We start from the raw sequence: 129726 nt of genomic DNA, 5'->3' as shown, positions 1-129726 counted from the left end.
CGAGAGGATGACAAGTAGACAATGGTTCCATCAATACATTCAAAATTAAAAGTACTGATTTGTTAATGAAATGTGTTAGGTAATTGTCTGAAGCTATTCTTTTTGGAAAACAGAAGACTCAGAGGTATGGTAACCAATTTTCAATCCCAGTTTCACATACAATTAAGAACTTGTACTGCAAGGTGTTAGCTGGGATTGAGAAGCTAAGATCAATTTGACCCTCTTTTTTACTCCTAAATATATTGATGAATGAATGGCAAGACTTCCTACTCTGATTTGTTTGAGTAAGGGCTATCTTTGTAGGTTCAGAGATAGGGGTCAACAACTTCTGGAAGGTCCCCCCAATTGTATGAATGTGGAAGAATATATGGACATTACTTGTCAGGGACACTTGGACTTAGGCTGGCTCCTTAGAGGCTGGAGACAGAAATTTATCTGTGATCTGTGGGATGAATATTCCCAGTTTAGAAATGAGGAGCTCTTGCTGACGCATCCTGTGTCCTCATTCATAGAAGTCTTAAATTTCTGTACCAAAGAATGCTTGGTTTTAAGCCCTTGCTCTGCCATTTGCTATTATTGTGGGTGTTGGTGGGTCCCTTTCCTTTTCTTGGCTTCAAGTCCTAATGGAGAACTAAAGGATTTATGCAAAAGAGTGTCAGTCCCTTGCAGCTTTTATTTCTTTAACTGTGGCAGAATGGTTCTATCTTCTGATCCTTGCAGATGGTAACACAGCAGCTGAAATATGAGGTCAGAAATTCATGCCTACTGTATTGGGAAAGAGCCAGAAAGTGAGCAAAGTTCTATGACTGACTATGCAGAGGCTCTTCAAACCTAAGTTGGAAGAATCTCCCCCTGTTACACTTCCCTGGATAGAAGTTAAGAATGCTAAACCAATTTGACCTCCTCTATGATTTGTTATTCTTAGAATTGGTCTAGACATCACCACCCTATTAAGACCTCTTCCTAGTCTCAAATACTGAGGATTATTTATTCTTGAAAAACTTCTTTTCGGGGGGTCTAAGTCCAATTTATACACCTGGATCACTCAGATACCTTCATAGCACTTCCCTGTCCTTTTTGAAACACCTTGACAACCCTTTCTCGAATTTCTCTGGTCTTAACTCCGTAAACCATAGGGTTAAGAGCAGGTGGAAAGAGCAGGTAAACATTGGCCAAGAGAATGTGAATATGGGGAGGAATGTGTCGTCCAAAACGATGGGTGAAAAAGGAGAAAAGGGCTGGTGTATAAGAGATTAGGATGACACAGACGTGGGAACCACAGGTCCCTAGGGCCTTGGACCGAGCTTCACGGGACGAGAGGCGAAGGACGGCTCGTGCAATGAGGACATAGGAGAGACCGATGCAGAACAAGTCAACGCCGATGACCAACAATGCCGCTGTCAGCCCGTACACCCGGTTAGGCCTGGTGTCTCCACAGGCTAGCTTCACTACCGCCATGTGCTCAGAGTACGTGTGTGGAATCACGTGGCTTCGGCAGAAGTTTAAACGCCCAATGAGGAAGGGACATGGGAGCATGAGCACGGAGCCCCGCACCATAGCTGCCACTCCAATGCGGGCAATGATGGTGTCTGTGAGGATAGTGGCATAGCGGAGCGGGTGGCAAATGGCCACGTAGCGATCGAAGGCCATGGCCAGCAGCACGGTGGACTCCATCATGCAGAAGGCATGAATGAAGAACATCTGTGCCAGGCAAGCAAAGGCAGAGATGCGTCCAGCTCCACACCACAGGATGGCCAGTAGCTTGGGAACTGTGGAGAAGGAGGCAGCCAAGTCAATGGTGGACAGCATGCACAGGAACAGGTACACAGGCTTGTGCAGGGCGGGTTCCATGACAACGGCAACCAGGATGCTTAGGTTGCCCACAATTGTGGCTGTGCCCAGGCAACACACAGGGAGAGAGAGCCACAGGTGGAAGTGTTCCAGACCTGGGATGCCCAGGAGGAAGAACACAGAAGGGTCCAGGTTAGTGTGATTAGGGGACTCCATGACCTGCCAAAGAGTTCTGGACATCTCCTCTGATCAGAAATCCCTGGAGTATCACATTACCTAAAGAGACAAACAAAACAGAGATTTGAATGGGACTGGAGTATTGTTGCTAGCTACATAATGTTAGACAAATTTTAGCATCTATAAAGCAGCATAATAATAGTACTATCCCCTAAGAGAATTGTGCAGGCTAATATTTGTAAAGAGCTTTGAATAGTGCCTGCTGCATAATACTTGTTAAATGAAATGAATGTGAGAAAGGGTTCAGAAAGCATATAAATAAATTGTAATTGCTGTTTAGCTAAGTCCCATTGTTCTCAAAGAAAGGGATAGACCCCATTCATTCTTCTTAGGAATAGAATACACACACACACACACACACACACACACACACACAGCACACACACTGGAGATAAAGTGGGACTATCAATTTAGATATCAATCCAGACAAACTGCCCACATGGTTCACTGGGTGAAATTGGACATCATTTTTGGTTTGAGATGTAGTCGTTGGTAATTATTTCTGACCTCAATATCACCATAGCTACTTGTACACCTGTCACTGACCAAGAGGTATTTTCACATCCCTGATCAGCCTTCACTGCAAAGTCTGTAAGATGCTTCATCTATACCCTCACACGCTCAGTTTCCATTTCCCAAGATGTTGAAGTTAACCCTTTTGGACTTCATTCTATTTCTGAAACAGAAACTTCCAAACCTTTATAGTCCACCACTTGGTAAATCCTTCATTCACATTCTTTCTGTGGTTCTTGGTGATTTCAAAGAAAGAATGTAGTCAAATTCTCAATTTTACCCTTCCACAATGTCAGCAAGTGATTTTATAAGATGTCCTTGACTCATGCCTGAACTGTGATGACTCATTTCTCCTTTTGGAAAAACCTTCCACTACTCTCTCCTTTATCACGCCTATCCCACACCTTCGGTCCCAGTGAGGTCACAATCCACAGCAGGGGGTACTTAAGCTGAAAGGAATTATGCAGAACACGTGAAATCATGCTGGCAATGAGAGAGGAACAAGGGTCTAGTCATTAAGATAAAAGCTGAGAAGTCACTTTAACTGGAAGTTTTCATGATGGGAATGAGAGCTTTACTGCCCAGATATTCACATTCACTTATTCAACCACAAATATTTAGTATGAACCTCCTGTATAACTAGCCCTATGCCAGAAGCTGGGTAGCCGGTACTGCAGTAATCAGTACAAAAAAGCCACTGGTTCTAGGAGACTTGAGGAGTTAGAAAATAGCTATCAATGGGGAATCAACTCTGCCACAACTTTTTTGCCCTGGCATGTATAAATCAGATGAGAAGAAGAAATAGGCTCTCCGGCTCCTACATGGACCAGATGCATGTGCATAGTCACTGGGAAAAAATTTAGAGGAGCTTCTCCATCTTTGGACTGCACAAAAGATCCTTCCTTACCATGTAGGTGGATATAAAAGCCAAAACAGCACCAGGTAGCCTAAACGTGTTAGTATGCAAGATCAAATATTGCATTTGTTCTCACAGACATAGGGACTAACAGGAGAGGAGGCTGGTGAGAGTGTTATTCTAATTAGAGTTCAGGGTGAATAAACAGATGAACTCCACAGAAGAAGAATAAATGTAGTTTGTACCATATGAAGAGTCTTGTTGGACATTCTGTAAGGGCAGAAATAGCAAAGATCTACATTTCTGATCAATTTGACCAGAGGTCTTTTCTTCTCTAAGGAGAAACACATTAAGGTGAAAGTATGGACTTATCCAAACATGTGACTGCTATTGATGTGATTGGAGCTGTCTGAACTTCCACCTAAAATTCAGGCAAGAGTGTACTCAGATCTCATGCTTGTGTTCACATATTCTCTTATGAAGTAGGATATTTTGGAGGCTTAGAATCTGGGAGTTTTTAAAGCAAGAAGGTATGGTAGTAAAAAAGAGTGTAGGCATTGGAATTCATGAAAGTGGGAGCAAATCTGCATTTACTTCTTACTGGTAGTGTTGCCTTGGACAAGTCAATTTTCCTTGAAGATCATACAGTTTCTGATCTGTAATATGACAATAATAATACTTCATAAGGTTGGCTGAAATTTAAATACCTAGTACAGCTTGTGGCACATAGGAGATGCTCAATTAATATCATTTACTATTACTATCAATTGAATTTTCATAGGGAAATGGTTTCATATCCAATACAGAAGCCTCATGCAGTTTCTTAACCAACTAGAATCTAGTCTGAGTCTGAACATTTATATAGTAAGAAACATTCCACTGTAGGGCAAACTTGCTGATATAATAAATGTTCTTTACAATTTTTTTCCATATACCCTCTAGGGTTACATGACACTTAATTAGGGATTGGGAAATAGCTTCCCTGGCTGCTGTCAGCTAAATTAGATGTAGTCAGCTTTGGTTTTTATGATGGATTTTCTCACTGAACTAATGTGGATCTCTCCTCAACTGAGTGACTAAACTTAAATAAGGCAGCTGGAGACAGAGGCAGAAGCAGAGAAGCCTTGCTGACTACAGCACTCCAACCACCTAGTTAAGGCCAGATATTCTTATAGTCTTCAGTCACTTCACAGATGTATTCATCCATAGCCCACCTTTCTCACGCCTCTGCCTTAACTTGATTCTCCACGGAGGTTCCTTCCTGCTCTATGGGACTCTGACTCCATGGTTCCCCACTTACCTCTAATAAAAGCTGGACTTAGTGCAGATTTATCATGTATCACTTGACTAGACTGTCTCCTAATTGATTAACATAAGTGAACCTTACTTGCAGTTCCTATAATTTCTTTCTAAGGAATCTCAGTCTTTACACACACCAACCCTTTTGTAGGGCTATGGAGTCTTATTTCCCTCACTGCCATCAGCATCCCATCCAATGCACTGTAATGGGTCCATAGTTTCACACTGTCTCTTGTACAAAATAGTTTATGATATTAATAAATATATAAGACCATTCTTCCACCCCAGTTTGAACCTGTCCCTCTGACTCCAATCCAGTTCTTTTTAGGACATGAAGCCAATGCCCTCTGTAAGAGAGAAATGGTATCACAATTTGGGGGGGAAATTGGGAGGAAGGAGATATGCCGTGCCTGAAACTTCAGCCCAGACCTAAAGTCACCAGTGCGTCTGCACAGAGCACAGCTAAATGTGAGCTTCTCTGCCCCTTGTGAGAACACTGCACCAAGAAAAAGCTCAGGGTGGTCAGTGAGGTTCTGCTCATTCCCCCTGCTCAGTTTCTAGCTGTAGATCTCTACAGTGTCTGTTTATCTCACTAGTCACATACATTCTCTCGAATGCTTGGTAATTATTTTTTGTTAGCGACTTCAGGAATACCACAGTCAGTGTCTTCACAACACCTCCTGTTTTCCTGGTCTGGCTAGCATACCACTGGCTTCCTCTTTTGCTGGCAGCTCCCCACTCAGCTCCACTTGGCCTGGTGCCAAACTAAACCTTCTATTATAGGAGCCTGCTTACTAAAACTCTAAATCAGACTACACAAAGGTGTTCTTCAGCAAAATCCCCTTTCCTGCCCTCTATCATTCTCCCTGCTTTGAAGTAAATTGCCCATCAAAAGTTGCACAGACTTACCTTGTGGGCTAAGAAATGTCTTTTTCAGACTCCTTCCCTAGCCCAAACTCACAGGACTCCAGGACAGCAGAATGAGAAGGCACAGCAGTTGGTAAGCATCCTCAGAAGACCACCACCCTCAACTGTCTGAATACTGGGCCAAGACATTGTTATACTGATGAAACCTTGCCCAGCGCACCCCCTGGGACTTCAGTGGGCTGTGCTGGGTTTATGGAGGAAGCCATCTAGGGAGCTCCGGTGTTCCCCAGGACACTGAGCAGCCAAGTTCTTCTCTGTTGGCTGACCAGATGAGAATGTACAGGTGAAGGTAGAGGCTTCTGTTAAAAAGGCAAGGAAGGAGTGTTTGTACTCTGCTCCCTTGGAACTCTTCCTCTGTTTTTGTTTTGTTTTGGCTTTAATTCTCCACAGCTCACTGTTGGCACTATTTATCAAAAGTCACCTAAAATTCTGAGGTGCTGAGACTACTGGTGCTGTGGGTATCTTATCTAGATTCCACTCTGTTTCTAATGTAGCTCCATTTTCCAAGGATCCCAAGGGATGCTTTCCTTTCCATTCTCCTCTGATTATCCCTGGCATGTTCTGCTTTATTTACTCCTTCCTGGGACTACTACTGTGATAGAGAGTTTACTGCACATGTCCCCAGACTCGCTATAGCATAACTGGCTTTCTGAGATGACTTATTAATTTTGTTTCAAATTTCTTGTACAAGATGTATCAAGCTGGTCATAGAACTCAGCAGGAAATTACACCTGTATCTAGGAGATGTGAGTTGCTAAAGGCAGTTTTTCGCCATAACAGGTAATGTATTGAAAAGACTTATACATCAAACACTACCAAACTGGTATTTCCTGATGTCCTTTGCTGAGAACCTATCCACTGTGCTTATCTCAGTAAGCTGTATTGTCAGAGAGCTCCTTTGCATTAAATCCACAACCCAGTTTTCTCTGAGACTAATTCACTCCTGGTATCAAAATTCCCATACATAGTTTATTTGGTGTAACATCACCACTCATATAGTCTACTCAGTAATCTATACATGCACACTGAGTGTCTTTCAGATCAGATGCTAGTCCTATTCCCAGAGAATCAGCCCCAGCCATCATCTAGGACCCCACATTATACAGAAAGACTGTCAAAAATTGCCCATTTAGGGGAGCAGCAGAGGGGAGGCTTAGAACCTCCCCCCTCATGTTCTGAGAGAAATCTTCTGCATACGTGGATGTTTATTGCCCTCGTCTAGCTCGGATTAACACATAGTCTACAGGCACACACCTGATCATCTACATTTGCTCTCTTACAACACTAAACTCTGTTTTCTACCTTTATCTCGTATCTACCTACCACTTCAGCATTTTATTAAAAATAATAATAATAGAGAAATGTGGTATCCACATATAAATCAAGTTTAAAAATCAAATGAATATTCATATTTGAACTGACAGTGTATAGTTCATAATGCATGAACAAAACCGAAAGCTTCTGTGATGACTGCCCTTGTACTGTTCACTATGTAACTTATTCACTATGTAAGAATTTGTACTCCATGTAAGAATTTGTTCGTTATGCATCAGAAGATTGGAGACTGACGAAAATTAGGCTTGGGGTGGATTAATGATTGTGCATTGAGTATTGACCCCCCTATACAGAATTTTATTGTGGTTAACAACTATTTGATCAATAAATATGACAGATGCCCTCACAAAATATATATATATATATATATATATAAACACACTTCCAATTGTAAAATAAATAAGTAACCGGGATGTAATGTATAGCATAAGGAATATAGTCAAAATATTGTAACAACTTGGTATGGTGATAGCTGGTACCTAGAATTATCATGTATATAAATGTTGAATCACTGTGTTGTACACCTGAAACTAATGTAATGTAATACTGTTGTCAACTACCCTTCAATAATTTAAAAAAAAAAAAATTGCCCATTTAGAATTATGGTCTCTTTCTAAATTGTCCTCTGGTTGTTTTCTCCTCTAATCACACCATATTTAAAGAGCTCTATCCTCACTGTGGCGATTCCCCACAACTAGACCAGATCTAAACTGTGGTCAGCTGTATGCTCTTGATCCTAGCTCCTGATACTCTCTAAGCCAGCAGTTTTTTCAAACTTTAGTCTACTTCAAAATTATATGTAGCTCTTTTTAAAACACAAGGTGCTAATCTACACCCCCAGAATTTCTAATTCAATGAATATGGAGCAGGGTCCCCAGATTCACCTTCCTAATGGCTTCCAAATTAATGCTGACACTGCTGGTTAGGGAGTCATACTTTAAGAACCACTGCTGTAAAAAAATAAGTATTTTTTTTAAATCTCAATTAGGTTTTCATCCCCAAGTTGCTGTCTGGTCTGAAACCCCTGGTGAGTTCTATTGGACAATGTAGCTCCCACAACATCTGTAAAAACCAAGGGCAGAGCTGGCTTGCAGCCACATTCTTTTCCTAGAAACCTGTCCTGAAACATCTTATCTGTCTACAGGTAAAGGTGCCTCCAAGAAGCCTTCAGTCTATCTCACTCCTACTATAAAAGGAGAAATAAAAATAAAATAAGGAAGAAATAAACATTTTTAATGTCTTTGTTCACCCCCCCAAAACAAGTCTACCTCTCAGCAAGTTCTGGGAAAAGTTCTGGATGACACATTCTATGGAGGCTCTAATAGCTCTCTGGTGTGCCTACTTGGGTAGGCTAACTAAGCCCCCCGAGTTCCCTTTTTAGTATGTTTCCAGATAGAGGAGGTTGCTAGAGATGGTCTCTAGGCGAGGGTCAGCAGAGGGAAGGGAAGCAGCAGTCGTGGAGCGGCATACCTGCTCCTCCCACTAGTACGGGTGCTGCTGAAAAGGGATTCCACAGGCACACCACATTCTCTAGTCAGCTGACTTTAAATCAGGAAGACTATCCTAAATGAGCCTCACTTAACCCCTTAGAAGGCCTTCAAAGGGGCTTAGGCCCTCCTTGCAGAAAGAGACTTGCACTGTGGAAAATAGCTTCAGTGCACATCTAGAGAGGTCTAGCCTGCTTGTGGCCTTTCTTTGCCTGACTGCCTGACTGCCTGGTATGTGAACTTTGGACTTGCCAAGCCAGCCCAACCATGGTATAAGCCAATCTCCTGAGTCTATTATCTATCTATCATCTAGCATCATCATCCATTCATCTATATATCTTACTGGCTATGTATCTCTGATTGAAGCTTGGCTGATATGGAAACCAACGTTTTTTATTTCATTGTATCGCTGACATACGTCTACCAGGAATTAGGGTGTTTGGGAGAAGAAAAAGAAAAAGGACCCATGAGTATTAGAAATGGAAAACAAGACACAAATCAGACATCATGAAAATGAAAGTATTATATACTGTTATTACAAAAACCTAATGAAGTTAAGTATGAAATCTTAGACCAACTATATACTTTTCAAGAAAATATAATAGAAAGCAAATGGCAAGTCAAAATATTAGAAATGTATAAAAAATCATGAAAATTGGGAAGTATTCATAGTGCTTCCACAGTAAAACACAAGAGAATCTACTATCATCCCCACCCTTTCCATACTGAACACCACACTTAGGGTTGATAGAGCCCAGACAAGAATACCGCCATTTATAAGCCCACCTGCCATCTCAGAGAGACCTAGGTTTCATTTTACTTATGCCACAAACATTTTTCAGGGGATACATCAGCAAGCCACAAGCCCACCCTTTCCCCAACCCATCATCCCTCAAAAGCCCACCAAAAAAACCCAGCATAAAAAGCCTCAGCCTATAAGAGAGGTCTCCTTGTTCTGCTTGCCAGAACAGAGGGGTCCCTCTCAGGTTTAGCAATAAACCTGCTTGGACTGTTGAGTTCACATCCCTTCTTTTCCTTTTAAAGGTCATAGCCATGCAATAAAATGAATAAATAAAGTAAATAGTAAAAGGAATAAGAAATGTGAATGATATTATTAGGGTTTATGTAGAGAGTATAAGAAAATTTATAGAGAACTTGTTAGACTTTTAAAAGAGTTTGATAAGACTGAGAAAATCAACATAAGTAGATGGGCAAAATATATGAAAAATTATGGAGCAATGTAAGATTTTTATAAATATAAAATATGTGATTAAAGAAAACAGCACACAATGATCTTGAATGAAACATCAATACCCCAAAGATAACTAACCTCCTCAAATGAATCTATGAATTAGATGTAAACCCAATTAAACTTCCAAGAGGAATTCTGTAGAACTTATCAATGACATTTATATGAAATATTTGTAATAGTAAGGTGGGGAAACTTGTTCTACTAGACCTTAAGAATTATTAAATAATAATTATTAAATAATTAAAAGCCAGAAACAGACCCACACATTTGACATATGTGCTATTAATAATCAGAAATAATAGAATGTTCTAATCAATGGTTGGAGTTGGTTATTAAAATATTGTAAAACATAATGAATGTGATCATTTCATTACACACTGACAATAAAAATTGTAGGTGAATTAAAGATAAAGCCTTAAAATATTACAGGTCTGTATCCTGATGACACTGAAAACATAAAAATAACTCAAAAATGTATAATCTTAAAAAAACCATTTACACATTTCTCTTTTTCATAATTTATGTTAGTGTGACATGGAATAATAACATTCAAAGTAAATAGGTTAGAGAAAATTACTGAAATACATATATGTGACAATGTATTTATAACAAAATAGAAACAACTCCAAATCAATTAAAAAAAAAAAAAAAAGACTAGGCTCCAACTAAGAAAATAGGCAAAAATATATGGAAAAGAAGTTCACTTGGCTAATTAATAAATTTAGCAGAAAAATACAATTGTAAGTAACAATTAGATGCCATTTCATGTGCATCAGATTAGCAAAAATAAACCACATCAAGAGCTAGTAAGAGTATGGCAAAACAGAGACTCTCATATAACTGTGCATGGGTGTGTAAGTGAGACAAATATTTTGGAAAGAAATTTAACAATATGTAGTAAAGGTGATACTACGTTGAGTAAAACTCTCTCTCTCAATATATATATATATACATTAAGTAACTCTGGAGGAGGGTGGGGGAATCTTTTTCCTAGACAGGGGCAAAGGTAAATTACTGAGACAGGGACCGTGGGTGTAGTCAGAGTAGGGTGAGGGCCTCTGGAGAAGAAGCAGAGCAAGATAATTACAGTCAGAACAATGTAGCAATGTGCAAAAAAGTCCCTATTGAAACTCTGTGATAAGCATTACGCAAAGTCAGAGTCACACTAATTCTCTAGGGTAAAGATACCACACTAGGAATATAGACATCTTCAGTGAGATAAGTTAAAACTCAAAAGGCCAGCAGCAACTTGGCCTGGAATGTTTGAGTGTTCTACAGATAAAGAAAAGTGTCTCAGCATAACCCGTGACTTCACTGTATCAATTTAAATTATGACACTGTAAAATTTACCTTAGCCTGCTAAAAGGCCCAGGCCTATGTGCTGTCTTTCCTCCTTCAGATCTGACGAGGTAATTCTGCAAACTGAGCAACTAACTTAGCATGCAGACCCAGCTGTAGACGGCATGGTAAAAGGCAGGAAGAATTCCATCTCAAAGATAAGATTGCATTTTAACACCCAGGAAGTTCAAGAGGCAAGATTCTTTAGCAAGTAGACAATACCTCGGCCCACCTTGGGGGCTGGGCAGGCAGCCTTTTGATATGCTCCCAGACCAAGGTGCTGGTGTCCCAGAGAGAAATCAAGGCAGGAAATTCCTTACAGTTAAGTTAATTTTTAATATTCAGGGACCACTTACAAGTCCCCACCCCTAAGTTTTTTCACGTTCTCGAAAAATCCTCAACTGCCTATAAAACCCCCTAGACAACGCACCAACGACGGACTCTCTTGTCCCCTCCTGGCGTGAGCCTGGAGCTCTGTCCTTTCACTTTATCTCTAAATAAAAGCCTGTACCTCGCTCTCCTACCTTGAGTGTTTGTGAAGCTCATTTCTTCGGCTTCATGAACAAGAACCCCGGCATCATTACCTTTGAAACCAAAATCAGTCAGTGGGAGAAATGAAGTGGGAGAAACCTGTTTATGACTCACAAGCAGTAGTCCACTTCTGCTCGCCCATGTCTCTCACTACCTGGCTGCAAAAAAGGGACCCCACCAAACCTCCCTGGTTTAGATATACCCTCGCTCCCTCCACCCTTGTTCACCTATTGATATGGAGATGCACTAAGGCCAGGCAGGACATTCCGAAAATACTGCAATTTTACCCACAATATAGGAAATACACATGTTATTAAACTTCTGGTGTTTTTTGCCCCCTGTTAATCCTTGTATTATAAGGAGTGTCTCAACTAAGAATCTAGAAGAATAAAAGGAAAATTATTTTTCCTCCCCCACACACAGTCCTATTTACAATCTAACTTCTAACCTCACCTATTTCTCATGTAGAGGCCAAGGGCAGGCTGCTCCAAGATGTGCCATTGTAACATGTAACAATCAAGGCCCAAAAGACTGACAGAAACTTTGACCTCCCACCCCACCAACTGCATAAAAAGAATTTAGATAGAGGGCCTGCTCCAGGAAGAGAGCTATCACCTTAGATAGCTACTTATAACATAAACTAGGGTGGATTGGGAAGGATGTGGCTATCTTTGAATTCTCAGGCCCCTCACCTCTTCTCCTTGGTGCAGGATGATATTTATACCTCATTCTCCCTGACAAGTCTTTGGAACCCATGTCCATAGCTTCCCTGTACATGCGTAATTACTTCATTTTTTTTCTCCTGTTAATCTTATATCAATTTGATTTGAAAACCATTTAGAATAACCTTGAAGGGCAGAGGCAATTTCTTTCTCCTCAAACACTTGTCATACCTGAATATTGCACACTGAAAGCATATTATTTGTCTTTATTACATATTTGTATTATACATGTGTATACTGTGCATATAATCAACATATATGTATATAACACACATATATTATATATACAATTATTTGTCAGCTGAGAAAAGGGGGTGAAACTGAAAAAGAACAAAGACCTATTATTTGGGGTCTCAGAATTGCAATTTGGGGAGCACAAATTCCAGAGTAATCAGAAAAGTATCCCACTTATGTGGGGTGTAAATCCAGGGAGAGGAAATCCTGGGACAAAATATCTCTAAAACTGGAATCAGTCAAAGGGAGAAATAAAGTTTAAAACCTGTTTACTGCTTACAGACTGCAGTCCCAGCCCTCTCTCTTTCCTTCTCTGACAGATGCAAACCAGCAGCCCCCACTCCCAACCTCTCAGGTTCAGATAAGCCCTGGTCACCAAGGTAATTACCTATTGATATGGAGATTGACTACTACTATCCACCCCTGAGGAACACCTGTTGATATGCAGATGCACTAAAGCCAGGTGAGATATTCTGGAAATATTACAATTTTACCAACATGGGGAAAAATACATAATGGGAAAAGCAGCACATTAAGGGAAAAGCAAGAGCTTTTTATGAGAAAGAAGGGAGGTAATTATATGATTTAGAAAAGACTATTCTATTTGGTAATATTCAAGGAAACTGTTGGTATGCATTAGTTAACTATTCTGTCATCATAAAGTTCATATCAACAATTTTATGGTCTGAATACCAGTTTTCTGTAGGATTTTATGAGACACTCCTTGCAAAACAAATACTGATTCTGGCCCGGTTTGAGTTAATTAGTTAGAAAAGAAAATGGAGCTTCAAAACACAGTCTTATTAGTACAGGTTGAATTCATTCTGCTCAGTCCTTTTCCCACTGCAACAGAGAACTGAAAGGCAGAGATACAATAGCAAAGCAGAGGGAAAGTGTTATTTGAATTCACTCCAACGGAAGAGCAGGCCAGAGTCTAGGTAGACAAATGCCTCAGTCTGTTAGGTGGGAGGCTTATCTATTGCATTCTGGTTAGGAGGTACCTCTGACTGACAGAGTGGTCATTGATTTACAGGTCTTTCGGTATAGTCACCCCTGTCAGTGAGCATGTGATTTCCTCAGGCTGAGGTGTGATTCTGGCAGTTCTTGGTTCTGTCCTTTGTGAGGGCTGGGAAGAAGTTTTCTCCCACAAAGCCTTTGTCTTCTTCACATGGGACCCTCTACCTGGACAGTTTGGGCAGCTTTTCTTTGAACCTTATCTTCCCTTTTTCCAGCTGCTTATGTCTATCTTTCTACCTACCATTGTGTCTAGAAATATTATACAATTCCATGTACTACATCTGTTAGGCAGAAAGACAGAAATGAGCAGGATGAAAAGGAAGAGGCGCCCCCCAAAAACAACTGAGGGGTGTTGATCAGATAGAGCCAGAGAGGCAGAAATGACTTAGAGAGTTAATCGGATGAAGCCACAGCGTCCACATGTGACTCAGGATATGTCCAGGGTCTTCCCCCTCTAGGAAACATCAGCAGGCACAGCCCATGTGCTCATTTCACCAATCAGAACCAGCCTAGAGGGCTAAGAGCTGTCAATCAAGGACTTCCCTGCCCTGCCAGAATGGCGTAAGAGAAGCCTCAGAATGAGCAGCTGGGCTGGTCTAACATTAAGCAGGCCCACTCTGTCACTCTCTGCAGAGTGCACTAAAACTGACTTTGCTTTCCTGTCTCACTATATCTGACTTCCCTGCAACACCCAGCTGAGTTCCTTCTTCCTTCCTTCCTAACACATCTACTGCAAAATATTTTTATTCTCTGTATTGTAATTAGGGTATTACAGAGATTTTATGTCTATTAAGTAGATTATGCATCTAATTTCATAATTAAGAATTACTTAAGGTAGGTAATTCTGGGCTTGAGAGGGCTAGAACCACTGCCCTAAAGCACACATTAACACAAAAGAGCAGCCTTTCCTCAATACTATCCAGATTCCCACTAAGAATGAGACCATGTCCCTACCCTCTCAAAATCAAGAACAAAATTAGACTCTTTATGAAAAAGAAAGAGAATTTAGTTGCAAAACCTAGAATTCTCTAAGGTATCTCTTCCTTTGCAAGGCAAAAACATCACCAAAAAGCTCTTCCCATTTTTTTAATTGAGTAGGAAGAAACTCAATTACACAAATGTGAAAAGTCTTACATCTTTTAAATGTGGAATCTTGAGAGCTTGCATCAGCATCTCTGATCAGCTGCAACTAACTAGGATGCGTTATCAAATAAAACTTGTAAATAATCCCTACTTGCAGTGCTTGGAACACAACTGGCCATGCATTAACCCTGTGTTTCTCAAGGTGGAGTTCTAGAACAGTGCTATCAACATCACCAGGACTTGTTAAACATGAAAATTATTGTATCCCACCCCAATCCACTGAATCAGAAACCCTGGGGATGGAGCTCAGCAATCAGTGTTTTAAAAAGCCCTCCCAATTCACCCAAAGAAGACAAAAGCCCTGATTCAAAATGATATATGAACCCCTATGTTTATTACCACACTATTTGCAATAGCGAAGATATGGAACTAACCTAAGTATAAATCGGTAGATGAATGGATACAGAAGAAGTGGTACATATACACAATGCAATACTATTCAGCAATAAAAATGAAAGAAATCCTGCCATTTGCAACAACATGGATGGATCTAGAGGGTATGCTACTCAGTGAAATAAGCCAGGTGGAGAAAGGCAAATACCAAATGATTTCACTTATTTGTGTAATATAAAAATAAACCAAAACAGAAGGAACAAAACAGCAGGAGACTCATAGACACTGAGGAGTGACTAGTGGTTGCCAAGGGGAAGGTGCTGGGACAGGTGCAGGGGGGCAGTGGGAGGGGAATAAAGGGGCACAATAATTCACAATCACAATATAAGTTGATCACAGGGACTGTTAAGCCACTGTGATGTACATTTGAAACCAACATAAGATTGTATATTAACAATATATACATATATATTTTAAAGCCCTACTAAAGTTTGAGAAGAGCTGCTTTATTCTTTTCAGTGCTGGATATACAGAGAAATTCATTATGGAGGCATTTGCATGCAAAATTATTGTCTTTGTGTCTTCCAAAATTAGTGTCGATTTAGAGAATTGGGGGGTTTTTTGTAGGAAATTAACACTTGCTGAATCTGCCCTGGCACAGATACCTGAGTTTTCTCACAAGCAACATCACTTGTTTTTCTTTTTCTTTTTTTTATTAGTGGATCATTGATATGCAATCTTATGTTGGTTTCAAATATACAACACAGTCGTTCAACAGTTACCCATATTATTAAATCCTCACCCCCTCTAGCATGGTTACTATCTATCAACATCGTAAGATGTTACAGAATCATTAACTGTATTCTCCAAACATTATTGTTTTTGATGAACACTATAGCCCATCACCTATGGAAGCATGACCCTATCCAAACGTCCCTATGAACGTGTTAAAACTACATCTCTAGACAGCAACCAAATAGAGGCAAGCCACAGAACACCATCATTACATGAAAACTGGGAATCATTAAAATGATCCTTTACCTCTGAGAACTGCTTTTCAGGTAATGTTGCTCTTTGAATAAGAGGCCCAGTGGGACCCTCTAATGAACTACTTCTTTCATCCTCCCTCTTTCCCTGTCCTCTGGAGGGTCAAGGAGGAGCCCAGAGCTCTTGGGTAATGAAATCATAGAGCTCAAAATTTCCCTTATGTAATGTGAAAGCCTTGGTCAACTGTAAGAGAGAAAACTTATATGTTGTACCCTTGAAAATACACACAGTCACGCCAAGGTGGTCAGGAAGCCCCTTCCTTGGGACTAAGATCAGCTCGACAGAAAAGGAAAACAGTGCTCCACAGCACATGAGACAGGCAGATTCAGGTTGTAGCTTCTGAAGGACAAGGATCTGACGATCAGAAGAAATGATGAGGCCCATAAGGAAGAAGGTAGAACATTTCCAGGTAAGTTCTGATTTAAATCCTTAGAACTACCCCTACCCCCTCTTCTTTCAGTCTAATTGTTTTCCCTAAGTGATTTCTACCTGTAGCCCCCATAATTCTATTTAACTGGCATTTACTTGTTAGTCACCCAGCAACATCTACCCCATACCTGAAGGTACTGCCTCACTTCTGAAAGCTGAGCAAGTTTACAGAGGGTGTAGCGTGTGAGGAAGTAAAAGATTCAAGAACCCGATGGCTTTGACATAACACAAGAAGCATTGTCAGATATGACAAAGTGGAGCGCATTTACAAATCCTAGCTCATAGTGAGCACCTAATAAATACTAGTTAGAGAGGACTTGCCTAAAGAAAGGAAACTGAGATTAACTGCTCTGCACTAGAACACAGACACGGGCAGGGCCATGATGTGGGCAAAAGCAGAGAAGTGAGGATACGAGTGAGTTTTCCAAGGAATGTGGAAAGCCTTTTAAACAAAAGGAACTAGTGGTCACCAGTCCTCTTTTGACCTTGTCTCCAGAGCATCATGTGACTGACAGCAAGGTCACACTGAATTGCTCACTGTTCTTTAAATACACTCATTTTCTAAGTATCAGAGATTTTTTAACTCCTCAGATGTGTCTACTATGCAGCCAGGACTGTGAGCCACTCTTTTGGTCCTATGAAGTATAAAGACATCATACTTCTTTATGAAGGATGGGGTGGAGAGAAATGCCTGTTTCAGAAGATACATAATTTAATAAAGTGATAAAGATAGAGGTTTAGGAAGCAATTATATTTTCACAGAGCTGAATTAAGGTAGGGAGTGGGTTATGTGGATGTGTGTGGGGAGATGAAGAAGCAAGTTAAGGACCCTGAGGTAGGAAAAAACTTACCACAATCAAAGAAGAGCAAAATGGCCAAGAGTGGAATGAGCAAGGGGGAGATTGACGGGAAGATGAAGTGGAGCAGGTGAGTTGAAGCTGATTGTGCATGAGTGTCATGAGTATTCATGCTTATAGTGCCTGCACATAGTGATAAAGACTTTTGATTTTGATTCCTTACATAATAGGAAGCTATTGAGGATTGTAATATCATGTTGTTTGTAAGTATAAGAGGACCACCCTCTGGGCAGTAAGCAGTATGTAGGTAAAAGAGAAGCAGGAAGAGCAATGAGGAGGTCATTCCTGTAATCCCAGTGGAAAATAAAACATGTTGGCTGGAATGGTGATGGCATAAATGAGAACAGTGGGAAGTCTCATTGGAAGACAGAGTCACTTAGCCAGGAAACAGTGGCATAATTGCAGGAACAAATGTGTGTATGACAGAAAGGAAATGTGGTTCAGTTCCTAAACAGATGAGTTAATTTTAAATATGGCCATCCATTCTAATAGGAAGGTACAGTACATGGGTACCAATGCAATGGGTTCTGTTTTGGTGATGGGGAAATGAAAAATGCATCATTTGGGTTTTTTTCTGGTTTCTTATGAAAAAGAAAGATCATCTGATTTTGAGTGGGGAGGTAGCCTTGTTGGGAGATTAAGAAAGATCATCAAATGTCGAACAAGACAATGTGTAAATAGACATGTGTTATGATTGCTTGGCTATATACTAAAGCATGTGTGCAAAGCCCCTCAGTGCACCCTCTATCACTCTTTTCCAAGGAGAATTATTCCCTCTCCTGTGATCTACAGAATGCTAGTGACAGTGTTAGCCTTATTTATTCAGGGAAAGATTCTTCTCTCTGTGTCATTAGTCCTGGTTGTGCACCCCCAATGCACACATACACACCCAAACTCTAGTACAAAGGTTAGCTTCCTATTAGAAGTCTAAGTTTAATACAGATGCTGACATATGCATACCTACTTCCTATAGGAGTCATTCATCATCCCTATGACTGCAATAGTTCAGAGGACTTTCCAAATATCATTTTATATCATAATGTTAAGTTCCTAACATATGAGTAGAGTTATAGGCATATAGGGACCAGGAGTAGAGAGTATAGGCATATATGGAATGTACATGATCTAAAAAATAGATGAAATAGACAACATGTGGGAGAGAGAAGAAAATAGGTACAATACATGCAGGTATTAGTGGAAAGGGTGCTGATTTAACTACTGCTGAGAGTGTCTACAGGTCTTTGGAAGGAAAGAGAAATTCTGGGATAGGAACTGAAGATTTAAAGAGTGGTCCAGTGCACTAGTTTGAAGTAAATGCCTCATGATAAAGGCAGTTCAAACTACACATGGGGACCAGTTGTAATGAAAGAAACATGCACAAGTCATGTAAAAAAAAATGTCAAGGTCAAAGGACTGTCCATCAGGGGCATAAATGCTTAGTTTGAGAGATAGTGGGAGGCAACTACCTGATGATGTTGGACACTGTATCTTTCCTATGTTGTCCAAGAAGAAAAGGCCCTGAGGGAACAACAGTGTCATGACCAAAGAGTGGACCCCTGAAAGATGGACAACATATAAAAGCAGAGAAACTCAAAGGAGATACCTGCCTTCAGCTCCACACTTCTGCAACAAGGGTGAGTGAACATTTTTCTTCTTGTGGGAAGCTTCCCACAGAGAAGATTATGGCTCTTCTATCAAGTTCGTCCTTCTTTTAATCAAGTATAAAAAAATTTTCTCCCATTCTTACTCAGAACTCCAGAAAAAATGTTTGAAGTATAGACTTGCTGAACTGGGAGGGATGATAAAGATCCACTATAACATCCTTTATACAGAAAAGAAGCCCAAGGATCATAAAGAAATGAGTGTGAAAACAATACAGGTGCTGAGAGCCAGACTGCAGACTCCATGAATCCAAAAGTGTATTCTTCCAACTTTCTCTGAGCCCCCTCTCAGCAAGTCATTAAAAGCCAAACTGGTAAAAACAGCACGCTCCTACCCGTGTCTCTTCGGGAGGTGTCAACTTTCTTTAACAACCCACAGTTTCTACTATGCTGATCTTCAACCATTCCAGCTTCCTGACCTTCACTTTGATGGGCATACCAGGCTTACAGTCACAACACTTGTGGCTATCTCTTCCTTTTTCCTCCATGTTTTTGGCTATCCTCATTGGCAATGGTGCTGTCCTCTTCCTGGTCACCACAGAGCCCACACTTCATACCCCAATGTACCTGCTCCTGGCACTGCTGATGGTGACTGACCTCATATCTGCTCTGGCTCTGTTGCCCAAGGTCCTCTGCCTCTTCTGGTTCAATGATGGGAACATCACTGCCAATGCCTGTTTCACCCAGTTGTTTTTCATCCATGGAGCATCCGTGGTACGGTCAGCCCTACTTGTTGCAATGGCCTTTGACCGCTTTGTGGCTGTGTGTGAGCCATTACGCTACAACACAATTCTGAGCCATTCCTTAGTCGGCCGCCTGGGACTGGTGGCCCTGGCCAAGGGTGTGATTCTTATCCTTCCCATGCCTATTCTGCTTCACAGGTTGACGTTCTGTCGTGTGGTCATTCCTCACACCTACTGTGACCACATGGCTGTGGTGAAAATGGCCTGTGACCACACCAGACCTAACCGAATCTACGGGCTCTTTGTGATTCTGTTTGTGGTGGGACTTGATTTGCTGTTCATTAGCTTCTCTTACGGCCTCATACTGCAGACTGTGGTACATCTCAACTCTAGAGATGCTACCTACAAAGCCCTCAACACCTGCTCAGCTCACTTCTTTGTCATCCTTGTCACTTATGTGCCTCTACTCTTCTCCTCTCTTACCTACCGCTTTGGTCACAATATCCCACCTCATGCCCACATTCTTCTTGCCAATCTCTACCTTCTTCTACCCTCAGTGCTCAACCCCATCATCTATGGCATAAAGATGAAGGAAATACGGGACAAGATGGCCAAATGCCTGTGCAGATGACCTCCACAGGTTGGGGTCCACACAATACACCTGTGGGTAAATGAACAGTGAGGACAACTGGCAGTGCCTGTGCCCAGCCTTCCCAGACTGCTGTATGTCCAGATGAGCTGTGGAAAGAAGAGACTAGGAAAGAGGGCCAGGGTGTGTGGTTTTTGTTTGTTTGGTTTGCTTACATGAAGAACCAACACATTTAGATGTTGATTGAGGTATGAACTACAAAACGGGGAGACTAAGGAAACTCCTTTAGTCTGTTTAACAGAAGCACTCTTGTGGCGTGGATCTCCTGGTAACTTTCACATCTATGTTCACGTTTGTCAGCTACACACAGAATTTCTCCATAAAGGATCCAAGACCATCTTTCCTTGTCTTGGTGGAACGTTTGTGTTGGTTTTGGTTTTCTATCTTCTGTTTCTCTACTTTTCTGTCTTATTGTTTCAAGGTTACCTGACATACACGTTATCTTCAGATACCACATTAAAATGTAAAAATTCTTCAGGATATTGGTAATTTCACCAAGAACATTTTTAATCAATGGCATGTTCACAATACCAAGTGGGTGATTGTGGTCCTGTGGATGCTCATGACAAAAATGAAGGAACTTGAATATTTTCATATGTAGACTCAGCACTCAGATCACAGAAGGTCTCATTGCAAGGGAAAACATGTGTCCAGATGACTAATTCAAAAGACTTGTGTGACCAGGAACTTCACCTTAAAAAAGCACATGTTAGCAGGAAGCTACCTGTTCCTGAAGGGATATTCCAGGATGACCCAAATTGTGCACAAAGACCAACTTACATGATGAGGCTTTGCCATGTTGAAATACTTTAAATCACTGTAGTAAAGGAAACTTTTATCTAATCATTTAAATGTATAGTTAGAGGATCATTTGCACCATATAAAAAAACAAATACAAGATTGGGTGGTTAGTCAGAAATGACCCCATTTCTAATAAAAATTGAAATGAGTCCATGGAGTATAAAAGCTATTGAAAAATAGGATAGTCAACTTTAGCACAGTTCTAAAATTAAACAAGGGGGATTATTGACTTGAAAGTCAGGAAAAAGAATCTTACATTTCTAAATCCTTCTTGAATCTCTATAACTGTTCTTGAGATTCTTAAAAGGATAATGACACTGAAGATCAGAGTAGGTATGTACTTTTTATCCCCAGCCAGGACTTGTGACCAATCCTGATCACTCCAGTGAGTGATCCTTCACTCTAGTGAGCTGAGCAACCTATAAATCATAGGAACATTTTTAATTCATGTGATCTAGGGCAGAGTGAGCCTTCTGTACTAAACATTCCTTTCCCTGGGTTTCATCTGTTCTTGCCTAGCCTTCAGAGTAGGAAGATGCCTACAATGCAGAAAAAAAAAGAATTCCTATTATTCTTACAGAGAGGAAAGAAATCATTCTCTGAAGTTTGTTCTGTTGTTCTCTCACTTAGTAAAGAAATGTCCTAATTCATTCTTAAATATGAAAATGTTTTAATGGAGGGTGTGTTGGGGGAAGGTTGGCCCAGGAGAAGGACAAGAGGTAGAGTCAGATAATTTATGGTGACTTTTCAGTGCCTTTTTGTACTTCATAAGCCAGATTTCCCACTGGAGATTAGAGAATGGAATGAAGATTTATGCCTAACATTGTTTTTTGGCTACCTTCATGATCAGCACGTCAGGGTTTAGAAAGAAACTAAGAAAATAGAGTCACCAATGTATAATCTCCCTGATGGACAAGAATTATAGCCTTCACACCTTGGATAAACAGGTGAGGATACTGGGTAATAGAAACCATAAGAGAAACTCAGGGCAAGAGCTAAGTGTGAGGTAGTTCTGTCTTAGAATATGAGTGAATGGCAAAGTCCTGTCTTATGTTCCTCACATTCTGTTAATCCCAGCAGGAATACTATCTGTGGGAGTGACTCTGTGCTTGTTGTCCTGGGTATTTTTACTTATAATAAATCATGGAATCATTTCAACTTTAACTCAAGTTACATAATAATATCCATCTAGATAATGTTACAGAAGCTCAGTTGCTTTGTAACTTTCCCATAGTCACACAGGTAGTAAGTGGTTAAGTATGAAGTCAAATCATAATCTTTCTTATCATAAAATATCTTCCCACTCTATTAATGCCTATGTTGTCTGTTTAAAGACAACCAAGAATGAAGAAGTTGTCCAGCAAGAACAAGTGGAACACTTAGCAAAATTGGCTTTAATCATCAAAACATGGCAACTATTGTGTGCCTACCTCATTCCAAATACCAATCATTAAAGGTGTATGTAAGTTCTGATATAAACAGTAATCACTATTTAGAGAACTGAAAAATCCTATTCTAGTAAATTCTCTATTTTTAATGCCCCCCCCACCAGTCTCACTCTTCTCAGATAAATGTGCCCCCAGAAGTTGGTTTTGATGCGGTGAACCACTCAGTCTCCATTGACATCTACCTCTTACTGGGTTTGCCCAACAGAGCTGTGTTACTCTGGCTTCTCAAAGGTGACTCCAAGACAAGATTAAACATTTAAGAATTTTATTTGTGGAAATAGCTGTGTGAAAGAAACTGGGGAAACAAGGTAGGCTGGGAGAACCATCAGACTACAATCCAATTTGACTCTGAGTAAAGGAAGGAGAGAAGGTTGGGTGCAGGTAATCTAGATTTCTGTGCAGCAAAACCACTGGGGATTCTTGGATCTAAAGTCAGCAGATCTCTTTTACACCTCCTAGGCATGGGTCTGCCCTTAATATCTCTAAGGCACCTCTCAGTCATTGTGTACAAAACAACCTCTGGTAGGTGTGACCCTGACAACTTGCAACTGGTCCCCAATCAGTTATGCTCCCTGTCATTTCAAGTGTGTAAGCCACCTTCCCCTGGCTGCCAAAATTTGCCCTTCGTACAGCACAGATCTTCTTCTGGGCTCAGGAAGTTGCTTCTAAATGGCTCCTGAAGACATGGAAAAAAACATCCGTCCATCAGTAGGTGACTGCTGAAATAAATATTTACAAACATACAAAGGAATGCTGAGGAGTCATAAAAAATAAAATAGATCTATTTGTGCTGATATTAGAGAGTTGCTAAGAGATACCATACAATAAATTAACAAATTGAACAATGTATAAAGTGTCCTCATTTGTATAAACTGTAAATTATGAATCAATTTTGCTCAATTTATTTCTTCTTTAATTTTCTCTACATATCTTTTTCTACAGATGACAAATAAAGATAGCTGTCTTATATGAAAGATGCATTTTTCTTAGGTTCACTTAGAACTTAACAAAAAATTAGAATATCCCAACACCAAATTTATAGGACTCCCCAAGTACCCCCTGTAGATGGCATACCACAGTTCTAGTTTTCAGGATTCCAGGCTATCTAAACATCGAGGTCTGGTTACATTAGAATAGGCAAGAGTGTCATGATTTTATGTTAATTAAAAAATGCACTTTTAGAACATTTGTATAAAGAATTAATTTGTTTTGCCATTAATATCATATTTAAGCATATGACAGAACATTTCAATAAAATGGGATTGGAGGATACTTGATACAAATTGAAATTGTTTTTGTTTTTCACCTGTTTCGATCATTGTTTAAATTCTCTCATCAAATTTTAGATACCTAGCTCAGTAATCCAATGAGGAACTTCCCTAAAGTCAGACGACCTCTGAGATAGCTGTCTATAATGACTCATCTCAACAGCCCACAGTTCATATCAAAATCTACTAACTTTGGTAGAGTTTTCTTCCATTTCAATCAATAGTGTTTTGCATGACCTGTTGACTATACTTCCATTCTGTATTATTAACTATTTGAATTCATATTTAAAGTTAATAGTCACTTAACAATATTAATACATTCATTTAATAATGTTAACTCAATTTTTGTCCTCTGTCCTGCTCCTATTTGACGAAGAATCAGATTTGTAATTTCTTCCATTGAACTGTAATATATAAAATCTAAGAACTGCCTGATAATCCCCAGAAGAATAACAGGACATCTTTTTGCACTGAACTTTATCATTTTAAACAAAGAAAGAAAAGTAAAGCAAGGTGTGTCAATAGCTGAAGTACTGACCACCTGAACAACAGGCCCTTAGTTGACTGCACATAGTCAAAGTATCAGCCTCTGAGACTTGATGTAAACATATAGGTCTGTCTGCAGACGTCATTGCAGTATTGACACATTTTAATATACTTGGTGGCAGCATGTAAGACTCCAAGACCCAAGAACATGATATTTTTAAAATATAAAGGTAAAATGTAGCATTTTAAATGCATTAAAATACAACAGATTAGGTAGATAAATAGTTTTTGTTTTTTTCTAATGTCAGCTAAGAACTTGTGAGTATGCTAGCGTAGTCTCAGGCATATATGTCTATGAAAACAGCCACAGTGTCTACAGTTTAAGGAAGAGACTTCCAAGTATTTCAGGAGAGGCAGAAAAACTCGCCTAAAAACCCATTTTAAACTGATGGTAGGTAGGTTTGGGATAGGCATATTCAATCGCATAATATTAATTTTACATCACATACGCAAAAATAAACTATTACTTAAAAATACACTAAAGTAAACCCAGAAAGCTACATCTGACACTCCAGGACATGAAGAAGAGAAGATCAGCATGGTTCTCATGAAGATGTCAGCTCTCTGCACACATGGAAGACTCAGCAGAGGGTGTAGAGTGGGGCTCTTATATCTATCAAAATGGAACATGAGCTCACAGTGGGGCAGAGTTCACAATGGAAGAGAAATGCACAAAGCACTTTAGGAAAAGGAGCCGTACTGTGGGAGTGAAGACAGTGTCTTTCTTTCTCAGGGCCAGAAGGACATCATGATCAAAGGAGGGACATAGTGGCTTCATTTGTCTTTAGGTCTCACTTCACACGGGTCTGCTTTGCCTCCCGTGTAGTGGAGCAGAACACATTATGGATAGGCAAGTGTCACTCACCAAAGAATCAAAGTAGCGAAGTCCAGGACTGGATGAGCTAAGAAAAAAAAAGAAAAATGTCCTCCAGCAATGTTAAGTGGCAGGAAAAGGACCAAGAGCAAAAGAAAATTACAACTCTGGTGCATGTAAAAGATCAAAGTTAATTAAATGTCTGAGAATATGGGTGGTATAGCCATATACATGAGAAAAGGGGAAGTGTGGTTGTATATATGCATTTATATTTTAACTGTATTAGGTAATTATCATGGTACACATAAAACTGTCTAAAGGGTTTATGTCTCAGGATGCTGACCATGTAGAAGAGGGACGACTTTTACATTCCATTGTGTAACCTCCCACATTTGATTGCTTTACCAAGTACATGCATTATTTTAACAAGAACAAAAAATAGCAAAAACAAAAAGCATTCTCATTTAGAGCTGTGTAAAAAATAGGAGTCAGAGGGAAGTAATAACTATGCACATCTATAGAAGCTCTTTTCTTTCTAGGAGCCCTTTTAAATGTGTGTAAAAGGAATCTTCTAAGGTTACCTGAGTTAGTTGTAATTGTGGAAATCGAATTATCTTAATAAAGATAGGTGATTTTGTTACTAAAAGTTGGAAAATTAAAATAATAAATCTGTTGGATGGGCTTAAGGTGTGAGCTCCCTACTCATCATAAAGAAAGTTCACAAACTACAGTGGGGCTTCAGTTCACTAAACCATCCTTGCATGTCACTTCAAAATCCCTGTGGTCACCCCTCTTACTTAGCCACTGCTGCTGGGATCAATTCCCTGCAGGTGTGCTCAGACAGTCCACCTCAGGTCACACCTGGTCCCTGGAACTTCATGCTATGGGGCTTCCCTACCTCCACGGCAGGGGGCCCGCAACAAACAGCTATGTCTTCACGCAGTCACCACCTGGAAGTATGGGGGTGTTAATGCCTGCAAGGGCAGTCCATGAGCCCCACATGAGCCATTGGCCAAAATCCTTTCCTGCCCTGGGGAAGTTAATTTGGAATGTCTAAATCAACTGCCAAAATGCAAGCATTTGTCTGAGGCCTCGTTTCCTGGGAAACCCTGGTTTAGACTCTTCTATGCTGAAAAATCTTCTGCCCCAATAAGAGACTCTAGTCAGAAGTGTTAACTCCCTGGTAATGTATAAGAAGTTATATATTTCTACAACTACTGTTATATAATTATTTGTGTAATTAATAATAATTTATTTAAGTGGTTTATAACCTTTTCAAGGCAGAAGTTCTCCAAATGTAGCAGAGATAGTGAATGTGAAGTTGACCCTGGATGAATTCAACCTCCAAATACCTAACAGATGTGCAGAAAGTGATTTAACTTGACCAAAATATCAAACATAGGAACATTTTCTAATTTTTACATGGTAAGGAACAATACTGTGTCCATGAGAAGAAATAGTCAGTTAATATTAGGGTCATCTATTTCATTTTCAGCAAGCCTACAAGAGAGAAATGGAGCTCATTCTGAAGTAAGAACAACCGTAGATTAATAACATTTTTATTAAAAAGCCCAAGGGTGAAAAGAAAGACAGTCAAGCTTCCTTCTTGTGGTTATCTGATTTTCTCAGGTTCCTCAGTTTCCCCAAAATCAGCTGCTGTACCAGTTACCCTGAAACAATTTCCCCAGTGCACACTACGGTCTGGTGTTAACGAACCTTCTGCCCATAATTTCAGTAAAAATAGACTTCCCATGTTAACAGAATAAATCACCAAAAACAGGAGGAAAATATATAAAATAAATTGAGAGTTGGATAATGCTTTATAGCATGTGGACTCTGCCCCTGTACCTGAATCCCATGCAAATCAGATGAGAAAACACAACAAAACACACTCACTCTCCAATCTCAGCCAAAATTAAGTCCTGCTATCACAGGTTCTCAGGCGAATGAGTGCTTCAAGCCCTTTCACAATCCGCTACTTGTTTGTCAATTAAATTATTCATCACAAAATATTTTGCTAAAGGTTTTTCTGTATTTGGTCTAAATGTTTGTGGAGGGCTATTTGTTCGCGTTAATGGCAGATGGGCAGCGCTCGGTTCCTCCGCTGTTACTGCTCCTGCAAGTGTCCTCCGTTTATCGGAAAGGCACTTCCTCTGTAATCCTCAATTTTGTTTTTTCCTCAAATTTGAGCCATTTATTTCAATCTCTGACACCCCGCCTTTCTCAGCCTTTTTCATTGAATTGTTTAGTTCACTGGGAGCCTTTATTATCATTTGTGACAGCTGGTCCACACTCTGAAAAATGCTCATTTATTTCCCTGTAATTTAAGTATTGCAAGAATCTCCTTTAAACAGTGGCCATGAAGCTTTCAGGGTGGGTATCTTTCTCTCTGAGCTATGCCTTCATATAATAGTTCTACAGTATAAGGAAAAAACAGGGAATCTTTCTGTATTCAAACTTCATGCATCTTAAGATATTTGCCATTATATCCCAAGTCACTGTCTAAAAGTGATTAACAATATTCCTCTGAACATAATGAATTCCCCTATCTGAGCACAGGTCTGAACTCCAAAGTTGCCCCACCACCTTTCAAGACTTCCTGGGCTCCCAGAGAAAGTGACTTACAGAGATTTATCAATAAAGGTTTCCAGTAAAACTGACTTTTATAACTAAAATCATTAACAGATCATTCTCACAATTGTTTCTTTGCAGGAGATTCTGTCAGACATGGGAATTGGTAGACACAAGAAGGAAAATTGTGAGTTGTCGCAAGTCCATATTCCCTCCTGGTACAAGGAAGCAGCAAGTCCTGTGGCCCAACTGTAAGGCTTCCGCAGCAGGGATATTAACTACTGACTAACACAATTTTGTATTTTCCCTGCCCTTTCTCACTTCTCCCAAATGATCTCCTCTTCCCACTTCCCTTTAAACATGCAGCTGCAAATACATGCCCACATTCACACACCTCGGCCTTGCTTTGGCAGTCTGTTGGGCAAGTTACTGTTTGCTCTATGTTCCTTCCATGTAAAAAAATTCTACTTCATTTTACATGTGTTCCATGTATGTTGTTCAAAGTGTTGTTACATACGTGATCACATTTAATTTTCCAGACTACCATTTGGATGATCAGACAGGTTTGTGACCATGGGCAATGGTTATGGCCTCCTTTTTCCAGCACCCATATTTGTTCAATTTTTCCCGAAACTCCTTGGTTTTCACTGCATAAATAATAGGATTGAGCATTGGAGGTACAAGGAAATATAGATTACCAAGAATGGTGTGGACATGGGGTGGAATCCCCTGGCCAAAGCGATGGGTGAGAAAAGAGAACAGCGAGGGGGTGTAGGAGATGAGCATGACACAGATGTGTGCGGTGCAGGTGTTGACGGCTTTGTGGTGAGCTTCCTTAGAACTGAGCCGCATTACAGCCCGGATGATCAACACATACGATGAGGCAATAGCTGAGATGTCTAGCCCAACAACCAACAAGGCCACCACCAAACCATACATCCTGTTAACTGTGGTGTCCACACACACCATTTTTACCACTGCCATGTGCTCACAGTAGGTGGTGGGGATAACAGGTTTGGCACGAAAGGGCATCTTCTGGAGGAGAATGGGCATGGGAAGGATGAACAGGATGGCTCTCACTAAGCTCACTAGACCAATGAGCCCAATGCGACTATTGGAAAGGATGATGGCATAATGCAGGGGTTCGCAGATGGCCACATAGCGGTCAAAGGCCATGGACATTAGAACGGCAGACTGCAAGGCAGAGATGGAGTGGATGAAGAAGAGCTGCACCAGGCAGCCCTCATAGCTGATCTCACTCTGGCCAAACCAGAAGAGGCACAGCACCTTGGGGATGGTGGTTGTGGACATGCCCAGGTCCGTGAGGGCCAACATGCAGAGGAGCAGGAACATGGGCTTATGCAGGGACCGCTCCATGCAGATGGTGAGCAGGATGGTGCAGTTCCCCAGGATGGTGAGGAAGTACATGGAGGAGAAGGGAATGGAGATCCATCTGTGCTTGTCCTCCATCCCAGGAATGCCTTGGAGAATGAAGAAGGAAGGATGGCCCTGGGAGACATTGCAGGCAGTCATGGGGGTGCCCTGGTGGAGAGCATGAGAAAAGCAAGGAAGGAAGAGCATGAGCCTTACTTTATAACCAATCAAGACATTCACAATAGAAATGAAATGTGCGATATTAAGATACACAAAAACGATTCTAAAATCAGGATAATATATCTTGTTGCCTGGTAGTATGGTGTAGCATTACAGAAGTCATAATATGTCAAAGATCATTAATCTGAGAGAATATATTTTATGATAAATGGTTTCTTAAGGACACACTTATTCATTAACAAAACATGTCATATAATTTACAAGAATATATTATGCGTATTTTGAATGTGCATCCATTTAAAAAATACACCTTGAAGTATGTGAAATAAAAATGGATAGAAATCCAAAGAAAGACTGACAAAATATTGCCTACACCTCTCAACAACCAAAAGGTAAATAGGTCAACAAATGATTTTTTTAAAAATAAGATAACTTAAGAGCTTATAATAGAATTACTCCTCAAATAATTAAAGAATATAGATTTCCTGCAGCTTCGGGGCTTGTAGGACATTTTGATGAGAACTGTGCAGAGATGAACAGGAGTGCAGCGGGGATCCTGGGCACCTGGGAATAGGCCAGCAGGGTGTGGCAACAAGCCCACCTTCACTCAGAACCTCTTACCTGAATGTGAGGCAATGTGACAAGGGAAGCTGCTCCCAGACACCTTCTTCAAATGGGAGTGTGTGTGTGCACACGTGTGTGCAGCTATATCTTAGCATAGGTTCATATGGCTCTTGGCAAGCATGCTCACGGCCCGGCATCTCCACTGCTTATGGTCGGGCACTCCAAAGCCCTGTGTGGCCCTTTAAGTCACCTAAGTGGAGGCCCCCAGGGTGCCCAGAGTAGCTCTCTGCTACTTGCTCCTTCCCCAAACAGGCACACAAGGCACCACTACTATTATGTGGAAAATTGGCCCTGGAGGTTTCCCTGAGCTCTCAGGAGAGGGGGCTGGCTGACTTCAGGAATTCTGGGACTGTTCCAGTCCTGGAGGTGCCTGAGGAGAAGAGGGTGAAGTTAAGGCTGAATCTGGACCTAGAACAGGGCCTGACAGTTTCGGTAGCCCAAAGGCCCACACTTCCAAGCCTAAGTAGGTGTGAGAGCTGGGGAGAGCCTTACCCCACCACTGGAGCAGACATGCTCGTGAAGGCATCCCAGGTACAGCCTCGCTGATGGATAGCCTACACAAGACAGGTAGCAGCCTCAAGTTCTCTCTCTCCCTAGACTTTCAGATTTTAACTCTCCAACCTTTTCCCCAGGCCAATGGCTTTGCCTCAGACATTCCCCAGAGCATGTTCTGCATCCCCCTCCCCCAGGCCCACAGCCTCTTGTGTCCCAGCATCACCTCAATCTGGGTCCAGATCTGACCAGTTTTCTTTTCTCTTTATTTCAGAGGAAGCAAGTTATTAAAGTTTGTCAAAAAGCCGAGCTTTTCTAAGTCAGCTGCAAAGTGCAGAAGACAGAATGACCAAAAAAAAAAGTCACAAAATCTTACAAATACAAAACAGAAGTGGGGCCCAGAGAGCCAGATTCTAAATCCTGATGCGGTGCAAGTTTTGCCTACAGACAGGAGACTTTGTTGAGTCAGGGGTCAATAAGAGGGAAGCAGTGACAGAGGGAAGTGAGTGGCAGAATAAAAGGCCTTGTGCAATCAATACATCAGCAGAAAGTGCATCAACCTGAATCGGCCAGCACAGGACACCTGCTGTGTAGACACATACTTCCCCTGCAGAGAGCTGTGGTCTAATAACATGCAAAAAGCTTGGCCTCAGTCATATCTTCCCTCTCTGTCCCAAGGAGGCCCTGATAGATGATAATGACAAGTAATTACTAAAAAGAATCCTTTCTTCCCAGCCCTATCCCCCCATTCCTACATTCCTGATCCTGTCAAATACCTGAATGCTTCTAAAGACATTTTTCCTGAAGAATATCCCCCAAAGTTCTATTAAATGTCTTATATTACTCAGAGAACTGTCCCCTCTCAGTGACATCTTTTAATCTTGCCTTTTAAATAATCACACTACCCCTGGATAATTCCTCAAATCCTGTATTCCCACCACTCACCTCATGTTTGGAACATTGCATATAGAAGTGCCAAATGAATGAACAAGTAGATAAGTAAGTTCATTTAAATATAAACTAAATATGTAGCCTAGTTCATAAGACTTTACATTGTTTTGTTTTCTTGTATGTGTAAAAATCAGCAATGAAAGCCATACCTTCTCCTTCAATGAATATATAAATTCAGAACAAACCAAACAAACTTCATTGATTTATTTGCTTGGAATTTGACAGTAGAATTCTGAAACTCAAGTAGAAGTATGAACATCTAAAGGTAATAATGATATAATAGAGGCGTGCTTATCCTACTAGAAATAAAATTGTACTATAGACTAATGTACTTGAGATGAGGTTGTGGTGCAGGAATAGACAGATTATTTGAGCAGAAAACGGCATCCATAAAAATATCCCATGCTTATATGCAATACATAATATAGACAGTATCTCAAAGCAACAGAGAAAAGATAGATTATACATAATACAATTATATGGAAACAATTAAATTCTCTGAAGGAATGCTTGGTATCATTATAATCCCATAACACTTTATACATTTTTGTACTTTTACTAGATAAATAGGAAATCTAAATTAATGCATACTATTGTAATGCATATTTTTATGCTTTGTTTAAGTGCTATTACGCCATGCCATTTTTCTGCATCTTGACATTTGCTGAGCACTTTGTGTGATACATTCATGTTGATGCATGTTGGTCTGGTGAAGCATTTATTACTTCTATAAAGTGTTTTTGTTACAAATTATAAAAGTACTATACGGAATTACTATATTATATTGAGTGAATATACCACATTAATTTCATTCATATATTTCATTGAAGATATGATATTTAATTCACTTATTCTTCTTTGATGAACATTTAGGCAGTATACAATCATCTATAATATTATTAATATTCTTACATAAGGCCATCTTGTTAACTTGGGCAGTGCACCTCAGGGTTTATATTTAGGCACGAAATTTTGGGGTTGTAGGATATGCAAATCTCTAAGTTTGCTAAATATTAATAAATTAATCTTGAGAGAATTTGATTATATTTAGTATCCCACTAGTAGTTGATAAGTGTTCCCAGTTCTATACTGTTTTACTAATCATTAGCATTATCTTATTTTTGGTCTAATTTTGCCAGTCTGAGGGGTGCAAAAAGTTTTTATCGCATTTTCCTTGTTACTCAAATGGTTGAGGATTGTTTCATAAATTCATTGGTTATCTGTATTTTTTCTGAGAAGTGCCTTTGTCCTTATCTTTCACTATTTCCATTTTTCCTTTTTTTCTATCCATTTGCATATCCATGAGTTTTGTAATACATATCTTCATTTATTTTGATATTTTAAAAATATCTATACTTACTTAATTGTCCTAACATAGAGGCCTTGCATATTTGTTATATTTATTATAAGTACGTTAGATTTTGTGGTTATATTATCAATTTTAACTTCTTAGTTATATTTCTAATGGACTCTTTATATAACATGTAAGTAGTCTTGGGTTTTGTTTATTCAAAATTCATAAATATCTTGAAATATTAATTTTTTAAATCTATCTTTAGAGTCTTATGGGTTTTCTCTGTACAAAAATCATGTCATTTGTTAATAATGGTATTTTTCTTTCTTCATCAGTGATCTTAAATCTCTGTTTCTTTTTATCACCCTATTACAGAAATTTGGACTTTCAGTACGTTATTGAATAGAAGTAGTTACAGGAGGTATACTTATATCGTCCTCCATTTTAAATAAATTTCTTTCTTTCATTCTTTACAACAGAAATAAGTGGAAAATGTAAACAACAAACCAAACAAAAAATTCCAGAAGTGCTATGGGGTAACAAGAACTTAACTATACATCAAGAAAGGTCTGCCCTTTGCCCTCAGCTCCTGGGAGGTGATCTCTGGGCCTCTAGAATGTCCTGCCTGACAGGAGTGTCTTTATTTAGCCTGGGGGTTTTTGGCCACTGGACGGTCTATCATTGTGATTTATGATGGGGGGTTTTTGGTCACATCATATCAACTATAACCACGAAAAGAGCTGGAGAGTACAGGTATAATCTGACCTCTTTGAGCGGCAGGAGAATAAAGCTTGCCTTATGAGCAGTATGTGATGGGGCCCCAACAACAACGCTGGATACCAAAGGTCCAAGTGAGCATCCTGGTTGGCAGTACCCTCTGTAGTCACAACTGGCGATCAAGAGGACGATGCACCATTCATCATCATTGCACAGGGAGTGTCAATTTGAAGAGGTGTAATAATTGTGTGTCAATATGTATGTGATGTGTACATATACATGATAAATATAATACACACATGTATAACACATATATATGGAAAAGGTAAGATGTCTTTACATTTAAGATTCCTTTGAGTTCTCTAAATGACCATTACTAGTCATAAAGATTTGCTCATGTACTTTTTAAAAAACGATAATAGAAATAATTGCGTTTGTTTGTATTTTCCAAATTTCAATTAATTCTATCCTGAGAGATTTTCATTATCCATGTAAACATATTTTAATATTGTTTATTTTTCAGATTAAATACATTTAGTTTTACCTTCAAAGACAAAAACTGTATTAATAATACCCTGTAAGTTAATTGTGTGCTATATATAACTTGAGAATTCCGTTCTCCTTCATTCTGAAAATGCTGGTTAATGTGAAAAACTGGCTGGAGCTGTTCAAGGTTAACATCAGTTGGTAAGGACCACCTTCCCTTACCAGCCACCTATTTATCATTTACCACATAATCTTAAAAGGGGAAATAGGATGTTTTAGAAACATCATCAGAAAAAGATTACCCTGGTCCTCACTAGAGAAGATGTCTCAGGTACAGTTAATAAGCAGCACAGCCATAAAGCCCCAAGGAATGGATCTTGAATCCAGCTAATAACATTGCACCTTTTCCAGTGAAAATTATTTGGGAATCCACATATTGGAACCTTAAACTGAGGATTCTTAGGAATCCTCCAGAAACAGATAATCCTTAGAGGGCAATTGCTGACTCCAAATTTTCTCATTAGCAGATGATGACACAAAATGTAGAGTTTCTGGCCAAGAAAAGAAATTAAGATTAATTTTTGATATCACTGTTCTCTCTTTTTCCTTGTTTTATTACTAATCTTCCATATTAATCATAATTTGGTACATTTTAGTGGAGACTTAGGGCTTTTCAATGCATATAAACATATTTTCATTATAATTGCAATCTAATTTCATATAGTATTTCTCCACTATCTAATGTCAGACAAAACTCCTGTGTGTGTGTGTGTGTGTGTGTGTGTGTGTGTGTGTGTTTGTGTGCATATGCAGGCTCACGCATGTGCATTTCAGATCATAGCTATTCCTCTTAATCTAACCACTTGCTGGATATATCATTCCCCATGCAATCCCACCTAATACATTTATCAACTTATCAACTGTTACTTCAAACATTTAAGAAGGCAGATTTTCTTCCACAAGTGCCTCCTGGCATGTGCATTTTCCTTACATCATAACCTCATCCTTCTGAATTTTAAAGATTAGTTCCCAACCGAGAATCAACACAATAATTAGCTGAATTCATTACTGTTCGATGTCTGTGATTCCAAGCTTAGTAAAAGTGGCACAGATATTGGGGCAATTTTTATTACAGCAGTGAGTGGCTTCATATGGTCTCTAGCTTTGTTTAAAGGTAATACTTCATTCCACAGCTAGCTAATTTGCTCCCTCTGAAAAATAAAATTTGACTCACTCCTGTTGAGATACATGATACTTAAAATTACAATGCAGTTGTGTTTCCCAGGGAGCCTTTTACCTGCCTGAAACACACAAATCTATTTTATATATCAGGGGTAATTCCAAAAGACTTACAGGTATTTAAAACCTATAACCTTCCAGTGGGCATATTTTCCTGAGAAGAATACCTAGGGATTTCCAAAATGAGTATGGATCACTCAGGAAGCTCCCAGGAGAGGCAACTGACTACCTCTTGCTATGCAGTGTGTCAGGCTGCCCTTTCAATAGGAAAACTGCCCTAAACCATTTTCCTGTTAGCTTGGGGGATGTTTTTGCCATATCTAAGACTGCCGGTTGCACCAATGTGAACACAGCTTTTAGGTGAAACAGATTGTCACTAGGCTCAAGAAACAGATCCCCCCATCTCTAGAACACACTAGAATGGCTTCTGTGGCCTGCTAGTGTTGCAGGTTCCCGGATCTACTGTCCATTATATGAACTGATAATCATTTAGCTCCTGGTAATAGTGTTGCATTTGTCAGATTTTACTTATCCTCTTATTTCTTAGATCAAAAAAATATTAAGGTATGATAACCAAATTACATACGTTTCTTGCCCACAGTACATCTAGAATCCCCATTCCCCAAACCTCCAAGATCTGGTTTAAAATCATCAAATCAAGCTCACATTCTACAAAAATCCCCTCCTAACTCCCTGTTGTGAGTCTCACATTCTTCTGTGGTGCTCCCTCACTTTCTGCAGCAGGATGAGTAAACATAACTGTTTGAACAGAGACATGTGTCTCATGGTCTCAGGTTGGTGAGTTTTACATTATCCAAAAGAGGGGATAGTCATCACACTTTTTAAATTGTCCTTTCCTTAGTATATAGGAAGTACCTTATTATAATTAATTTTTCTTCGGAAATGGCTTACTTATCTGACATGCAAATCTGAAAAGACTAAAAATATATTCTCAAGTTATGAAGAGATTGTCCCTTTTGCCTCAGCCAATGAAAAGAGGTCCTGGAATCAGGATAGATCATAAATTCACAATTACTTTACTGTAAGAAAAAAGTAGAATTAATGATTGTATCACTGTTAAGATTAAAAATAGAATTATTTTAGCATGCACATATTTCCTCTTTGCTCTTGTTGTAGTATTTTTATACCTTGTCACTGCCAATGCCATATCTCTGCTGTAATCTCCCTGGAGTGTGAGTTTCCTGAAGTTGGGCACTGTTCCTTATTCACTTGTGAAATTTAATGCTATTATACCAGTACATACTTTTGAATGGATCTCCAACTACAAGAATAAATAAATGAATAGTATTTCTAAGTTCTTGCAAAAAGCTTGCCCTTTTCAGAAAGCAGATCAGAGATCTTCAAGGACTGGGCTGAGGTAGGAATGGGGAGTTACTGTTTATGGTTATAGAGTTTCTATTTGTGATGATGAAAGTTTTAGAAACAGTGGTAAAGGTTGCACAGTGTGATGGGTTGAAGTGGCAAAAATTATGTAATGTATTTTACAATAGCACAATAAGTAATTTTCTTGATCAGTTTATATGTGCCTTATTCTTCAAATACCACATGACAAACTAAGTCAAATCTGCGTAGGCTGGATCTCAGACCTTAGAAAAAGAAATAAATATGGCTACTGAAGTTGCAAAGTGGCATGAATGCCTTCGACAATGGAGAGTTTCTTGTCAAAGACAATGTATGATGAAAATTAGACTCTGGAGAAGATTGACATATTGTGTGGGAGAGCACACTGGTTACTTGCTTTTATTTCTTCCATTGTATCCAAACAAATGTTCAAGCAGTCACCCTACCTCTTATGGAAGGTAAGACTGGGCTAAAACAGGAAGTACTTGAACAACCTGACTATCCTGGGTTACCCTGGTGAGCATCTGCATCCTGGGAATTCTTATATACCCGAAGTTGTGTTGGCTGAATGAGGTGAACAAATGGTCCACAAGATAATTTATATGTAAATGATTTTAAAGAGCTCATCAATCTGAAGATACCAGGAAAAATGCAAAGGTAATCAGTCACAGAGGGAATGCATTCATTACAAATTGTCATCTTTCAAAGTAATTCCATGAGAAAGTTGTCCTACGGCTTTCCCATTGACATATATCTTTCCAGACTTCTCACAGTAAGTCACCAAGTGATCAGCTCCATTTATTTCAAATCTCACCCCATATCCGGAGGAACCTGGGCTCTTGCAGTCATCTCTGACCAAGGCCTGAGGTTTTTACTGCAGACCCTCCTGGTCTAAGAAAGTGCAGGCAATCAGTCAGTCAGTGTATGGAGGGGGGAGGTGGGAGGGTGGCCGGGGGGGTCAGGGTTGGATGCTGGCAATCAGTCGGTCAATATGTGTGTGTATGTGTGTGTGGGGGGGTGCTGTTCTCAATGTCTTGAAACTCTAAGTAAATAGCTATTTTTTTACTACTTTCCCTCTACTTCCAGCGCATGGGTTTTCTGTACATAGAGTAACTCCTCTTTGCTCTTACTGTCAAAAGTACTCCAATGTCTCCTGACCTTCCCTCGGAAGATTCAAGACCTCCATTAACAGGCCACATAATAACTTCATAGGAAAATTGTATTTTGTAGATTTAGCTGGCATAGATAAGTTGTCCTAAATAATTCAATTCTCAGTTAATACATGATACTGGCTGGCTAGGATTAGCAGAAACCAGCAACCTCTAGTCCGAGGATAAGAGGTACTATAGAGGTGGGAGATTAATTATAACATTTCTCATTGGATATATAGAGAGTATAGCTACCTCCTCCCCATTAAAAAGCCAAATATTCTCAGGCGGATCTGTCTGGCATTAATTCCATACACCAGGGGGTTGAGAACTGGAGGTACAAGGAGATAGAGATTTGCTAGTACAATGTGGACATGAGGAGGCACCTGGTGGCCAAAACGGTGGGTGAAAAAGGAAAAAAAGGCAGGTACATAGAAGACAAGAATCACACAAATGTGGGCTCCACAAGTGCTAAATGCTCGGAGTTGGGTGTCTTTGGAGGGCAGGTGCAGCACGGCCCGCAGGATCAGGCAGTAGGAGGTGGCGATAAGGATCACATCTGTGCCAGTGACTGAAAGCGCCACGGTGAGGCCATAGATGGTGTTGGGCTTGATGTTGGCACAGGCCAGCTTGGCGATGACCATGTGCTCACAGTAGGTGTGGGGGATGATGTGGTGTCCACAGAAGGGTAAGCGCTCAATGAGGATGACAAAAGGGAAAACAAAGAGAAGGCCACGGACCACACATGCCAGACCGATCCTCCCAATCACCATGGCATTGAGGATGGATGTATAGTGAAGCGGATGGCAGATAGCCACGTAGCGGTCGAAAGCCATGGCCAGAAGGACAGCTGACTCTGTGGCAAAGACTGTATGAACAAAAAACATCTGCGTGAGGCAGCCATGATAGGAAATTACGTGGGACTGAAGCCAGAAGATGGTTAGCATTTTGGGCAATGTGGTCGAACAGAGCACCAGGTCAGTGGCAGACAGCAGGCCCAGGAAGAGGTACATGGGCTCACGCAGAGTCCTATCTGTCATGATGATGTAGAGGATGGTGCCGTTGTCAACCAGAGCAAGGATGTACAAGAAGCAGAAGGGGATGGCTGCCCAAACGTGCTGCTCTTGCATCCCAGGGATTCCAAGTAGAATAAATGCAGAAGGATGGAAGGCAGTATCGTTGGGGATGGGTGCAGACAGCATAATGATGAAGAGAACAGAAGGTTTTACCTTTCTAAAAGTGGTTAGAAAATGAAATGAAATCATCCTAGATGTCATTTATTCCTCCTACATATCCATTCAATTTCCTTCCTTTCTTTCATTCCCACCAATTCTACTCCATTTCATGTCATTTCTTGCCTGGGTTATTAAAATACCTTTGTAACTAATATGCCCACTTCCAGAATTTTCATCTTCCAGTGAAGACGCTACACTGCTGTTTAATATTCTAACATGAGAAAATCAGCAACTATAAAACAAATATAACCTTTCTTAGTGTATACTGGGTAGGATGTCTTGCATTATCTTCCTCTGGCCTACCCTCCACCACTTTCCATCATGTTCTGGGCAATGGGACACTGGGCTGCATCAAGAGACTCTCCTGCCTTCTCACTTCTGGATGAATTTGGCAATAGGAAACACCAAGGGGAGACTGGAGGCAGGTCAAGATTCCTTCAGCTCTTGCCCAGCAGAGGGGCTGCCAGCAGGCTTCCTCCCTCTGCAAACTGGCTTCTCTGGCTCTGGTTTCCTCTTGTAAACATATCCTCCTCTTGTCCCTTCACTCCAAGGGTTAGAACAGTGCTGGCCTGCCTTTTCATATGGTGCTTTTTTTTTTTTTGCACAGACTATTTCTGTTTGGTCACCTGGCAAGCTGCTAATAGTCATTCAAAACCCATAGGAATATGTCCCCGTCTATGAAGACCTTCTATGATCCCTTCTGGTATGGTGAGAGAATAACACATCTTCAGCATAACCTCCTTTAAGAAATATAAACTTGCTTTATATTTACATGTATATCTCCTGTCCCCTTTATGAAATTTCTGAGTTGCTTCCCTGTATCTAGTATCAATGCCTTACTTATACTAGGCCAATAAATAACATTTGACTAGTGAATGGAAAAGGATCAAAGGCAGCCACTGAATTTTTTAACACTTGGGTAAGTGACTGTGCTTGGAAATGGTATTTCTTCTTCAAAATCTTCCTTCAGACAAAATCTTCCCTCCTTCCATATGTTCAAACCCCCTCTTACTATTTTCACTCTGTATATTCCAAAAGGTGTCCCTAATTAGCCCTTCAATATATTGTCAACATAATCTAATCTATCTATATATAGATTTCTGTCTGCTTTCTTGATTGGCACCATGCATTGCTTTGAATATAAAACATATCTGCTTCAGTCTTTTTTCATCCACTTTAAAGTATGAGCCCAGGTATGACCAGTCAGGCCACGCAGGTGTGTGTTTCAGGAAATCTCCAAGTGAAGCAGCCATGGGAGAGCAAGAGAGGAGGAAGGGCAGAGTCCAGGAGTTTGCAGGTGAGTTAAATCAGGGAGGTTTCCTGGAGTGACTGGGCCAAGGACTGAGACAATGCCCAAAGGAGAGGAGAGAAGAGAGAAAAGGGGGTCTGTCTTTGGTGCCATCTTACCCAGACACATCCCTGTAGGTGAAGTCAGAATCATCATTCTTACCTTATCAGAGTTCACTCTTTGGAACTCAAGACCCTTGTGTTTAGAAGGGATGTTAACATTAAGGTTATCCAATTATTCTCACCTAAAAAGAATTTTAGAATGTGGAAAAATCAAAAAGTTCCATAATAATTTAAAAGAAACATATCCGATAAGGGTAGACATCCAAAATATATAAAGAGCTCACGCACCTCAACAAACAAAAAGCAAATAAGCCAAATAAAAAATGGACAGAGAGGCTGAACAGACACTTCTCCAAAGAAGAAATTCAGATGGCCAATAGGCACATGAAAAGATGCTCCACATTGCTAATCATCAGAGAAATGCAAATTAAAACCACAATGACATATCACCTCACACCAGTTAGGATAACCACCACCCAAAAGACAGACAACAACAAATGTTGGTAAGGATATGGAGAAAGGGGAACCCTCCTACACTGCTGATGGGAATGTAAATTAGTTCAACCGTTGTGGAAAGCAGTATGAAGGTTCCTCAAAAACTAAAAATAGAAGTACCATTTGACCCAGGAATTCCACTCCTAGGAATTTACCCTAAGAATGCAGCAGCCCAGTTTGAAAAAGACATATGCACCCCTATGTTTATCACTGCACTATTTACAATAGCCAAGAATTGGAAGCAACCTAAGTGTCCATCAGTAGATGAATGGATAAAGAAGATGTGGTACATATATACAATGGAATACTATTCGGCCATAAGAAGAAAACAAATCCTACCATTTGCAACAACATGGATGGAGCTAGAGGGTATTATGCTCAGTGAAATAAGCCAGGTGGAGAAAGACAAGTATCAAATGATTTCACTCATATGTGGAGTATAAGAACAAAGAAAAAAACTGAAGGAACAAAACAGCAGCAGAATGGACTAACAGTTACCAAAGGGAAAGGGACTGGGGAAGATGGGTGGGAAGGAAGAGATAAGAGAGAAAAAGGGGCGTTACGATTAGCACACATAATGTAGAGGGGGGCATGGGAAAGGCAGTACAACACAGAGAAGACAAGTAGTGATTCTGTAGCATCTTACTTCACTGATGGACAATGACTATAATGGGGTATGCAGTGGGGACTTGATAATGGGGGGAGTCTAGTAACCATAATGTTGCTCATATAATTGTACATTAATGATACCAAAATAAAAAATAATAATAATAATTTAAAGGGACACCCTTTCTTCTATCCCTTATTCACATCTAACTGCATTATTAAGAGACCAATTGTTTGTTTTAGTAACTGCAGTATGCAAGTCTCATATACTACTGCAAATCTATCACTCTATGCTGTCAGTCACTGTAGCTATACATTAGATAGGTAATAATGTTATTACAAGTTTCAAATTACTAGGAATTATTATTTTGTTTGAATTTTAAAGTAAAAAAAATAGAATTTGCTGCCAATTCTACTGTTCATTTTTATATCCTTAAAAATCCAAAATTCAAGTTATAACATCAAGTAACTGTAAACATTTCAATGCCCATCTTGGAAACTCTAAATAATTTTTACTTCTGTCATGTAAATACCTGTGATTTTTAAACAATAAATTAGTGGAATATTATCTTGCTATCTGATTAGGAAATAAGTTGCAAGGTATATATAGTTCATTAATCACATGATGTTTGACTCCCAAATGTGATATTTTTTGGTATCCTGAAAAGTGGTGCTGGCAGTTGCTTGTAAAATTCTAGCAACAGAAAACATGTGCTTTCTTGAGGTAGCCATTTCAATGTTAGACCCTCTGAGTTAAAGAATATTTCTCTTTTCTTCAAGGTAATGTCTGTAAACACAGTCTACATCAAACAAGCATTTTTCCACTTTGATGTCTTAGGTTTCAATTTTATGAACCTTAATATCCTTTTTAAGGTTATATTTTATTTCATTTACTTTGCAAAGAAATTTTTTGACAGTCTATTATACTGTACCAGGAATTATTCTACATGGCGTATATATACTAAAGAGTAAGAATATGCATGTTACATGATATGTTAAGCTTGTCTAATGAGAAAACATTAATCAAATCATCTCTAATATATGTGTGAAATGCTACATTGATGTATGCTATGAAGAAAAGATATGAAGTTAATTCCTATTCAGAGAAGGCTTCCCTGGGAAATGAAACCGAGTCTCCAAGTCTAAGACTTCCTCTTCCTGTGGTCCAGTCTGGAAAATAAGGGGTCACAGACAAGACTCAGACTGCCTGCGTTCAAAATCTGTCCTGACTGCAGTTCCTTGCTAACCATATTATCTTTAACAATTGTCTTATTCCCCTCAGTCCTCAGTCTCCTAATATAAAATTCAGGTAATAATACTTTATAGGGATTTTTGGAGAATTAATTTAGAAAAAATATATAAAGCATATAGTGCAGTCTCTATAATTTAATAAGCATTCACTGTAAGACTCACTGACATTTCTCACTCTTGAAAATCTCTGAGCCCGTTGATCTAAATATGTACTTACCTGTCAAAAAATGAAACTTCTCTTAATTCTTCAAATTGAAAGACATGTTGGCCCTTCTCTAATCTGAATACAATGGTTAAGGTACTGTGGTTTCACCTTCTTTTAAATCAAAAACTGTCTTCAGCAATATCTAAGACTGGTCTTCAGTTAGATGGGCTAGGTGAACTTTCGTAAGATACAAGATGGGCAGGCTCCTCCAATGATTCCAGTCCCATCAATATGCCAGTGTCATTGAGGGCCCCTTATTGATCTCCCTTTTAGGACCAAGAAACAGGTATGGTATTTGGGGTCCTTCAAAGTGAGCATGTTCTGTGCCTCCACTAAGAGAAAGTGAAGGTACAGGAACATGTATGTTCTTTCTGTTGAAGGAACACCTTTTAGGCTGTTCAATGTGACAGTCATCTGATTTCACCCTGGAAAAGACAAACGGAACCTGGGGATACTGCAGCAGGGATTCTTAACCTGATGGGCTTCTAAGTTTTCTGCATGTGAAATTACAAGCAGAATTAGATTAGATTTGGGAAGGAGTACCAGCTGTACTCAGACACTAGGGAGGTTGGAAATTAGTTAACTTTGCTGATCCCATAGGCTTTCTGAGGCACTGTGAAGGTGCTAGGTACTCAAGAAGATTACTCCCTAGCAAATATTCCCTCAGCTTCACTCTTGCCTGGCTGGCCTGACCAATATGAGTGAGAATAAGAAACAGCCATTATCAAGAAATTCTGACTTTATCATTGCTTTAAGAACAGCTGCTCCTAGAGATCTATCTGTCTGGCTTGTCTTGAGCCCATAAGGAATATGGGCCAAAATCTCTAACTGCAATAGAAAGGATTGAGGTGCAAAGATAGTAATGACTTACGAGCGATACATTTTGGTATGCAATACCACTATGCAGATACCTGAGGGGCTTAAGGAACTGTGCTTCCTATAACAGCGTCAGGGAATAATCTGGGATAACCTCTGGAGTAGCCAAGGGTATCAATATCTTTGTATGTCATGTTTCTGTATCTTCCCCTACCTCTGCTCCTGGCTTTACAGAATTGTCCTCAACCGTATTTTTGGTTCATCTCATCCATTCAGCACCCATGCCAGTGTCAGTGGTCAGCTGCACTGGAGATATCTCCATCCAAAGAAGTAACATAGTTCTTGGATCTGAGATCTGGTCCCATTTATCTCCAACTTCTGAAAGCTTTTTTGACCCAGCAAGGCTGTGGTGTGGCTCAGAGCACCAGTGGTCCCAGATGCTAAACTTAGAAGTGAATTTGCAAATAAGATCTCAGGGGAGACACACCAGTCATGTCAGGGTCTTTTCTTGGAGGCTGGATATTTTTTAAGTCAGGAGAAGGGTCAGCACTGTCCTGCAGAGGTTAAACCTGCCTGGCTCTTGGACAATGTAGCCACATTGTGTCAAGCTGTTAGGGAGGGAAATTCAGGGAGAAAGGAGGTGACAATGAGGGAGGATAGAGTGAGAAGAAATACACCTCAAATTGGAATTTGAAGTTGCATTTGGTCGCCTAATCCAGTGCCACACATCATCTGTTTTCAAGAAAATAATCCCTGTATCTAATCTGAATTACTCCAGGTTGACCCCTTGAGTTTGAGTCTTTATTCCCTTTAACAGTTTGTGTCTTCATTAGGGTAAGTCTTTGTCTTTTCTCCTTCATCTAATTATACCAGATGATAAGCTAGTGACTCCAAGATACTGCTAGTTATACTCCCATGTAAGGTACATACTTCTCCTATAATGCACTAAAGAAATGACATGTAGTCTTTTGAAATATTCTTCAGTATTCTCCATCAGACTCACTCAGGACAAGTATCTAAGTATCCCACAATGAAGATGCAAACTTATATGTTGAATGGATTGGATCAGGAGAGACTCCTATAAATTAAGGCAACATGGAAAATGTATACATGGGAAAGATGTGCAAGGGAATGCTGGCATTTCCTTCCAGAACTGGCTCATCATCTGGAACTATCCAAGATGAGGATGTATCTGAGATCTGAGTCTTAGGAAGATAGCTTTCAAGGCAGACATGTGGACAAGGTGGACTCATTCATTTAAAGTGTCCTCACCAGGAAGTTCTCACATAATTTATCTTGTTACTTCTCTTCTCTGTCTCTCACTCCAGACCAAAACATCTGACTCATTGGTACTGAACTATAAATACATATTTAGGGCAAAATAATATTTACAATTTGTCTGTGACTTTCATGCAAGTTGGGGAAAGGTGATTTCCTTTACTCTAGTGCTACCACACAGAGGAATCTATTTTATACAGGAAAAGGAGCAAATGTGAGTGAGACAGATACAGATTTGCATCCCAGCTCTGACATTTACCAGATGAGGACTTTCAAATAAATTATTTAAATTTTTTCAGGCCCTCAGTTTCCTCGTCCATAAAATAGAGCTATTAATTATACTTTAAGTCTGTAGTTCCAAAACCTTACTGTACAGTGTACATACACAATTTAATGGGAGGATTCTGGGTACTGTGATGGGAATAAATTGTGCATGAGGGGCAAGGACAGACGTATGAAGATCACTGATGATCACTGGGGAGGGAGGGAGAAGGGGATTAAGGGGTATTATGTTTAGTACACATGGTGTGGGGGGGTCACAGGGAAGACAGTGTAGCACAGAGAAGGCAAATACTGAATCTGTGGCATCTTACTACACTGATGGACAGTGACTGCATTGGGGTATGGGTGGGGACTTGATAATATGGGTAAATGTAGTAACCACATTGTTTTTTCACATGAAACATTCATAAGAGTATATATCAATAATACCTTAATAAAGAAAACAAATAAATAAATAAATAAATAATTTAGGACTGTACACCAGAAAGAGTGAATGTGCTGTATGTAAATTCATAAATAAATAAAAATTTGAACATCAAAAAAAATTGTTTTTGTATGAATTGTGTAGGGCTTACTCTATTAGATAAAAGTCACACCCACAAATATCTTCCAGGCTACCCCTTTTCTGATTTTGCCACAAAGTTATGGTTCTCTGGGAAAATACCCTTAAGATTCTTAGAAGCTTCTTTGTCTAATTGAAAAGATTTATTATGCATACCCTTAAATATTTCTCTGGGTTCTTGCAGTTTCATCCTAGAAATGATATTATACCTTGAGTCATTTTTCTTTCAGAATCTTTTGTCATTTGGAGAAACTGGTGGGGCAGGGGCACCATCTTTTCATTTGAATCCAGCCAGCCATGACTCCTTTGCATTTACTTTACCTTATACTTAAACACTGAGTAATTTCATTTTCACTTATATCTTTATCTGTACCTTACCATGTGTGGCATCTGAGTAAGGTGTCCAGGAAAGGTGATTTCCTTAGGACCTGGCCAGAAGATGCTGAATGTTTTGAGTACACATGTATTAGATAGGATGAGATCTATAGCAGCCAGCATGGAAAAGAAAAAAAAAACATGTGATCATGAAGTCCCCCTGTGGAAATTAGGTAAAGAAGGTCACTGTTGCCTTCAAGGCCCCCAGGTAGATAATAAAGAAGGCAATCCCAATCAGGATGTGGAGCTGCTCTACCCCTGGGATCACAGTAGGATGAATGGGCCAGGATAGAAGCTGCTCAAGAAGAATGTGGCCATCGTGGTCTTGGATTGGATGTGTCTCATTGACTGAAAATAAAACTTTCAGGGATGATTGTTACAATGAGCTACAGAGCCCACCTCTGAGCCTTCTCCAATATTATCTCCTCACTTTTAGCTCTGGAAAGTGATAAGTTATCCCTCTTCTCTTCACTAAGTGTCTGCTACACTTTAGTCACAATTAAATCATAATACAAGTGGTATCAAAATAATTTTTTCCCAGAGACACAAGTCCTATAACTCCAGTCATGTAATTCTAATCCTGTCTAGCTACCAGCAACCCAGGAAGTTTTCTAAGAAAATATGTGCACAAAATAATATTAGGCAGACAGGAAATCACTAGTCTGGGAAAGCACTTGCTCCCCATATTTAAATATTTCCAAACTAGATGAAGACTCCCACCCTCCCACCAAGCAGACCTGGGGGAATCCACAGATGATTCACACTACAGGTAGGGAGCCTGGAAGGAAGGACACAGCTAACTGTGGGAAATCAGTAGCACCTTCCTCACCCACCTTCAAAGCTCTAGATACAGTGAATCTCCATTCTTTGTTGAAACTTCCCAGTTGTCATTAGCCACACATAATCTTTAATCTACTAGTACTATCTCTGATCAGTCCCTTTGATCACAGAATCCTGACTAGGATCTTTAGGAAGCATTATATTCCCACCTTATTTACTGGTCTCTGATTGACTGCTGAGCATTTTTTCCTGTTTCCAAAGGCTAAGAATATTCAGTGGCAGGTCCTATATCTCTAATGCTCCATCTCCTCCAGCACTAAACTAACACAGGACAAGCCTTTCAGTAATATCTGTATCATGAGTTATTGTAATCCATACTTTGTCCTTGTTTCCTTTTAGACCAGTGTGTCTGTGTGAAGATCTCCCCCTTCCCCTTTTAGGGAAAGGAATTGCTATGGCTGGTCCACAGGTCACAGACGGACTGTTGTGAGACCCACTCCAGAAATCAGCTGTCCTACTGCATTACGTATCTGTGCTCCTCCAAGGGGTTTAGGTGAATGTCTTAGGCTTCCCCCATCATCCCAAAGAAACAGCAGAACAGTCACTCACAAATACAAACCCATGCTTACACATAAAAATAACCTAAAAGTCTGAGGTGGCACACCAAATTTCAGTCTCCAGATGTCTGGCCCCAGTCTGGTATGACCAGCCCTGTATCTATCACAACCACTTAATTCTCTTTATTTTTTTATACATCCTTATAAACTTTTACCTTCAGAAAAACCTTGGCACATCTTTGGCAAGAGCAATGGGAGGGGCTCAGAATACAGCTAAGAGAAATGACATTTCTCTCTCACGGCATTCTCGTAGCGTGAGTGCCGGCTCTGCAGCTGTGTCCCAAGTTCTGATCTTAGCCTCTCCTCTTTCCTGAAGCCCACGTCTTTTTAACCTCCTTCTCTCCTTTCTACTAACTCCGTTTCTCATCAGGTCTGCTCCTTACCAACTCTATTCCCTAATAGTCCTACATTGCTCAACACCAGCTTATACCTTGGAGGTCCTGGTCCTGGAATTATTTTGTAAAGTCAGGGTAAGAACAAGGGAGTGCAGATACACAGCTGGCAAAAACAGACCAAAGTTCAAAAGAAGCAGTCCCAGGGTCAGTAAAGACAGCCACAGGAAAAAGGGGATAAACAGAGGATCATGCCCACAGTAGGGGTGAGCAAACACTGAGCCTGGAGAAGTGGAGTATGAATGCACTTCTCTTGTCTTCTCCAAGGATTAGAGACAATTTAGAAGAGAGGGCCTCTGAACCAGTGGACCTACGGGCCTCAGGTCCAAGGCTCTAAGCCTGTCTAGGACATGAGTAAGGATTCAAACAAACTAACCCCTCCCCAGTTTAGGAATTTACACCTCTGGCTTGGGAAGTTTGGAATCCAGGGTGGTAACACACCTGTCTTAGCAAGGTCTTGATCTAGCTTGATCAGTAATTTGGTACTCTGGTAAGAGTCAGATCTACCATGTCTCTAGGCCCCGTCTAGAACTCCTAAAACATCCTGTGCAGGGACTGTTTCATTTTCTTCTGAGTCCCTGACACAGCTTATTGTATAAAAGGCAATCAATACATATCTGTTGAATGGAAATGAATCTGCTTCTAGACTTAGATAAAAAAACTGGAGCCATTTCTCACTGTGGCTGCCATCTCCCCAGGTATGAAGAGGACACTCTTTTTTAGATATTGACTTCAACATTCAGTCTTGCTTGGCTCAGTGGAGAATCATCACTAACTTTCGGTTCAGTCCATTATGTAGAGTACAAGCTAGTAATCTATTTGCATGGGGCAAATGTCTAACACAAAGTACATGTGTGTCTGAAAAACATAGATAGCCAGACTGGGTACAGTTTCATCCCTCCAACGGGAAAATCTTCCATATGACCTCCCATCAGTCCAACAAGGAAGTCTACTTTCAATGTCTAGTGGTCAAAAATCTGGAATTTATCCCTTACTCTCCTCATCTCTTCTCTTCTGCTCTAACAAAACACTTCAGCTGTCTGGAAATGAGTTTCCATGTCTATGAAAAGAGAATAACTTGGAAATGCTTAATTTAAAGAAGAACTCTGAGGAGCCAGTAGGGAAAACAATGATTACTTTACTATTGAGGTAATGTATTGCCTTATCTGGAAAAAATAAGTCTTTCTCTGTGACTCTCTGTAATTTTCTCTCTGGTTAGGTTGAGTGACAGAAAAGCAGAGAATTCACTCATTACTTAAAACTCATTTGTTTTCATTTTTTTATTCAGCAAGTATTTATTGCATGCCTGTTATGAACTAGGAGTTTTGCAAGTGATAGGACTGTAATGGTAAACAAGGTGGCAACTACCCTGGTCCTGGGTGACATGTGGAGGGATGGGCTGAAACAGCAAAGTGTACAAATAGTCACTGCATTAAAGTTGTCGTAAGTCCTGACATAAAACCTATGTTGTGCAATGAGTATGTAAACAAGAGATAATAATCTGCTAAGCAGAATTAAAGAAGGAATGACTGAGGAAGGATTTTTAATTAAAGCCTAAATAGGAACTGCCAAGCAAAGAATAAAGAGAAGGCACAGGGAGAAGAGACAAGGAGAAATGTAATACATTTGAGAAGTTGAAAGTAGGCAAGTATGGTAATGTCCTGTCTTAAGTCATTACCTGTAGTATCAGTTTGCCTCGTGTGTGGAGGGGAGTATGGGGCAGGTTTTGCTTGTGTTTGGAGTGTGTCTTTGTGTGTTGTATGTTTGGCGCCTTTTGTGTAGCATGTTGTGTTCATGGTTGGGAATGTTATGTGGTCTGTGAATGGTTTTCTGTTTCATGTTTAGTTTGTGGTGTGACCGCACATGTGTTGCGTGATGTGCAACATATTGTGTTCTCAGTTGCATGTGTGGTGTGTGTATTCTTATCTGTTTTGGGTATTGTGCATTTGTTGTGTCATCTGTGTGTTTTACATGTTGTGTGGGATATTAATTGTGTGCTGTGTCTTATATGCTTTGTATATATGTTGTGTGCTTTGCATTGTGTGTTCTGTGAGGCCCTGTGTGCTGTATGTTTTATGTGTGTTTTGTGTGATGTGTGTAGTGTGTGAAATGTGAGTTGTAGTTTGTGTATTTTTTGCATGTCATTTTGCATGTGTTGTGTGTGGTGTGTGTTTTGCGTGTGTGATTATGATTTGTGTGTGTTTGTGTTGTACAGGTTGTGTGGGTGGTTGGCTGTTTGAGTAATGAGTGTAATTTGTGATGTGTGTACTGTGTGTGGTCATGCTTCATTAGTGTGCCTCACTGTGTGTGTTGTGTTTACTCTGAGAACTGTTGTTCATGTGTACTGTGTGCAGTTATGTGTGCTCGGTGTGTGTGGGGTTGGTTGTTTAGTGTGATGTGCTGTTTGTGTGTTGAGAGGTTGTATGTAAACTCTGGTTTTGCATGTTGTGGGTGTTTTGCATGTGTGTTGTATGTGTTGCATTGGCACTTTCCGTGTGTGTTGTGTGTGGCTGTGTGTGTTGTATGTTCTTTGTGTTGTTTTATGTGTGCTGTATTGTTTGTGTTGTATGTAGGGTATGTTGTTTGTGCTAACAGTTGTGATATACATTTTTGTGTGCATTCTGTTGTGTGTGCTGTGTGTCGGTTTGTTTCCTTGTTTTTTGTCTTACTGTGTGGGTTGTGTGTTATGTGTTTTTTACTGTGTATTGTGTCTGTTTGATCTGTGTTGTGCTTCTTGGGCTTGTTGTGTGTGTGTAGTGTGCTGTTTGTGTTGTTGGTATATGGTACTGAATGATTTGTGGTGTTTGTTTTGTGATTCTGTGTGTATTCTGTTTTGCTATGCTGTGTGTGCTGTGTGTTCTTGTGTGTTTTGGGTCATGTTGTCTGTGATCTGCGGGTCTTATTCATTTTCTGTGTGTTGTGTGTTGTCCATGTTGTGTGTGTGTTGTGTATGTACTATGTGTGGTATGGGTTCTTTACTGCTTGTTGAGTACACTGTTCTGTGTACTTTTCTCTGTGTGGCATGCAATGTGTCATGTGTGTGGTTGTGAGTTGTGTGTTGTGTGCATTGAGTGGTTCTTTGTGTGTTGTACGTTTTGTCATTTTTGATGAGTTATCCATGGTGTTCGTATATGTTGTGTGTTTGTTGTGTGGCTTCCGGTGTCTTGTTCTGTGTGTAATGTGTCTGGTCTTTCTGCTGTCTGTTTTGCTATGTACTGTGTTCTGGGTTGTGTGAGTGCTGTCTATATGCTTTCTGTGTGTTACATACAGGGTTGATGTTGGGTGGTCTGTGTGTTTTGAGCATTCTGTGTGATGTTAGTTTTGCGTTGTGTCTGATGTGTTCTGTGAGTGTGTATTTTGTGTGTGTGTTTGTGTGTTTTGTTTCGTGCTGTCTGCGTGTGGGTCTGTGTGTGCTCCATATTGCATGCTTGTAGCTGTGTGTGTAGTGCATTATAGGTGTGTTGTGTGTGTTTTTGTTGTTTGTGTGTGGATTTGTATGTGTTGTGTCTGTTTTGTGTGTGTGATTGTGACTTGTGTGCGGTTGTGTTAGAGAGGTTGTGTGTGTGCTTGGCAGTTTGAGTTATGCACGTGATGTGAGATGTGTTGACTGTGTGTGGTTGTGCTTGTTTAGTATGTCTCATGGTGTGTGCAGTACGTAGTCTGTGCAATGTTTTCCGTGTGTTTTGTGAGCAGTTATGTGCCTTGAGGTGTGTGGTGTGTGTCTTGTGAGTCTTGTTTTGCGTGTTTCTGTGTTGTGTGTGTGTGTTCTGCATTGTGCTCCTGTGTAAGGATGTATGTGTGGTGTGTCTGTGTGTGGTTGTGTGTGTAGCGTGTAATGTGTGAAATGTGTGCTATTTGTCTTCTTTGTTGGTTATGTGTGTTTTGCCTATGGATTTGTGAGTGTTGTGTGTGCTTTGCGTGTGTGATTGTGATTTGTGTGTGGTTGTGTTCGAGTGGTTGAGTGTGTGTAAAGACAAACCATAGGTTTCTGGCTTTGGAATTCATGTTTGTGGAGATGCCACTTACCATAAAGGAAGACAGAAAAGATGGGCACTCTTTATGGAGGAAGGTAGTGGTATTAAGTTTGAGGAGTTTGTGAGCCATTCAAGTAAATAAATGCCAGGAAGCAATTGGATAAAGAATTCAAAATCAGACAGACCTGTGCTTGGGTCCTAAATATACTGCCTGTCTTTCTGTAATCTGTAAAGTCTCTGTTTCCTCATCTGTGAAATGAATTAAGTAATATTACCCTCTCATAATTATCTTTAATTAAAACTATAAAATATGGACCAAGGACAGTGAACACTTGCTTGGAGCATGCAATTGAACAAAATAAATACAAATGAAAATCAACTCTATGTAATCTGAGATGGGTAGGGAAAAAATTAAAGCAATAGAGAGCACAGAAGGAGGGATTAATAATATATAGAATCAGGACTGGAGTGTAAAGCAGGAGTGACGTCTGAAGAATTAAAGGAAGGGGGTTTTGCCTTTAGTTCATGAACTGAGAAATACAGGAGTGAGCTGCATGTTAGGAAATATCTAGCCTTCAAATATCACAGAATTAGCTAGAGGTAAGAGAGAAACCGCAGTATTAGCACTCTTCTGTACCCATCATCACCTTCTTTAAGTAAAACACAAAACCATGAAAACCCTTGATTTTCTGGAAATCCAGATTTTCTTTCTCCCCTTTCCTTCCTGCACTTTGAGCATGTGCAGAACTCTAAAATTGCAAGTGAATTGGAGTTATAGCTTTATTGTATGTCTTCTTCTGTTATATAAAACTTAGCCTAATCAATGTTGCCTGAATTTCTCCTTCGGTGGCCCTCCCCACTCACGGTGTCTTCTTCAAAGAGCAGAGGAGCATAAATTTGTCCTGGATCTGCTTGGTCTTCACTCCATAAACAACAGGATTTAGAGCTGGAGGGATGGCCACATACAGGTTGGCAAATAGGATGAGCACATTACGAGGGACACTGTGCCCAAAGCGGTGAGCAAGGATAGAGAAGAAAGCTGGTGTGTAAAACATGAGGATGACACAGACATGGGAGCCACAGGTGCTGAGGGCCTTGTGGCGGGCACCCTGGCATGAGAGTTGAAAGACGGCATGGAGGATGAAGGTGTAAGAAACAGCAATAAAGATCACATCTGAGATGACAGTCATGAGAGGCACAGCAAGTCCATACCAGATGTTGATGGAGATATCAGCAGAGGAAAGCCGAGCAACGCCTATATGCTCACAGTATGTGTGTGGGATGACACGTGTCCCACAGAAGGGTAACCGTTTCAGCAGAAAAACATCTGGCAAGATGACACAGAAGCTCCTCACAACGATGCTCACCACGAGCCTGATGATCATCTGTGGAGTCAGGATGCTGGTGTATCTCAAGGGGAAGCAAATAGCCACATAGCGATCAAATGCCATGGCCAACAGGATGGCGGAGTCCACTACAAAGCTGAAGTGGAGGAAGAACATCTGGGTGACACAGCCAGAGAAGGTTATTTCCTGGGAGCCACACCAGAGGTTACTGAGCAATTTGGGCACTGTGGCAGTGGACAAGATGAGGTCTGTGGTAGCTAACATAGAAAGGAAGAAAAACATGGGCTCGTGCAGGCTGGGCTCAACTGCAATAAGGTGGAGGAGGATGCAGTTGCCCACAACAGCCACAATGTAGATGACACAAAAGGGAATCCCAATCCAGACGCAGAACTTCTCCAGGCCAGGTATTCCAGCAAGGATAAAAGAACTGGGGTTGTAACAGCTTAGGTTATACATGGTCTCTTCAGTCTGGGGTCCACCAGTTTTTTAAGCCCTGAGGACAAATCAGCTGTCAGAATGGGCTGGGAGAGAGGACAGTTGCACTCGGGCTGGACAGGCATGGGAACTGCAAGTGGCACATTCAGGCGAGATATACCTCCTGTCCGCTGTGTGTGCTGGCACCGATAGATTTGTCTTCTTTTCACCCCTTTCCTTTGCCATTATCCCCACCTCATTTTTTTTTGTTTATTAGTAAACCATAGGAAATGGCCATTTTTGTAGGACAGCAATTTTACATGATTAAACTTAAGTAACTATGTCCCTTTCTCAATCGGGATTATTTAGAATAGACCCAGGTTTGAATGGAAAAAGAAAATATGTATAAGGAGAAGGAAGTGTGTGTGTATGAGAGAAAGGGAGAGGAGAGAGGGAGGGAGAGGGAGAGAGAGATATTAAAACAATTAAAAGAATGAGCTGTGAGGAAAGGGGAGTAATTGAGTAAAATAGCATGCTTCAGACAACAGGTTTGATAAAATAAACTGAAGGGTTAGAAAGGATAGATTCCAGTGCCATGGGTGGCATGGAGATTTTGTTACACAGATTAGGATGTGGTTCAGATTAGGATGTCTTCTTACTGGGATGTGAATGTAAGAGAATGCATCTATCAGAAAATGCACAGGGACAAGTGAGTAGCATTCTGCTGACTAGGGCAGACAGCAATGAGCTCAGAAGATGAATTATGGCTTCAGGGGCAATGCCCTAAACCTTGGAGGATCTCTATTCCCTAACATTAATAGGAGAGACAGCCCTACCCATCAGTGAGTCTGACAATGCCTCTGTAACATATCAGCCAGAGTCATTTGGCCTAGGCAAAGTCAAACAGAGTAGATGCTCATCTCCTAGAGATGAAATAAAGTATAATAAAGAGGTTTTGTCCTAGTGTTTTCATTTCTCATCTTCCAGAACTTGGACCCCACTTGGGGATATTCTAGCTCTGCACTAAAGAGAGCCTGACTTTGGAGATGCCTTTGCATTGAAAACATCCTTTGAGTTTTAACTCTGTTAGGCAGAAGAATAGATATGAGACAGGAACCATGGGTATAGGCAGAGTAGGGTGAGGGCCTCTGGAAAAAGACCCCTACCAAAACTCCATAATAAACAATTAAGCAAAGACAGAGTCACATTAATTCTCTAAAATAAAATATCAAACTAGGAATATAAGCACTCTTCAGTGAAGATTAGTTAAAACTAAAAAGCCAGGAGTAACTTAGCCTGGAATGTTTGAACATCTCCCAGATAAGAAAATACCTCAACATAGCCCATGTCTTCTTTGTGTCAATTAAATAAGACTATTGTAAATTTTACTTTAGCCTGCTTAAAGTCCCAGTTTACCTTTAACTTTACCCAGATGCTGCTTTTCCTCCTCCAGCCCCTGATCAAGTAATATATAACCTGGGCAATTAATATAACAGGCAAGCCCAGCCGTAGACAACAGAGTGAAGGGCAGGAAGGATTCCATCTTAAGGATAAGACTGCAATTTTACACCCAAGAAGTTAAGTAAGATTCTTAACTTACTGTATAACAAACAGACTATTTGAAAGCACGACAAGCAGCCTTGATTAATATGCTCCCAAACCAAGAAAATGCTATTCTGAGAAAGAATCAAAGCAGTAAATTTCTTATGTTAACTTTGTAAAATAGTCCAGAAAACTGATAAGAAACTTGGTATCTCTTTAGAAATAAACATTTAGAGACCATTTGGTGGATCTGCATCCCTAGCTCTTTGTCTCTAACCGCCTATAAAGCCCCTAGACAACAAACCACTACGGACTCCCTTGTCCCCTCCTGGTGAGCCAGGAGCTCTGTTCTCTCACTGTATCTCTAAAGAAAAGCCTCACCCTGGCTCTCCTACATTGCCTGTTTGCTACGTCCATTCTTCGACTCTGCAAACAAGAACCTCGGCATCAGTTACGAGCAGGATGGAGAGAGAATAAGGCCAGTAAAGCCCACTAAAAGGGACTCAAAGAGTTAACCAGATAAAACTAGAGAGAAAGGAAAGACTCACAGAGTTAATGAGTTAATCAGTTGCAGCTCCAAAGGTGGGGAGTAACTTGGAATGTCCAGATATTCCCCAGATAAAGAGGAGTATCTGAGCACAGCCCATGTCTTCATTTTGTCAGTTAGATCATGCCATTGTAAGATTTACTTTAGCATGGTAAAAGGCCCACCTTATTCTTTAACTTAACCTATATGCTGTATTTTTCCCCCTCCTCTAGCCCCTAATCAAGTAATTTGCAACCTGGGCAGGAGACAAGCATCATGATTAATTTAGGAAACAAGCACAGCTATAAGCAGCATAGTAAAAACAGGAAAGATTCCATCTTAAAGCTACAACTGCATTTTAAAACCCAGGAAGTTAAGAAGTAAGATTCTTAACATAATCTTTAGCAAACAGATAATTACTCAGCCCACCTTGGGGGCAGGGCAGGTGGTCTTGACTGACATGTTCCCAGAGGGAAGCCGCTATTCTGGAGGGGAACTGGATGAGTAAATTTCCTGTGTTAATTTTGCTGAATTACCTAGAGGACTGATAATAGAAGAGACCAGATGTAATGTCTCTCATCAAAGATAAACATCTTGAGACCACTTAACAAGTCTACAACCTCTAGCCCTTTGTCACATTCCTGAAAAATCCTTAAAAGGGAGAACGCCCAATCTTTCAGTGCACCTCCCCTCTACAGTTGCCCCCACTGTCTCTGTCTTTAAGTGCAAAACTTCAAATAAAACTTTTACTCCGCTTCACTACTGTGTCTCTGCCCATCAATTCTTTGTTGCAGCAGGGACAAGAACCGAGGACAAACAACTGCCCCCTAACAACTCCATTGTGTGATTGATTTCATAAAGTACTTTTGGAAAGGGAATCAGTAACAGTGATGCCAGGGAGTGCAGCTGTGGAGGGCCAAGCACAACTTGAGCATCCTTAGACCAGTTTTGAAGAGGCTCGGTTCTTACCCGCCAAACCCCCAGGCAACTTACAGTCATTCAAAAAACCTTTAAGGAAAGGAAGGGGATGTTCTAAGAAACATTTAAGGAACATTAATGTTCTAAGGAATGCATATCTAAGTTACATCTCCAGGTCTGATGCAGACTAAACTCCTACAGGTGCTGAGCTTAGTAGAATAAATTCACAACAGAGTGTTCATGAAACCCTCCTTAAAACAATGGCCCCATCATGCCCTGTGGCATGAAGAGTGTGACTGAGAAAGCCCCCAAATGTCTCCATAATTCCAGCTACCAGTCTCTTGGAGCTGACTCACTGCCTCCTGAAGCATATTTCCTCAGGGTCACAGGGAACAAATCTGAAGAAGGGGAGAAAAATAAACCACTAGTCACTAAAACTACAAAGGGGTTGTCAAAAGGAAACATCCCATCCAAGCGCTGCTGCTTCAGGCAAAAATCTATGCTGACCTCAGTTCTTGTACCCACAGAGCTCCTCTTTCCTCTGGAATTCCCTCCCGTATCACTGGTCACAGTAGTCAGTCTGCACTTGGAATCAGTCGTTTTCTGCCAGGATCTGTCTCCTTATTATGGAATCACGGGTGTCAGGTGGACTCCTTCCTCCCAGAGTTGTGTCCTCCCAGGCACAGACCCTACTGAAACACTGAGTAAATGTGAGGCTCTGTCATCTGACAGAATCACAGAGCCAGGGAGGGTTTTCTCTTGCCTAAGGGACTGCAGTTTTCAACTCACCAAACTGTCTTCTGTCTCTCTATTTACAGGAATAGTGGGAAGTATTTATGTAGAAGAAAACAAGTAAAACTTTGAGGCTGAGAGTAGTTCCACAGAGGTGAAGGAAATGAAGACATTTATGCATTTCCTTACACTCCCAAGAGAGAAAACTCAAGGTATATGGGCCCCTCCATTTTCCCAATCCGAGACAAGGGATGAAATCAACCATATTAACTCCTTTCCCTGGAGATGGAACACAGCTTGGTGGATTTAGTAGGCTGTGAATAGAGGATCCTTAGGAGATTGTTTAGACAGTTCAGATGTGGTCACTTGATAGAATTCTCAGAAGTCTAAGAATATTCCTGTACTTGGAGTATTCTTTGATTAGTTGATTTGTATAAACTTGCATGAATATTGTGAAAGACAATTAAAATTTCCTAGTTTTGATACTGGTATATAATATCTTCAACTTTTTCTTCAAAAATGTTTTAGCCATTCTTGGAATTTTGCATTGCCATGGAAGTTTTATAAGCAAATTCTCAGTTTACAAATACACACAGACACACTCTGAGGTTTTATTTTGATTGCACTGAATCCATATTTTAACATGGTAATATTGATATGTTTATAATAGTGTAGGTTCATATTATAAATATTGTAAAGCTGATATATCCCCCATTAATGTAACCTTAATTTCCTCAAAAATGTGTTAAAACATTAACTTGAAAGGATATATGCATCCCTATATTAACTGCAGCATTATTTATAATTTCCAAGATATGGAAACAACCTGAGACTATCAATAGATGAGTAGATAAAAAAATGTAGTATATATATATATATATGTGTGTGTGTATATATATATATATATGTATACATTTATGAATATTATTCAGCCATAAAAAATGAGGAAATCCTACCATTTGCAGAAACATGGGTGGAACTTGAAGGCATTATGCTAAGTGAAATAAGTCAGACAGAGAAGAATGAATGCCATGTGATCGCACTTACAGGTGGAATCAAAATAATTACAACAAAAAATAAGCTTATAGATACAGAGAACAGTTTGGTGGAAGCCCGAGGCAGGGTGGGCAAAATGGGTAAAGGGGGTCAAAAGGTACTCCCAGTTATGAATAAATAAGTCATGGGATGTCATGTACAACATGGTGACTCTAGTTAATAATAGTGTATTGCATATTTCAAAATTGCTAAGGTAATAGATCTTAAAAGTTCTTATCACAAGAATTTAAAATTGTGTGCAACTCTCTTCTGAGAGTAAAATAATACACTGGCTGTGTATCAAGTCTAGCGTAGCAGGGGAGCTTTGACCTGTGAAGGTAAAGCTTTTGGAATTGCCAAATGGTAGGGCCTAAATTATTACACATAGTGAGACAGGGACCTTGGGTGTAGTCAGAGTAGGGTGAGGGCCTCCAGAAAAACCAAGGCAGGATATTTTCAGTCAGAGCAATGTAACTACATGCAAGGAAACCCCCTACCAAAACTCTATGTTAAACATTAAACTCTAGAGTGATTGTTTAGTGAGATCAGTTAATATTCCCCAGATAAAGAAGAGTAGCACATGTTTATATTATGCTAATCATTTATAATCATGTGTAAGATTCACTTTAACATGCAAAAAGGCCCAGGCCTATGTGCTGTCTTTCCTCCTTCAGATCTGATGAAGTTTAGATTTTGCAAACTGGGCAAACTAATTTAGCATGCAGGCCCCACCATAAACAACACAGTAAAAGGCAAGAAGGATTCCACCTTAAAGATAAGATTGCATTTTAATACCCAAGAAGTAAAGACTTTAGAAATTCTTAACTTAATCTTTAGCAAACAATACCTCGGCCCACCTTGGGGGCTGAGCAAGTGACCTTGTTTCATATGCACCCAGACCAAGATGCTGGTATCTCAGGGAGAAATCCTCAGAGCAGGGATTTGCTTGTGTTAAGTTAATTCTAAATATTCTGGGACCACTTAATAAGTCCACACCCCTGACATTTTTTTCATGTTCTCAAAAATCCTCAACCACCTATAAAACGCACCACTACGGACTCTCTTGTCCCCTCCTGGTGTGAGCCAGGAGCTCTGTCCATTCACTTTATCTCTAAATAAAAGCCTGTACCTTGCTCTCCTACCTTTAGTGTTTGTGGAGCTCATTCTTCAGCTTCATGAACAAGAGCCCCAGCATCAATAGGATTTCAACCTGGAGCTGAACTCCTCAATCCCAGAGCTGGAAACGTAGGCTACACCATCATGAGCCCTGATGGGCAAGACTTTAAGGGGTCATGTCAGGGACTGGGAATTAGTCTAAGAGAACAGAGGACCAAGGCCATGACAGAGATCACTCCAAGTAGGATGAGACCTGTCTGAAAAGCTGAACATAACCATGAATCTCAACAGGTATCAAGTCAGGAAAAGATGCCCCATAGCTGTTAAGGTCTACTTTAGAAAGCCAGAAAGTTTTCTCCCTGAGTATCTATACAAATCCTTTTTGTCTGGTCCAAGGCATTAACTCAGGCAGAGCACAGCTTGGGCCATGACACAGCTGAAGCTCACCTGAAGCTTTCAAAGGGGCTGGGGCAATGTCAGCATAGTCAGGGTACAAATACAAGGTTCATGTGATCCCCCTGGAAATAGGGTTTACAGTGTGAGGGCAGTCCAAGCAAGACATGCTAATCAGGCAGCAGGGCAGCAGGGAAACTGAGAGCCCCAGTGTGGCCTCCCACTGCGGGGCCTCCTTGCTGGAGTTCCTAGTTCAGACTGAAAAATACAGTTTAGTCCCTGGTTTCAGAACCACTGTAGACAGGCAGTTTCAGTTGTGTTTGTCTGTGACAGTTTATCATCCTTATGGTGTGGACGACACTAGCAAGTATTCTGTTGATGGCCCACCCAGCAGTCAGTCTGAATCCAAAGTGCTCACAGAAGCTTGGAAAGGCAGCACTGGAAGTTTTAATTCAAGAGGAAAGTATTTATTTCAAGTCAAAAAAGAAGCCAAAAAGAAAACCATTAACAGGCACCACTCTGAGTCAGAGCTTATGTGCTAGAAAGTAGCAGGAATTATTACAAATATTCTAGTATTTAATTCCCTTAACAGTATTCCAATCAGGTTAAGTTTTGTTATTTTTATTTATTTTACAAATGAAAAATTAAATCCCATAGAAATCAGTTAATTTGATGAAGGCCTCTAAGTGGTTAATCATCTTTATACAATATTTTATCTGTTTTTAGGGTCCAGCCTTTTAACCATCCAATTACAATGTTTCCCCTCTACAATTAGGGAGTTACATCATATGCACTAGTGTGCCAGTCATGAAGCAGCTCAGCCTATTGTCCATGATCATGGTCTATCCTGTCTCCTTAATGGCTACATGGATTGAGCACATCAAATTACATTTCATGGCACCTAAGTTTTTCCTGAAGATGCATCAGGCTTCTCCTGCAGGTCAGCATCTCCTGGCTCTCCCTTCTTCCCATATACTTGGGAGTCAGGTTGCTGCGCTCTCTGTGGTGAGGTGCAGAAAGCACACAGGTGCTGGAGTAACACACACCTGGTACTGCTAGGCAGGAAAATAGATATGAGTGGGGTGGAGAGAGAATAAGGCCAGTAAAGTCCACTAAAAGGGACTCAAAGAATTAACCAGATAAAACCAGAGAGCCAGAAAAGACTCACAGAGTTAATGAGTTAATCAGTTGAAGGTCCAAAGGCCAGGAGTAAGTTGGAATATCCAGATATTCCCCAGATAAAGACAAGTATCTGAGCACAGCTCATTGCTTCAATGTGTCAGTTAAATCATGACATTCTAGGATTTACTTTAGCATGGTCAAAGGCCCAGTTTATTCTTTAACTTAACCTATATGCTGTTTTTAACTCTTCCAGCCCCTAATCAACTAATTTGCAACCTGGGCAGGAGACAAGCACCATGATTAATTTAACAAACAAGCCCAGCTATAAGCAGCATAGTAAAAACAGGAAAGATTCCATCTTTAAGGTAAGATTGCATTTTAAAACCCAGGAAATTAAGAAGTAAGATTCTTAACATATTCTTTAGCAAACAGACAATAACTCTGCCCACCTTAGGGGCAGGGAAGGTGGTCTTGACTAATATGTTCCCAGAGGGAAGCTGCTATCCTGGAGAGGAACCGGATCAGTAAACTTCTTGTTTTAAGTGAATTTTGCACAATTACCTGGAGGACTGATAAGAGAAGAGACAATGTGTGTCATCAAAGATAAACATCTTGGGACCACTTGACAAGTCCACACCCCTAGCCCTTTGCCACATTCCTGAAAAAAATCCTTAAAAGGGGGAACCCCCAACCTTACAGGGTGCATCTCTCTCTGAGGTTGCCCTCACTTTCTAAGTGCACAGCCTTACATAAAACTTTTCCTTAACCTTTCAGCACTCTTCTTCTCTGAGGTAGTCCACACTCCCCTTTCTCTGAGTGTGCACCTTTTTGCCTTAAATAAAACTTTTTTCTCAGTCTTTCAGGGCACACCTCTCTCTGAGATCACTCACATGTCCTCTCTCTTTAAATAAAACTTAAACCTTTCAGAGTGCCTCTCCTCCTTAAGGTAGCCCGCACTTTTTCTCTCTTTAAGTGCATAACTTTAAATAAAACTTACTCTGCTTCACTACTGTGTCCCCACCCTTCAATTCTTTGTTGCTCTGGGAACAAGAACTGAGGAAAATAAACAATGCCCCCCTAACAGGACTAATCCTGCCTCTCCAACTCAGTAGCCTTGGGACCATAGGAAAAAATTCTAACAGTTAATAAACTCTTTTAACCTCCCAATATAAATTTCTCCCTCTTATGATATTGGTATATGATATTGGTAAAGACTAACCAGGATAGTGTTAATGTACATACATATATGCATTCAGATGATTACAGGTACACATACCTATATGTGTACATGTAAGTGTGTGTGTGCAGACATATACACTGATCCTAAACCAGATAACATTCATTTTCATCCATCATGGCCACAATACTCATCCTTCTGGGAAGTCCTGCAAATATTGGTTCAAATTTTGTAAGTGGCATAGCCTGCCCTAATTTATAAAGCAACTTCTCTAAGAGCAATTCATGCCTTTGCAGTCCTAGTTAGTTCCAGTGTTCATTCTAAGTGTGAAAATTATTTTTAGAAAAGAAAAGAGCATAGGTTAGTAAATACAGTGACATACAAAAGTGTTTCACCACAAAGAAAAGGACTGAACACCAAAAAAGCTGTGTCTCAGGAGGACAGTTAACCTAGACATGATTCTTTACAGGACACATCATGAAAGCTCAGACTGTCACCAGTGGGGTTTGGGATCTGAAAAAAATGAGATCTCAGTAGAGCCAATTATCATTTCATTGAAGCAAAACTAAACCAAACAAAAACTGCTCCTCAGGACGTTGACACAGCTTACATTTTTTTCAGCAATAATAACAAACATTTATTCTTACATGTAAGAGTCTTAGGTAAGTGCTCTACTTTTAATAAAACTCAGTTTCTCAAAGGGATCCTAGGAATGATGTACAATCCTTAACATCAATTTTTATTTTAGGAAAAGGAGATGGTGAGTTAATTATTCAATGTTACCTAGCTTCTAAGTGAAGGGATAAGATTTGGCCTCAGAAACTCTGAGCACCAAAAATCTACTCTTGGTAAATTTTTTTATTCATGCATTTTCCACTTTAACTCTATGATAAATGTGGGGTGCCATTGGTAAAGCCACACACTCAGAAGGCTTCACTACTTAGTGACAGATTCCTTTGCACTGTCCTAGATAACATGGATGGGGGTGGCAAGCTTTCCTTCGTTACTCCTGTCCAGCAGCAAAGGAATGAGGCAGAAACGAGATGGCAGAGGAGTTAGAGCAATACTGTTCTTTCTATAAGAAGGAGTAGACATGTTTTCCAGGCTAATACAAAAAAATAAGCATTCACCCCTAATGAAAACAAGATATTTGGAAGAAAAAGGTGCAAGCTCTCACTGTATTGTAGGGAAGTGTAAAAGACCATCATGGTTGAATTGTGTTCTTGCAAAACTCATATACTGCAGCCATGATCCCCGTACCTGGGAACATGGCCTTACATGGTGATAGGTCTTTACAGAGGTAATGAAGGTAAAATGATGTCATGAGGGTGGGCCCTGTTCCAGTATGAATGGTGTCCTAATAAAAAGGGGAGATTTAATTACAGAGACATGCATAGTGGGCAGATGATGGGAAGAGACACGAGAAGACAGCCATCCTCCAGCCAAGGAGAGAGGCCAGGAACAGACACTTCCCTCACAGCCTCAGACGGAACCAGCCCTGCCTGCACTTTGGTTTTGGACTTCTGACCTTCAGAAACGTAAGGGTATATGTTTCTGTTGTTGAGTTCCCCGGTCTGTGGTACTTTGTTAGGGCAGCTCCAGCAGACAAATGCAAAGCATTCTAAATAAAAGAAAGGAAGCTGTGGTGAGAAGGTGAAGATGAGCTCAGGGGCAGGAGGTGAGTCCAGGATGAGGGGCATCACACAGAAGTGGGTGGGGGATTGGGGACACTCAGAAGCTTCGCGGGCACAGGGTAATCGGATCTGGACAGTTCCAAGGTCTGAAATAGGGATCAGCAGTCTGAGAAAAGTGACACTTAGAAAACCTGTAGACAAGTGACACCTGGTTTGTGGTATTGAAAAATTAGACAGTGCCTTCCTCAGTCTGTGAAACCAACAAGACAAGGAGAAACAGCCATGGACAGAGTCAAGACCTTGGGATCCCAGGTGGGAGAGTCCTTGGAGACACTGTCCTGATTCACTCTGCGGCCCTTAACCCGGGAGCCATACTGAGGTCTGTATCCAGAGTAGACATTTGAATGGTTTACATTTGGGTCAAAAACAAGCCCAGAACTCTTTTCTCTTTGAGGTTACTTGTACTGCACACCCCCAGGATCCAATCTTTCCAGGTACATCTGCTTCTCAGTAATATTTCCCTGAAGAGAAATATTGGCAGTCTGAGATATCGAAAGCAGAAAAATCACATGGATATGCATGCTTGAATGTAAAAGGGTACACAATGTCACTTTTCTCTGATCCAGAGAAATGACAATATTCAAACTACCATTGACGGAATTTAGTATCATGTCCACTGTCGGAAAAATTACAGGGTCAGGTGAGGGATATAGAGTGGGTGTGTCCTGTAAGGAGGAATATTGGGAATTGACTGGGAGGACCTGGTGTTGATGCACTGGACATGAGTAGAACACTTAAGAACTGTAATATGAAAGCATGTTTTGGGGGGGCGCACACATGAAGCTAAGATCATGGGACCTAATAGTAACCACAACTTCTGAAAAAGGATCAGCACCTAGTGACTTAAGACCATATAGCTTCTTAGCCCAGCAGCGCTGGACCTCTGTCAGCTCTGAAATGACAACTCTGATGTTAGCAGCAAAGGAGTGAACCCTGCTACCTATGTCCCCTCTAGGGCGACACAGGGATGGAGAGCCCAGCGAGGCTGATAACTGGTGAGTGAGGACACACCAGCCACCCGGCCATTTCCCCATAGATATAGTCCCACCGTCAGCACAGGACCTCCACCTCTCCTTGTCAGCCCCATATCCTCTCTTTAACCGTCATCTAGAAACAGCATCTACTCCTCCACTTTGCCCTGACACCACAAGAGTAACACTGGCACACACATCTACTGTGGCTCTCCTCACGTGTAAGTACTTGCAGTGTCTTGCTCAGCCCTGGAACTTGGGATGTACCCTTCTGTTTCAGGGAAATGATTTTGGCTTCTTCCAGCTCCATCTCACCCCCAGAGAAGACAAAAATTGACGTCCCCACATTTCTGACCTCAAGTCTCTCCAAGACCACTGTTTTCCCCACCTTTCACTCCAGCGATGCACTTTAACCTTCTTCACTGAAGAACTGGAGGGGGCGGGAGGAGAGTGACCTGCTCCTGCCCCCAGAATGTGCTCACACCACCTTCCCATTCACACTGCGTGACCGTGGAAGCTCTTCAGCTTACAGGAGCTCATGTTCTCCCTTCTCAGAGGCAACAATTAATGCCATTCTCCCTACTTCTGAAAAATAATATACAAGTAGATTAAATAATGGTGCCTTTAAGAGGTATTTGATGTTTCTAGAAAAAGTATTTGATATATGGAGAAGTCACTGCTGTCTCAGTGGTTTCAGCAGGGAGAGGCCAGAGATGTGGATTCTGAGGCTGGTGGTCGGTAGGAAGCTGCAGAAGGTGGCTTTAGGGTTTAGGGTTACCAAGTGTGAGTCCCTTACACTGAAAGTCTGAGGGTCTCCAAAGCCTGTTATCCCAGTGCGGATGCCTAGACAATAGCATATCAGTTGCATTCTCTGGGGAAACATTATGACATTTGAAAAAGGAGAAGTCACAATGATCAAATTAACGGTGGTCTGAATTTCATGTGTTTAGGAAGACTTTGGTGCTCTAGGTAGGCAGGCAACTTCAGACATAAGAAAAACATTTTTCATACCAGAAGCTAAAATGTGTAAACAAGAAGAAATTAATTAATTATTGGCACCAGGACCAAAACCTCTATCTCCTGAGACTTCAGACTGTTTTTTGTGTGAATCCAAAGAAAACAACCTAGAAAGACCTTGTTTCTTTTATCCTCAGGAAGAAAAGTACACAGTAAGGAGCTGTCCTCATGGAATATTTGGGGGCCTGGCCAATAAAGAGGACAGGACCCTTCTCTGCCAAAAGACAGACACCTATGAAGCCCAGGAACAAGAACTGAGGCAGAGTCCCAAGTTTGACTAAAATGAGTGAAGTCATGGAGTTTTGATACTGCAACCCCTTATTGTAATGCTTCAGTTGGCCCTAAACCCCATGATCCAAATTCCCTACCATTGACTACTTTTATCTGTGATCAGCAATGTGAAGCTATGTAATACCCAAATTTCCTAGCTCTGTGATTCTTTAAAAATTCAGATTGATCCCAAGATAAGTCTCACAGCAGCAGTCTCACAGCAGCAATTCTGTCTGCATGTCCAAAAGAGCATACCTGGGTTCCTGCACATACCTTTTTATGACATTAATCAAATCCTAGGGGATAAAGAGAAAACATGAGTCAAGTATAGAATTTCCAGAAATAGAAAATAAGAATGGTTAGTTAAATTCTAACTTTGGATAAAAAAACAAATATGTTTGAGCATAAGCATGACCCCTGTAATATTTCCAATACCCTTGTACTAAAAGATGGTATGGCATTTATTTGAAATTTGAATTTAAGTAAGCATCCCGTATTTTGTGTGGCAACCCTCAAAGGACTGGTAAGCTGTCCTACCTTACAAAATTTTCCCCACCTTCCTCCTCACACCCCGGACACCCCTAGATATAGTGTGATTAAATAGAGGGCCAGAGCCTGAATGACAAAATATAGATATAAGACCCAGACCAGCCATTCCAAAGGACTCAGGTGAGGATATGAGAAAGAGACGCTTCAAGTACCTGGAGATGGGATATATTTAAAAGGAAGAAAAGAGGCCTACTACTTAAAAAAAAATCCATTATGAGAAGACCTATTAATTCATTATGCATTTATTTATTCTAGAGGCAAAGGTGAAATCTACTGTATACCAGACATCATTCCAGGCTCTGGGGAACCAAAGATGAATAATTAACAGTCCTCAAGAAGTGTACTTTCTTTAATGCAGGTATAAGCGACCAATCGCATCAAGTAAATGTCTCTCTGGCCTTCCTCCACTCTTTCTATCCACCTCCTATATACTACCCACAGGTGATCTCATTGATTTTTAAATATGAAATAAGCCCCAGGAAGCAGTATCTGAAAAAGTCCAAAACATAATTTACTATTTCCCAACCGTTTACATTCCAATATTGTATTACGCCAGCCCATCCACAACCTCAACTTCTTTTAGCCGTATTCTTTTCCCTGTCAGTATCATTACTTGCTTTAGTTTTGTAAACAGAAATGCACCAATATCTTTTGGGGTCCCCACTTCAGACCACCTCTTTTACATCTACAAGGACTTGGCCACCAGATGGCTCCACAATCTCAGGAAATCTCCGTATTAGGTTGTTTTGTTACTGTACAGAACAAGAACCCAGTGAAACCACTCTGACTTTGCTGGCGCTAACTTTAGTTTGACACAGTTTAAAGAAGACCTAGTAAAATGGAGATACTTATACTGTGAGCATGGCAATACTCCTCACATTGTTCCTTAAATTCCATTCAATGCCTATCAAAATCCCAACAAGTGTTTTAATAAAAATCAACAAAATAATTCCAAATTTTCATGAAATATTTAAAGGACCCGACATAGAGGTTCTCAGTGTTGGCACTCCTAACATACTGGCCCAGATAATTCTTTGTAATGGGTCTGCCCTGTGCCTTATAGGGGGATTAGCAGCTTCTCTGGCCTTTACCCACAAGATGCCAGTAGCATTCTCCAAATGTTCCCTGGGGTGAGGTGCTTAAAATTGTAGGACATCTGACTTAGAATAGAACTGTTTTGAAACAATGTAATAGAACCGTTTCAAATTTTTTCAAACAATTTTGAAAAGAAGAACAAAGTTGGAGGACTTACCCAAACCAATTTCAAAATTCTCTATGAAGCCATGGGAATCAAAAGGTTAGAGATTTAGTGCAAGAATAGACGTATAGATCCATGTAACAGATTGATAATCCATAACTAAATCCTTACATTTAGAGCAAACTGATTTTTGATAAAGGCGCAAAAAAAACTCAATGGTCTTTTCAACAAGTTTCAACTTAACTTCAAGAAATATGTTTTCTTTTAAAGGTAAAGAACCAGCAAATGGAAACTGATTACCGCAGTATTGGAACCAAAGTATAGAAATTCTTGTTCTGTTAGCAAAGAGAATGGCAAGCACTCCAGAAGAGAAAATCTCAAATTTCCTGAATGTCCCAATATTCTTCATAGTTTCAGACCACAGTCATACAGTTAACCCCATGAAAACATTTTTTAACATTCATACTAGGTACCATTCCTTAGGCAAGTCTCTATAGGTTTTCCTCTACATCCTACCCCAGCCAACACAAACACACAAATACACACACACAGAAGCACACACATATTCATAGATGCATATCCCTCACCCAGATATTACAGTCTCGCACTACATTTGCCATACTCAACAACAAAAATGAAACATTAAACAAAGACTCACATTTGACTAAGCTTAGTCAAACACTAGATCACAGATAATAGGAGCCTATAAAGAATCTTCTTTCCAAATTTTTGCACTGTCATTCTTTATAAATTGTTAATATAATAGGAATTTCCCTTACCATTCACACACTGAATCATTCCTATGACCCTTGCAGTGAATCACAGAGAGGGGGCACTGAGGGGCAACAGGAACCTTTTAATGTCACCATGAGGAAGAGAGGGCAGGAGCCCAGAAGGGAAGGAAACTTAATCTCTCTGTTTTCCCCTGAAACTCCTGTGTTGGAGCTACATCCCAAGCTTACCTGCAGTGTGTCTATCAATGATCCCTGTATCTGCTGCTCGAGATCTGAGATGGGCTCTCTCATGTTCTGTCTCTGCTGCACCAGCTGGTCTTTAGATGCTACCCAGCACATCCAGTTCACCTTCCTCCAGCTTTTGCAGCTCCCTCTGCTCCCCACTGCCAGGACGCCTCTCATTTCATAGAATGCTTTCAGAACCCTCTGTCTCTCAGTCTGTATATGACTCTTTGGAGGTGAGAAGAGAGAGAGACAGTTAGTCTGGCTGGCTGATGGCCTACTTGGCATGGGCCTGGGAATCATGGCATCAATGCTTTTGCTCAGGGAGTCCTCTAAAGGATAGGAGGTGAAAGGCAGTGAGCAATTCCTGGGAAAGCCATTTTCCTACTATTTTCCCTTGGTCTCCTCTCAAAGCAATATATTCAAGTCTATTTCATCACGGCCCACGCTGAGATATCTGGATGGGGCTTGGATTGCCAACAGCTGTCCTGGATAATCCTGCCACAGTGGGTTTCGAACCCTTATACCCATATCTCCTACCCAGGGAACCCTGGGCCGTTCTTTATGTGTTTTCTGGTAGTATCAGAGCCTCCAACTGGATGACAGATATGAGACTCGGAGGTCATGGGTCACCACTGTCCTCTATGCCCTGCCTCCACATGTTTCACTCTGATATGTCTGCTCTCAGCTCCCAACCCCCATCAGAGAAGAAATGGAATGAGAACAAATCAGATGTCTTCTGGGCTCATTGATTCAGACGTGACCAAGAGAAAGGGGCCTCCTTATGACTGGGCCAAGGTGCAGCCCCGTTCCCTGTTTCAGAATTCCCTCAGGAAAAATCTCTTCCTACCTTCCAACTAACACTCTTGCTATCAACTTCCAACTCCTCAGCTTCCTGCTGCTCCTTCAGAGCTGCCTGGAGCTTCTCCTCTGAGAGAGGAATCACCAGAGTCTAGGTATGAGCTTTCGCACAACCTGGATAGAGGATAAACAGGAAAGAAATCAGGCTCATCTCAGAAGAGACTAGAGTTCACAGAATGGAGAGATCAAGGCCAGATGGATGGTTCTGGGGAGTCTTGCATCTGTAGATGTGGGTATTTTACCTTGGCCTGGACATAAGGCATGGGTGTTGATAGGCACCTAATGGTGTGTGTTTCAAGGGCAGAAAAGAATGGGTTCACATACTCACATCCTCACACATGTGACAGAGACCCAAGGAACTTCAGGTGCAGTGAGGCACCTGTTGGTCATGGAAGAGAATCTCCATATATAATGGAGGACATATAGGGTAAAAATAAAGTCTGTCCTGTTTCAAGTACATTGATTGTTGTTACAGGTTGAATTCTATTCTCCAAAAAAGGCATTGAAGTTGTAATCCACAGTATGTTTAAATGTAACTGTATTTGGAAATTGTGTCTTTCCCAATGATTGAGTAAAAATGAGTCATTAAGATGAGCTGTAATACAAATGACTGTGTCCTTATAAAAAGGGGAAATTTGGAGACAGACAGACATGCACACATGGAGAACACCACGTGAAGACAAAAGCAGAGATCATGGTGGTGTGTCTACAAATGAAGGAACACCAGAGATTTCCAGCAAATAGAAGCTAGCAGAGAGACATGGACAGCATCCCTCTCAGCCCTCAGGAGAAACCAACCCTGCCAACACCTTGATCCTGTATTTCTATCCTCCAGAATTGTGAGAGAATACATTCCATTTAAGCCACCTGTTTGTAAGTACACTTTTTATAGCAGCCCTAGAAAATTAATACAAGTGCTCCTTTGTCTTTATTCATTCATTCTTTTATTCTATCACTGAAGAAGCATTATGCCATTGCAACTCTCCCCACTAAGACAGACAGACACAGAGACAAAATGTATGCTCCCCTTGCAGACAGTGCACGTTTTTACAGTAGGGTAATGGCCAATGAGGTCCTGTGCTTCCTCACCTAGATATCCTGTTGTCACACACAGGCTTTCTGTATCTGCACTGTTTGGACACAAACAATGAAAGTGTCTCCACAGTGGGGAGAAAAAGCTCTGTTATGGTTTAGGCTACATCCTGCTCCCTGGGTGAGAACAGCCAGTGGGAAAGTAGGGCCTGCTCTTGGCATCCAGAGGCCTGGGGCCCTCAGAAGCACTGCAGCACCTCCCCGTTCCTCTGTTGGAGCTCCCTCTTCTACCACGCCTCGCCTCTGAGTCAAGGGGTTGGTCTGCCCCCACATTAGGGACCCTCCCCTCAAGGGCTCTAGCTCTCAGGTCCTTGTCTTGAAAAGCACTCCTCCTGTCAGAGGAGGCCACCTGCACAAAGCTGCCCCTTGTCTCTTCCTTCCTTTCTCTCTCAGGTCACCAGGTCCTACAGGCACTCTCTTCAAATTAGGTCCCTTCCAGCTTCACTTTTTACCTGGAATCCAGGAATAGTTCCCCACTAGTCCCCCTGGTATTGTCACTGTCTCCTGCAGTCTGCTGTCACCGCTGCGCATACCATCAACCAGGGGGACATTTTGTCAATCCTCAGTCTTGCCATTCCTCTGCTCAAATACACATCATTCAGCTTGAGTCGGTCCTTATCACCATCTAGTGAGGTCCACATTACACATCTCCTCCCATCACCTCCTCCCTCTGAGCCGCCTTCAACTCCTCCCCAGCCCACGAGCTGCCTTTATGTTCCCTATTCTCTCTGGACAGAAATCTGTTTTAAATCCATCACTTCCTTGAAGACTGTTCAAAATCACTTTCCCACACTGAGACCTGGCCTGACATCTATTTAAAATCACAAAGCACTTTATTAGGGACTATATGCACCCAGGTCTACTGCAGCTTTTTTCACTTCTTTGTATTGATGTTTCTGTGTTTGACATTTATACCGTAGTAATTTCCATCTTTTTGCATACTACATTACCCTCTTATTGTGTATTTACTTTATCTCCTCTGCCCAGAATATGACCTCGTACAGATACCTAATATTTATTGTGTTCAATAGATGTTAATATAATTTTATACCACAGCTGCCTGCCTTTGTTCTTGTGAATTACCTAAAAAATATTTTAAAATAAAAAAATCCATTTCCTCCTGCTTATTGCACCCTGTACTAGGCCCCTGAATAGACAATTAATACACACCAGATATGGACCTCATCCAGATGGAAGGCACAGATGCACGGCTCTGGAAAGTGGTGGGAAAGGAAAGATCACATCGAGACACATGTAACAGAGGTCAAGGTACAAGGTGCTGAGAAGTGGGATTAAGACGGAGTTCTTTTCGGGGAAATTATCAACTCGTTTCCTCAGCTCCATGCTAGGGAAATTGAGTAAGGAGCTGAGGTAATAAGCAATGAAAAGGTGTGTCTAAGATTTCAATGACAAGTTCTAAAGCAGAAGAGGACAGCAGAGGGTCCGTGTTGTTCCCTAGTGTCTCAGATCTATTGCAAAATGTTGTATATAGAGAGTGACATTTAAACTGAAAGACATGCAGTTATATAGCCCTACATATCATTTTAATGGCACGAACATGCTGAAGGAAATCATGGCTCTCTTCTATGTTGCTGCAGTCGACCTCACTGCTGCGGCACACAATGAAAGGCTGGTATGATTAGCATTATATGGACCTACAGATGTTCCCATCTTCTCTGTTCAGTCCCTAGGGTTTACTCAGACTCACCTCAGCGCCTTCGGTTTACCTACCCCAGCACGCTCGAACCACATTATTTCCTGTGACTTGTGTTTTCTTCAGACTAGAAACTGTTAAAATTTGTGGGCCTAAAGTGGGAGATCTTCCATTAGATTCCTCCACAGTGGGAGATACAGGGGCTAGAGGGAAGCACAGCCGCAGGAGGCCTTATCATTCGCTGCTCCCGTGGGGCCTGCCCAGCTGGACCGTGGCCCGCGGCACTGTGGCCGCGTGGAGGCGGCGCGGCGTGGCGGAGGGAGCGCAGTTCGTTCAGGCGTCCTGCCGGCCCGTTTTCTTACACCCGACGAGCTGTGATCTCCTCCCAGTCCGCTGTCTCTGAGGAGGTTCCCACGGCAGGGGTGCTCCCTGTGCTCCCACCCACTCCGGGGCCTCGATTCCCTCCGACATTTTCCAGATGAAGTTTCCATAACCTCTTCCCAGACAAGCTCAAAAACGTCACGTCCTCGAATACAGCCACAGTTTTCGAAGTACAGACTGATCCACTGCTTTATATTCCAAAGCTGCCATGTCTCATCTTATTCAGAAATACATGACATGCACTAAGGTTTGAGTTTGGAAGAAAGCGAGCTCTTGGGGACTAAAAAGAAGGAACGTGATAAAGAGCCATCTTTTGCACCCCAATCGCCAAGTGGATCTTTTTTCACATCCGAGAAACACTTAACACCTTAGACAAACATCTCATAGAGTCTGAAAGGAACCCATTAACTCCCCAGGGCCCAGGATGTAGGGTCAGATAAGAGATTAACTGGGAAAGTGGAGTCAAAGGAGAGATGCGGGTTTGTGGGTGGCATGTGAAAGAAGTATTAGGGAGAAGGAGCTCATCTCCTCTGGCCCTCACAGCCGGTCCTCCCCTGCACACACCACACTCACACACCCACACTGAGCACCCCCACTGCCCTCTGACTGTCAGCAGGATTTACAGCTCAAAAACAGATACAACCAAACAAAGGTCTCATCTACTGTATATCACGGCATTAACCACAACACTCCATACCATCCTTTTCTTCTTTCTGAACTACAATATGGGACAACCACTTTGAAAAAAATCTGGCAGTTTGTTATAACATAAAATATTTATTTTTAAAATGTGAAACCAGCAAATCACTTCATAGTATTCACTCAAGAGGAACGATCTGTTTGCACCCTTAGAGACTGTCCCCAGGCGTCCCAGCAAGCTCTGCTTGAGTCATACAGACAAGTTCCTTCCCTTCCCACTGGGCTTTCCTTGATAACGGTTAAGTCTCCCTGCTCACCAGCAAGAGTGAGGTGGACCAGGTAAAACAGCAGTTTGGCCTACAAAACTGTTGAAAGTCTCACAAAGTACTCTTGACTCTCCCTGTGTATTGCCATATAAGATTAGCAGCCAGGAAGATAAGAATGTTTTATGATGGTGAAGTATTTATTTTACAATTACATAAAATTCTTTAAAATATCTTTGATGAAATATTTATTTTACAATTACATAAAATTCTTTAAAATATCTTTGATTACTTAGGCAAGTTATTCTACTACTTAAAGGCAACAGATTTGAAAGTAAATACTTTTAAGTAATTTATTTCAAGTCACAGGTGCAGGGAGCTAGGAAAATAATAGACACCATTCTAGATCACTGCTTATGAGTTAGGCTACACAAGCAGTTATTAAAAAATATTCTGCTGTTTAATTTTCACAGTAACTCATCAGGTAATTTTCATTACTTTATTTTTTGTTTAAAACAACGAAGTGTATCTCCTAGAATTCATTTTACTTGATAAGGACCAGTATATGGCAACACCAGAATTATAATTAAAGTCTACCTGTGATACAAAAAGAGGAATACTGTATGATTCATTTCACAGAGACATTTATATGTGGAATCTAAAATTGTCAAACACATAGAAGTAGAGAGTGAAATGGTGGTTACCAGGGACTTGTGGGAGAAGGAAATGGGGAGATGTGGTCAAAGGGTACAAAGTTGTAGTGATGCAAGGCGAATGCATTCTGGAGACCTTACGTACAGCATGGTGCCACGGTCTAGATGTTTGTGGCCACCTCATCCCCCATTCATGTTGAAATCCTAGTGCCCAATGTCATGGTATCAGGCGTGGGGCTTTGGGGAGGTGATTAGGTCCTGAGGGCAGAGCCCTCATGCATGAATGGAATTAGAACCTTAATAAGAGACCCCAGAGAGATCCCCCACTCCCTCCACCATGTGAGCACACAGACAGAAGTCAGGAGTCTGCAACATGGAAGAGGGCCTTCACCAGACTGGCACCATGACCTTGGACTTCCCAGCCTCCAGAACTGTGAGAAATCACTTTCTATTGTTTGGAAGCCACCCATTCTGTGGTATTTGTTAAAGTTCACAACACTGTACTGTGCTGTATACTTTCAATTTGATAAGAGAATAGAGTTTAAATTAAATCTCAGCACACACCCTTGCACACACACACACACACACACACACACACAGTGGTTAACTATAAATGAGACTGTTAACCAGCTTGATTATGGTGATCAGTTCACAGTGTATCCATACATTCAAACATCAAGTCATATACCTTAAATATTTACGATTTTCCTATGTCAAGAACATCTCAAAGCTGCTAAAAAAAAAAACTAAAAACAGAAGTTTGTGTGTATATACATATATAAACGGAGTAGTTTTGCCAGTAGTATCAAGGACCTGAAAACTGGGAGAAATTGGGAAGAGAGTACAAGGCAGGTCTCTGTATTTTTTTCTTAGTAAGTGAAGCTCCAATTCCCTCAGATTTTAAAAAGAACAGTTGCCAATTTTAGAAACCCTTCTTTAGGGACAAGTGTCCCTTTGGTTTTGCATCATCAGCTGTGCCTTCCTTCCAGGTGGCAGACATGATGCAGGCGCAGCGTGGATGAATTTGGTGCCTTCAGAGAGCTGTTGGTGTTCCTGGAACACTGGTCATGGGGTTCAGGGAAGAGGAGTGCAAAGAAGAGACTGCAGAGTCAGGTGGGAGTCCCTGCATATCAAGACTCTTGCATGTAGATAAAGACAGAACTGGTGATTTCTCTAGAGGATCACAGCCACTGTGTATTTACAAGAAACAAATGTATCAACGTTCCTCAATCTCTCTGGCTTTAAGACCATAAAGTCCCCTCCTTTTCTTCTCTCTCTTACAGCAGAGCAGGCAGAGAGGTCCTCCACTGGCCGTGATTACAGAGGAGTCCCAATGCTGGGCTGTCAAAGGGAGTATTGCTTTATATATTTCGTATACTTATAATTTCATACATTTGTAAATCCTCTCATTATTATGGTCCTGTGACATTTTCTGCTGCTTCATGTGAGACACTTTTATACTCCCCAAATTATTCATTTAATGGAGGGTCTACCAAATATTAACACAGAATTGTGTAACAATTTTTAAGTTTTTAAGTTATCAGTAATGGATCACTTTTCACTCACAATTTCATTAGGTGGTTTCGCTGACCTTTGCTTTGTTTAGATTTGGGTAAAATGATCACTTTCTTCTACTGTCATTTCTTGGAGTGTATTTTATTTGCTCTTAAATTATTTCAAAGATCGAGTCTTCCCTGTAAAGAGGAGGCAGCAATTTGGAGGCAGAAAGGGGCTGGGACAGCTCCCCACATCTGAAATCCTTGTCTTGGCTTTACCGAAAACATGCTGTTGCAGTTGCCTCCACTCTGACACCAACTGCTAGGCAGTTAGAGAGTAAATGACTCTGAGGGGATGTGGATGGGCTTAGGGCAGGAGGAAACTGCAAAGCAAGCCAACGAATCCAACAAAACTTTGAAAATTTCAAATTCCAAGCCCCACAGCCACACAACCACCTGTCAGACAGGGGAGGGGACAAAGATGTTTTTGTTCTCATCAGGGCAAAGTGGCATGAGTTGCTTAATGAACAGGAAGGGCTGTGGCTTTTGACTATACTTGGGAGGGCACAGATGCTTTTTAATCAATTTACTTTAGTTTTTCTATATTAACATAAAAAATGGACTCATGACTCACATTAAATACAAATATTCTAAAATATGATTTCATTAAAGATGACCTCTTGGCATAATAGCATGTTTAGGAGAACTATAATTACCATTTATCTATGAGGAGTTTTTTATCCCACAAAATGAAAATAGTATGAGTTTTGTTATTAAGTCTCCAATATTCTCAGGATCAACTGAAAATATTTAGTGTCTGTGATGATTAATTTTATGTGGCTAATTGGCTAGGCCACAATACTTAGGTAACCTTTTTCCTAGTCTAAATGTATAAAGTTATTTTCTAGATGAGATTAATATTTAAACCCCTAGACTGAAAATAGCCACGTTTACCCTCCATCATGTGGGCAGGTCTCATCGATTAATGGAAGGACTTATAAGTGAAAAAAGGCCGAAGACCCCTGAAAAAGAGGGGTTGCCTCCAGCCTGCGTTTGGACTTGGGCTGTAATGTCAGCTCTTCCCTGGATCCCTAGTCTTCCAACCTGCCCTGTCAACCTCCACAGCTGTGTGAATAAATTCCTTAGTGTCTGCCTCTCTACACACACACACACACACACACACACTACTGTTTCTTTCTCTAGACAACCTAGTACACAGTCTACCAATGCAGTCATTCAGTCTTTGTGGCAAAACACCACCAAGAAAACAATTTCCCACCCCAGGGAGATGGATGAGAGTTGCTGAGCTGGAGGGTACAGACCACAGCAGAGGGGAGGACAGGTTGTAGGGGCTGAAATTAAGAAGAGACCTGGGTTCAGACAACCTGGAGAGATTAGCAGTGAGGATGATGAGATCGCACAGCGTAACTAGCATGTAAAATGGAAGGTCACTGTGGAGTCCTATTTAAGAGTACATGCTGCATGCTGTGTTTACTCCAGTGAAGAGCAGAGGTCCCCAAACAACTTCTGATCCCCACCTGGTGACAGCTCTAGATCCTGCTGTTGACACGCCGCCCATGGCTACTCCCACCAGGGTAGTTTCCTTCTGCCCTGAGACTCTCCCGAGCCCCCATACTTTCTATTGTGAATACACAGCTACCTCACTAATGGCAGGGCACAGTCCTGAGACCCAGAGATACCAGATGGCATGACTGCCATTCAGAGGTTCAGAGGTGCTGGGGAGAGGAAAGCCCTAGACTGACTGCAGAGAGCAAATACACACTTGATACTCATGACTTTTTGAGCCTAGGAACACCTTATTTGGCCTTTTACTAAAAAAGCGTAACAGAGCAACTTTAAAGTTTCATATTCTTTTCCGTAGAGGGCTTCATTTCCAGGGCCACGAGCCTCTGTGAAAAAGTAGATGCTCGGTGTGCAGATCTTTTCTATTGTGTGAAAAATTTCAGGCCCTTATTTCCTTATAACTAGGTACTTCATCCTGAATTGGAGGACTACACATTCCAGTAAATGAAAAGACACGAATGTTATAACATGGACAGTCATCTGTTACTAACTCGGGAGATTGTTCCACCTGAGTCAAATCACTCATCACAGCGGAGGGGTGACAGGGAGGCAGAAGTCAATGGGAAAATTTAAAAGATCAATTTTCCCCAGTTTCCTTGGATGAGTACTTGGATGTGTGCATGCACATGCATATGTGTGCATACACACACACACACACACACACACTCACACACTAGGTTGCCATCCATAGATCATTCTGTTTCTATGGGAATTGATTGCCTTCTCTGGAAAATCTGTGGTGCATGCTGCAGCTAAATCTAAACTGAGATCTGTTTCTTGTTATCCTTACCCCCTCGTTGTCTGGCACGAGGGATGACTTGCCCCAGCGACCTGGAGGCAATTACATTCCTGGAGTAAAGCATGTTAATCATTGTGTCTAGAAACTTGGTAACCCACCCAAGAATGTGATATCTGATCAATAAATATGAGAGGTGCCTTTCCAGCACCACTCTTGAGCTGGTATGCCTTGAGTCCCCTGGCTGGCCTATTCAGGTCTTCAATATCTGATCGCGTTGCCTCCTTTATCTGTGGGTCAGAGATGGGGAGGAGGCCAACAAGTGGTGCCTGAACAGGGACCTGAAAGATGGTCAAAACTCAGAGTGGGGAACCTCCACTCCAGACGACCCACTGAAATTCAGAGCCGGGAAGCTCTGAAGATCGTCGATCATGTAAGACTCCCGGGAAAGCATACATAGGGACAAGATCGAGACGTCAGGGACACTATAATGGGCCAACATGAAACTAAAGCAGATAAACTGGAGGATTACTTAAAATTACTCCATGCCCTCCTGAAAACACCAGGAGTGAAAACTTCTAAAAAGAACTTTGCTCAACCTCATAAATATATTAAAAAGTATTGTTATCAGTTGCCTCCACAGGGAACCCTCAGACAAGCTGATGGGAGTAATGCATTAAGAGGTTTCAAAGAGGCTCACAGACAGGGAAACATTATCCCTGTGCCAGTTTAGTTGGATCAATACCCCATTAATAAAGAAAAAGTGGCATCCTTACACAAGTTAAAGAACAGCTTCAGCTAGATAGATTAGAATTTTCCATTAGCCTGTGGAATTCCCCTGTATTTGTTATAAAAAAGTCAAGAAATTAGAGACTCTTACATGACTTAGGGCAAATTAATGGAGTTCTTAAACCTATGGGACCTTTACAACAAGGCCTCCCTTTACCAGCTATGATTCCAAAAGACTGGAATATGGCTATCATTGACCTTAAAGATTGCTTCTTTACAATTCCTTTTGTTAGGAAAGAGTATAAAACCTAAATGTGATTTATTCCCACTAGGATGTTTAAACATTTTAACAGTAAGGTATTAACAAAGGGCCACGCGGTGGAAGCTGCTCCGGCTGAGAGTGGGGGTGCGGGAATTGATAAGGGCCTGGCTATAGCTGTTTGAGTTTTTTTAACCTACCAATAAGAATAAGACAAATGTAAAAGAAAGATATAACGGGCTTAGGTGACGTCCGGGGAAGACTGTGAACCCTGTAGTACTCAGCCAATGAGGAACCAGGGGAGGGACTCGCACACTAGGAGATAAATTATTGGCGCCAAACTCCCCAGGTGTGCCTGCCCACCAGACGCCTGATCTTGCAAGACCGTTATTAAAGCCTTGCTCCGTTGTTCTCTGACTCCGTGTCCACTTATTGAATTTGGACCAGTGAGTGTGTCTCTCACAATTTGGGGGATTATCCGGGATTCTCTTGCCTGTGCGAGGTGGGGGCCCAAGCGGAGTGGGAAGACACATCCCGCCCGGCTTTGGGTGGCCCGCTGTGTCTGGGCATCTCACCTTTGCACGGAAGCCGAGGGGAGACCCCAGACTGTTGTGCGGAGACAGCATGACCGACACAAGGGAGAAAACGCAGGCACCATGGCAACCAGGCAACCTCGTGCACGAGCCAAGGTAGAAAAATTGGGCTATAAGTATTGCCTTGGTGGTTGGGAATTTTTCAGAGGTCGAGTGTGTGGCTGAGATGTGTAATCTCAGGGTGTGTGCAAGAAACTTCCATTATGGGGGGAGAGTACACAGGGAACTCAGACACAGGGACCTCTTGAAGGATGGGAAATACAAATTCTAGGTCTAGGGAAGCAGGGAAAGGGAACCACTTGCGCTCCCTTGGAATTACCCCCAGATAGCCTGCTGGGGTGAAGGTTACGGTACTGGGGGGACGGTACTGGGCTAAGGACAAACAGAAGATGATCAAATTTTGCTGTTTTGTCTGGATTAAAGTTAGATCAGATGAAAACTGGCTTTGCCAGGTTTGAGTTGTTTTTTGATGGTAATAAAGCCTCCAGTTCACCTGAGGAATCTGTTGGTTACCAAGGGCGCTTCCCCTATTTCCCCTCAACACCAGGGAAGGGAAAGCTAGAGAGGAGGAACTACAAGAGACTGCCCAGGACAAGCCCTGGTATTGGGAGAGCATTGTGTGTTTTCCTCAGTCCCTTTACCTGCTGTAGCCGCAGCGGAGAGTTGAGAGGCGGGGACACGGTGGAGTGAAAGTTTTGTTTGGAGTTACTGGGGAAGAGAGAAGTGAAGCGGCCTCAGGAGGGAGGGGCACCATGGGAGGTTGGAGAGAGAGTTTTACATTAAAAGGTTGCACACTTTGAGGGTGCTGGTGGCCTCAGAGAGAGGAGCGCCCCAGGGGTTGGGGTCCTCTTTTTAAGGATTCTTTAGGAGTGTGGCCGGCACCTGGGGTGTAGACTTGTTAGGTGGTCTCAAATATCTTTGATGAGACATTGTATTTCTTATCAGTCCTCTGGGTAATTCTGCAAAATTAGCTTAACACAAGAAATTTACTGCTTTTAGTCCCCTCCCAGGATGGCAGCTTCCTGGTTTGGGAGCATATCAGGACTGGCTGCCCTTCTTCCAAGGGGGTGGGCAGAGTTATTGTCTGTTTGCTAATGAGTAAATTGAGAATCTTGCTTCTTGACCTCCTGGGTATTAAAATGTAATCTTTGGGATGAAATCCTTCCTGCCTTTTGCTATGTTGTTTATGGCTGTGGCTGCATGCTAAATTGATTTCCTGGGTTGCAGACTATTTGGGGTCAGAAAGAAAAAAAAGAAGAAGAGGCTGGGCCTGTATGATTAACATAATAAAGGCAGCCTGTGCTGGGGTACCCTTCTCTTTTATCTGAGGAATATTCAAACATTCCAGGCCAAGTTGCTCCTGTCTTTTTGAGCTTTAATTAATTAACTCTGGGTCTTTTTAGTGGACTTTCTTGGCCTTTTTCTCTTTCCACTCCACTCATATATCAACAGGCATTCAGAGGTGGAAAGAAGTATGGCTTTAGTTCATTTGCATCTTTCCTCAGGGGTGGAGAGAAATTCATCTCCATATCAATGGGTGATTACCTGGACAACGGAGGGGGCTTACCTGTACCTGAGAGGGGAGGGGAAGGGCCGGTTTTTGGCTGATGCTGGAGCGTGAAAGAGAGAAACAGCCCCAGACTGCAGCTTGTGAGTAGTAAGTAGATTTTAAACTTTATTTCTCCCTTCAATTTCAGTTTTTAGAGGTAGTTTGCCCCAGGATTTCCTCTCCCCAGACTTAACAATGTAAGAAGAACTTAGAGTTTCCCCTTGCCTTCTGGGGAATCCACCAGGAATCCCAAGACGGTTCCATTGAGAGAGGTCCCACTAGGACAAGGGGAAATTTGTTAATGCTCCCCTCACGGGTACTGAGGTGAGAAGTTTTAAGCATTGCTAGAAGATCCCCTTGGCCTAGCGGACCCACTAGATCAATTCCTGGGACCTAATATATATACTTAGGTTGAACTGATGTCCATCATGAATATCCTATTCCCTGGTGGTGAGGGGGGGTGATCAGGAGAGCTGCTGTGTCCATTTGGGAACAAAAACACCTACCAGGCCAGGGTGTCCAGTCAGTGGAACAAAAGTTCCCAAATGTAGATCCTAGATGGGATAATAATCTAGGGGACAGAATTAAAATGCAGGATCTTTGAGGGCTAATTATAGAGGGAATTAGGGAATTGGCCCCAAGATCTCAAAATGTTTCTAAGGTGATTGAAGTCCAATGGGAAAAGGAAGGGACCCCAACTGCATTTTCATAGAGACTCAGGGACCAGATGTGAAAATATTCAGGACTTAACGCAGAAGCTCAGGTAGGACAGGATCTTTTAAAAATCAATTTTGTAACCAAAAATTGGCCAGATATATCTAAGAAATTACAAAATTTAGATGTATGGAATGAAAAACCTAGAGAAGAATTACTGAGAGAAGCTCAAAAAGTGTTAGAAGAGAGGCTAGAAGCTTGTATTTCAAATTGTTAGAGGGAGAGGCAAACCCTCTCCAATGGACCCCAGGGGAACTGCAAATTCTAGAGGAAATGAAAGCAATCCTCAGTCACCGCCCCAGTCCTGGCACTCCCATCTTTAGAGAAGCCATTTCACTGGTTTATTACTATTGAACAAGGTTCCCTGTAGGGGTTTTGACCCAAGCCTGGGGAGAAAAGAAACAACCAGTAGCCTTTATGTCTAAACTATTGGACCCTGTCTCTTGAGGATGGACTGAATGCATTCAGGCCATTGCAGCCATGACCTTACTGGTAGAAGAGAGCAGGAAATTAACTTGGAGGAACCCTCACAGTCAGTACTCCTCACCAGGCTCGGGTCATGCTTACTTAATCAGTGGGCTGGGCACTGGCTAATAGTTTCTCAAATTTTTAAATATGAAGCAAGTTTACTTGAAAAAGATGACCTGATCTTAACCACAGACACCTGTCTCAATCCGACCAGCTTCCTATGGGCAGGGGAGGCTGAAAGTCAATCAGAACTGAGCCATAGTTGCATGGACCTCATAGAGTATCAGACTGGGGTCAGGCCTGATTTAAGGAAAACTCCTCTAGGCGGGGGTGTGAAACTGTTTATAGATGGGTCCTCCCAGATGATAGAGGGCAAAGGACATAATGGCTATGCCATCATTGATAGAGACCAGTTATCCATCTGCAAAAAGGGGAGATTACCCAATCATTGGTCAGCTCAGACCTGTAAATTGTTTGCTCTTGATAAGGCCTTAAAACTACTTTCAGATAAGGAAGGCACCATTTATACAAACATGCCTTCAGAGTAGTCCATACCTTTGGAAAAATTTGAAGAGAAAGAGGTCTTATAAATAGTAAAGGACAAGAATGATTCATGGGAAATTAAAGAGGTTCTAGAAAATCTTGTACTTCCAGCTGAGATTTCAATAACGCATGTAAACAGTCACCAGAAAGGAAGTTCTTATGAAGCTACGGGTAATAGAATTGTTGATGTAGCTGCTAAAGAGGCTGCATCTGAGGATGAAATTAGATTTTTGAACCTCACCCCAAATATCCCTAAAATCTCACTGATCCCAAAGTTTTCCAAGAAGGAGATTAAGAAGCTACAGGAGGTGAGGGCATCTCGAGATGAGAAAGGGACTTTACCAGATGGGAGAGATGATCCGCCAGCCTATTATGAGAGAGCTGATGAACATGTTACATAGAGGGAGTCATTGGGGTCCTCAGGTGATGCTTTGCTAAAGGTTTCTGGATGTATTAGCATTTACACCATTGCTAAACAAGTTTGTAGGAGCTGCATAATATGCCAAAGAATTAGTAAGAAGTGTATGAGAAAGCCAGTATCTGGAGAGAGACTCCCAGGAATAAGACCATTCCAAAGTATTCAGATTGACTTTACTGAGATGCCGAAAGTGGGAAAGCTTAAATATTTAGTAGTGATTGTTGACCATCTCACTGGATGGGCGGAGGCCCACCCATTAACAACTGCAATGGCAGGATCAGTGATATAGGTACTTTTAGAGCAAGTTATTCCTAAGTTTGAATTAATAGAAAATGTTGATTCAGATAACGGGAGTCATTTTACTTCAAAAGTACTACAGGGAATAATGATTATTATATGAGCTACCATATCTGGGAAGGGCAACAGACTTGCCCACTATAGAAACAAAAGATCAATTTTTAAGAGAATATGTGCTGGCCATGTCTTCTAACTTATCTTCTCTCAAGCTGAAAGGACTCCTGACCCAGACTCCCCCACTTGAGTTCTTCGCTCACTGCTTCCAGCCTAGAGACCTGGTGTTAATAAAATCCTGAAAAGAAGATGGACTCCAGCCAGCTGGGAAGGCCCCTACCAAGTGCTCCTGATCACGGCGACTGCAGTGAGGATGGCTGAAAAGGGTTGGACTCATTACATCAGAGTAAAGAAACTGACTGGGGGATCTGGGGACGAAACAGAATTGGCAGGTGTCCCAGGTGGCTAACCAACCCTTAAGGCTGAAACTAAAAAGAACCTAAAATGTTGACTTTTATCCTAACTCTGTATTTCACAGGCAAATCACAGAGAGCCCTAAGATGGGAAGGAATTCCTGGTTATGCTGTCAAACTGGTAATCAATATTACTAAAACATCAAGCCCCCAAACCATTAGGTTTGATGCTTGTCAGGTTCTCTCTTGTGGTGACCTAAATGACCAAAAACAGCTTTCTGGAGATAATAAGTATCTCTGTTCTGAATGGACAAATCTTAATAGAATAAAAAGGCAAGTAGGCCCCCATGTCCAAGGTGGAACAGTGTTTGGTGGACTACCCAGTTTCAAGGGTGGACGGCCCCCATACAGCAGAAAAATCTTTAAAAAGAAAGCTCCACTTAGCTAAAGGAATTCCTCCTGACAATTGCCAGGACAGATAGTATAACCCCCTTTTATTAAGTATACATAAACCTCAAGACTTAGACTCAGAGCCTGTAATTGCCCTTCATGTTTACGGACTCAGTGCAGATGTCATTGGAGTAGATCCCATGGGAAGGTTTGGTCTTAATTTAATCAAAGGCAAGACTTCACCCATAGTGACCACCCCCAATCCTGAGAGAAATAACAAGCCAGAGCTTCCCCATAATGACCCTAGACTAGTTACTGTAACAGAGATAAAATATCTGAAACAGACAGGTTATGGATGCACCAATGCCTGGCTAGAATGGGTTAAATTTTCAGTACTCGCTTTGAATAAAAGCGATTGTTACCTATGTGCTGCTGGACAGCCACAGGCGCAAGTGGTCCTGTTCCCTCTCCGCTGGGACACAGACCCCACTGGGATGAACTGCATGTTGGCCCTGTACCAGGACAAGGACGGGAAATGAGACTTGCAAGGGCTTGTCTTTACTCTTTCATGCCCTAAAGAAGTCAGACCCGAGGGCAATCCCCTCTTTTTCCATAGAGAAGATGAATCACTCCTCAAGCCTCTCTAGGCAAGGGGAAGGTTTCACAACTCCTGTGGGGAACATACTGACTTGTATCCATGTCCTAAATGTCTCTAAAGAGGGCAACTTCTCGAAATTACACATCCCCTGAGTGTATGTTTGGTGGTACTGGGGAAAGGGAAGCTTGCGCTACTTGTTGCCACCCACCTGGACTAGGACTTGTGCTTTAGTCCAATTGGCCATTCCATTTACCCTGGCATTTCTCTCCACACCCAATGAAAAAACTTTTCATAGAAGTTGTAGATCATTACAAGGCACCACTTCAGCTAATGAATTAGCTGAAAACTGGCACCAGTGACTTTTTTATAGACTGGTTGGAAAGATGGTTTGGAAAATAGAAAGGTGTAGTTACCTCTGTTTTAACATCCCTTGTTATAGTTGCAAGACTTCTAACTGCTGTAGGATGCTGTATCATCCCTTGTGTGAGAGGCTTGACTCAAGCTTATAAAGGCAGCCATAAACAAGCAAAATACCTATGACCTACACCCAAAATAATCTTAGGAGAAAATTTGAACTACGAGGAAGAGTAAAAAGCTATTACAGAAATTTGAGAAAGGAGCAAGCGTAAATTAAAATACATCACTGGGAATAAAATCAGAAATTATTAAAAAGAGGGGGGAACTGTTAGGAAAGAGTATAAAACCTAAATGTGATTTATTCCCACTAGGATGTTTAAACATTTTAACAGTAAGGTATTAACAAAGGGCCACATGGTGGAAGCTGCTGGGCTGAGAGTGGGGGTGGGGGAATTGATAAGGGCCTGGCTATACCTGTTGAGTTTTTTTAACCTACCAATAAGAATAAGACAAATGTAAAGGAAAGATATAACGGGCTTAGGCAACGTCCGGGGAAGACTGAACCCTGTAGTACCCAGCCAATGAGGAACCAGGGGAGGGACTCGCGCACTAGGAAATAAATTACTGGCGCCAAACTCCTCACGTGTGCCTGCCCACCAGACACCTGATCTTGAAAGACCGTCATTAAAGCCTTGCTCCGCTGTTCTCTTTGTCTCCATGTCCACTTACTGAATTTGGACCAGTGAGTGTGTTTCTCACACTTTGGCCATAACACATAGGGGAAAATTTGCTTTTACTGTCCCTTCTTTAAACTTACAGGGCCCCTTCAGAAAGATTTCAATAGAAAGTGCTTCCTCAAGGAATGCTAAAGAACCCCACAATTTGCCAAATTATGTGCACAGAGCCCTTCAGCCTATACAAGAGAAATGGCCCTCAGCTTACGTCATTCATAATATGGATGATATTCGCATAACTACATAAACATCTATCTCTTACTACTATTCTCAATGAGATTGAAGTTGAATTAAAACAATGGGACTTATAAATAGCTCCTGATAAAATACAAATATAATACCCAATGAATTACTTGGAGAATCAAATTCAACAAAATTCAATAATCCCTCAGGAAATTCAGATAAGGAGAGATCATCTTAAAACTTTACATGATTTTCAAAAATTATTAAGAGATAATTGAATCCAGCTTTTACTAAGTATTCCTACTTATAAATTGCAACGTCTCTTCTATACTTTGAGAAGACCCTCAGATCTTAATAGTCCTAGAGACTTAACCTTAAAAGCTGAAGAAGGACTCAAGTAGGTAGAACAACACACTCGAAAGGCTCAATTATCAAAAATTGCCTTACACAAACCTTTACTCTTGTTAATTTACCCTGCTCCCCCTTCAAAGCAGTCCTCTTAGGCCTGTGCTACTTTCTCCTGTGTAATATAGAGCCTGTAAAGTAATCAAGCTGAACCCTCAGACCAACATGTAAATAGCCCTATTCTATTGACTCCTTTCTTTAGAGGCAGTCATCCTGGAGCTACACTTTTCCTTGTCTGCAGCCCCAGGGAAGCCAAACAAGCCTGTGACTCAGATCAAGAATCTAGCAGCAAAAAGTCACACAGTCCCTGTGTTGCTGCGGTTCTTGTTTGCAGAGCCAAAGAATGAGCTTCACAAGCAGTCAAGGTAGGAGAGCAAGGTACAGGCTTTTATTTAGAGATAAAGTGAAAGGACAGAGCTCCCGGCTCACACCAGGAGGGGATAAGAGAGTCCATAATGGCGCGTTGTCTAGGGGGTTTTATAGGCAGTTGAGGATTTTTCGAGAACATGAAAATACTTAGGGGTGGGGACTTAAGTGGTCCTTGAATATTAAAGATTAACTAAGGAATTTCCTGCCTTGATTTCTCTCTGGGACACCGGCGCCTTGGTCTGGGAGCATATCAAAAGACTGCCTGCTCATCCCCCAAGGTGGGCCGAGGTATTGTCTACTTGCCAAAGAATCTTGCCTCTCGAATTTCCTGGGTGTTAAAATGCAATCTTACCTTCAAGATGGAATTCTTCCTACCTTTTACTATGTCGTCTACAGCTGGGTCTGCATGCTAAGTTAGTTGCTCAGTTTGCAGAATTACTTCATCAGATCTGAAGGAGGAAAGACAGCACATAGGCCTGGGCCTTTTAGCATGCTAAAGTGAATCTTACACATGGTTACAAGTGATTAGCATAATAAAACATGCTACTCTTTATCTGGGGAACATTAACTGATTTCACTGAAGAATGATCTAGAGCTCAATGTTTAACAGAGTTTTAGCAGGGGGGTTTCCTTGCATGTAGTTACATTGCTCTGACTGCAGATATCCCACCCTGCCCCCTCCGGAGGCCCTCACTCTACTCTTGACTACATCTATGGTCCCTGTCTCAGCTGCACTTATCAGACAGGCAGGGGCCTCTCAAAGAATGACTAGAGTTTGTGCAGAAAAAACTAAGAAAACCATCTGAGAGCAATTCAATCCCTAAATTCTAAAAAAGAAGTGTCTTATCTTCTGCACACAAACTTGGCCCCTGAAAGAAGTATGCAATATAATGTTATGCAGCTAAATATATTTTGCCACAAAGAAGGAAAATAGTCAAAAGTCCCGTGAACTACTACAATATGGAACTAGTTTTCTAAATTCTTTTAGTGAAAATCTATTCTACTTATTAAGTTCATCATTATCTTTGAAAATTGAGAAGTCTTAAACTAGACTCCCTGAGATAGAAGAAATTTATCTTCTACAATACAGCCTGGCTTTAAATGACTGGAGCTAGAATTGTACTTGCATTTCATTTCCAGCCCCCTGGACACACACAGTCCCTATTAGTTCAGAGCCTTCATCGGCCCTGTTAGTCTGGGGCCATCTAAACCTTAACCCAGCTATGTAAACTGCTCGCCCTTAGAGTGTATTTTTGAAAACTGAAGTACTTTTAATCAAGTAAGCTAAAAAGAAAGAAAGCAATTAAATATCATTAACTCAAATCTTTATATCAGTTTGTCTGTCTGTGTATGTTTTTATATGAAAAGTGTTGCTAACTGTAGTCATTACGTCTCAATTTGTATGTTTGTGTGTCTAAGTGTGTAAATGAAAAATATTTTCCTACCTCCAGATGGCATTAATAAAAACTGATTTAAAAACAAGCACTTGTGAAAATTGAGCATTCTAAAACTTCCAGAAAATCTAATAAAAAATATTAAGCATTAAAGCTAATTTAAGTTTAACTGAAACAGACATGTCCTTATAGTTATCAGCTGCCAAAGTTTACTTAAAGTCATTTAAGTTGATGTTACCTGTTAAACATTTCAAGAAGATGCTTAAAGAAAAGCTTGACTTTGTCTAATGTTTGGTAAAAATTTTGTAAGTAATCTAGCATAGTTGCTAAAAATAAGTAAACAAATGTAGCAAATAAACATCTTAATACTGTATTAATGTATAACTATATATATACACATATATATATATGCAAACAGCCTGAGAATTTTTGTGGTAACCAAAATTCTTAAAGTTTGCTAAGTTATATGGACATATTTGTGCCTAATGAGAAATTGTGCTGTAAAGCACATTTCCAAAAATGATAATATACATTCATAGATGTATCAATCGAAGAATGCTAGTGTAACAGTTTACAGTGGCCTATTTTTCAGTGTTCACTGAAAGTTAAAGTATCAAATGGTTTTAAGTTCTAATGAAAACTACTTAATATAATAAGGAAAATATTTCTGTATGCTAAAGATGTGTGTTTTAATAAGAGAAAGTATAAAGAATGGAAATTCATTTTGTTGAGGGTAGAAGAAGGTAATTGTTCTAAAGTACAGCTATTTATTTAAAGGAGGAGAACACTGAATGTAAAAAGAAAGTTCTAGAAAGCTTGTGGAAAAATTGATATAGTCATTAAATGTAAAATTAAAACAAGTGAGTCTTGATATCAAGTACACAGCAAAATTAGAATTTTGTTTTCAGTTAAAAAGACAGTGTTCTTAAACTGTTAGTCTGCTCTTAATGTTGAAAGATTGCAAAAGGCTTTCTAGTTGTTTTATCAAAATAGTTTCTTATGCTTAAAGTCTCAGTGATTTGTCTGAGTATTTAAGAAAATGAGATTCTAATATCAAAGGACTAAAAGTTAAACTTTGCTAACAACTGTGTAAACTTCTGTATCTGCCTTTGAAGTATTTTGTTCTCATTCTAGTTAAATAGATAAGTATTGCTTCATGGCAACCTGTAATTTTATTTAAGCAAATGCCAAAGAAACTTTCTTTTGACAACTTTCCAAAATCAAATTCAAAAAGGTGCTTTTACCTCTAGTTAACTGATATTTTCCAGAGGGCCCCTAGAATATGTCAGAAGAACTTTTCTCCTCATTGGGAAAAATATTTGGCTAATTTGGCTTATTTATCTGATATATATTTACCTAGAAAGCACTGTCAAAAGGAAAGATGCTAAACTTTGTTACTAAATGTTTTGTGTTACAGAAATATCCAAATTTTCTTATGTCAGCTATCTTATGTAAGCTCTCATCAAGTCTTTAACCATTGTCATTTGTAAGTCTTTTGTCATTTAAAGTCACTGTTTTATTACTCCTAAACTAGTAAAGAACTAGATTTCAGCAAAACAAGTATTAGTTACCTAGGATTAAGTAAACTAAAGAAGACGATTTTGTGGCTTTTTGTTTCAAATGTTGCTGACAAAATGTTTTAAGCTTTTTCTCTTAAGCTGACTGACAATGCTCCAGTTTACCTCTCCTCTACTCTAAAAAATTTTTTTCAGCTATATAAAATCACTCATAAAACAGGTATTTCATACAATTCTACAGGCCAAGCTCTAATTAAACATCGCCATCTTACTCTTAAGCATTATTTATTAAAATAAAAAGGGGTATTACTGCCCAATATGATAAAATTAACTGCAAACTAACGATTAATACATGCTTTACATATCCTTAATTTTGGTCTTTTAAAGGGTGACAGACAATCAGCTATGGAAGTGCATTTTTCTGACAATATTTCTTTTTCTAAAACAACAGCAGTTCCTGTATGGTGGTCTCCAATAGGTTCTTCATAATGGTATAAAGGTCATATTAAGGTGTGGGGCAAAGGGTTTGTTTGTGTCTGTGTTTACAGATGACCAACGCCTGAACTGGCTGCCTAGAAAGCAGATCAAGATATGCTATAAAGAGGAACTCCCAGCAACATCGCCATCTGAGACCGCTGTCCTAGGCGATGTCCCTCAACCTGTTCTGTCACTGGAGGATCCCTACATGATAATGAAGTCTTTGATTCTAATCTCTATACACATACACATAACCCAGGCCTGTACTATTACTGCTAGTATTAGCAGTCCTCCTACTTCGGCTGGGGAGTAGTACTTCATTGTATCTCCACTTGTTCAACTCCTGTAGGCCTGGTGATTTGGAAAAAGGATAGTAATGAAATATATAGACAGAAAGATGGAGGAAAACTTGGTTGGGATAATGCTACTGATCAGTCTAAAAGAGACAATACCCAGTATGATATTTATAGAAGTTTTAACCCAGAATGATATTGGCAATTATTCTGAAAAATTCCAGAAGCCCTGATCAAATATATAAAAGTAGATATGTTTATTTGGATATTTCATAACCCCAGAGAAAAAGTATTCTTCACCCAATATGTGGTTGCAATTGGCTAATCAAAGGCTTAACAAGACATCTTTTTGTATAGCAGGTGATTCCTCTATTAGTGGAATCTTAAAGAATTTGATAAGCGGTTTTGATTTGGACTCCCTTTTTCAGTGCTTACTAATATTTCTGGAATAAATATTACTTTAACCCCCAAGATTCTTGCTCAAGAAATTCAATTGAATTTACCAGTTAGCACCACTATAGTTTCTAGTTGCATACGTATCAATTGTGCTAATATACCTTCTTACTGTAATTCTACTATTCATGTAAAATGGCCAGATGGATATAGACTCCCAAATGGCTGGGTGTTTTTGTGTGATAACAAAACCTGTCAAGCCTTTTCCTCACATTATCATGGTGTTTGTGGTATAGGACGTATTCTCCCAGCCCTTATAGATCATCCTGGATTTAAACACTGAAGAGTGACCCGAGTCCTGCCTCCAGATTGTAATGACAACTTGAAATTGTTAGACCCCATTGCCGTTGCAGCCACAGCTGTGTTTGTATTGCCTGTACCAGGACTCATTGTAAGAATGCAGAAGGAAATATCTAAGCTAGCATGTGCTTACAGCAAGACTACAAATCTGACTGCTTCCATACTGTCAGAACTTAATAAGGAACTTGGAGAAGTTCAAGTGGCAGTGCTTCAGAATCATGCTACCATAGACTATTTGTTGCTGAAAGAACATTTGGGCTGTGAACAATTTCCTGGAATGTGTTGTTTCAATATATCTGATTTTTCACAAACAATTCAAAACCAGTTGGCTGATATTCACCATATTATTGATAAGTTTTCACAATTACCTAGATTACCTGATTGGTTCTCTTGGTTTCACTGGCTATGGCCAATACTTGTAGGCCGACTTCTTTTATGCATTTGCCTTCCTGTTTTGGTAGCATAGGTGCGCCATCTGATTGCTGACTTAATAAAGCCAATTCATGCATATGCTATATTTCAAGTCATGGCAAAAAAATAATTGCATGTTATTTTCTTGAGAGACCGTGTGACAGATCACTGTATATTTTAAAATTCCACAGCAATTAAGGAGATGACGAAGTGTTTGCATAAATCTTTTGTATGCCTCTTTGCTGTATCGTATTTAACTCCCTGCACGGCCCCAAGAAATGGCTGGCTAGCCAGAGATGGGTAAGATTCCTCATGGGAGGAACAACCTAAGACAGGCACAGTCGCAGGGGCCAACAGGTCGAGAGATGAGGGGGTCAACTGAGGCGTGGCTTAGCACCTCACTCACCCTAATGAGGCATTTCTTGTCGCCCCTTTCTTTACCAAGCTGCGGTGAAATAATGGACTTCTCTTCCTTTTTGATTTAAAAACGGGGGAAATGTAGGTTGCCATCCATAGATCATTCTATTTCTATGGGAATTGATTGCCTTCCTTGGAATCTGTGGTGCATGCGCAGCTCACTAAATCTAAACCGAGATCTGTTTCTTGTTATCCTTACCCCCTCATTGTCTGGCACCAGGGACGACTTGCCCCAGCGACCTGGAGGCAATTACATTCCTGGAGTAAAGCATGTTAATCATTGTGTCTAGAAACTTGTTAACCCACTCAAGAATGTGATACCAGATCAATAAATATGAGAGGTGCCTTTCCAGCACCACTCTTGAGCTGGTATGCCTTGAGTCTGCCGGCTGGCCTATTCAAGTCTTTGATATCTGATCGCGTCGCCTCCTTTCTCTGTGGGTCGGAGACAGGGAGGAGGCCGACACAGACACTACAGATATTCACCTTGGAATCCCTGTGTCATCAAAGGTCATCCAAAGGGCAGGGACTTAGGAATTCCTAGGGACTAGCCAGGAAGAGACTTACTGCCGGACCAGTAGCCCACTTTCTTTTTCTAGTTCTGAACTCGGTGGAGGAAGAGTTGGTAATAAAAATTCTAAAAGACACGGGATCCCTGCAAACCCTGAATTAGTAAGAAGTAATTCACTGAAGAAGTAATAACCCTTCTATCTCACTGAGGGAAAAGGACAGGTCTTTCTTTTAGTTCCTGGGAGCTTTCACCTCCCTGCAAAGGTAAGACTGGCCAGTGAAAGCAAAACACATTCTTATGCCATGACCCAGAAATGTCACAGTGCACATCTGACTTTTACTGTAGCACTGAATGATTAACTTTTTAAGGCTGGGCCAACAGATTCCAAACAAATTCAGTTTCAATGAAACAGAAACACTGCAGAAAATGAAAAAACAAAAACATAAAACAAGATTAGGCCTATATACAGAAATTTATTTTATTATTAGTTAAATTTTAAAGAAAATTCTAATTCTTTAATCAGTTATTTACTTCTTAAAGCAAAGCAAGGGGGTATTCTTATCACTTATCTCAGTCACAGGGTGAGGGAGCCAAGAAATGAACAGACAACATACTGGACCACTGCCTGCCTGTATCTTAGAAATGACAGAAGATTTGAAAGCAGTCTGTTGCTTAATTTTTAAGAATACCACATCAGGCAAATTACACACACATATATATATATATATACACACACATATATATATATATAATTTTTTCTTTTACAAATGAGAAACCAAACTGAATCCCAAATAATTTAGTTGACTTGGTAAGGACCAGTATGTAGCAACACCAGAATTAAAATATTCTGTGATAAGACATACATACACACTCTTCATCTATTACTGGCAAAGCTGGAGTAGCCTTGATAGTAACAAAGCAGCACCTGGTATCTGACAAATGAGACTTCAGTAAAAGTAGCTCTAGTGCTCTTGAAAGCACAAACCTGTTTCATGAGACACTGACACAGCCTTATTTTTCTATAATTAGTACCGTAAACATTTATTATTAAGCTGAGACACTTAGACGTTTTACACTTAATGACATTAACCTTCTTGCAATGATCCTAAGTATAGTGCAGTTTTCAGTACCAAGATGATTTTAAGAAAAACACAGCACTTAAGTATGTTGTTCAAGGTTATATACTAGTATATGGAGACTGGACTTGAACACAAGACACTCTGGACACAAACTTCCACTCTTAGTACATTTTGTGATACTTTCTCCTTAACTCCTTGATGAGTAAGAGGCATCATGGGTAAACTGACACAGTGCTAAGAACTCATTCTTTAGTAAATGATTCCTATACAAGGTCTTTGATAGTACATAAAAGTTATTAAAAAGCTTACCTTCATCTTCTCAGGCATTGGCGGAGGAAATGAGATTGTAAACATGTGGCAGAGGTATTATCTCAATATTGGTCTTCCTTTACGAGACATTAGTCAATTTTTTCTTGGCAGCATGGAAAATGAATTAAGATTCTCTCCTAATGCAAACATGATATTGGGGAATATATGACATGAGGCAAATGGTACATCTTACTGATGAATAAAGGATATTTAAATGGAAAAAAGGGAGGCAGCAACAAAAATATGGCCAGAATGGTGCAGATAAGCTCAGTGCATTAGATGCACCCGAAGCAAGACGAACTGCAGACAAGTGAGTGAGAGTGTGAGAAGGTTCAAGAGCTTGGCAATCAGTCATGGAGATACTGTATTTCATAGGACTGAAATGTGGAAAATTTGTCTGAGAAAAAGAACATAAAGAGAATTTATAGATGAGAAACTCATGGTTGGTGGCACTGAAAAATGAGACAGTGGCAGCCTTATAGTCCTGGAAAACCCCAACACGGTGGGGGGCACAGTGAGGGAGATGGTTAAGATCAAGGGATTAGAGGACTCCTCCAAGGCATTATATTCAAGTTGATTGTGTAACCCTACAGCCGGCAGCCATATTTAGGTGGATACTTGAACATGTTGATTTTCACCTCATCTAACAAGAAATTTCATACTGGATTCAGATTATTTTCCATTATAGCCCCGCCCCTCCCAGGATCCAGGTATGCTTTTCGACACATCTATACCCCAATGTTTCCCTGATCTGATAACTGGGGGGCCTAGGACACCATAATGATCCTAAACACCATTCAGATATACATTTGGTTTCCAACTGCACACATCTCTCACTTATCTCCAATTCGAAGAAACTGCAACATATGATTTATTGTTGGGGCCATTCAGAGTCACATGAACTGCAGAAAAATTATAGAGTTGGGTGAGGGATATGATGTAGCTTTATTTGTGACATTGTGAGAGGCATCTTGAGGATAACTTGAGTGGGTTCTGGCAAGAACTTTGCTCCGTTGTTGAGAAGAGGTATACAAATCACAGAAACGTACTATGAGTATGTGTTGGAAGGGGAAACACAAGTCTTACAACATTTCTAGAAAACGAACAGTTCTGGAAGATGATGGCTTGGTGGTAACTGTGACTTCTTACCTCTGCCCATTTAACAGCTCTGAAATGATAAAAATGCATAATATTCAAGATAAGCAAAGGAGTTAGCCCTGAAATCTGTTTCCTCTCTAGATGAGGAGGAGGACTGGGGACTATGGTGAGGTAGTGAACTGGTGAATGAGGGGCTAATCAGACCCCTGGCCGCCCCCCATTGAATAAGAGCTTATCACCCAGCCTCACAGTATCTATCCTCCTGTGCTTCCTCTGTCCACACCCTCTTCCCCATTTAGCCCCTGTCATCAGAAGAAACTCACAGCCACACACTTGCTAGCGCTCCTTACCATCAAACATTTGCAGTATCCTTCTCATATCAGGCATTTGGAACACTCTCCCTTGTTTCTTGGGAATGGCTTTTGGCTTCTTCAGAGTCAAGGTTTCACTCCTGGAGATGACAAAATTGACCCCCACACTTCTGACCTTTTGTCTCTCCAACCACTGACGTATCTTTTCACCCTACTGATGCACTTGAACCATTCTCCCCAGAGACCTTGAGAAAGGAGACAGTAGACTCCTAACCTTGGAGCCAGAAGAAATGAGCTCATGTCCACCTTCCCAATTACCCTCTGTGTGATCCTGGAAGGTCCTGACCTCTCCAAAGCAAAGTTTCTTCCTTCCAAAATGAAATCATTAACCTCTCCCTCTCTACCTCCTAGAAAAAATATGAAATGATGGGTTCAACAAATCAAAACTTTAGTACCTTTATAAAAAATTAAAGTGTGGACAGGGCATAAATATGCAAAGATGTAAAAAGCTAACCTTTTCAAACAATAAGGCTTCTCTCTCACTTACCAACTTCACATTTCCCTGTATGGCCCCGGAAGATGACTGGTTAGCCAGAGACGGGTAAGATTCCTCAAGGGAGGAACAACCTAAGACAGGCACAGTCGCAGGGGGGCCATCAGGTGAGAAATTGGGGATCAACAGAGGTGAGGCTTAGAACCTCACCCCCCCTGTTCTGAGAGAAATCTTCTGCATACGTGGATGTTTTATTGCCCTGGTCTAGCTTGGATTAACACATAGTCTACAGGCACACACCTGATCATCTACATGTGCTCTCTTACAACACTAAACTATGTTTTCTACCTTTATCTTGTATCTACCTACCACTTCAGCATTTTATTAAAAATAATAATAATAAAGAGAGAAATGTGGTATCCACATATAAATCAAGTATAAAAACCAAATGAGTATTCATATTTGAACTGACTGTTTATAGTTCATAATGCATGAGCAAAACCGAAAGTTTCTGTGATGACTGCCCTTGTACTGTTCACTATGTAACTTATTCATTATGTAAGAATTTGTTCTCCATGTAAGAACTTGTTTGTTATGCCTCAGAAGATTGGAGACTGACAAAAATTAGGCTTAGGGTGGAATAATGATTGTGCATTGAGCATTGACTCCCCTATACAGAATTTTATTGTCGTTAACAACCATTTGATCAATAAATATGAGAGATGCCCTCACAAAAAAAAAAAAAAAAAAAAAAAAGACAGACTTCCAATGGTAAAATAAATTAGTAACCGGGATGTAAGGTATAACATAAGGAATATAGTCAAGATATTGTAACAGCCTGGTAGGGTGATAGCTGGAACCTAGAATTATGTATATAAATGTTCTACCACTGTGTTGTACACTTGAAACTAATGTAATGTAATACTGTGCGTCAACTACCCTTCAATAAAAAAATAATTATTAAAAAAAAAAAAAAAAAAATTAAAGTGTGGAAATCAGAGAGGGAGGTTGCCTAACCTGGCTCATTGGTGTTTGAGATATATCAAGTGTAGGAACACTGTATGGAGAGGACATTTCAAAGTCTGCTCCCCAGTAGGGAGTTCCTCAGAATAACATTTGATATTTCAGGTTCTCTGGAAAAATTACAAACATTTGGAAAAAAAGACATTATGAACACCAGACTAACAGTAGTAGACTGAATTTCATGTTCTGCAAAGAACTTGATGCTGCCAGGTAGGTGTGCAAATTTAGACACAAGGACACTGCCTTTGCACTTGGCTTCTGAAGTGTGTGATCAAGATGGATCAAGTGTTTGCACCAAGGCCAAATATTCCTTGAGATTCAAGTCTGTTTTGAGAAATACAAACAGAACTGTACAGAAAGACCTGATCTCTTCTATACCCTGGGCAGAATTTAAACATAAAGGAGTTGTCTCCAACTGGCTGCTTGGCAGATAAAAAACACATGACCTTCCCACAATAAGTCAAGTACCTATAAAATAAGAGAACCTGAGTTATATACGAGCACACAGGGTAAATAAAATGTATGAAGTCACAGAGGTCTGATACTACAATACCGTTTACTGCTGATCACCAAACTCTGCGGCTTCCCACAAGCCAAATAAATGCCCCTCATAGAATGTTGTCCTTGTTCCCACAAGCCAAATAAATGGCCTCTATAGAATTCTCTCTAGTCCCAGAACATTGAAACAATGACTTGTGAACAGAAATTTCACATAAAACTACACTCAAATTTTCTTAACCTGTGAGGTATTTTATTCTAATTGACCACCAGATGACACTAATAACTTTAAACCTCTTTTCACAGCACAAAAGATCATCTCTGGTCTCCCACACATACCTTTTTATGATGTGATTCACATCCTAGGGAGGAAAGAGAAAACAGGAGTCAAGAAACAATAGGCTATCTGCACTTACAAAGCTTCCCCACATCCCCACTGCCCCCTGTGGTGGGAATAAAGAGAGTCCTAGTGTGAGAGCCAAAGAAGTAAATGTTAAGACCCAGGCCAGTCAGTCATTCCGTAAGACTCAAGTGAGGGTGTCTATTTTCCTAAAAGGTAAAAACAGTTTTGACCCTTGTGGAAGTATAGAATGAACTTTGCAGATCTGGAGATGAAACAGATTTATGAAGAAAACAAAAGTTCTGGAATTTTTCCCCCAAATGCATTAGGTTCCTCATGAGATAGTTTCACCAATTCATGGTACTTTCATTTATTCAATAGAAATATAAAGTGATGTATTATTATTTGTCAGAGATCATGCCAGGCTTTAGAGAATCAAAGTTGAGTAAATAATCATAGTACACTTCAAGAAGTATATATGGCTTTTGCTGAGGGTACACACAAATGTATTAATGTACATGTTATAAAACAAGTTAAAATAAACCTACTACAAAAAAAATATTAAACTTTTCCAAAAAGAGAAGCCCAGAAATGGCTTCACTAGTGTATTTTACTGAATTGTTAAAGAATAAATAATCCCAATTTTTCCCTTTCTTTTTCAGAAAGTAGAAAATGGGAGAAAAATTGCAATTCATTATTGTGAGAGAAATCTTGGAATCTGTAGTTCATTTGTTCATGAGGTACCCGATAAACACTTCACACTAGGTCACAGATGACCAGGGCCTACAGACTACCACTGGACACCACGTGTCTTCTCTCCACGGTCAAACTTATACACTGCACTTGATAAATGAATAAATATGAGGTGCTCCCTTGTTACTCATGCATTCAATTATTGTTATACCCCCCAAAATAGATGCAGGGAAAGGGGTACTGCAAGGCTACAGGAGCCTGAGTGTCACCACCAGAAGCAGCCCAGGAATACTGGTGAGAAGGAGCCTTAGTCTTCACCCTTCTCCAATCTCAGTTCTTAGAGCTTCTTTCTGAGTCTTACTTGCAGCAGCTCCATTGTGGACCCCTTCAGCCGCCTCTCCAGGTCTGAGATGAGCTCTCTCAGGGACCCACTGTACTGGGTCACCCTATTCTCAGCCTCTGCCAGGTCATCGAGAATATCTTCCTCCTCATTCACCAGCTTCTCCAGCTCCTTCTTCTCCTCAGAGTCCAGGATGTCTCTCAGTTGTTTAAACTCTTCCTGGACACTTTGTTTTTCATTTTGTATTTGAATCTTCATGGAAGAGAAAAGTATGCAGGCTATCAGGCACAGACTAGCAGCCAGAAAAAGGACTTTTTATTTGGGAAGTTCTCACAGGGAGGTGACATAGAACAGGCAAGCAATTTTGGAGGAAACCTGACTTCCTATTATTTCCCTTTATTACATTCTAAAATAATGGCCTCAAGCCTGCATTATTGAGGCCAACCCTGAGCCAAAATGGGGTACATGGGTGTGGCCCAGCATTCACACAGCTGTCCAAGACAGTCTGTGCCCCCTGCATCACTCCTGGTCACCCTCTCCTTCTCTCAGGAGTCTTCTCCCAGGGTAGTCAGTCTCAAAAACACAATGGGAATAAAATACAGAATTTACCAGCTCTCCACACAAGAGAGTCCCTCTCGGTGAATACCTCCCTCTAAATATGTGTGTTCGTTTGTGACATGTTCACTTTTCGGCCCCTACCCCAATCAGGAAGAGGATCAAATGACTTTGGACATTTCAACTGCCAGAGAACAAAGAGGAAGGGAGCTCCTTGTGACGGACATCCACGGTCCTGCCCACATTTCCATCTACTCCATCAGAAGCGTCTCCTCTTACCTTCCAGGAAGCTTTCTCTTCTCTGAAGTCAGCCTCCAACTTCTTAGCTTCCTGTTCTTCCTCTCTCAGCCTCTCCAGAACTGACTGGAGCTTCTCCTAAGAGGAATCGTAGTGATCACGGTCAGCTATGGGCTTTCTCACTACCAGCATAGAGATGAATGGGAAAGAAATCAGGCTGGTCTCTGAAGAGACTAGAATTCATAGAAACTGTGAGAACAGCAATTAGAATCTGCGACTTGGAAGAAAACCTGAGGTGGTGAATGTTTTCTTTGAGACTCAGGTGATAGAAGTCACCATCCCTTTATCAAAAGAAGCCTGATTCTGCAGCAGGGAAAGAGCTTGTATTTCAGTTTACCCAGTTCCCCATTACCCTTCCTGTTGAAAGGGATATTTAGAGTTTTTCTTGGGCATCCAATCTCTACCCATCTAGCACAAGGTACAAAAATATCTACTCTTGGATAAGAGCCTGTGCACTAGGCTGATCCTTTTGTAACTGTATGGAATGCACAGATGGAATCCTCCAGTCTTCCAAAGGTGAGCTTGGAAAGAAAAGAGATCACAGGTTTCGGGCCTATAGTGACAAGGTAATTAAGGTCCAATGTAAAGTGGAGATTTCCCATCTAGTACCATTTTCTGCCCTTTATTTCCTCATCCAGATCTCTTACCTGGTACTCCTGGGCAACCTCCTCCATGAGGAAGGTGTGGTGACCACGGTGCTCCTGAGACCGCTCACAGAGCCAGCAGATGACTTTCCCATCCATCTTACAGAAAAGTAGGAGTTTCTCTCCATGGCGCACACAGAGATCTTTCTTCTGCTCCTCCTCTGTACTCGACTTGACTTGCCTGAGCTTCTCCACTATGTTAGCCACGCTCCGATTAGGGTGCAGTTTCTCAGCATAATAAACCCTTTGGCATACAGGGCAGATGATCTTCCTTTTTTGGTACTCTAACTCTGTGTTCTGTGCAGAGATGCAGGCTTGGCAGAAGGTGTGGCCACATTTTGGGCTCACAGGTTCTACCAGGAGGTCCAGGCAGATGGGGCAGGTCAATTCCTCCTTTATATTCGCCAAGAGTTCTAAAGCCATCGCAACTGCGCCCCTTCTCCGACCTGCTCTTACTTCTGAGGCCTTTCTTGTTCACAGATCCCTGTATGACTGGGAAGGTTAAAAGGGAGCAGAGTAAGAAAGGCAGGAGCAAAATGATAATATTGTGTAGAAATCAAGGAGAGGCCAAGACCAAACTACTGAAGGAAAAAAATTAAAAGGTAGAGAAACAAGGAAAGGAGCTTGGTGACCTAATAAAAAGGACTTTTCATATTAATTTCAAGCACTTTAGTTTTGGTTCATGAGACATGACAAATTCTATCCTTATCTCTGCAATGATGGTGATTTTCCTTTACTTTCACTAAACAAAAAGGATGACCTGTGGCCTTTTCTACCAAGATCCTATGTGACTCACTACTGATCTTGCTTTTTCTTACCCATACAAAAAACACATCCTCAATGTCAGAAGCACCAAACAACTTAAGCCTATGAGCCTTCACACTTGCTCTTCTCTCAGCATGGAATGCTGCCCCGGATATCAGCATGACTCACTCTTACAGTTCAGTATTAACTCTCCTTACAAGCTCTCTTATCAGAAGGACATGCTCTACCTTATTTACAGCATAACCACTGCCATCACTTGCTATAAGTTTGCAATGATTTCTCTTATTAGCATGACAGAATATATGACAATGTGTTTGTGTACATGGGCCAGGGCAAGCTCTCTACCAGATGTATAAACAGAGACAGTAAACGACTTACAAAAATCATTTACCTTCAATACAGAGTTGGGATGACCCTAATGTACTCAGGATCATCCTTCAGAAGTCTGTCTCCTATCCCAGCAAGTTAATCAGAGACCAACAGAGATAATTTTATGATCCAATTAATAAAGAGAGCAATGGGAGATATGGAAGTGAAGTGATCCAGATCATCTGGGAGACTCTGGACAGTTTTGTGTTTTTAAGTGGTGAGATTTCACCTTGGCTTAGAAATATGCCAAGGATGTAGACAGGAGTCGACAGGAGTGTCTGTATGTGGACAGTGTGGAGGGAGATGTAATACACACTCGCAGGATCACACAAGCCAATACCTGAAAAAAAAACATGGATGTAATGAATGTCAGTCTTGAGAAAGAAGTCTCAAAATTAAGTGGCAAGATCATTAAACTAATTATTGTTGATGATGAATTATATGCTAGCAACTGGACTAATCTCCATAAAACACAAACATGAGTCTAAAGAGAGGGTTTAAACCACTACGAACTTGCCAATTCATCTGGAAAGTAATCATAAGATAAATAACCAGCCACACATAAGATAAATAACCAGCCACACATATACAAAGGAGCAGATCTGAAAAACACTATTAGGAAGATGTACATGTTTCTGGGAATCAAATAACGGGGCAAATTCTTGGTTTTCCAAGAATTCCAACTCGGAAGAAAAGGGTACTGAACTGAATGCTGAAGAAGATGAAGAAGTATGGAATGAGAGAGTGAAGAAAGATTAGGTGGAGCAGACGACCTGTTCATGGGAGACATCATCTTCTATGAGTTTTAAAAGGCAAATGTGGCTGGTGTGCACAAAACTGCCAGGCCTTTGGTATAACATGAGCCTCTGATGTCCATAAAATATGATACTTTCCAAATTACATAACATTTAGGGACTCTTCTCCAAGAGCAAGGAGAAATTATCAGTGTTTTCCCATCAGAGAAGAGTGAGGACATAATTCCCTCTGCACTCGGGCTATGAAATGTGAAATGGACCCAGAGCGAGATCGGGCAAATCGGTTTCATGATGAGAGCCAGAGGGACAGGCAATGAGGGTATGGAGAGCAGTGGGTCAGATGGAGGGACGAGGTCAAAGGGTAGGGCCAGGGTTGGGTTAGACATGTGGGAACGGAGTTAACATCAGGCCTGGCTTTCTTCTTATAAAGATAATATTGACTTACTCTTCCCCTAGTAGTTAGCATTCATTTGTTTTTCTGGGAAACCTGCTGGGTTACAATAAAGTGGAAGGTCAACTGCCTTGCAAGGCCACATTAATGGATAGCAAAAATGGCCTGATGCATAAAGTGCATTTGGACTAGGAAGACGTGCCAGTTGGTAAGCAGAGACCTCATTTTTTACAAGGGGATTGAGATTTATAATCAGATATGTCTTTTAGGCCTCCAGAAGCTACGCTCAGGGATTTCACAAAGTAATCAGTCCTGTGTAGCATTAGGCTTATCTAGCCTATGGTAGTTCCACATGTATCCCTCTACTCTTATTTCTTAAAAAGCTGAGATAAAGTACCTCCTGTACCAGTGTAAGGGCCATCACCACCAAGAGAGCTCACCTGGGACACCATGCCAGCACGCTGTGTCTCCTGACTGTATACCCCACCTACGCTAAGTGAACCTGGCAGTTCATGTCTTATTGGGCCTCCCAGATGGGAATGACAATCCCAGTTGGAAACTACTGCTGGTCAGTCAGAAGGGGAAATCACAGGGTGGTAGCACAGGGATGCTCATTCTCTGACCTGGACTCAGTATGGCCCTGTGGCCACAGTCTAGGCTCAGGGGCTCTGTTAGGAGCTCCAGGCAAATGGGGCTGTACAGCAAAAAACAAAGAAGGGGACGATCTTGGGAGTTACAAATGTCTTGATGGTTTGATAGTAAAGGAAAGCTCTCCAATATGAGATAACCAAAAAGTTTTCCTTTTGTTCAGTACAAGGGAGAGGAAAGCTGTAAAAGTTGCATGGAGATAAATTTAAACCACCTAAAACTGGCCACTCCTGCCATGTTCAGCACCCATGAAGGGAAACAGATAAAGAACGAGGTGAAGGTGAACTGGAAGTCTAATCTAGATAACGGCACAGATACTAAAAACAACTCAAAGACCATATGCATGGTTGCTGAGACTATGCCCCAGATCGGGCTCTGGTGAAGAGCAAGACCAAAGGTGGATATTGTATCAAGGGTAGATGTTGTATGATAATGTCTACCTTATTTATGACTTAAGCTGTGATCCAAACATGGATTGTAGCCTCCAATTATTTCTCATCCCATCTGATGCTGAGAAGCATCAAAAGCCTACACAGGTGTGCATTTCTGACAAAGAAATTATCTTCACAGTGGGACTACAAAGAGCTAATGTTAAAGCAGCTGCTGCCACAATGGACACAGAAGGAGGAACGTGCAGAGGAGCTGAGTTCCCACACATGCAGATGACCCCACTGCTACCTAAGCAGTGACCCAAGGGCTCCAAAGCAGTCTGGGAGATACGGGAACATGAGTGGTCTCTGCCTGCTGGAACTCCCAGGTCAGGCATCAGATGACTGCCCCTGCTCCTGGCTCTTCTCACAAGATCTGAGCCCGGGAGAACACAAACTCAAAATCTCCCAGAGCTGACAGATAAACATAAGCAAAAAAGATATTCAAAGACGATAACTACGTTAAAGACCAAACAATAAAGATACCAACAGAGCTGCTTTGGTGGCTAGAGTAAAACTGTTTAAGCATGATGAAGCCACAAATTACTATTTTATGAGAACTCTTTTCCTCAATAGAGTGGAAAAATGAAATTGTGCTATATTTCATTTGTGAGACACTTATCTAATAGTATTTAATACAAACCCCTTATAATACTAGCAAAATAAAAACTAATGCTGAAAAGTAACAAATTCTAAAACAGTGTGATAACTGGCATGACAGAGGTGTACTGTCTGAGTTCAGAAAACAGGTGTTAACACTGACTTATGGCTGGGGGCAGTAGGGTGGGGGTGGAAGGAACATGTAGCAGAGGTGGTATTCTCCAAAGCCAACTTTCATAAAGTAAGATTTGGTCAGAGGAGAAGTCAGGCTGACAACAGAGGTGTGACTGGTATCTCCCACGTGCTCCGAGGAAGGTGGGTAAAGCTGTACCTTCTGTAGGAAGCAGGGGAGTGGGCACGGGGTATGGGTTCAAACTGGCCTTTTCTGTTAATTGATTTGTTTTCTTCGTTGTTAGTGAAGCATGTATTAGAGCGATACATCACTACTTGACTCAACTCTCACAGTTTAAGTATGCCTTATTTGTTCTGTGATCAGGAGCATTGCACCCCAGTCGTTTAGGGGCAGTTAAACATTAAGTTCGGATAAAGGTTAATAATTGTATGATGTGTAATACTGACTGCTTTCAAGTGTAATTTTGTGATCAATAAATATGAGAAGTGCCTTTTCAGCACCACTCTTGCGCTGTTACGCCTTGAGTCCCCTGGCTAGTCCTTTCAGGTCTTTGACAACTCATCGCGTCTCCCTCCCTTCCGTTGGTCGGGAGTCAAAGAATCCAACCCAGGGGCTCCCCTGCTCTAAGTTCCCTCCCTCAGGGATCTCAGGGTCTTATCTTCATACTGAGACAGGGACCGTGGTGAAGGCCTCTGGAAAAAGTAAAGCAGGATAATTACAGTCAGAGCAATGTAACAAGGTGCAAAGAAACCTGTTACTGAAACTCCATGTTAAACATTAAGCAAAGTCAGAGTCACATTAATTCTCTGGAGTAAAAATATCAAACTAGGAATATAGGCATTCTTCAGTTAGATTAGTTAAAACTAGAAAGCCAGAAAAGACTCAAAATTAATGAGCTAATCAGTTAAAGCTCAAAAGCCAGAAGTAATTTGGCCTGGAATGTTTGACTACTCCCCAGATAAGAAAATTTGTCAGCATAGCCCATGTCTTCATTGTATCAATTAAATCATGCCACTGTAAGATTTACTTTAGCCTGCTAAAAGGCCCAGCTTATTTTTTTAACTTTACCCATATGCTGCTTTTCCTCCTCTAGCCCCTAATCAAGTAATTTACAACCTGGGCAATTAATTTAGCGAGCAAGCCCAGCCTTAAACAATATAGTAAAAGCAAGAGGTATTCCATCTTAAAGCTAAGATTGCATTTTAAAAACCAGGAAGTTAAGAAGTAAGATTCTTAACTTTCTCTTTTAGCAAACAGATAGTAAGTACCTCAACCCACCTTGGGGGCAGGGTAGGTAGTATCGATTGACACGCTTCCAGACCAAGAAGCTGCTGTCCTGGGAAGGAATCAGAGCAATAAATTTCTTCTGTTACCTGAAGAACTGATATGAGGATAACAGTGTTAGTGTCTCATCAAAGATAAACATTCTGGGACCATTTGGCAGGTCTGCATCCCTAAACCTTTGTCACATTCATCCTCAACTGCCTATAAATCCCCTAGACAACGCACCACCATGAGCTCTCTTGTCTCCTCCCAGCGTGAGCCAGGAGCTCTTTCCTTTCACTTTATCTCTAAATAAAAGCCTCTCCCTTGCTTTCCTATCCTGAGTGTTTGCAAAGTTCCTTCTCTTCGACTCTCTAAACAAGAAACCCCCGGTATCAAGACTATTTCTTCTGACATCTTTTTATATCATTAACACCAATCAATTGACTCATTCTGTTTATTTAAAAAGTCAGAAAATTCTTCCTACATGATCCTCTTGCTCCTAATCTTTAAGGTGAGCTCAGTTTTTGGGTGGTAGTGTGGCCCAAGAAGAAGGATGAGACTGTTGGTGATTTTTAAGGAATTACAGCAATTCCCTGTGTCTGGATGAGTAAACAGATAAAAGGCTGCTGAGCTTGCTAGCTGTTACACCATGAAACTCCTAAGCACAAACAGGACAAGGTAAGGAGAATTTATCTAGAGTCACACAGAAATAATACACTTTTACATTAGGACAAACTATTGGGATTCAAAGATTCCTCTGCCTTTGCTTCTATTTTGGGGGAAGGGACATTCCATCTCTGAAAAATCAAGGATTCTGGCTGTTCTCAGCAATGTGCAATTCAAAAATTACTGAATGGGAAGGAGAAGGGGGTAGATTCAGCCTGGTGAAATAATGGTTCCTCCAGGCAACAAGCAAAGCCTTTCCTATCTTTCAACCCTCCCTTCCAGAAAGCCTGCCCTTCCGCCAGCCGGCCCCAGCCAGCAAGCTCAGCAGGAAGCCTGAGAACAGAGCCTTTTTTCCCAAGCAAATTTGGTGGGTTTTGGTCTGAAGTCTCCCAACCTCTGCCCTCCACAAACCACCCAGCATACCTTCAGACACCGATGAAGAAGTCAGCTGCGATTCCTTGAAGAAGAGTGGTCAGGGCTCAGAGCCACACACAGGATCAGGAGCAGCAGAGTGAAAATGAAAGTTAAGTTCCTGGGGGTAGGGCAGGAAAAGGGAGGGGCCAGTTGGAGGCCTCCATATAGGAAATGACAAAGCTTTTGTGCGGGGGTCTGGCAGGCCAGGGGCTGCTTTGTATTCCCACCTCACTTCTGCACCTGGAAGCTGTTCACCTGGCTCCTCTAGGTAATTCGTCCATTAGAGCACGAGGCTTACCCATGCAATGTAAGTTCACACACACACGCCTCATCTTTTTTCCTTTCAAATGAGCCATTGGCGGACGGGAATAAAGAACCCCCTTTCCCACACTGAGGACCCAAACTGAAGGCTCTGCCCCGTATCCAAGGCGAGCTGAGCGGATCTAGCCAATTCGCGTCCCAGTAGGTCGTATGAGAGGGAATGCTATTCGAATCTGAAATTCTCAGGTGGTCATGTTAGGGGGATGTTATTTTCCTCGGTTCTTGTCCCCACCACAACAAAGAACTGAAGGGCAGAGACACAGCAGTGAAGCAGAGTAAAAGTTTCATTTAAAGTTACGTACTTGGAGAAAAAATGCAGGTGACCTTAGGGAGAAGCGACGCCCTGGAAAGGTTTTTTATTTAAAGAGAGAGAATGTCCGGGTGACCTCAGAGAGAGAGGTGCACTGAAAGATTGGAAGTTCCCCCTTTTTAGGATTTTTTAGGAATGTGACAAATGGCTAGGCGGTGTGGACTTGTCAAGTGGTCCCAAGATGTTTATCTTTGATGAGAGACATTAAGTTTCTTATCAGTCCTCCAGGTAAGTCTGCAAAACTAACACAAGAAATGTACTGCTCTGATTCCTTCCCAGGATAGCAGCTTCCCTCTGGGCACACATCAATCAAGACCACTTGCCCTGCCCCCAGGGTGGGCTGAGTTATTGTTTGTTTACTAAAGAATATGTTAAGAATCTTACTTCTTAACTTCCTGGGTTTTAACCAGCAATTTTAGTTTTAAGGTGGAATCTTTCCTGTTTTTACTATACTGTTTAGATCTGGCCTTGTTTGCTAAATTAATCATGATACTTGTCTCCTGCCCAGGTTCCAGGTTACTTGATTAGGGTCTGGAGGAGGACGAAAAAAAAACAGCATGTAGGTAAAGGTGAAAAATAAGTTGGGCCTGCATGATTAACACAATAAAGACATGGGCGATGCTGAGGTACCCTCCTTCATCTGGGGAATATTGAAACATTCCAGGCTAAGTTGCTCCTGGCATTTTGCGCTTTAACTGATTAACTCTGGGTCTTTTTAGAGGGCTTTCCTGGCCATTTTCTCTTTCCACCCCGCTCATATCTATTCTCTGCCTAACAATCTAAGCATAATAAAAATGAAGCAGAAAAATAATCGTGATCGTTAATTTTATGTATCAGCTTGGCTGGCCACAGGGTGTCCAGTTAACATTATTTCTGGGTGTGTCTGTGAAGTTGTTGTTTCATAGATGCAATTAGCATTTGAATCTGTGGAGCCAGTAGACAGACCTCCCCAGCGTTGTTTGGCATCAGCCAATCTGTTGAAGGCCTGAATAGACCAGAAAAGCAAAAGGAAGGAGAAATTCACCTGTTGTATAATTCAACAGAGTACAGGTTGTTCTTCATGAGTTATGGCCTCAGCCATTGTAGCAACAGGGTGACAGGAAAGCTGTGATTATGGATACGAATCGATTCCCCCAGTACCTAGGGTGAGAGTCTGAGGTGTGCTTGTGGGTGTGCAGAGAGACCAGTGGTATCTGATTTGAAACCCCCTTATCCACTACATGGTGACCAGAAATGGAAAACTGAAGAATATCTTACAAAACAGGGCCCAGAGAAGACACCGTTTGGCCAAGCCTCCCCTTATTTCTGTTACTCTCAGTTCATAAGTAGGTTGGGTAAGAGTTGGAAATGAAATGCCAAAAGACCCAGGGACATCACGATGTGCCGCTTGAGCACTCGCTGTGTCAGCATTTGCCCTGCTCTCTGGGGAAGAACAGGCTTTGCTTCATTCCTGAGGACTCCTGAAGCCTTTTTGCTGAGGGGGCACATGACAGAACTCCTGACCCTTCCTCTAGCATTGTAAGTCATGTGAACCAACAGGCTGAAAAATGGAGATTTATTTGGGCAAACAGAGAAGATTTTCCACTGAAAGAGAATTACTGCAGAAACAGGAAAAATCGTCAAATCAGCTGACACCTCAAATAGTCCTTTAGACTAAAAAGTAATTAAAAGAAAAAGACTAGGGATGAAGAAGGTAAAACTTTTTATAATGAAGAAGTATTTAGGTGCATACTACAGTTTTGTTATCTATAGGCAAAATGTTTTACAGTAGGTTTCTAGCACTCATTCATTTTGTATAACTGAAACTTCATACCTGTTGAGCAGTGACTCCTTAAAATTTGATTAAGAGGTTAGATCTCATGTTGTGTTCATACCAAAGACAATTTGACTGAGAGCAGACTATTAGAAATAGCAAGTCAAAAAGAATGTTTAAAGCAAACAAATAACTTAGAATCGTGTACATAGAAAACAATAAGGAGAAATAAAGATATTTGAAGACTTTAAAATTAAGAGTTATCATGCAAGATGAAATTTAAAAATGATCTGTGATTCCTTATGTAACTCCAGGGAGAAGAAATCCCAGGACAAAATACATCTAAAACTGAAAATAGTCAAAGGGAGAAATAAAGTTTAAAACCCGTTTATTGCTTACAAACTGCGGTTTGGGAACGTTTCTCCCCTGCTCCAGCAGAAGCAAGACCTTCCCCCAACCTCTCAGGTTCAGATAAGCCCTCACTAGCCCAAGTAATTACCCACTGATATGGAGATGAACTACTTCTCTTCACTCCTTAGAACCTGTTCATGTGGAGATGCACTAAAGCCAGGTGAGATATTCTAGAATATTACAATTTTACTCACACCTTAATCAAGTTATTCTGCAAAACAAAAGTGCTGATATTTAAAATAGATTGACTCATTCTGAACATTAATTATTTCAAATCACAGAGAAAATTAATAGACACCAAATTGGATCAGTGTTAATGTGCTAGGAAATGAGGAAGTTACTATAAACATTCCATCATTTAATTCCCACCACATCAGCTAAGTCTTAGTATTTTTATTTTTGGTAAGAAACTAAATCCAGTTAAATTTAATTTAGTAAGGGCCAGTAAACAGCACCATCCATATGATGACAAAATTCTGATTTCAAAGTCTAAGCTCTTAACAGTCCTTAGCGTTTACCTTCTACAACATGTCATCTGCAAGAGCCTCTTGGCCAGGAAGTAGCTCAGCTTGGTTTTAGCTATTACCATAACCTACCCTTATTTCATTAATGGCTGTGGATTGAGAACATCAATCTGTATCTCCTTGGTATCTATGATTTTCCCATGATGCTCCTGGCTCCTTCTGCAGATCAGCAACAACTGGGTTCTCCCTCCTGTCCCACACCCCAGGCATCTGGCTTCTACCTTTTCTTGGGGAATGTACTTCAGAAACAATACCTGTGCTGGAGAAACACACACACAGTTCTAATCCTGCCTCCTCCACACATTAGCCATGGGACATTGGAGAATGCCTCATAAGTTAATATATTCTTTTAACTACCTAATAAAAATTATTTCTTCATAATTTTGATTATATATACACATATATATACACATACAAGGGTGTATGTTCATACCATCGCCAGGCCAACTGCTTTCTCCCATTCTCTGGGACAAGTTACTTGCTGGGAGCCATGCTACTCAAGCTGTGTAGCAAAGCTCAGGCTAGAGGAAGACCCCCACAAATCAAGGGCCTTTGCAGGTGGCTCTCCCTATTACCCGCCTTGATTTTGTTATTCTCCATTATACTATTGGCTTTGCTTTTGCTTGCATTTTTGCCAAAGACTAAGCTAACCTTTGATAAGCAGCACAGAAAGGAGGAGAACATAAACTTCTCAGAAGCTTTTCAGGACAGTGCTCCTGAAGAATAGAACACGCAGGGACCAGATGACGATCTTGGCATAGAATACCAAAACCTGCAGTCAGTTAGTCAAACATTGACTACCCCATCTCCACCTAAGTGGGAATGCCCCCCTTTTTTGTAATGCTAGTGAAATTAGTGATGAAGAGTTTTATAGGAAAATTAGAGAAATAGAGTTATAGGGGAATACTGAATGGAATAACCCTGTCTGACACTTAATCAATCTCATGTTTCTTCCATCTACTACTTCTATAGTTTTTCTTCTTCCTTCCTAATTACAGCCCTTTACTAGAATTTGTGCCTCAATTGTGAAATTACCAAGTACCATAATTCTTCCAAGTGGTAAAGATACCTCAAAACAAGTGCTGGGCATAGAAGCCACGGAGCATAAATCTGCAAAGAAGTGAAAAACTAACCTTTTCAAAGAACATTACTTCTCTCTCACTTACCAACTTTACATTTCCCTGTATGGCCCCGGAAGATGACTGGTTAGCCAGAGACAGGTAAGATTCCTCAAGGGAGGAACAACCTAAGACAGGCACAGCCGCAGTGGGGCCATCAGGTGAGAAAATGGGGGCCAACAGAGGTGAGGCTTAGAACCTCACCACCCCAGTGTTGAGAGAAATTGTCTACACCCATGGATGTTTTGTTGCCCTTGTCTAACTTGGATTAATACCTAGTCTATAGGCACAGACCTGATCATCTACACTTGCCCTCTTACAGCACTAAATCATGCTTTCTATCTTTATCTTGCATCTACCTATGATAGAATAAATATTATGAGGAGATAAAATGTACCCATTGCATTAGAAATATAGATGATGATACCTGCCTAGCTAACTGTAGTAGTGAGTGACCTGTATTTCACCCTGAGCTGATAGACTCCATAGTCACTGCTACATGCTGCACGTTTCTGTGGTCACATGCATTACTTAGAAACCGCTTTGCATAGAAACAAGAAACACAATGGAGTCCATGTTGCTAAGAAAAGTTTAGGTCAAGGAACAGAAAAAAAAAATCACCTAACACTTGGCTAACCATGTATAGATTAGAAGGAAACAGAAAGAAAAAAGTTTGCCTATGCTTGTTAATCAAAAGAACAAGTAAAAAACAATCATATCCTTGTGCAAAATGGTATAAATAAAGCTGTTATCAGCACTTTGTCGAGAGACCACCTCCATCTGACTCTGTGTCCTGTCTCTCCGTGCACCGACTCCGTCTCATCCTTTTGGGCTTCACACCGCCTCCCCGTCACCAGCTGGAGCTGGACTCTGGCAGTTACTACTATCCTTCTCTATCTTAATGTGGGCTCTGTGCAGTAAGTCTCCCCTAATTTATAATGTATACTTCTCTAAGAAAAGTTTGCAGTTTTACTACCCTTGATAAGGCTATTATTCCTCATCCTGAGTTTGAAACTGGTTATTGAAAAGAAAGAAAAGTACATGAGATGGTATGTACTCAAGTGTTTTACCACAAATAAAAGGCCTGAACACCAAAAGGCCATCTCTTATAGCTGTCCCTAGAAATGGCTCTCTCTGCTGGACAGATTTTGGAAATTCATATTTTTTCAGTTTTCTGATCCAGTCCCATTAAGGGCCTTAAAAATAGTCCCAGTCTTAGTACAAAAAGTTCTATAAAACAAGACTGGAACTGGAGGGGTCTTGAGAGCAGGGTCTAGGAACTAGAAAAATGAGCCTTAAGTAGAATCAATTATTGTTCTCAAGGGCACAAATCTGTTGTACAGGATATTGACACAGCTTATACTTCTCAGTAATCATGAGAGCAAACATTTATTATATGGTGCAGGACACTTACGTAGTTGCTTTACATTTAGTGACGTTTAGCTTATGTAATAATCTTAGGAGTTATGTGAAGTTTTAAATCCCAATTCGTATTTTAGGAAAAAGAAACCCAAAATTTATTCATTGTTATACAAGTAAAAGAAGACAGAATTTGAACTCAAACACTCTGCACATAGAATCTTCACTGTAGGTACATATCATTTACATTTTCCATTTCCTTTCCTTGACCTCTGACGAATGTGGTATTTCTTAAGCAACAAACGAACATACACTCAAAGACGCTTTCATTGGTGGTGGTGCTGGGAGGTAATTGTGGACTGTTCTCAGTAACACAGGTGGTGGCAAACAGGATTCACCACCTCTCTCCAGGTCAGTAATAAAATAAAATATGGAGAAATGGGAGAACAAAGATGTTATCCCAGTACTGCCCCGCCTTTAGGAGGGATTAGATATCTGACTTTGAGAATACAAAAAAAGATAAATGGGTAAATAAGCATGTCTTATAATTCAGCCTGGATACTCTGTACATCCCAAGGATAAGTAAAAGTTCTAAACTAAAGAAGGGAGACAGGAAGGAAGAGACCATGTGAATGTGCAGGTGAGCTCAGGTGCATGAGATGAAACCAGGACAGACAGCACTACAGGAAGTGGGTGGGGGAAAAGAGGGTTCAGGAGCTGGGCGGGCACAGAGTCATGGGTGCTGTGCAGGCCCAAGGATTGAAATATGGGTAAGCAGGCTGAGAAAAGTGACATTTGGAGAACTTGTAGATGAGTGACCCATGGTTTGTGACATTGAAAAATGAGATAGTTCTTGCTTCATAGTTTAGGAAAACCCCCACACGATGGGGAGGAATGGCCATGGAAAGAGTCAAGACCTTGGGGTCAGAAGAAGGAGAATCCTCAAATGCCTTATACTCAAGTTCATTCTGTAACCCAAGAACCCAGTAGCCGAATTGTGGTCTGTATCTGGAGTAAGCATTTTGATGCTTTCTGCCCTGTGCAACATCAAACTTTATATTACGGGACCATGTTCTACAGTACACCCCCAAGATCCAGGCTGTCTTCTTGGACACATCTATTTCCCAGTAATGTTTCCCTGAGGAGAAATATTGGGAGCCCAAGATACCATAATTGTAACATTTAACAGGCCAAATTGGTACAGACGTCACTTGTCTCTGATCTTCTGAAAGGACAAGATTCAAACTCAGGTTGACTGGATTCAGTGTGATGTCCACTGCAGAAAAAGAAATCATAAGATCAGGTGACAAATATGGGGTAGGTTTCTCCGGTGACATGGTGAAGAGGGAATCTGGGAAGTGGCTAGGAAGAACTTGTACTGATGGGCTGGGGAAGGGGGTAAAACACTGGAGAAATGTACTACGTATCTCCACAGAGTGAGGAGAACACCCGGGACTGAAATCATGAGGTGTAACGGAAACCCCAAACTTCCGGAAGGGACTCAGGACCCAAGCATTTGAAGACGCAGTAACTTCTTACCCCAGTAGCACCGGACACATGTTAGTTCTGAAATGATAAAAGAGTCAATGATGTTGATTAAAAGCAAATGATTACTGATACCGATCTTTTCTCCACAGCAGGGGTAGGGCAGGAGAGGCAGCACCATGAGGCTGGGATTGGTGAACCGCCCATTCTCTCCTACATGTGATCACATCTTCTTCAGCAATGTCCCTTCTTCTCTGAACACTCTGCTCCTTTCTGTCCTCTCTCTGAAACTGTACCAGCTCCCCAATTTGTCCCTGACACCACATGAATCCCACACCCACTCTCCTGACCTGGTTCTCCTCACCTCTAAACATGTGCAGCATTCCACTCAGATCTGGAGCACGGAATACATTCTTCAGTTTTGTGGAAACAGTTTTTGGCTTCTTCAAGGTCCAGATCTCACCCCTAAGCATGACAAAAAATGTTGACCCTACATCTCTTACCTTGTGTCTCTCCAATGCCACTGACTCAATTCCTTCCAGGTCACTGCTACACTGAACCCACTTCCCTGAGAAGCCCGAGGAGAGGAGAAGGGTGAGGCTGATGCCGGAGCCAGATGTGTGCTCAATTCTACCTTCCCACTTCCCTCTGTGTGGCCTTGGGAAGGTCTTCACCTCAAAGACACAGTTTCTTTTTCTAAAAATGGATTAACCCTTCCCTTGATTCCTTATGGAAATAATATAAGGTGAAATAAGATATAGGCCAAGCCTTTGTTACCTCTAAAAGAGATGTAATGTGTGAAAAAGTCATCCAGGGGGCCTCCCAGGGAGGGGCCATTAGACGCGTGTTCCCTGGCAGAGCAGCAGTGAGGCTGCAGGTCCTGGCTGTGGTGTGGGTCTCATTCTGGAGAGCCTGTGAGCTGGTGCCCTAGTCCAAAGCCTGAACCCCAGTGGTGTGGCCCACAAGTAACATTTGAAATATCAGGTGTCTGTAAAAATGTTGGGGTGTGGCCCACAAGTAACATTTGAAATGTCAGGTGTCTGTAAAAATGTTAAAAACCATTGGCAAAGGAGAAGTCAAGAAAACCAAACTAAAAATGGTTAGAATTTTGTGTGTTTGTAATGAATTTGATGCTGTCAGGTGGGTTGGCAACTTTAGACACAATAAGTACACTTACCCATGTAAGCTTCTAAAGTATGTGAACAATAAGAGATTAATTATTGGCACCAGGGTCAAAGCCACTAACGCCAAGGCTCGGGTGTGTGTTTGGAAAGCTAGAGAGAATCTTGTAGAATGACCTGGTCTCTTCTATTCCCATGTCAGCAGAGCAAATATAAAGAGGTCTCTGTAACTTATTTTAGGGCTTGGCATCCTTGTGATAAGACATGTACCTGTGAAATACAAGAACCAGAGCAAGGACAGACGGCAAATCAAATCACTGGAGCCTGGTGGTGAGATCCTGGTCCATATTATCTTTACTTCCCTAAGTCTATAAACTCCAACCAATGAATTCACTACCATAGAGTCTAGTCTATTTTCAGTAGATTTGGAACACTCAAATCCTCATCTATGATCAGCAATTTAAAATAATGCTATGTCCTAATGTTGCTAATTTGAGAGATTTTTTCATTCTGATTGACCATCAGATAACTCTCATGGTTACAAACCTTTGTTCATAATACAAAGGCACCACTCCTGGTCACCCATACGCACCATTTCATGACTCCACTCATGTCCTAGGAAGAAGAAAGAAAACATGAGTCAAGGAGTGTAAAGATTAGAGCAGGATTAATGCAAGAAAGAATAGACAAATAATAAGCAAAATCAGAAATCAAAAGTGAACTATTTGAAAACATCAACCAAATTCACAAACCTTTAGCTAACATACCATGAAAAAAAAAAGAATCTCTACAGATTTGCACCAGCATCCTTTCCTGGCATCCACACACTCACACACATGTACTTACACCACTCAAGTATGACACCATCTATCCATGTATTTGCCCATCCCTCCTAAGGAAAGGCTCAATGTTCTATCACTCCATGCTTTACAAAAATCTAACAAGGGAAGTTTGCAATAATTAATATGCATTCTTAATTAAAAAATACATTTCTTAAACCTGAAAATGCATGTATTTGTCTGTGGCTAAGATGAATGAAAAGAAGCTTGACAAATGTCCAACACTACGTTACAGATAACAAGGGTCTAAAGAATATCACTGGATAACATGAATCTTCTCTCCAAGGTCAAATGTATCCCCTTGCTTTATAAAATAATAACAATGTGACACTCCCCTGGAAAGCTTACATTCAATTATGCCATGACATCGGGAACAGATGGCAAAGAGCACTCTTCAAGGTCAAAGGAACCTCTTAGCGTCAACACCAGGATTAGAGCTCAAGGACGCAGGGGAGAAGGTAACTCAGACTGTGTCTCAGGCATCTCAGGTTGGGTGATCCTTACCTGCAGCAGCTTCACTGTTGACCATTCACTGCGACGCTCCAGATCTGAGATGAGCTCTTTCACCAACTGGTTCTGCTGAACCAGGTCTGCCTCAGCCTCAGCCAAGTTATCCAGTGTCTTCTTCTCCTCGTCCTCCAATCTTTGCAGTTCTCTTTGTTCCTCACTGTCCAGAATGCTTCGAAGCTGATTAAATTCTGTTTGTATTCTTTGTCTCTCAGTCTGTATTTGATACTGCAAGGTTGGATAAGAGAGGTAGTGATTACCACGTAGAGTACTAGATAGAATAGGTAATTCTTACTGTACAAGGAATTAGGAGCCAGGAAAATAAATATTTTTTCATACAATTTTAACCAGCAGGGGAGAAGAGGTGGGGGGCAATTCTGGAAGCTGATTTTTTTTTCCTACTGTTTTCCCTTCAGTACATACAAAAATAAGCTCCACACGCTTATCCGGGCCAACCCTGGAACAAAATATAAAACTCCAACGGTTTTAGACAGCTGTCCCGGACGCTCATGCCTCCCCACATGAGTTGGGAAGTCCATACGCCCAAGTTTGAACCTGAGGAAAATCTTGGTCCTTTGCCCAGTGTCTTTCTAGAGGTATCAGAGCCTCCCTGGAAGACAGAATCTTCCAGCCTTGCTCACCATAGAGCCTATCTTTAAGCTCAGCTCCAGATACCTGTGTGTACTTGTAACATAGCCACTCTCCAGCAGAGACAGGACAAAGAAGAGAATCAAATGGCTTCTGACCTCATTCAATGTCAGGAAACAAAGAAGGGGCTTTCTTGTGATTTGGACGGAAAATCCTGCCAAGATTTCTGTCTTAGAAATCCCTCAGGAAGTGTCCTCCTACCTTCCAGGAAATTCTCTCTTCTCTGATGTCAGCCTCCAACTTCTCAGCTTCCTGCTGCTCCTTCCTCAGCCTCTCCAGAGATGCCTGGAGCTTCTCCTATGGGAGAGGAATCACACCAGTCAAGCTATGGGCTCTCTTCCCACCTGGATAGAGAATAAGTGAGGAAGAAATCAGGCTGATCTCAGAAGAGACCTGTTTACAGAAACTGTGATTAGAACCTGGTGACTAGAATCTATGCCATGGGAGAAAACCTGAGGAGCTGAATCTACTTTATTCCTGGGTGATGGAATAAATCATCATCCACCTATCAAAGCAGCCAGAGTCTCTCTTTTCTTAGAGTAAGTATCTGCTGCAGCAAAGAAAGTCCTATACTCCATTTATTGACACTCTTTCCACATTCAATCCACAATGTTGAACAGCAACCATCCTCCTGAAAGGAATAATCAGAGCTAACCCTGTGAGAGGAATTCCCCATCCGTACAACACAAGGGAAGGAACAGGAAAACCTCTCACTCTTGGCCAAGAGTCAAGGCTCTAGACTCTAGGCTCATCCTTAATGTAAATGGAAGGAATACCCAGAAATGTCCTTGAGGCACTGTAAGTTGAGCATAGAGTAACAGATATACATGGGGAGGAGATTAAAGGGCTCCATACTGTGGTGCCAAGGTAAGTAAAGAAGGATGGAAAGGTCAGATTTCCCACCAAGTGCTGTCTCCTACCGTGTCTGCCCTCATCCGGGGCCCTACCTGACATTCCTGGACAACCTCCTCCATGAGGAAGGTGTGGTGACCGCGGTGCTCCTGTGACCGCTCACACAGCCAGCAGATGACCTTCCTGTCCTCCGCACAGAAGAGGAGGAGCTTCTCTGCATGGTGCACACAGAGATCTCTCTTTTGCTTTTCCTTTGGGATCCACTTGACCTCTCTGAGTGTCTCCGCTATGTTGTCCAGATGCTGATTAGTCCACACGTTGCCAAGTGAGTATCTGACACCACACACAGGACAGCTGCCCTCCCCATCTGGGCTGCTCTCCGCCTCCTCACTGTGGGCCATGATGCAGGCTTGGCAGAAGCTATGGCCACAGCCTAGACTCAGGGATTTTGTCAAAAACTCCAGGCAGATGGGGCAGGTCACTTCCTTCTGTATGTTCATTGGGAGTTTTAAAGCCATTGCCCGTCTCTCCTGGCGTCTTCCTGTCTTGACGCCTGAGGCTTTTCTTGCTTAAAGATTCCTGGACAGTTGGGCAGATTGAAATGGGACGGTGTAAGAATGGCACAAATAAAAAGGAATCTAATTTTGTGCGAGCATTGAGGACTGGCCAAGACTGAAATACTGAAGGACGAAAAAGAAGTGGGAGAGAAACCAGGAGTGGAATTCAGGGGTCTTGGTAATCCACGAATGCCTCAGGCTTTTATATTTGCACTTCTTTCAGCCTGGAATGATTCTCCCTTTGACACTGCATGCCTTCCTCTTACCCTTCCACTGAACTGTCTCCTTAAATATCTTCTCATCAGAGGGCCTAACGTGACCAATTTACCTACAGCACAACCACCAATACATCATTCAGTGCACATTTGCCATCTTTTTTTATTATCGCTGAATAAATTATGATACCTTTTTTAAAATATCTTACCCCTAAAATGCAATCCAGATCAAACACTTTGTTTTTATTTACTGCTTTATTCCTAGTGACCAGACCAGGACTCTCAGAAACACAACCTTTGATGAATATATAAACTCCTAATTTATCCACAGGTGATTAGATGGTTTTTAAATCAGGGTTTCATCTTTTCTTTTCCAATAATTATCTCTTCTCCAATTGGTAAACTTTGGGACCACAGATATGGCTTCCAGTATGTATTTACCTCCTAATACATCTGCCCTACTCAGAGTCCCCCTATATCCTCCTATTCGCTCCCCAGAGACACTCACAGAAATAGCAAGGACCACAACGGGGAGGTAACTTTATCGTTAACAGTTGTATAATCAGTTGTAATTTATAAATCACTTTGGACTATTTATTCCTCATAGAAAAATCCTTGAGAAATAAGAGTACTTCTTTTATTCAGTTGTTTAAATAGAATGAAATGACTTACAGAGATTATTCACTTCAATAAATTTCAACTATGGTGAATATAATATCCTCGGGGTCCTCTTTCAGAGATCTGGCAGGTGTGATAAACACTACTATTCAGAGGTATATGTTTTTGGGAAATCACTTTGCCCAAGAGGAGAATATCAAAGACAGTCCCCTTGAATAAGTAAGGGTTGAGTTGAAAGCTGACTGATAAGATCTTATGGAATTACAAAGAGGAAAAATATTTAAGGAATCACATATAGCAATGCCCTGATGATGGAAGACACAGCATCTTCTACAAGTATTTAAACTTCAGTGTGACTTTTGTGCAGATGGCTGCTTGGCCTCTGGCATTGCGTTAGCCTGCAGGGACCAGAAATGTGACACTTCCTAAATAATGTAAAAGTGACAGTCTCCAGTCTCTTCCCAAACAGCAGGAGTCAGTGATGGGAGGTTGCAGGACGAGTTGATGGAGGAAATGGAGAAAAGCAGATGAGAGTGAGAGATTAGGGGAGACAAATGTGACAGGGTTGGGAGCTGGACTGGACATGTGGGAACAAAGGGTCATCGTCAGGCCTAAGTCTGTCTTGTCTTCCTGGAAGAAGGACACTGGCATTACCTTCCTCTATTACTTTATTTTGATTATTTTTGGTAAGTACAAACTACAGCTCCCACATGGGGGTTGTGACTCTTATAATGAAATATTCACCTGTAGGGGCCCAGAAGCTATTGCTCTTGGCTTTTACAAGGTGATCAGTCTATGGCAGCAAGACTTACCTACACTGCGTCAGCTTCCTATGACCATCCAGTGAATGAGGGGCAGGAAGTACCACCTATACCACTCTGCGGACCCTCACTGAGAGCTCACCTGAGGCACCCATGCCAACATGCTGTCTCCTGTCCTGCATGTCTTTCCTAAGCTAAGTAAACCTGCTGGTTTATGTCCTGTTAAGTCACGTGAGTGGGAATGACAAACCAAACCTGAAACCATTGCTGAGGGTCAGTCAGAGGGCAAATCACAGGATGGTAGCACTGTGTTGCTGACCTAAGAACCTGGATTCATTATGGACAAGAAACCGTGACGAAAGAAGAAAAAAGGAAGATCTTGGTAGATACTAATGTCTTGATATTTTCTCTAATGAATTATGTCCCCCCTACCACCAGGAATGTTCACCTGCATGAATGTGACCTTATTGGGAAATGAGACCTTTCAGATGTAATCAAGTTAAGATGAAGTTATACTGGAATAAGGTGGGCTCTAAACCAGTGACCAGGTGCTCTGTGGGAAGAGAGCACAGACAGTCGGGGAGAAAGGTGTGTGGCAGTGGTGTGTGGTGGCAGAGACTGAAGCAAGGACACAACAAGGCAAGAACACAGGGGAGACTCCGCCACCACTTTGATTTGGGACCTCTGGCCTCCTGAGCCGTGAGAGAATACATTCCTGTTGTTTTACACCATCCAACGTGTGGCTATTTTTTACAACTCTACGAAAATAATACAGTTGAAAGGGTTTGATAGTGAAAGAAAGATCTGAGGTATGTTATAAATCTTCCCCTTGCTCTAAACAGGAAGGGCGGGAACATGTTGAAAGTTGTGTGGAGATAAAATAGGTCTAGAAATCTGCCCCCTTCTCCAGTCACCCATGAAGAGAACCTGGTGAGAAATGAGGCTGAATGTAGGCTGGCAGGTATAATCTAGCCAATGGTGCAGACTCTGAAAATTGTCCAAAGGTCATATGCTATTAGCTCCTGGCTGCAGAGACTATGGGTCGGATCAGGCTCTGGGGCTGGCAAGAGCAGGAGATGCCATACCATGAAGCTATGAGCCAACCACAGACATGGGGTTCTCTGTTATCATTCACTCCGCTCGGTGTCCAGCCAGTGCTGAGAAACACCGGAGCCCAAAAAGGAAGGAGGGGTGGAACATGCCTCAGGCTCTGGGCCTCCTGCTCACAGCGGGATGGCAAGCAGCTGATGCTGAAGCAGCTGCATGACCTCTGAAGGAGGAGACACAGAGGAGCCAGCGCCCTCACACGTGGGCAGTGACCCCAAGTCCAAGCAGCAGTCAGGCAGGAAATGAAGGGAAGGAACATAAGCAGCATCTGCCTGGAAGTATTCCCAGGTCGGATGGCTGCCAAAGTGTCAGGTAATTGTATCCTGTGCTTGAGTGTTTGCCTAACATCTGGGCTCAGCAGAATGCAAACTCCATGTGTTTCTGCAGGTTACAGAATATGATACAAGTATCTCCACACAGAGGACAGGGAAGTTTTCAAACAGCATCCTTGACACTTCTCTTGGTTTCCTAGGTCTGAAACTGCCAATGGGAAAGGTGAGACCTGGGGAGCTCAGAAACATTGCATTCCCCCTCCTCATTCCTCTCTGCTCAGAGTCCCTGCTTCAGCATCCCCTTAGAGTGCAGGGCTAAATCAGCCCCACATAATGATTCTCTCCCCAAAAGCTCTCGCAATGTGGTAGGTATATTTTAAAGAACTCATTTTTTAACATAGGAAGACTTTCATCATGCTACGCCTAGTCTCATTAGTTCACTAGAAGATGCTAAGAGCGCTTTCTTCAATTTAGTTCCAACTGCCTCCTCTGTACCATCCTGGTAGGAGCCACCTGTACCTCCTGCCTGGATTCTAGGAAATCGTTCTCCCTGATACTATCGATCACTGACCTTCTTCACTCTGCTGTCACCACTGTTCTTCCATCATTGACTAGAGTGATCCTCTTAAAGACACTCCTCACCTCAGACTCACGTCATCCAGTGTGAGGCAGTCATTACCATGTTAGTTAGGTCCGCATTATACATCCCCTCCTATTGCATCCTCCTGAGCTCATCTGCTACACTTCTTCCTGCACACTCCCCAACCCAACTTTCAACAACTCCTCTCATCTCAGGGAAAAGCCCATCCCAAAGCCTTTAAACCCCTCACATTCTTAGGATTCTATTCAAATATTTCCTTCTCACAATGAGGCTCTCTGTGAAAACTACTTAAAATTGCAAGGCCTGTATCAGGTCACTACAGATTCCCTCACCCTAATTAAATATTTTTTAAAAATGTTACCCCATGATATGAGTCATCTTCTTGCATTCTATATCAACTATCTATTGTTTGTTTATAATCTCTCCCCGGCTAGAATGTAAACTCTTATACGTATTTAACATTTATTATATGTTGATGGATATTTACTGCACCTTTTCATACTAGCAGCTGGCTTTAGTTCCTATGGATTAAAATTTAAAAATATATTAATTAACAAAGCCTTTTCCTCATTCGTGTTGGCTCTATTGTTTTTGACCCTGGGGAGACAATGAATACCTGGGCAGAAATGGACTCTCTCCAGGAGTGAGGCACAGCCTCACAGGGAGACAGTAACAGTGACTTCTGACAAGCCGGAGTATAGGATGGAGCAGGCACGTGTCAGCACAGAACGCATCAATCACTGTGGTCACTGCTCACAAATGAGCTCAAGGTGGGACATGGTCAGTGTCAACTGATGGAACAAACGTCTTAGCCGACTGACCCTCTAGGCTTTCTCTGAGCAATGATCAGCTCTTGTTAATGAGCTCTAAACAAAGTAAAATGAGGAACTGAGGTCACATGAATGGAAAGGTGTTTCTAAGGGGAAGAAGAATGAAGAAAAGAGCAGATGAGGACACAGTGTCAATGGTGCTCTGAAGGAAGAGGAAGCGGGTCTACTCAAAGAAGCGCAGGTGCTCCCAGGAAGATACAGGATAAAGGGCCACAAGTGGCAAGCAGCAGCCTGCTGTCTGGCGGGCCAGCAGCTGAGGATGTCAGGAAGGCCACCACAGCCCCTGGGGGCTGTCGGGAGGGGAGTGAACCAACCCGCGTGAAAGCACCCTGCCGGGCCCCCAGACTTCATGCTCTCTGGTGCCTCACACGAGGCGCCGGGGACAGGGATCTCCGCCGGCGTTCTTCTGCGGGGACGGAGGGGGACAGAAGGGAACAGTCCATCTCTTTGAGAGGGAAGGCTCCATTCCCTTCAGCAAGGCAGGCGGTTAAAACCGTAGAAAGGGAAGGAGATGGGAACGCACTCCACCTGGAGTCAGGCCCCTTTGGCCCTCGGCCTCTTCACCACTCCTGTCTTTCGAGGACCCCGCTCGCGACTCAAGGCTGCCATCTGGCGGCACTCGGAGGAGGCGGCCTGCGGCCGTCCGTCCCGCCTTCGGAGCAGCCCGGGCCCCAGGCCAACTGCAGCCACTGCCTTCCTGCTGCCCACACAGGCCGCCCGCACACCGTCAGGCTCCAGAGAGGAGCCTTACTCCCGGCTAAAGTGGGGAAGGAAAGCCCGGGACCGGCGTGGTCAGTTTTCTCACCGAACACGGCCTGAGTCTGCGTGCAGGGGCGCCTCCTGAGCTGCTGGCTGAGAAGTGAAAGTGAAATTCGTGAGCGGGCGGGGAGACCAACGGGGAAGCAGCATCTGGGCCGAACGGGCAGCAGTCCTCTTGGAGCCACAGGGGAGAGAAACGCTTTGACCTAGAGGTTCTCAGCGGGGGCGGAGGGGAAAGGGGACGTTGACCCCGGGGGCATTTGGCGAAGTCCAACGGCAGAGTGGTTGCCGCAACTGGGGGACGTTACTGCCATCTAGTGGGTGGAGGCCGGAGATGCGGCTAGCCTTTCTGCCGGGCACAGCTCCGCTCCACAGCAGTTACGCAGTTCAAATGGCAATAATGCAAAGGTTGAGTGACCTGGCTTTAACTCGGCTTCCTTGGCCAGTGAGGCACTGAGCATCCTACTCCCCGTGGTTGTGCACAGATCCTCAGTCAACCAATTTGAGTTATTCCTCAGGTCCAATGAAAGAGCGCCACCTCCTAGGAGGTGGCGGCTGGGTGGAGGCATGGAGGAGACTGAGAAGAGTTGGCTACAAAGGACCTGGGGAAGGTTTTCGAAAGCTGGAAATATTCTAAATCTTGATTGGTAGTTACACAAGTGTCTAACTTTGTCAAAACTTCAAACTGCACACTTGATAAGAGGGCACATGGTATGGCTCATAACATGTACCTCATCAGCAGTGAGGACAGAGAGGGAAGGGCACCCTATGTTTTCAGGAGGAAAACAAATTGATGGATTCATTTTCCATGCTATAACCATTCAGGAAATCCATGTTCCTGTAGAGCACGGCACATAAGTCTGACCCATGCCTGGGGACCAAGGACAAGTCCCAAGCAGAAAGAAGATTAAAAGAATGTTGAAAATTTTAACAACTTTCCCATAAAAATATCTGTATCCATTACCTTTAGACATATGCTTCAACTACTTTGAAGGTGTTAGTTATTACTTTCCCACTTATGTTTGCTTTTCCTTAATTCAATATTGGTCATTTATATCATGCACACAGTAAATCATTAGACAGATTTGTGAAATCATTCATTTAGCTGTGTATATTACTTGAGCATTGCCCATCAGTTCTGTGTGTGTGACATCCAATTTTTATCACTAATTTTGTTCACTTGGATTTTTTCCCTCTGCTTTTCTTTTACATCATGTCTCTCTGAATTCAATGGGCTGTGCTTATTTTTTTAACAACCCCCTACGAACCTATAATATATGAAAAGTAGAAAAAAATTGCCACTTTTCAAAACTTTTCTAGGGTATCAAGAATTCCTCCAGCATCCAGACTGGTAAAGAAGAAGTCAAACTGTCACTGTTTGCGGATGACATGATATTGTACATAAAGAACCCTAAAGACTCCACTCCAAAACTAGTAGAATATCTGAATTCACAAAGTTGTAGGATACAAAATTAATACACAGAAATCTATTGCTTTCCTATACACTAATGATGAGCTAGCAGAAAGAGAAATCAGGAAAACAATTCCATTCACAATCGCATCAAAAAGAATAAAATACCAAGGAATAAACTTAACCAAGGAAGTGAAAGACCTATACCCTGAAAACTCCTAAGAGAAATTAAAGAAGACACTAACAAATGGAAATTCACCCCATGCTCTTGGCTAGGAAGAATTAATATTGTCAAAATGGCCATCCTGTCTAAAGTAATATATAGATTCAATGCAATCTCTATCAAAATACCAAGAGCATTCTTCAATGAACTGGAACAAATAGTTCTAAAATTGATATGGAACCACCAAAGTCCCCAAATAGCCAAGGCAATCCTGAGAAGGAAGAATAAAGCAGGGGGGATCTCGCTTCCCAACTTCAAGCTCACTACAAAGCCACAGTAATCAAGACAATTTGGTACTGGCACAAGAACAGAGCCACTGACCAGTGGAACAGAATAGAGAGTCCAGATATTAACCCTAACATATACAGTCAACTAATATATGATAAAGGAGCCATGGACATACAGTGGGGAAATGACAGCCTCTTCAACAGCTGGTGTTGGCAAAACTGGATGACTACATGTAAGAGAATGAAACTGGATCATTGTCTAACCCCATACACAAAAGCAAACTCAAAATGGATCAAAAACCTGAATGTAAGTCATGAAACCATAAAACTCTTAGAAAAAAATATAGGCAAAAATCTTTTGCACATAAACATGAGCAACTTCTTCAGGAACATATCACCCCGGGCAAGGGAAACAAAAGCAAAGATGAACAAGTAGGACTATATCAAGCTGAAAAGCTTCTGTACAGCAAAGGAGATCATCAATAGAACAAAAAGATATCCTACAGTATGGGAGAATATATTCATAAATGACATATCCAATAAAGGATTGACATCCAAAATATATAAAGAGCTCATGCACCTCAAAAAACAAAAAGCAAATAAACCAATTAAAAAATGGGCAGAGGAGCTGAACAGACACTTCTCCAAAGAAGAGATTGAGATGGCCAACAGGCACAGGAAAAGATGCTCCACATCACTAATCATCAGAGAAATGCAAATTAAAACCACAATGACATACCACCTCACACCAGTAAGAATGGCCACCATCCGAAAGACAAACAACAACAAATGTTGCTGAGGATGTGGAGAAAGGGAAACCCTCCTACACTGCTGGTGGGAATGTAAATTAGTTCAACCATTGTGGAAAGCGATATGGAGGTTCCTCAGAATGCTGAAAATAGAAATACCATTTGACCCAGGAATTCCACTCCTAGGAATTTACCCTAAGAATGCAGCAGCCCAGTTTGAAAAAGACATAAGCAACCCTATGTTTATCGCAGCACTGCTTATGATAGCCAAGAAATGGAAGCAACCTAAGTGTCCATCGATAGATGAATGGATAAAGAAGATGTGGTATATATACACAATGGAATATTATTCAGCCATAAAACAAATCCTACAATTTGCAACAACATAGATGGAGCTAGAGGGTATTATGCTCAGTGAAATAAGCCAGGTGGAAAAAGACAAGTACCAAATGATTTCACTCATATGTGGAGTATAAGAGCAAAGGAAAAAACTGAAGGAACAGAACAGCAGCAGAATCACAGAACCCAAGAATGAACTAACAGTTACCAAAGGGAAAGGGACTGGGGAGGATGGGTGCGAAGAGAGGGACAAGGGGTAAAAGGGGCATTACAATTAGCACACATAATGTAGGGGGTGGGGGGCATGGGGAGGGCTGCACAACCCAGAGAAGACATAGTGATTCTACAGCATCTTACTACGCTGATGGACAGTGACTAATGGGGTATGTGGGGGGGGACTTGATGATGGGGGGAGTCTAGTAACCATAATGTTCCTCATGTAATTGTAGACTAATGATACCAAAATTTAAAAAAAAAACACAGAATTCCTCTGTTGCATCACTCTCACCTGAGCTGTGCTTCTGGGAGGCAGGTATGGCCTGGGTGGAAGGATAAGCAAGGTTGGTATATTCAGGAACCTGCAAATAGTTCCCTGGGACTGGGTGTGGAGCTCTAGGTGAACAGAAGACAGGCCACAAGAGATAGGTGAGGATCACATCAGCAAGGCTTATACAGGCAGAGAGCTGGGGAATTATCTGGATGATAAGGACACCAGCTACAGAGACACCAGCACAGGGGTGAAGTGCCAGCTTTCCCAGATCCCTCTGGCTTTACTCCCATCGAATCCCCGTAGTTCCCACACTTCCCCAGAGCAAAGCCACAGGGCTCCTTTCTCTGCCAGCCTCTACTTGCAGAACTAATTCAGAAGCCCGTGTCTCCCCAAGGATCAGCGCACCTAAGGCCCAATGCACATGGAAGATAATTTTGTACTTCCTTTAATTTTATTTTGTTGTGAAACTGTCTTGCTGTTTTTTGAATATTCAGCACTTTTTTTTGGTAACAGGATTACTTCACAAAGCTTCTAAGGCTTATTAGCACAGAACTGTGTAATATTGTTAAATATTTCAATTATTAAATTAATGAGCTACTTTTCATTCACAATTTCATTCACTGTGCTCCCTTTTGCCTCTTGTAAAATGATCACTTGCTCCTTCTACTGAAGTTTATATTCATATATTTTATATGCTACTGCATTCTTTCAAAAGGCAAATCTCTCTATATGAGGGAAGACAGCAACTGAAGACAAGAAGGCGCTTGGATGGCCTCCCAAACCTGAAATCCATGGCGCAGCTTTGTGGAAGAGTGCACACTGCCGCAGGTGCCTCCACACATGGCACTAGCTGGTGGCAGTTAAGGAGTGAATGACTCAGAAGAGAAGGGGTGAGCGACACTGCTGATAGGGCCAGCTAGCACAGCACTGTGCAGACGTTCAGACCTCAGGCCCCACACATGCTGCTCCAGCCCGTCAGTGAGTGAAGGAGACCTGCCGGACCTTTCATACTCAGCAGTGCCAAGTGGCACATTTACTGACTGAAGGGGGAAACCTGAGGCCTCTGAGAGCACATGAGGGCCACAGATGTCACCTATAAAGCACCCTGTTTACTTTGGCTTTCCTATCACATATTCAACAACTATAATGCACTCATAGCCCATGTTCAATTAAATTCTAAACTTGCATGAGTTTGTTAAAGGTGACCACTTGGCATAACAGCATGTTTGGTAGAAAAAGAATGTATTTATTTGCTATAAGTATTTCCCCCCACCACACACACTTTTTTGTTAAGACTGATTTTCTCAGAAATAACTGAAACACTTAGGACACAGACCTTACCTGTATGGTCTCAGAGGGAAAGTAACCCAGGTGCAGGGAAAATGGAAGCGCCTACGGCCAGGGTCCTCACCTGAATAAGCTACTAGATGATGTAATTAGCCTACTTCTAGGATAATGCACCCACACCCTAGGCAATGAGCTATTACTGACTGAGACACTATATAAAGAGCTCTACTCTGGGTGGAGGCAGAGACGGAGGTGGATTACGGACCTGCAGACTGCTGGATACAGATGTGAACCTAGTAGCCATGGGGTGATCCACCTACCGCCGTGAGAATAAAGCCGGGTATAAGCCCTTTTATCCCAAGAACATTCTGTTGTCATTTCTCAGTCTCTCCTAATCCATAGTGAACTTTCCCGGGGCAAAACCCGCAGGCAAGGTGTCTGGGAGAAAAACCATCCTTTTCCTCCCACCTAGGGGAGACTAGAGGAGAGTCATCTGAGCTGGCAGGGGCATGGCTCGGGCCACTATGGAGGGAAAACAGTTGTGGGTGCTATTAAAACAACAAGAAAAAACCAGATGTGGGGTTGGAGTCAGGGTCAGGTGTGTGCCCACATCATCTGCAGGCAAAACAGAAGGCCACCAGAGTCTCATACAAATGGGTGCAGATTCTGTGTCTATTCCAGGGAGGATCTTGGGTTTCGGGGTTGAGAAATTTCTGATCTCCATCTGGTGATGGCTCTGGATACTGCTGTTTTCTCATCATCCAAGAACAGTCCTGCAGATTGAAGGTACCTCATGCCTGAGCCCATCCAAACTTTCTACTGTGGACACCACATCCCTAATTATGACCCAGCACAGTCCTAAGGCCCCAGAAGTACAAGATGGCACGATGGCCACATATACTTCCAGAGATCACGGGAAGGA

At 41.4% G+C, this 129726-nt stretch overlaps 7 protein-coding genes and 1 pseudogene across 11 annotated transcripts; 1 reads left to right on the top strand and 7 right to left on the bottom strand.

Moving 5' to 3' along the window:
- Positions 1–1041: 1041 nt before the first annotated feature.
- LOC118933065 (olfactory receptor 52P1) lies at positions 1042–2031 on the bottom strand. Its single transcript, XM_036927028.2, has one exon. It carries the CDS (start codon positions 2029–2031, stop codon positions 1042–1044), a length of 990 nt encoding a protein of 329 aa, XP_036782923.2.
- A 17365-nt stretch (positions 2032–19396) lies between these two features.
- On the top strand, positions 19397–20452 carry LOC118933091 (olfactory receptor 52P1-like). The gene has a single exon (XM_036927065.2). It carries the CDS (start codon positions 19397–19399, stop codon positions 20321–20323), a length of 927 nt encoding a protein of 308 aa, XP_036782960.1. The 3' UTR covers positions 20324–20452.
- A 2933-nt stretch (positions 20453–23385) lies between these two features.
- Positions 23386–57569, bottom strand: LOC118933067 (olfactory receptor 52M1-like). Its single transcript, XM_036927031.2, has 2 exons — positions 56132–57569; positions 23386–29331 (listed from the first exon to the last, which is right to left on the bottom strand). Exons 1-2 carry the CDS (start codon positions 56162–56164, stop codon positions 28345–28347), a joined length of 1020 nt encoding a protein of 339 aa, XP_036782926.1. The 5' UTR covers positions 56165–57569; the 3' UTR covers positions 23386–28344.
- On the bottom strand, positions 37908–38921 carry LOC118933070 (olfactory receptor 52D1-like). The gene has a single exon (XM_036927036.2). It carries the CDS (start codon positions 38919–38921, stop codon positions 37908–37910), a length of 1014 nt encoding a protein of 337 aa, XP_036782931.2.
- On the bottom strand, positions 51996–53676 carry LOC118933095 (olfactory receptor 52H1-like). Its single transcript, XM_036927067.2, has one exon. The coding sequence runs from the start codon at positions 53674–53676 to the stop codon at positions 52735–52737; it is 942 nt and encodes a 313-aa protein (XP_036782962.2). The 3' UTR covers positions 51996–52734.
- A 35874-nt stretch (positions 57570–93443) lies between the features above and the next one.
- Positions 93444–95474, bottom strand: LOC130685032 (E3 ubiquitin-protein ligase TRIM34-like; annotated as a pseudogene).
- Positions 95310–107251, bottom strand: LOC118933068 (tripartite motif-containing protein 5-like). 4 transcript variants are annotated; one of them, XM_057507277.1, is made up of 9 exons: positions 107120–107251; positions 106043–106145; positions 101832–102149; positions 100679–101167; positions 100014–100109; positions 99201–99431; positions 98146–98168; positions 95832–95932; positions 95310–95551 (listed from the first exon to the last, which is right to left on the bottom strand). In XM_057507277.1, exons 4-9 carry the CDS (start codon positions 101096–101098, stop codon positions 95529–95531), a joined length of 894 nt encoding a protein of 297 aa, XP_057363260.1. In that variant the 5' UTR covers positions 101099–101167; positions 101832–102149; positions 106043–106145; positions 107120–107251; the 3' UTR covers positions 95310–95528. The 4 variants fall into 4 exon arrangements, with proteins under 4 accessions (XP_057363260.1, XP_057363259.1, XP_057363261.1 ...); XM_057507276.1 differs by having other exon boundaries at positions 100679–102149; XM_057507278.1 differs by lacking the exon at positions 101832–102149.
- A 5669-nt stretch (positions 107252–112920) lies between these two features.
- Positions 112921–124367, bottom strand: TRIM34 (tripartite motif containing 34). 2 transcript variants are annotated; one of them, XM_036927049.2, is made up of 8 exons: positions 124125–124367; positions 118454–118937; positions 117708–117803; positions 116856–117086; positions 116105–116127; positions 114756–114856; positions 114446–114472; positions 112921–114182 (listed from the first exon to the last, which is right to left on the bottom strand). In XM_036927049.2, the coding sequence occupies exons 2-8, from the start codon at positions 118874–118876 to the stop codon at positions 113617–113619; spliced, it is 1467 nt and encodes a 488-aa protein (XP_036782944.1). In that variant the 5' UTR covers positions 118877–118937; positions 124125–124367; the 3' UTR covers positions 112921–113616. The 2 variants fall into 2 exon arrangements, with proteins under 2 accessions (XP_036782944.1, XP_036782945.1); XM_036927050.2 differs by lacking the exon at positions 124125–124367 and adding an exon at positions 121595–121688.
- Positions 124368–129726: the final 5359 nt, after the last annotated feature.

The sequence above is a fragment of the Manis pentadactyla genome, chromosome 9 (genome assembly GCF_030020395.1).
Source record: "Manis pentadactyla isolate mManPen7 chromosome 9, mManPen7.hap1, whole genome shotgun sequence".
Taxonomy (NCBI): Eukaryota; Metazoa; Chordata; class Mammalia; order Pholidota; family Manidae; genus Manis; species Manis pentadactyla.
The sequence above is the reverse complement of the archived record's forward strand: the minus strand, read 5'-3'. Positions and strand labels throughout refer to the sequence as shown.

What these genes read in the sequence shown, in the direction of transcription:
- LOC118933065 (XM_036927028.2), bottom strand. Translation starts at nt 2,031, where the DNA reads ATGTCCAGAACTCTTTGGCAGGTCATGGAGTCCCCTAATCACACTAAC.
- LOC118933091 (XM_036927065.2), top strand. Translation starts at nt 19,397, where the DNA reads ATGCTGATCTTCAACCATTCCAGCTTCCTGACCTTCACTTTGATGGGC.
- LOC118933070 (XM_036927036.2), bottom strand. Translation starts at nt 38,921, where the DNA reads ATGATTTCATTTCATTTTCTAACCACTTTTAGAAAGGTAAAACCTTCT.
- LOC118933095 (XM_036927067.2), bottom strand. Translation starts at nt 53,676, where the DNA reads ATGTATAACCTAAGCTGTTACAACCCCAGTTCTTTTATCCTTGCTGGA.
- LOC118933067 (XM_036927031.2), bottom strand. Translation starts at nt 56,164, where the DNA reads ATGTCAGTCAAGACCACCTGCCCTGCCCCCAAG. An exon ending in CCACCTGCCCTGCCCCCAAG is followed by an intron (nt 29,332 to 56,131) that starts GTGGGCTGAGTA and finishes GCTCTCCACCAG; the next exon opens with GGCACCCCCATGACTGCCTG.
- LOC118933068 (XM_057507276.1), bottom strand. Translation starts at nt 101,098, where the DNA reads ATGGCTTTAGAACTCTTGGCGAATATAAAGGAGGAATTGACCTGCCCC. An exon ending in AAGAGAAAGCTTCCTGGAAG is followed by an intron (nt 99,432 to 100,013) that starts GTAAGAGGAGAC and finishes TCTTCCATGAAG; the next exon opens with ATTCAAATACAAAATGAAAA. An exon ending in GTGAATCACATCATAAAAAG is followed by an intron (nt 95,933 to 98,145) that starts GTATGTGTGGGA and finishes TGTCATCTCCAG; the next exon opens with GAGTGAAACCTTGACTCTGA.
- TRIM34 (XM_036927049.2), bottom strand. Translation starts at nt 118,876, where the DNA reads ATGGCTTTAAAACTCCCAATGAACATACAGAAGGAAGTGACCTGCCCC. An exon ending in CAACAGTGAAGCTGCTGCAG is followed by an intron (nt 116,128 to 116,855) that starts GTAAGGATCACC and finishes TCTTCTTCCTAG; the next exon opens with GACATGAGTGGAGTCATGAA. An exon ending in ATGAGTGGAGTCATGAAATG is followed by an intron (nt 114,857 to 116,104) that starts GTGCGTATGGGT and finishes TGTCATGCTTAG; the next exon opens with GGGTGAGATCTGGACCTTGA.